Genomic DNA, 126,039 nt, shown 5'->3' on the forward strand with positions numbered 1-126,039 from the left:
TTTAGTGCCTCCTTTGGGGTGCTTTCACTTGGCAAAATAGTGTCATCTACAAATTGTTGATGAGTAATATTTGGGATGTTATCTGTTACATTAATTCCCTTGATATCCCCTTTATTGCAAGATTTGGTGATTGCTCTCCCAAAGGTTTATGTCATAATGATCAATAGGAATGGGGAGAGAGGACCTCCTTGTCTGATTCCTCTTGAGGTTTCCAAAAAGCCTTCTAGGGTGCCATTAATAAGGACAGAGAACTTGGTGGTAGAAATGCATTGATAAATGAAGTTGATCCATTAGCGGGAGAAGCCAAAAGCTTCAAGGGTTTTACATAGGAACCTCCAGTCCACCATATCATATTCCTTTTGGATATCTAATTTCATGAACATGCTTGCCCTTCTATTCTTATGTGCTGAATGAATTGTTTCTTGAATAATAAGTATACCATCTAGAATTGATCTACCTGGAACAAACCCAATTTTTTCTTTAGAAATAATCTTTGGAAGAAATTTTTTAAGTCTATTAGCTAATATTTTATAAATGGTGTTACATACCAAAACCCCTAGGACTTTCGGGGTCCTCTTTTTTAGGGATCAAAGTAAGGAAGGCGTGGTTGATTTCAGACAACAATAATCCTCCATTTCTAGAAGCTTTCCCAAGGTCTTCACCCAAGATATCCCAGCATTTCTGATAGAAAAATGTCTAGAAACCATCAAGACCAAGTGATTTGTCTGGGTTCATATTAAATACTACCAATCTGACTTCTTCCAAGGTGATGGGTTTGTTCAAAAGTTTGTTATCTTCGGGTGATAATACTTTAGGAATACCATCCAACATTTTGGATTGGGCTAATTTGTTGGAGTAGTCCTGATTTAATAAGTTTTTAAAATGACTCACTAAGACCTCTGATATTTTACCTAGATCCTCACTAGTAGTTCCTATATGATCTTTAATTTTAACTATTTTTCTTTTAGCTCTATTAAAAAGTGTGGAGTTATGGAAATACTTATTGTTCTGATCTCCTTCATCAAGCCAAATTTCTCTTGACTTTTGTCTCCAGAAAATCTCCTCCTTAGCCACTATATTTTCTTGTTTGGCTATAAGTTATTTTTCCAACATATAACTATCATTGTTCATACCTTTCTTAATTACTTTTGTATTTAGTTCTTTCGGACTTTCTTCAATTTCTAGTTTCTCTCAAAAAATATTATTGAAATGGCCTTTGTTCCATTTAAGGATATTTTCTTTTAGCATTTTCATTTTTGAGACAAAGATATACATTTTAGATCCTTTGAAGCTACCTAAATTTCACTAGTCTCTTATGAGTTTCAAGAAGTTTGGGTCTAAAAACCACATTTTTTTGCACTTGAAAGGGTTTCTAGCTGGTTTGGAAGGTTCTGAAAGAAATAGTCTAAACAAAAAGTGATCAGATCAAGCTATTGGCAAGATTGAACATTGGATATTAGCATTAATTCCACTCAGATCTCCTTTGAGGAGAAACCTATCTAACTTTTCATCAATATACGTGAAGTTTTTCCTTTTGTTGTTCCAAGCATAATTTCCATTATTGAGTAGAATATCAATCAAATTATTGGTATTGCACCAATATTTGAAGTCTTTAGAAGCTTGGGAGGTTTGTTGAATACCTCCTACTTTCTCATTGATATTTAATATCATATTAAAGTATCCTCCTAGAAGGATGAGATCATTCTTATGATTATTTATGAATAAGGTGATTTCTTCCCATAAGTGAATCTTGTCTATATTATAGGTTGGACCATATACATTAATGAGAATAAATTGAAGATCAGATTTAGTACTTTTGACTCTACTACCTAACCAGTTGTTATTGGAATTTAAAATTTCTAAAGTAACTTCCCTGGGGTTCCATATGAAACCTAAACCTCTGGAAGCCCCTCTAGATGCATGTAAGATAGTGTTCCAGCTCCCTATATTCTTTTCTAACTTATTTCCTTCTTCCATATTTAACTTAGTTTCCTAAATTAGTATGATTTCTGATTTGAAAAGTTTTAAATTTTGTTTTAGTAGTCTTTTTTTGCTAGGGGCATTTAAGCCCCTAGCATTCCAAGTAGTGATCTTCATAGTTCCTTAGGAAGGCTCTTCCCCTTCCCTAATTTAAATACTTGACTGATCTTTTTCTATTCTCTGGCCTAACCATCTACTTCTTTGAGCTCCTTGAGGGATTTCCTACCTCTTCTAGATTTCACCTTACCATAGTTAGGGAATTTAAGTCCTTCCTGATTCATCTGAATGCCCAACTATTCTATATTCTTTTATGCACTTAAGGAAATTTCAGATTGATTACCTTCTTTCCCTTCCTTTTCTTTGCTTTCCATTTCATGTATTAACTACTCTACTAAGTTTAGGTGGTCCTTTGTGACTTTGTCCTCTGTAGATGTGTACTTTCTTAGCTTAATTTCCTCAAAATCCTTGGCTTGCATAATCTTTGGAAGTGCCTCAATTGGTTGTAGAAATTATATATTTTTATCTTCACCTTCAATTTTTAATAAATCTGTTTTTAGATCTTCATAGGTATAGTTATCTCCTCCTAGTTTTAGAACTTTATGAATGAAACTTTCCTTTTCTGCTTCACTACTCTTATCAATATTTTCAAAGCTGAAGACTTCACTTGGCTTCTCTATTAAGGCTTCTATATTATCTTCTTCTACTTTTTCTAGATGCAAATTTTCTAGTTCTTCCTCCCTGACCTGGTCTTTGTGCAAGAAATATTGAAAATCGTGTGTTAATCATCTATTTTCTTTAGATTGATATATGTTCTCCTCCTTATCATTTCTACCAAAGTGAGCTATTGAGTCTGATTTTGCTGGTGGTGTTTGCCAAAATTTAGAACACTAGCTAATTGGTTCTTCATTGGAAGTTGTTTCTTCTTCCCCATTTTTTATTATATTGTCCTGGGGAGGTTCCATCTTCTCATCTAAACTCATAGTCATCCCTTTTTCTAGTTCTTCCCCACCAAATAGTAGGAAATTTTATGTTTCTTCTATTCTTCTGACTTCCAAATCTAATGGCTTCTTAGTAGGCCATGCCTCCATTTTCTCTGATGATTTCACCTCTATGATTGGAGCAAAACTTCTCTTATTCTTTTTGGTTTCCTCTAAGTTGTCCATAGCTTTCCTACTGGTGGTTGTCGATCCATATGACTTTGAGTTAATCAAATCTTACTGGCAATTTCTACCATATATATATATATATATATATATATATATATATATATATATATATATATATATATATAGATCTTTGGCACTATGATTCTAATCTATCCTCTACAGATTTAAAGGAGGATTTGTATCTATGCTTTCCCCAATATCACTTTTCCTTTGCTGGGTCTTGGAGTTGTATATTTTTCTTCTTTAGTATGCCGACTACTCATTATTTTGATTAATTGCTTTTCCTTTAACACTTTCTTTCTCCTTACTCTGCCACTTTCTTTTGCATGTCTAAGATCTGATAGTGAAGATACCCTAGCAAGTTTTATAGAAGTTTCTATCCCTTGTTCTTGTGTCTGATCAATATTTTTTTAAGTCTCCTGGTGAGACTGAAGTAAATCCTTCTTTTGCACATAATCCTTTAGTTTCTCTTTTTGGTTTTTGAAGTTCATCATAGGAAATGTACTTTTGAGATTTGCAGTAAGTTGTAGTGTTTTAAATGTGATTTTATTATCATTATTTAATCTGATGGTCTCTGAAATTTTTCCTTTATATCTGTGAAGTTTCAAACTATACATAGCTCTGTTGGTTTTAATTTTAACCTTGTCAATTTCTAGATTGTTAGCTTTAAATTTGATTAGTAACTTGATATTGTTATAAAATTAAAAGGAGGAGTCCAATCCTATCAATTCATCCAAAGACAACCCTATTTCCTTAATAATTTTTAGGTGAAGGAGTTCTGGAGGAAGGGATTGGATGCTAAACTAGGTTGGGATAACAAAGTCTAGCATCCCTTCCTTACAATCTGGAGACCAATCAAAAAATCTTACTGCATATCGTTTAAAAAAGCAATGAGATACATAAAGAAAATCCTTTTTAACAAATTCATCACTATAATGAATGTATATTAATCTATCAAAATGGTGAGAAATGCTTACCTGCTTCTTGCAATAATCTTCTAACCGATTTTTGAGGTTGAGCAGTTTGCATTTTGGCCCATTCCAATATGCAAAAATACCCACTTTTTGACACTCTTTCCATCACTCTTCACTTGCTTGGATACTACTTGTAACAAACTTATCTATAGGTTTAGGGGAGTGAGCAATAGAAGGGAGTCTAGAAACTATGTGATTGACCCCTGAAGGCCTGGCAGTAGGGGATCTGCGATGGGGGGAACATAGGAACAGGGAGATCTACTGGGGGATGTCAAAATAGAAGGATCTATCTTCCTAGGCTAGCTTTTGCAATTGAGGTTCGAACTGTTATGGAGCCCTATTTGCTACGGAGGTGGATAAAACTTTTTGTTGCCTAAATATTTGGTAAGATTGGAAATCCTAATTTGGTTATCTAGGCTAATCGTAGAAAAAATAATGGGATGGGGGAGTAAAGAACTGAGATGAGAATTATCTAATGGTTTCTAGTCTATCCTCCGAGGGGCTTGTGACTACAGATTTTGAAACCCGGTGACTGATTGCTTACTACCACTTCCATTCTTAATATGGACCATCTTGGCTCCTATTCTAGCAGGAGAAATTGGAAGAGCCTTATAATGGTTTGCTTGCTTTGTTTTGGGATACTCTTTTCCATGATGCTCGTCGAGGACCTCGAAGTGATTCAAGGTTTCTACCAAATATCTATTGGGTGGTTTAGGTTTCAGAGGTGGATCGTAGCTTTCAATATTTTGTGGCTGAATCTTCCTCCTTTCGAAGCAACAAAGATTTTGGGCAGAGTTTACCACTGCATGTGCTTTGGATGAGGGAGTCGCGGGTTTCTCAAATTAACCCACTAATAACTTTGATTACTACCTTTTGTCACATGTTTTAAAAAATTCGTTGGGTTTCTATCTGTTTTTTTTGCAATTTCGCTCGACATTTTCGTGGAATCTTATTATTGTTTTTTTTTTCTTCTTTAATTTAATTATCCTTCTAGGAATAAAAGTAAAAAAGAAAATGATTAATTAAAATAACTATTATTTTTTTTTATTAATTTAAAACAATAAAATTCTTGAGTAGATAAAATAAAAATATATAAATTCAATGATAACATTTAAAGAAAATAAATTGTAATAATATATTCCAAACTTTAAATAGTAAATTTAAGATTACTTTTTATATTGAAAATTAAATAAATACTTTTTCTATATTTTTATTCTTATTAAAAAAAACTATCATCTACTTAATTAATTTAAACAAACTTATATACTAAAGTTAAAACTATTTTTTTAATAAAAATTTAATAAATATTTTTATTATCATAAAAAATAAATATTGTATTAATCTTCACTTTAGTTTATCTAGAATATATTTAATGATAACTTGACGTACTTTCAATATCCTTGGAAATGTTTAAATTGTTTTCCTTTTTTCAGTAATTGATTCCCTTTGAAAGCTCTATAATCACTTTCTTATGTTTATTTTGTGTTTCTTTTTATTTTTTATTTAATATTTGGTGTTTCCTTGATGTCTATCTTTTTAGGATCTCAATGTCTTTAGCAAATTTATGTCTTTCTTAGGCTTCTCTAACCTCCTAACGAGTAGTATAGCATTTTTTTTTTTGGATGTTTATCTGTGTTATTTTCGGTCACACAAACAGAAGGGATAACTAAGGAATTAAGGAATCTCCAATGATTTAGATGGAAAAGGGCAATACTAATGGAGTTACGCCCATCTTTGTCCTCTCGGTATCCCCTGAGTGGGGTTGTATAACTATGGCTTCGGCCTCTTGCTTATAAAAATAATATTTAAAAATAACAATAAATTACTTTCTTAATATATAATTATTTTCTTTATTTTTTAATAAATAAAATAATTAAAATTAAGTATAATTTATATTAAATAAAAATATCAAAATTAAAATTAAAATTAATAAGATATCTAAATCTCTAGAATATTAAATAAAATAGATTCGTATAGAATTCTTTGCTTTAAATATGTATGGACCTTGCAATCAAACCTTAATATTGCAATCAAACCTTAAAATCTCAAGTATGGAAAACTCTAATTGATAAATGTAATAATGTGAAGAAAAAATTGTTTATTTTAGGTGGTGACTTCAGTGCTATCTTATCCCCGATTGAAAAAAATTAGGAGGTAAAGGATGTCTCAGCCAAAGTCACTTGGAATTTGTAGAATTTTTGTATCTATAAATGGTTTGTAGGATGTGGATTTAAATAATAGGAAATTCACATGGACAAACCTTCGTAAAGGTTTTACAAATATAACAGAAAGGATAGATAGATTTCTCCTAGAGGGGACAATGTGTGATACAAAATGATTATGCCAAGTAGACGTAATGCCTTTAAGTGGTTAGATCTCTTTCCTAAATGTCTTCGAGTTTGGGATGACTCTTCTCTGGAGAGGACTCCCTTTTTAGGTTTAAAAAAATGTGACTAAGAGAAGAGGGGTTTGTAGACTTAATTCAAAACTGGTGGAATAAGGCTCTAAAAAGATCAAGGAACTTAGCCTTCATTTTCTTCAAGAAACTTCAATTTTTGAAGGATCAATTAAAAATTTGGAATAGAGTAGTTTTCAAAAATATTTTTGATGAAAAGGTGAAATTAGAAAATGAGTTGGCAGAGGTTAATGACATAGTAATGAAGGGGGGAAATGGATGAATCCCTTTATAATCAAGAGGTAAGCTTGATAAAGAACTATTTAATGAGGTTCTACATAGAGAGGAATCCTTTTGGCAACAAAAATCTCAAGAGCTTTGGCTTAGAGAAGGTGACAGAAATAGGAAGTTTTTTCATAGTTCAGTTAAAGGTAGAAGAGTAGTCAATAAGATTTTTACTATTAAGGACAGACATGGTAGATTGCTAGAGGAGAAAGATGATATTAATAAGGAAGCTATAAGTTTCTTCTTAGAGATATTTGCTAAAAAAACTCAAGAGAAAAATGAAACGATGAATTTATTGGATGGAATCCCCAAACTAATAAGGAACAAAATTCTATGTTAATGAAACCTATTTTGGAGGAGGAGGTTTAAAATTTTTCTTTTAGTATGGGAAGTAATAAATCCCCAGGGTCGAATGGGTTCCTGACATTTTTTTTTCAATAAACTTGGAATGTGATTAGAAAGGACCTTTGGGAGGTGGTGGAAGAATCTCGAAGAGGAGGCTTTATTTTTAAAGACTTTAATAACACCTTCTTAACTTTTATTCCAAAAAAAGGTGCCAAGGATTCATGTGAGGATTTTAGACCAATTTCCCTCTGCAATACTACATATAAAGTCATAGATTGAAAAAAATTATGCGAGCTATTATTTCAGGGGAGCAAAGCGGGTTTGCTCTAGGTAGATCTATATATGAAGGGATTATTGTGGTGCATGAAACAATTCACTCTATAAAATTGGCTAGAGATATAAGAATGATGATCAAATTGGACATTAAGAAATTATATGACATGTAGATAGAGCCTTCTTTCTTCAAGTTCTTAACCAGTTTGGGTTTGCTCCTATTTGGTGCAATTGGATATGTAGTTGTATTTCTACACCAAGGCTATCTATATTGATCAATGGTAGTCCACAAGGTTTTTTGAGACTACTATTGGTATTAGACAAGGGGACCCTCTCTCTCCTTTTCTTTTTATTATTATGGTGGAGGTTTTGGGGCAGTCTATCAAAAGTGCTAATCTAAATAGAGTGTGGAAAGGCTTAAAGATAGCCAGGGGGCTTGACCTGATTACACATTTACATTTTATTGATGATACAACTTTTATGGGGGAAGCTTCTATTCTAGAAGTAAGGTGTATTAAATCAGTTTTGGAGAAGTATAGTAAAGTGTCAAGATAGTTCATTAATTGGACTAAATCTGAAATCTTTTTCTTTAACACCCCTATCCCCACCCAAGAACATACTAGTAGAATTTTGGGTATGAGGTAGGGTTCATTACCAAATAAGTATCTTGGGATTCTTCTTTTCAATGGAGCTAACACTACTACCTTTGGGCCTAAATTATGATGACAAGCCATCGCAATTACGACAGTAACCCATTGCCCAATCAACATCAGTCAAAATTGGCTCCCGTTGGACAAGCGTCAGACTTTTCCTGTTGCAAGGTGTGATGGCAAGGGTTATCGTTGCCATTGAGATGACTATAGGTGTTGTAAATTGGCCTACCATTATGGAAAACTGTTCATTTTCACCTTAAGAATTTCAATGGAAATCTATCAAAGACATCGTCGCAATTGTGACGTCCGTGCAACAGAAATACTATGGGTCCCACAGCAAGCCATCGAAAACCTCCATCACAATTGTGGTGGGCATGTGGCAAGAATGTTGTGGGATTGATGACCAGCCATCACAATTGTAACAATGTGTTAAAAAATTGGCGACAAATATTGAATAGCTATATGCAATCATAGGTTAATATTGATCTTCACTTGGTTGTAAGAATAATTTAATATTCTCTACTAATCAGGGCCAACCACGTGAAGGTGGAAGCTCATTTGGCCTCACCCCCCCCAACATCTAAATTCCCCGTTAACATCTAAAATCTTTAAGAAATGATCAATGTTTAAAGTAAAAACATTCCAAACCTGCAAAAGTGACATCATTTTCCCATCTTTTGGTGCATGTCATTTTTTTGTCACATCCAAAATAAGATTATGTCACTCTAAATCAAGAATGCACGTGAAACTGTGTTCAAATGCATGGATAGCAGGTGAAGTTGATAAAACAAAACACAATTACATTTATTTAATAGGTATATTAAGTTTTTAAAATTATAGAGTATCATCATGAACACTGTTTGTGATGATCTATAACTTAAAATACCTAATTAAAGACCTCTGAAAAAAATGCAAACATGTTGCATTTTTTAGCTCCACCTGATGTTGTATGCATACGAATTAGGATTGCATATTGAACTATGGCATCCTTCCATTATTCCTGAAACCAAGAGATTCACACAATTAGTTGTCATACAAGCATAGGTTATTATTGAGCTTCACTTGGTTTTGAGAATAGTTTAATATTCTCTACATCTAAAATCTTTAAGAAAGGATCAATCTTTAAAGTACCTGGAATGTCCTCATCGCCTCCTGTTACTCTCAAGGGAAGTCCATCTTCATTGCTCACGAGGAATTCATCACATGGGTACATCCATGAATGTCCTCATCACCTCCTGCATAAAATGAATCCAATATTAGAAAATGACCTCTAAGAAATAATAGTTCAAGTGAAATAAACATATGAAAAATGAGAGAAGGAAAGAGGAATCTACTTACCAATAGGTGTTGCCATTGCATATGTGGCCATGCTACCTATTGAGTGAGTTTTATTATTTTTCTGTTGTACCAAGATCTCTCTATTTATATACATACATACATACATATACACGTATATACACATATAAATGTATATATATGTAAATACATATATACATACATATATAGAGATCACAAAGGCACGACAACGAGATGCAAAGATCACAAGGGCACGACAACAAAATACAATGATCACAGGGGCACATACATACATACATATATATGCATACATACATACATACATACATACATGGATACATACATACATATATAAATAGAGATCTTTTTAAGGTGCTAAGTGACTTACCTCAAGATCCTCAATAGAAATAATGCAGACTACGAAAAATGGGCAGAGTTCACAATAGCAGATATTTTTAGAAAGAAACAAGCCATAACCTAGTTAAATGGGTCTAGTTGTTAATTACCTGGGTTGATATATATTTATATTTAACTGGGTTATGGCTTCTGCAAGGGAATGGGCCTCATCATTATGGTATTTACACAGAAGCAATAATTGCTTCTTCAACTGCTTACACTCAACTTTTCACTAAAGTTATTCTTCTAGCAATGAGAATAGCTACTACAAATTCCTGGAAGCCAAGGGACCCTGAACCTATGCTACATTTTTTGGAGACATGGGTGAATTTACTACCAGCTTTAGTATTTTGTAAAATTCTAGATCATATAGTGATGCCCAAATTAACAGCTACAGTAGATACTTGGGATGCAAAGATCACAAGGGAATGACAAAAAATTCCTATATAATTGTCATCATATTAGGTACAATAAATGAATGAGATGCAGAGATTAGAAGGGTACGACAATGAGATGTAGAGATCACAAGGGCATGACAATGAAATGCAATGATCACAAGGGCACGACAACAAAATCCTAGATCTTTGCATGATATATATATATATATATATATACACACACACACACATACACACACACACACATACATACATATATACATACATATATACATATACATGCATGTATGTATGTATGTATACAAAGAGATCTTTTTTAAGGTGCTTATTACATCTTAGCACCAACATAGAAATTGATCCAATTGCATACGTATTCCAGAATCTAAATAATTAAATAATAAAACTCACTCAACCCATGCTAAGTGACTTAGCTCGAGATCCTGCACAAAAATAATATTGATTGTTCCTTTTATTGTACCTAATCTGATGACAATTCTATAGGAATTTATAATCAACCCAAGTAATTAGCAACTAGACCTATTTAATTGGGTTATGGTTTATGTGTGTGTGTGTGTGTGTGTGTGTGTGTGTGTGTGTGTGTGTGTGTGTTTGTGTGTGTGTATAACTAGGTTATGGCTTCTGCAAGGGAATGAGCCTGAAGATTATGACATTTACATAGAAGCAGAACTTGCTTCTTCAACTCCTCACACTCAACTCTTAATTGAAGTTATTCTTCTAGCAGTGAGAATAACTACTACAAATTCCTCGGAGCCAAGGGACCCTAAACCTATGCTACATTTTCTGGAGACATGAGAGAAGTTACTACTAGCTTTAGTGCTTCATTACATTCTGGATCATATAGTGATGCCCAAATTAACAACATTATATACTTGGGATCCTTGTAGGGAGGGCATGCCAATAGATGCATGGTTACATCCTTAGCTTCCATTGTTGGAGCATCGTATATAGGCTTTATATCCAACCATTCATTATAAATTGGGGAATGCACTTCATGCCTGGCATTCAAGTGATGCATTTGCATATGCAATTTTATCACCTTGGAAAACTGTATTTGATCCTACTAGTTGGGAATAGTTGATTGTTCATTTTATTGTACCTAATTCGATGACAAATCTACAAGAATTTGGAATCAACCCAACTAATCAACAACTAGACCAAATTAACAGTAGAAGTAGATACTTGGGATCCTCATAGGGAGAGTGTGCCATTACAATCCAAAACCTGCATAATTCAAATCAAGTTATTTATTTGTAATTCTTTTGAACCTTTAATAAGATAGGCATAAAAAACCAAGTCTGTTAGATCCAGATTCCAGTTAAATTTACTGGCAAACATAGAAAAAATAATAACATAGTCCTCTAATTTTTCTAACATGTTCCTACATTGTTAATACCCTATCTTGGCTAATTTTCCTTAATCTTATTGAAGTCAAACTAGAATTTCAAAAACTTTTATTTCTTGAGCACATAGAAAACGTAATTATAATTAAGAGGCACAGACAAGTAAATATATTTCAAACCCCATTGCAAAAGAAATAAATCATTAAATATAGATACTCTTTAAAAAGATGAACAAATTTTATTCTAACAAAATTAGATATATTCTACAATTTCTATATGATATTTCAGCTAGATTTTCTTGTTAGAAATCATGATGTTTGAAAAAAAAAACATAGATTTGAAATAAAGTTTGTATTAGCCAAAACCAAATAAAAATCAACTCAATTTTTCCATGCCATTGAAAATATCATTTCTTCCTACATTGTCAAAATTTTGTCTCAGCTTTTTAGGCAACACATTATCTAATTGGGTTTCTTCTTTTAGGGGCAAATTAGATGCATTTTAATAGAGCATTCAAAACGACATTGTCAAAAGTTTTATACTGTGCTTAAAATTGGTAGAAAAAAGGAGGCAATGAACAAAGTTCCTATTTTCGACTGGGAAAGTGGTTTTTAGCACTAGTAAATTAAATGGGCATCAACAATCAAAATGTGGATAAAATATTGACCACCCATTTGACTTAATCCAAATTGATTGACATTGTACAAGATCAAAAAAATCTAAACTTTCCTAATTTATCTTTATGTTCTTCTTTATATTAGAGCTCTTATAATCTTAATTTTGATAAGGTAGACGTTCATAATTTGGATAATATTTTCTCCTTCAAATAGTGGATGCTTTTTGTCAACTTGCAATGCACATTCATAATGAAATATGCCAATTAATCTCTAATTTGTGGCATTCTGGGGGTAAGAAATGTCAATTTAGGAATCTCTTTGGTCACAATGTCAAACACTTCTAGAAGATTTTATAATGCACTTGGGTCAAGAAAGATTATATGCAGGAATTTTCTATGCAATATACTTGCATTTAATAATTAAAAAATCAATGTAGAATTACAATATATGTTTTTATATAATTATTATTAAATAAAGAAATAGGTCTTATCACAAGACAAGATGAAGGCTCAGTTATCTATAGACAAGGGAGTAAATTTCGTAATTAGGGAATCCTAACAGACTTGCTATCTAGAAACTCCTTACGAAGGATTTTTTTTGAATTTCCAAGGATGTTGATATTCATGATGTTTCTATAATTACTACCTATAAATTTTATAGCTCCCAAAGACTCACCTTTCCCCTTGTTGAAACATCTAGATAGAGGGTATGTGCTTAAGAAATGGTACAACAACCTAGAAAGAGTACCTAAGAAGAAATGGATCTCACATTCATTCATTAATAAAGTATCATATGAAGTAAAAAAAAATTATGAGTATCCATAAAATAATCTCATAATGTCCAAAGCTAACATCTAACATTAGTTCATCCTTTAACATTCATTAACAATAGCACAATTAATACATAGCATTCAATAACATGTTAAATAAGGTATTTAAACATGTCTCAACCAATTATGATTTAATTTTGGATCACCTACTTGATTAGTTTGGAATTTTTTTCTCACCAAAAATCATAACGTGTAAGAACAATTGTGCCAAAAAGAGTGTAAAAAGGTGATTGTTGTGCACCAATCATATTTTTTAGCTCTTTTGAAACAATCATTCTTACAATTTTTTGGCTCAATCTCCAACTGGTTAGTATGTGTTTTGAAAAATTATTGTTGGACTGTGAGTTAGGAAAAAAAGAAATATCAAACTTGAAAAAGATGTACATAAATGCAATTAAATTTTAAACTTCTATTTTATAAACTTACAAATAAAACCATATAATTATAAGAAACTATTGTGGTTTTTACTATTTGAAATTATAGTTGCAAGTGATAAATTTATATATCTTTGATTCAGAGAGTGCAAATAATAGAAATGAAGTATTGCAGAAGGTGCAAGCTCAATTGCCCTCCCCTCCCATGTGGATGACACTGTTAAGTAGAGAATAGTTACATACATACATACATACATGGTTAAGTGCTACCTAACTATGTCCAAGGCATTTGCACACTGGAGGCATACTCTGCATACCAGGCTACCTACATACTCATATCCACAAGATCAAGACCCTTAAACTACTCATTCTAATGAATATGTAGTTATGGTTTCTCATTGTTTTGATATAGTTGTATTCCTATAACCACTAGTGAGCTTTACTCACCTAATACAACTCTTTGCCATCATACACCCACTCAGGAAAATTAGGCAGTTTTCTATAATTACAATACTGTAATACCCTGGTGCAACCTTTGTGTTGTAGTTTACAATTAATGTAAGGTTAACCTATATACGTCCCAACTCACTCCTTATATATTTATGTTTAAAAGCTTGTGACAATACTCGTGGCCATGCTACCTGTTGAGTGAGTTTTATTATTTTTTTTGTTGTGCCAAGATCTCTCTATTTATATACATACATACATACATACGTGCATGCATATACACACACATATATATACATATACATATGTATATATGTATAGACATACATATATAGAGACCACAAAGACATGACAACAAAATGCAATGATCACAAGGGCACGACAACAAAATCCTAGATCTCCATTGATCTCCACAATCCACAAGATCACTATATATATACATACATGCTTATATACATACATACATATATATTAAGATACATACATCTGCATATGCAATTTTATAACCTTGGAAAGCTATATTTGATCCTACTAGCTGGGAACAACTGATTGTTCATTTCATTGTACCTAATCTAATGACAGTTATACACGAATTTTTAATCAATCCAACTAATCAACAGCTAAAATGTGGTCTTTGTTTTATCATTGGCTTTGTTCAAGTCCTAATTTTAATGAAGTAACAAAGTGGTTTTTAGGTTGGAAAGGTGACGTAGAAGCATCTTGGGTTTGCTTAGTGGCTACTTCAGAGTTCATGGGAGGAGGTTCAGTAGTTTATTTGGAGTGGTGCCCGGTCGCTATTGAGTTTAGTGATGGTCAAAGTGCTTTGTCATTGAAGGAGCTTGGAAAATATTGTCGTGCTAGACATTTATTGGTTGCTCAACATGTGTTGGTTGCTTGACATGTATTGGTTGCTTGGAATCTTTTGGAAGTCAACAATTCTTGTGGGAGCTCGGTGATGCTTGGGAGTTCACTGACAGTCGGCAGTACGTTGGTGCTGACCAAATTTCTTGGTGCATTTAATGCATGCAGCATGTGATCATGCCATGGATCAATTTTGAAGTTTATGTGGACCTATTTGTGGTCTTGATTATCTCTCCTATGTGCATTTAATCATGGTTCTAAACTTGGGGCTTGTATTGAGTATTTTTGTGTGGTTATCGTGTGTTAACTGCAGGTTAATGCGAGGGTTAAAATTTTGTATTTAATATTTTTGGTGAGCTAACTTGTGGCTTAAATATACATTTAATGCAAGGGGTTTATTTAATTTATAATTTCTAGGGAGACTTGTGGCTTAGTTGGGTATAAGTAGGGGGTCTTGCAAAGTCTTTAGGTATTCATTCATTGAGATGGAGTAGATCTTGAGTTCAGCATGGAGTAGCTAAAGGGCAAGTTTTCCTAAGCCTATGGATAGAGCGCCAAATGTGAGGTAGTTTACAACAGGATTGTGGTGGAGTTGTGAGTTTGTGAGAAGGGCTAGTGGCTACAGTTTACAAACAAGGAGGTTGCTTGGTGGCTTGTGAGCACAAGTTGAGATCCTGCAGGTTTCTACCTAATTGTTATTATGTTTCAAATCTGGGCTAGCTAGGGGTTGATTTGGATCTTGAGGGATCTTGTAGAACTATTTTTGTAATTGTTGTTGTATTTGGTCATAACCTAGAAGGCCTTACAACCAGACATATTGCATGTAAACAATTATTTTTATGAATAAAGAGTTGCATTTGATATCAGATCATATATCTTGTGTTGTGTTTCTATTGTGTGATTATTTGTTGGGGGCTAGAACATCTCCTTTGGGGATTCTCCATCCTTTCACTGTGTCAAGTGGTATCAGGGTGAAGGTTGTTCCTGAGTGTGTAGATAGATCATTGAATTTGAGGTAGTTTGCACTAGGACTTGGGTTGAGAGAAGTTGATATAAGATCTTGATTTGGTGGTGGATTATTCTTTTTGGAGTCCTAGATCTCTTGGTTGTGAGGTGGAAGATTGTGGTTCTAAATTGTAATTGGAAAGGACTTGTAGATGCATTGATGGAAGGTTGATCTTATTGAGGCATGATTGTAGAGAGTATGTATATTGCAAATCTATGTTCCTGGACTTGTGATTTGGTTCCTAGATTTTTGTATGAGGTGGCAGGTTGCGATTTGACTTGCAAACAATTAAAGTTTTCACAGGGAGCATTGGAAGGATTTGTTGCAGAGGGTTTGCGAAGATTTTGGAAGATGGCTCCAAGAGGATTGGACCCTAGGATGATTGTAAATCTTCGTGATGTGGTGGAGAGGAGGTTTTTTGAGATGCCTGCTTGGTTTGAAGCTAGTTTGGTTGATCGAGCTAAGGAGTTGTCTACTCGATTTGAAGCTAGTTTGGTTGATCGAGTTAAGATGGGATGAGGAAGGTATTTTGTATATGTTTATGGAGTTGGAGCCTATCGATCTTAAAGAGAGTTGTCTGGCTGGTTATAAGACTTGTTTAAGAAAGAAGAGGGCATGACAAGGTTGAGGTGGAAGAGGTTGGTTTTGTTGACCAGTTTGTGGATTTTAATGTGGAACCTACATAGCAACTTGAGGTTGTTGCCGAGGATATTCCTAACCTTGTTGATACTGGGATGGAGGTTGGTTTTTATATTTAGTTGGTTGGGTCTGACATGGAGATTGCAAAGCACTTGATCGTTGATGATATAGTTGTTGTTGGTGGTGAGTTGTATATTTAGAGCATCTTATTGAGAGCAATGTAATTGTTGGTGTTGTGAGTTTGGCATATGTTGCTAAGGGGTTACATATGGTTGCTGATAGGCATTTTGGTGCTACTAGTATGGATTCACTAGTTGTTGATGTGGATGAGAATTTGTTGATGAAGCATTATTTTATTCCTGGGAGTGAGCATGTTGATTGGATGGTTAAGATTCTAGTGTTTGACAGAATGATGCGAATGTGGATGATTTGCATTTTGGTTTTCTTGCTCTTGTTGGAGTGGAAGCCTTTGGTCAAGATAAAGTTGGTTGTTGATCTTTCTTTGGGCATCAAAGTGTGGGACACACTTTTCTATTTACATGGGGAGTCTGATGCAGGAGCATCTTGGGTTTGCTTGGTGGCTACTTTAGAGTTTGTGGGAGGAGGCTCAGTAGTTTCTTTGGAGTAGTGCTAGGTCGTTATTGAGTTTAGTGATGGTCAAGGTGCTCGATCATTAAAGGGGGCTTGATCGCTGAAGGAGCTTGATAGATACTATTGTGCTCGACATGTATTGGTTACTTCACATGTGTTGGCTTCTCAACATGTATTGGTTTCTTGGCATGTGTTGGAACTCAACAATGCTTCTGGAAGCTTGGTGATACTTGGGAGTTTTCCAACACTCGAAAATATGTTGGTGCCAACTAGATTTCTTGGTTCATTTAATACATGTAGCATGTGATCGTGACATGGATTGATCTAGGAGTTTGTGTGGACCTATTTATGGTCTTGATTATCTCTCCTGTGTGCATTTAATCATGGTTGTAAGCTCGGGGCTTGTCCTGAGTATTTTCATGTGGCTATCACGTATTAACTGTGAGTTAATGTAAGGGTTAATGTTTTGTATTTAATGTTTGTTGTGAGTTGACTTGTGTCTTAAATATGCATTTAATGCAAGGGTTTTATTTAATTTGTCATTGATAGGCTAACTTGTGGCTTAGTTGGGTATAAGTAGGGGGTTTTGTGGAGTCTTTAGGCATTCATTCATTCAGATGGAGTGGATCCTGAGTTTAGTGTGGAGTAGTTGAAGGGTGAGCTTTCCTGAGTCTATGGATAGAGTGTCGAATGTGAGGCAGTTTAAAACAAGATTGTGGTGGAGTTGTGAGTTTGTGAGAAGGGCTAGCGGCTGCAGTTTAGAAACAAGGAGGTTGCTTGGCAACTTGCAAGCACAAGTTGAGATCTTGGAGGTTTCTACCAAATTGCTATTATATTTCAGATTTGGGCTAGCTAGAGGTTGAGTTGGACCTTGAGGGATCTTGTAGAATTTTTTTTAATAATTGTTGTTGTATTTGGTCATAACTTGAAAGGCTTTACAACCAAGCATATTGCATGTAAACAGTTATTTTATAAATAAAGAGTTGCATTTGGTATCAGAGTGTGTATCTTGTGTTGTGTTTTTATTGTGTGGTTATTTTTTGAGGGCTAGGACATCTCCTTTTGGGATTCTCCTGCCTTGCACTATGTTAAAAGGACTATTTAATGAAGAAGAAACTTGAAAATTTCAATGTTGAAATGCTGAAATGAAAGCTATCGAGGATCAAACACCTATGGCAGAGTTACAATGCAATGTGAATTTGATTTTAGATATAAACAAAAAATAGAAAACACAACATAAATTATTCCCCATTTATTTTGATTGTGGAGAGATGCGTGCGAAAGAGGGTGGAGAGCTCCGAATGTTGGTGGAGATTTCATTTTTCGCTCCCTTGTGATCGTTGTATTTTATTGTCGTGCCCTTATGATCTTTGCATTTTGTTATCATGCCCTTGGTGGAGATCAGTGGAGATCTGGGATTTCATTGATGTGCCCTTGTGATCTCTATGCCTTTTACAACACTACAACATTTGGGGTCAAATTGCGATGTTAGTGTAATTTATGGTGTTTGGACCCAAATGTAGTAGTGCTTACTCTATGATTTTCTTCAAGGGGAGAAGAGGTACCTATGTAAATTTTCCTTTCTTTTCCTTCTAAGCATGTATCTCTTTATGTTTCCCCCAACAAGTTATTAGAGAAGCTTCTCTTTATGTATATATATGTGCATATATACATACATACACACATGTGTGTATATGTATGTATATATACATATATATACATACAAACATACATATACAAAGATCACAAGGGCATGACAACGAGATACAAAGATACATATATACATATGTACATACATGCATACATATACATACATACATCTGCATATGTAATTTTATCACCTTGGAAAATTGTATTTGATCTTTACTCAATCACCAAGAGATAATATAATTTGTAAGTACAAGTTTCTACATACTTAGTTTGGTATGAATAGTTTCAATTGAAAATTTGAGGAGCATGAGTCTACTCGTGATGATAATGGCTCCATGTATTAGGTCTTTAGAGGAGAGAGACTTACAAAAGATTAGATGTTGTTAAAGGATATAGGATGATTCGTTTGTGTGAATGGCTGATCGAGCAAGTTGTAGAAAATTAGGGTGTCAATTGCAAGCAGTTTCATTAATTAGATAAGGGAATCAACTTTGAAAGTGGGATGATCAAAATTGGTTTGTCCATCCTTCTGATAGATGTCTCTATCTCATGATAGAAAATTATCTCAAATGACAAGCAACAAATTATTAAATTTATGAAAAATCAGAAGAACATTCACCTATAATATTTTTGAAGGAAAAAAATATAATAAAAATATAATTTGGTGGAAAAATCCATGAGCTATGTGGCTCCACATTGTGGCTATTTCATTGTCTAGTAGTGGAAACTCTTCACGTTAAATATGAAGATCTTGAAATTGAAAAAGATAACTATTAGAGATCTATATTTGTGTTTTAGTGATAAAAATATACAATCTAATTTTAAGAAATATAATAGTCTTAAATGTATATGAATAAATAAAATAAACCAGAGTACAAGTTGTAGTTGTATAATTTTAGTATTATTGATTATGTTAAAGAAAATGTTCAATAAAATAAATATGAAGTAACATAAACGGATCATCTGCTCAATCCTATTATGACTTAATGTGAATGCATATGATCATTACCTAGATGATATTATGTGTGAGATCTTTACTCAATCACCAAGAGATAATATAATCTATAAGTACATATTTCTACATACTTAGTTTGGTATGAATAAATTCAATTGAATGCAAGAATAATTGCTTGTGTGAATTAAAGACATGAATGATTAATTTAATTTAGCACAGTGACTATGCAAGTGTGTATGTATGCATGAAAAGTAGTTCACATAGTGATACAATCATCATAATCAATTATCCTTGAATATGACCAAAGCTATTATATATGAACAAGAGATGCATGTTTAGAAATAAAAGAAAAGAACATTTACATAGGTACCTCTTCTCCCCTTGAAGAAAATCATAGAGCAAGGGCACAAAGATCACAAGGGAACATCAAAAAAATTCTAGATCTCCACCAATGCTTAGAGCTCTCCACCCTCATTCGGAGCTTTCCACTGTCTTTCATGCACAGGTCTCCACAATTAGTCAAAATTAAATGGGGATGATTAATGTTGTGTTTTCTTTTCTTTTTTGTTTATAATCCACAATCCATAATCCACAAGATCTCTTTACATACATACATACATACATACATACATACATACATACATACATATACATACATACATATATATATATATATATATATATATATATATATATATATATATATATATATATATATATATATATATATATATATATATATATCTATCTATCTATACATATATACATACATACATGAAAATAACAATGCACTTTCTAAGAGTTTACAATTGTTCAACAAAATTAATGTTTTACAAGAAAATGCATTCGAAGAATTGTTAGCTCAGAAACAAGAACATGGTGTTGAAATAGTACAGAAAGTGTTTGATATGAGAGGTTCGCAAGTAAGGGTGTTGACCAATCTTGAAAACTTGAATGCTAAAATGAAAGCTATCAATGATCAAACACATATGCCAAAGTCACAACACAATATGAATTTTATTTTAGATAAGGTAGAGGTAGATATTCAGAAGTTTGATAATCAAAATTTAAGGCACGGGAGCAAAGGAGAAGAAGTGGCTTTAGAAAGAGAGTGCACGACGGAAACAACAACTAGACAACATAGAGGATATTATGGGAGCCACTAGATAGAATCTAGGAAAGTGTTGTTGTAGGTACTATGACATTGGAATCCTTTGCAAGTGTCTTTGAGAATTTACGGTCAAACTATCAAATGCTTGTAAGAGTGTTTCAAGTATTGACATAGTCTCCTTGCGATGATCCCAAGTACCAAATGCTTATAAGAGTGTTTCAAGGTTGGGAACCACTACAACATCCTTTGCATGGTTTAGAGGTAATGCCATTGTGGTAGAGGCTTCTACAAGGGAATGAGCCTCGCAATTATGACATTTACATAAAAGAAAAAAATTCCTCTTCAACTCCTTACACTCAACTCTTCACTAAAATTAGTCTTCAATTCCTTGCATATGCAATTTTTCTCACTTTGGAAAACTGTATTTGATCCTGCTAGATGGGAACAACTGATTGTTCATTTTATTGTACCTAATCTGGTGATAGCTCTAAAGGAATTTTTAATCAACCCAACTAATCAACAACTAGATCCATTTAACTGGTTATGGCTAGTTTCTTTCTGAAAATATTTGCTATGATATGTTTTTGTAAAATTTTTTGCAAACTTTGCCCATTTTTCCTGGTCCACATTATTTTTGTGGAGGATCTTGAGGTAAGTCACTTAGCACAAGTTGAGTGAGGTTTATTTATTTTTATTTGGATTCTAGAATATGTATGTAGCTAGATCAATTTTTCTATTGTGTAGCTAAGATGTAATAAGCACCTTAAAAATTATCTCTAAATATATATGTTCAAAAGGAGATATAAAGAGATACTTGTTTAGAAGGAAAAAAAACCAAAATTTACATGCCCTTGAAAATTATAGAGCCAGGGCATGGAAACAAAATTGTAGAGAAAGGACACAACATGACTATGAAATCAGAGAGTAAGGGCACAGCATGGCAACAAAATCGCAAAGCAAGGGCATGACACTAAAATCACAAAGCAAGTGCATGATAATGAAGGACAAAGATCACAAGGGCATGGCAACCAAATCATAGAGCAAGGGCACCACAATGAAATGAAGAGATATATCATAGGAACAAAATGCACCAAGCACATATGCATCATCATGAGGCTCATAACCTTGCATAAGCCATCAACTAGTTAAATATACATATATATCAACCCAACTAATCAACAACTAGACCCATTTAAGTGGTTATGGTTTTGTTTCGTTCTAAAAATATCTACTATGATATGTTTTTGTAAAATTTCTTTTGGACCCATTTTTTTTGGTCTGCATTATTTTTGTGCAGGATATTGAGGTAAGTCACTTAGCAAGGGTTGAGTGAGTTTTATTATTTTATTATTTGGATTTTGGAATATGTATGCAGCTGGATCATATATGTAATAAGCACCTTGAAAAATATCTCTTTGAATATATAAAGAGATACATGTTTAGAAGGAAATATAAAGACATACATGTTTACAAGGAAAGGAAAAAAATATTTACATACATACCTCTTCTCGTCCTTGAAGATAATCGCAAAGCTAGGGCATGTAGATCATAAGGGCACAACATAAAAATGAAATCACAGAGCAAGGGCACGACACGACAATGAAATCGTAGAGCAAGGGCATGACACGACAATGAAATCGCAAAGCAAGGGCACGACATGATAATGAAATCATAGAGCAAGGGTGCAGAAACAAAATATAGAGATCACGAGGCACAACAACCAAATGCACTAATCACAAGGGCCATGACAATGTTCATAACTCTCCACCCTCATTTGGAGCTCTCCACCTCTTTCATGCACAGCTCTCCAAAATCAAAACAAATAGAAAATGATTGTCGTGTTTTTTTTTGCTTGCGAGGGAATCGTGATTACGATGCCAATGTTAGAGATAATTGCCAAAAAAAAAACATGAAAATGACCACAAATTATACTGTTGTCACAATTTGACCCCAAATATTATAGTGTAACAAAGCTAATCTATGGAAAGATATGTTATATGCCTGTATTAAAAGATTGGATAGCTAGAAAGGAAAATGGTTAACATATGCTGGTAGAATATTACTGCTACAATCAATTATCTTGATGATCCCAGTCTTTGTAATGAGTTGCTTAAAGACCCACCTTAAAGTGTCGAGGTATATTGAACAAAGGATGAGGAAATTTTTTTGGAATGGGGCTCAGGAGGAGGAGAAGATTCCATTTATAGCTTGGGATAGGATTTGTAACCCAAAGAAGCAAGGGGGGCATGCCTCAAAAAATGGCACTTGGTAAACAAAGCACTTGGAGATAAATTGGTGTGAGAGATGTATACTAACCCTTCTCAATTGTGGGTGTAGATTTTACAAGCTAAGTATCTTGATTCTAGGTAGACATCAAGAATTTTGACGGTTAGAAATCCACCAAAAGGCTCTATTGTCTAAAATTTCATTCTAGATTATAGACAGATTATTACAGATCACTTATCCTGGCAGACAAGGGATGGTAAAATGGCCTCCTTTTGGAATGACTCTTGGAATGGAGCACTGGTTCTCACAGAGTTAGATGAGGTTTTGTAGGCTCTTACTGAGCCAGAAAGACTAGACTCTCTTGGAACTAACAACAGATCATAATAGAGTGATGTAGAGGATCTTTAGTGATAGATGTGTGATTCATAGAGAGAAAGATGATAGGATCATTTGGTGTGCAACCAAAAGTGGGGCTTACTCAACAAAAGTGGGATATCAGATGCTTAGTAGAGCATAATGCATAGAAGAATGACCATCAAAATTAGGTTGGGATAAAGACTATTTGTAGAAGGCAGGGGCCTTCACTTTGTTAGAAATTCAAAGAAGAATTTTAACTTGTGAAAGAAGAAAGAAATATGGGTTAATTAGACCAACTTGATGTATCCTATACATATCCTTTATTAGTCTAATGTGAATTTGCAGAGGAGTGCTGGCAAAAATTAAGACATCTAAATTGGTCTAGGCCATTGCCAAATAAGTTATGGCCTCTGTTCCAAGGATGACCAAAAGACATAAAAAAACTACCTTTTCAAAGGTTTGGATTATAAGCCCATCAATAGTTATATGGGAGGTGTGGAAGGAGAGAAACAAGCAGATTTTTCAAGATAAAATAGAATCGATGGAGAGAGTTTGGAATCAAATTCATAGATCAATAGGTGAAACTCTGTAAGTTATCACTTATAGGGGACAAGTGAATAGGATTTTTTCTTCTTGGGATTGCTTGATTCAGAGATATTAGCCAGTGATCAGAATCAATTGATGCATAAATGGAATTAGGAGAGTGGACACAAATTTAAGAAGGAAGAGCACCTTATGGAAACCATCGAAAAAAGATTGGATGAAAATTAATTTTAATGGTGCTTCAAAAGGGAACCCAAGAGTGTCTGGTGCAGGGGCAATTACTCAAATGGCTAATGGAGAAATTGCAGCTATGGCAAAAATAAGATTGCCAGATGGAACCAACAAATGTAGCAGAAGCAAATGCAGCTCTTCTAACTATGCAATTAGGAGCAAAGTTGAAGGTGAATAATATTCATTTGGAAGGGGACTTCAAAATAATAGTAAATAGATTGAAAAAAAGACAATTGCATAATTGGTTTTTACAGAGCAAAATAGAAGAAATAATTGTATTGATGGACATATTTACCAACTTCAAAATAAGTCACACTTATAGAGAGGCGAACCTGGAAGCTGATAAATTAACAAACTATGAAATATCACTAACTAATATTGGTGATATAATGATGGATATATTCAATAATCAACCCAATAAGGGATGATTGAATATTAACGACACTCATAAGAAGGTGGGAGATGTGCCAACAAAAAGCAATGATATAATTCATTAAATGTGGAAGATGAAAAGTACATGAAGAGGTATTTAGTGGTAGAATAACTTGAATAGGAATTCATGAAGAGTGATGGTTGAATCGTACGAAGGATAGAGTGAAGTGCAAGTCACTTTGAATGCTTTCATAAATTGGCTAAGTGTAGGGAGGAATACACAAAGAAATAGTAAAAGATGGAAGCCACTTTCTCTGTAGACTCAAAGAGACAAATGAAGGCATTTAAAAGACCACCCAGATGGGAAAGGGTTGTTAAAAATAAAGATTGATGAGATGATTTTAGGAGTGTTAGGAGTGATTAGAGATCAATTCCAGGAAAGAGTCATCAAGAGGAGGACAAATTTAGATGTGATTTCAATATTCATCTCCTAGGGTGGAATCTGTGATACGTGCCCTGTTTGCAGACGATATACTAGATGGGTTGGGATCAATCATGAAGTGGTCAATCTTTAGAATATGGCAAGACAAAAGCGAGTGCTTTAAGGATGAAGATGATGCTCACCATTATGGATATGTGCCTTTCCTGCGTTGGAAAACACAAGTGGATAAACCGTTACCGTTTCATAAAGATGAGGAGGCATGGTTGAGGGTTGCAAGAGAATTGGGGAGAGTGGAACAACCAAAAATACAACTAGCTTAGGACCCTGGAGAAATGTCCCTCATCGTCAAAGAAGCAGTGTTGGGTCTTGGTCTGGCTCGGGCAGTGATTGAGCATGATGGCTAGGTGATAGATGAAAACAATTTTTTTGGGGCTTTGGAATGGAGGAGATGCGAGGTGGAAGATTTTGGTTTTTTGACACTATCTAGTGAAAGTGTAGAGAAAGGAAGAAGCCGCAAACAACAAAGCGACTAAGCTTGATTTTGTGAAAATATAAAAGCTCATAAGGTTTTTCGATTATGCATCATTGTAAAATGTATAGACTTTACAACTTTAATAGTTAATAGTTAGCATAGATGATTGGCTTATAAGGAGGATGAGCAAGTATGGGGGAGAAAGGATTGTGGGGAGGTAGAGAGGTAGGGGTAGATGTTATTTGGATTTGCACTCGATGTAATGCTTTTTAAATTAATACAAAAAACCTATTACCGATAAAAAAATATAGATTCATATGAAATAACACATATTTGTATTAATTGAAAATGTATATTTTATATTCTAATTCTGGCAATACAACTAATTTTTTAAATATATTTTTTCAATAATTAAAGTAATGAATATAAATTATCTATTTTATTAAATAAAAATACAAAAATTAGAACAAATAACAAATTGACTCATAAATCTCTAAAATAACAAATAAAACATAAAATCATCTATTTTGTTATATTATTTTAACTTTTTTCTAAAAACTATGCATAAATTTTATCATGTTTTGAACTTGTGCTTATAAATATAGGGTTAGATTTTTCAAATAACCACAAATTTGAGAAGGCTCACATGTTGAAAGGTATTTGACATTCGTATGAATGAAATTTAAATTGTATTTTTAATTGTCAATATTCTGGTAGTTGTCTATTTTGTATAGTGTTAAGTATTAACTGTCTATTCAATATATTGATTATTGCTAAAATTGAACAACTCCTACAAGCATTGATATTAAGGATTTGTGAGTTTGTGTTTCAAGGCCCTTTGAATAGATGCAAGATATTTTGTTAGATACAACTTGTCGCTTGGTAATATCTACACATGTTTTGGATTCTAATATTTTTTTTGTTTTACAGTGTAGTATGATTTTAGGTTCAAATTAGTCCTCTAAAGAATTTGCAATTGTTTCAAATTTAGTTTTAGTAAGTAATTATTACATGAATATTTTTTTTAGGGTTTACTAACCTTTACTTTCTTTCCTTTTCAAACATTTTGATCAAGATTTAATGGCTTGGTATGCAAAATGTTTCATTAGCATCTCTATGATTGCTATCAAAAGTATATTGTGATCTAGACACTTTGTTTATTTGAGCTAACTTCGATAATAATAATTTTTCCTGCAAATGAGAGCCTTTAAATAGTGTAACTCTAATTTTCCCTTCTTATTACATTTGCAAGTTTGCAATTATGTTGTAGTGCCTCTCGTGTTTGCAGTCTGTACCTTGTCTATTTTGATTCGAGAGATACTTGATACTCTTATTTTGTACCTTATGATGACTCGAGAGTCGAATGTTATACTTTGATTTAGCACCATAGATGCTATATTGCTATGCTGTTCAGTTTATCATATTTGCATGTTGATGCTACTTTGAGATTACAGCAGATCTATGATGATATTTGGTTATATGATGTATTGGACATGTTGTTGATTATATTATGAGGTGAATTCTATGCTATGGTTATTTACTTCATTTATGTTATTTACACTTCTGCAAACGTGAGTGATGTAAATGGATTAAATAAGTATTTTAATACATGTTGCTTCGGCTATGATATTATATGCAATTGCACTTGATCGTGTGTTTTAGTGTGAAGGAATTATATCCCTGGCAGTGGCATATGGAGTTAGTGATTTAGCTATTCATATTTACCAATGTCGTCCCTGTATGGTCGACATATCCTTATTTTAATTGTTTTAATTAAAACCTTTTTGGTGATTAGTATATCCGAACTCATCTACATTTTGTAACTAGACCAGTAGGCGTGTCTGTGCATTTATAAGTTCGCTTTTGTCGCGAAAGTGTTTAGTGATTTTGGGTTTTAAATCTTTTCAGATTTAATTTCTGGCAGCTTTGCCTTAGGTGAATTTTCATTACGGATAATAACCTATTTTCGTTTGGGTCAATTCGGAGTTTAGCTACTCCAGCTAGCTATTTTCCAGAATTGACTATTCACTCAAAAACTGAATAAGTATTGAAAAAGTGAATTCATTATTCACCTCTCACATTTTGGAAATTGAATTTGGAGAGCAAATTTGGAAATCCTCTTCTGAAGGATTATTGTTTTGTTCGTTGTGAGAGTTGCGAGCGTGGGATCTTCGCAAGGTTGGTCTCGTTGGATTCAACTTGAGAAGTTTTTGCTTTGTCGTTAGTTTCAGCAGTTTCAGCGGAGTATTTATTTTATTCTACGGGTTTTAGTTTCAGCCCCTTTTGTTGTCAAGTAGGGCCTTCCCATTTTAATGTTTTTGCTCTATTTCTGCTTCCGTTTTTTGTAGCAATATGTTAGGAGGTTGTGAACTAGTGTTCCCCCTCGTTTTTGTTTGCTAGTTCTGCCTGGTTGGTTGGGTATGAACGTTTTTCCTATTTTTAAAATGGGGGTTTGGGTTTTTGGGCCGTTACGCTGGCCGTTTTTGCATACGGTGTCCGATTTCTCTTATTTTTGGATTTTTGGGGTTTTTGAACCCAAAGGCCAAATGGGTTTTAATTTAGAAATTTTTCCAAATTTTGGGGTTTTTACCTCGTTTTGTGTGCTGCCCTGTTTTCTCAGGTTTTCTCGACACATTGTGGTTCGTGGACCTGGATGATCTATTTGGATACCAGTTAGAACATTTTTGCATCTTTTGTTGCATTAGGATGCGTGTAGTATCTGTCATCCAGATTTTAGTTCGGTTGATTGACTTTTGTTTGCATTCTCATCCTGTCCTTGTGTATGATCTCTGTGATGGTGGTGCACCACACACATGTACATCTGTCGGGTGATCTGCGGGGCCCGATCTTCTGTGGTACTTTCGAAAGTTGTGATCATTGGGGTTGGGTTGGGAGTTTGCATGCCTGCGGGCACTCATCGCTGGATGAGCATGGGTAGGGTAGGGTAGCATATGGAGGGGGCTTCTATCTTGCAGCCTGGTGACCTTAGTCCCACAAGGTTGGCAGAGGAAGTTTTAAGTAAGTGATAATTAAATAAACATTGGGCGGTAATAACATTAAAGAAAATAAAATGGTACTTTTTGTATTGGCCTTCCGTTGAGGGAGTTGAGCTACATAGTGTATTGGCCTTCCATTGAGGGAGTTGAGCTACACAGATCCGAGCTTGGGCTTGTCGATGCCAAGTGACTCTCCATGATGTCAGTCCCTACATAGTAGCCCATTGAGGTGTCTGACCAGGACCTGTAGTTTATGCATTGTCTATGTCTTGGATTCAGTCATCATACTGCTTGGCGTGTGTGTTATCCATGGTTGTTATTTTGTGTGTGTGTGGTTGGATCATTATCTCCATCAACACGGCAGGTGTGGACCTACGGGTGCCATGTGGTTGGGAGGCGTAGCTACCTTCACCATTGCTAGGGATCGGTGTATAGAGACGGTCTATTGTTCTAGCGTGATTGTTGCTAGATGTGTCACTTGGTACTTCGATTTGCGGAGTATGCTTTCTAGTGATTTATGCTTTCATTGGGATGTTGTTTTCCATGTTTACATGATGTTGGTTTTACGCATTCCTTATTATGATGTTTAGCATATAGTAGATGATGTTATCTGATTACAGGGTTATCTTATGCTTTCTACTAGCATGTTAGATTTCATTTACTTATATTGTAGCATGTTTAGTAGTGATGTCTCTATCACGACAACACTGATAATCTGATCGGTGGCTTGGGATGTTATGCGCGGGGGATGGCTAGGGCCCAAGATGGTCTTATGATGCCATTGATGGTTGGGAGGAACCGTGTACTTACTTGGTTATTCCATTCATTGCGATGTTATTTCAGTTGTTGTGATGTTTCCTTTCTATACTGTTCCTTTACTGTTTGTTAAATGGTTAGATTCCCTTTTTTTTTGTATTTCAGTTACTCAGTTCTGGTTCGAGTGTTCTAGCCTCAAAGTGTGGATCCGGTACTCCCCAGTGTGGAGGTTCTTTGGTCTGTTTTTCCCTTTTTTGAGTTATGGAAGTGTCTTTGTTTTCTATGGGCGACATTTGTTCAGCAATGTGCAACATTTAAAAAGTATCGCACGCCCATACAAAACTGTATCGTACGATACTGTAAAGTATCGCACGCCTTCTTGAGAAATGTCATGTGACATTGGAAGAGTATTGCACGCCCTTTTGAGAAGTGTCGCGTGACACTTTTCAGTATCACACGCCTCTTGGAGAAACGTTGTATGACACTGTTAAAGTGTCGCACACCTTAATGAAAAGTATCGCCTAGTCCTTGAAAGTGTCGCACTCCTTTTTGAGAAATGTCGTGCAACACTTTTCTATGCTGCATTAAAGTATCGCATAGTTTTTGTAAAAACCTACGTGGGCCGGCAGCGGGCACTTTTCGAGTTGATCCGAACTTTTTGAGAGTTGATCTGGATACCCTTTTGGGCATTCCTCAACCCTATGTTGTTGCATTTTGATTTCAGATGGTTTCTCTTGAAATTCAGTATTCGAGTTTCTGTTATAGTCCTTCGGGGTTTAAAATATATCGTTTAAGTATAAGTTGACAACTTATACTTAAGATATATTTTAATATATGCGACGATTCATTTGAGATGGGTTTCAAACCTCTACGGGCTAAGATTAAGATTCTAAGAAATTTTAGGGCTTCAAAATTCAGACTTAGCCAATTTTTAGGAGTCTGTTTTGATCTTTTAGCTTGGTCAATCTCTTATGTTTTCTTGTTTGTGTTTTGGTTAGTGGTGACATTTGGAGATCCGTTGGGTGTCAGGATGGTCGTTAAGTCTTCCGTTGCGATTTGTATGATCCGTGTATGTTGTTGTCATGTGCACATACACTTGTTAAATTTTTTTTATTCTGACTTGTTTTCATCCTTGTTTCCAAGGATCTCTAGGTGGGGCATTACATATGTAGAGAGATTTTGGTAGTCGATCATCAAAATATTTTTCATACCTCCTTTGGGATGAAGGGGAGTTCTATGTTCAAGATTGGATATCAACATGTGGGAAGGGTTCATTTGACAGTTCTCAAAATATTAAACCATCAAGTAGACAATTACAAAACATGAAAGGACGCTTGAAGTTATGCTCTAAATCAATTTTTTTAACCCAATAGTTTGCAACTTCCAATCATCAGACTTCCTATAAACAAAGTAAAGAGCATTGAAGCTTTAAAAAGAAAATCACACTTGCCTCAATACAACAATGACAAATGACAATGGAGACAAGAAGACTTTGTCTTAGAGACAACCTTCAATATGACAATGAAGGCGAATGGACTTGATGCTCCCTATAAATTTGAGAAGCAAGATTTTGCATGGTGGTTTTCCCTAGAATTTTTACTAGTTGAGCAGTTTGAGATACCTTTCATTTTCTTATTTCTTAAGTTGTTGGGTCCATCTTCCATAACAAGAATTTTGTCCGAGTAACCTATCTATTGGGCAACTCTATTCTTCATGCCATGACTACAAGAGCTAAGAAATCTCTTTGATTGAGGCAAATGATACACGTAATAGGAATACTTGAATAATTTGTTTAATTTTACATAGTTAGACATATAGGTAGTTAAGTCAAAACATGTACAAAATTGTTTGTTAGTTATTCTCTTGCACCTCTTATGACGCTGGTGTTAGTAATATATTTAACATGTCCAACGTGTTGACATTTTCATATTTTTAACAAGACAATTGTAATTTTACTGATTTAATATATAAAATATAAATTTACTATTTTATTTATTTATTGAGAATGCCAGGTTTGAACTAATGACCTCACCAAAAGAAGCCATGTTTTTGGTATACGACGAAGGTTTGAAATAGATTTAGAAGTGAACGACATGGGGAAAACCTTTGGGGCCCGTTTGGCGAGCGAAATAGGAATACGTATTCTAGAATAGAAAATGGGGCTATGTTCTCCGTTTGGTTCAACCAATATTTGATGGGAATTCGTGGACCCCAAAATTTATGTTTTCTAAAATAAAAAAAAGTGAAATAAAAATACATATTCCAATAACACCTATTTGAGTGGAATTGCAAAACTTCATTTTTGAGCTAAAATTAGAATATGTATTCCTATTTTACTTCATATTCCAATTCCGTTTTGGTGCATCCAAACAAAAAATTCAAAATTTTTAAAATACGTATTCCGGAATACATATTCCTATTCCACTCGCCAAATCGGCCCTTTAGAGTGGAAATTCGTCTCAATCTCGTTACCGCCGCAATCTGTACGATGATTGTTCAAAATTCGTTTCAATCTCATTACCGCCGCAATCTGTACGACGGTTGTTCAAAATTCTTTGAATTTCGTTGCGGATCCGCGCTTCGCTCGCAGCAATCTCCCGGGTTTTGGAAGGTATGATATTTCCGTTACATCAGAAGAGTTCAGTTGTTAGCCTGTAAAACCTGTGCCTATTCAAGCTTTCTCTTTATCTTCATACCCTGAAAGACTTGTTGATGCCGATGGTTCGATATTTTTTTAAAAAATCATCTTAATTTCTGGGTCTAATTTATCGGAAAACAACATAATCCGAATTTGGGCTTGTCTCAGTTTAAATGAGAACAAAAGGTAATTATCATACTTGGTTTACTGCAAATACGCCTTTCCATTTTTGTATTTATGTTAGCAGCTATGCTTTCATAAAGGATATACCTTTGCTTGTTATTTGTTGTCTGCTTGCAGGCTGGTTGGTGAGAATTTTACTGTTTCTTCATGCAATTTTTTTTCCTGGTAGGATGGTCTGCACAGATAATTTTTCATGTAGGGGGCATCACATATTTAGAGATTTCACAGCGTACATGTATACCATAGTGTACACATTGAGAGCTCCCTGCGGTAAAATATATTTGGATGGGCAGCCAACCGCAAGATTTGCATTTGCTTTTGGCTTATGTACCTGCCCCATGTGTCAATTGAGCTATTTATATCCAAAGATGACATTATACTCCTATTTTAGTAATCCACATAAAACATTATCTTTGTCATTAAAATGGGAAATGTGGTAGAAGACAGAACTCCATTTACTTCATTTTTCCGGGAATGAGTTGAGGCATATTCGGTAACGGCAGAATTTTTCACATTCTATCTGGTACCCTGTCAGGAACCTTGTTAAAGTAGTTATGTATGCTGTTTCCATTGATCTGTTTAATGTGGGAAATGACCTGGGTTGCACATGTTGCCAATGACCTGTTTAAGCTGGAGAATCATGCTAAGTCTGCTATCTTAGCTGGGGGATGAGGGAGGACCCAGGGATCATCGTAGAAATTTATGTTTTCCTAATTTTTGACCTATCATCTCACTGTTGTCACTAGAACATGCACCCTTGTTGAACCTGGTTCAGCCATGCAATGAAACATTGGATTAACTCGCAAAGTGTGGGCTTTGATAGTACAGGTCAACCTTCAGAGAGGGCCAGTTCCCTTCAGTACCTCGCTGGAACTTTTGCTCTCTGGGAAAAGGGAATAGAAATAACTTTGAAAATAAAAACTACACCATGGGGCAATGCACCAAAATGAATTCATACCCATACTGCTGCTTCTTTAGACAAAATTGTTTTACACAACTTCAATGTGTTCACTCACCAATGCATCAGGGATTTGCAAGAAGGTTCGAGTTCAAAACAGTTTTTAGTCTTTAGAAGGAAACTTACAGTTTTCACAACTTACACCATAACAAAGTCATCACAACTTACAATCTGCAAAAGTATATTTTACTACCTAAAGGCACCAAAGAGACAAATATTAAAGGAATTTAATTTTTAAAATACAAAGGACTTCACAGAAACACTCATCAATCAATATAATGCACACATTGAAGCAGCCACAAGGTTTGCAGCAGTGCACAATCTGAAAAATTGAGTCTCTTTGCATAATCAGATCAAAAGAACCTTATTCCAGGTTACAGTCTTGGCCAAAAACCTGCAAGAACTCCCAAAAAAGCCTCCCTAGCTGTACTATATCTTCAACCTCAACAAATATGAGCGATAATAGGGCATGGTTAGGGTCATTAACGACTTCAATTGACCTGGTTGCGTTCGATCTTTGTTCCAGAAAGAAGCTTCTGTTGTTTTGATTTCTTGAAATCTCCTTGGGTGGTGTTAGATGAGGGAAGTGTTGACTTGGTCTCAACTTGCATACTTTCTTTGGAATCCCTTGGATGCCTGGCATATGCCTCCCAGGTGTCCCATATGTCATTATTTGTTGTTCAAATTGCTACAACTGCCTCATAATTGTCATTCAAATCTTTCAACCTGCTTTGAGCCTCAGTTCCACGCTTTTAGAACATGTGAAAAACAACATTGAAATGACAATTACCTTCTAGGGATGTGGGATATTTTTAAGGATAAGAAAATGGCACATGCCACCATTAGTAAGAGTTTGTTATATTCATATTCCATTATCCATTCATCATTTAACTCATTGTCATCAGGTATACTGTGCCATTGTGATTCATCTTTGGCTTTATCCTTATGTTTTCATTAAAAAAAACAATTGCCATATCCTTGTACCTAACCTCTCTCATTTGTTTCTACTTTTCATGGTATCACCATGCATCATGTTTATCAAGGTATTTATACTTTATAACTACAATATCTGATGAAATTCCATTTCATTATGCTTTGATGAATGTTCATAACCTATTCCAAAATTTCCCTTCTTGGCTTCTCTGCCATTTTACTCCATGATAATCTGCCCTTTTAGACTTGTCACCAATTATTGCTAAACTGTGTCTATTTCATGCATGGACTGCCTTTACACCCTTTTCATGACATTCGACTCTCCTCTTTGTTCTTTCTGTCCTATTTCTCACTGCACTTACATCATGTGTGGATTCTTGTCAAAGCCTTTAAAGCTTGAAACTACCCCCGTATGTTGTCATTTCCTTAGCATTCTCTGACTGCCTCTTTCACAAGATGGTTATCCCAGTATGACTGTTCCATGCTCATTATCACTCTTCTTCTATCTCTGTAGATTTTCATTACTGTTGTCTCAAATATATACTTCTGTCATTGTAAATCAATGTCATAGCATTCTTAATTCATACCTTGCTGCCCATTTCATAGTTTGAAACTTTGAAATGGTGCTCATGCATTTTGTTGCCCACTGTGCATATAACCATACTTCTGTCCTGCATGTCTTCACAATCTTCAACAAATATCTTTGTGGCCTCTTGTCATCATCATCCGTCAAAAGGAATGCTTATGCTTTCCTTGTTGTCTTCATTATATCTTTATTACATGCCACAGCAAACACCTTGTGATGTTTCATTTGACTGTTCGTTCTCCATATTAATACCTTGCACACCATTCCTCAGTTGGAACTGTCCCATTCTCCATGCTGTTATTATCTACTTCCACCCTTTATCATGCATTCTATGTCTGTAATGCCCCCTACAAGGTTCAGGCCTGTTATAACCAGAATTATCCCAAGCTGAGTTGACAATGATATAATGATTCGGATCTATGTTATTCCATGATTCAAGGTGAGGAAAAATTGTTCATTTGTCAAACATATTAAGTAATTTGGCTTCTTTTACTAATTTTAATTCTTAAATGTCAATGCTGATCTTACTACCACTTAAGTTTGATAGGGAAGAAGATATGGATGTAACTAAAGCGCTTAGAGATGAGGCACAATAGGCTCCCTCAAAGTTTACCGGTCCAAGCCCTTATCCTATCCTAGGACTATACCCTCAAGGTTTAAGGGATGTTGATCCCTACCTTATCTTGGGAATCAATGTATTGGCTGGGTTTAGACTGCCCCTCCTTGGAAACACTTCAGTCCCTTCCTCTTCAGGTATTGAGTAGTAGCAGGATTCAATCATGGACATACATATTTATATATTTCAACCATAAATCGTTTCTTGATATACCTTATATTCCTTATTTATTTGTAACTATACTTCCTAAATATTAGAATACTGAACATACCAGGCTACTGTAACAGTTGATAGTTTTAATGCGCCAATCCTTGCTGACACCACGTCTCAGACTATCAGTCCGAACTGAATATATCCTTAAATCTTTATTATTTAATAATCTTCAGTCCTTTGATGATAGCTAGATGTAGTTTATAATCTGTTTACCCAATTCTTCCAATGCCCGAATTGATGATGGAGTGTCTTCTTATAACCTATGGGATGAGTAGTCACGTGTAAAAGACATGACCCAAGTGTCTTCTTAAATTGTATAATTTCATTATCAATACTAGTTGCTGCATAATCAGAGCAATATTATCATGCTTCCCGATAACTTAATTGTCATTTGACATTGACCATTGTGTGCTAATTGAAATTGTTTTCTAATGTGCCTCTTCATGATATAATGGATGTGGATTATAATTGCTGTCCTACCAAGACATTGCTTTAACATTAATTTTATTTATTAATTATGGTTGATACTCTTGTTGATCCATTTGACAAGTATTTTGAATCGCAGGCTTCCAGGTCAGTGAGTATCTTTATTGAGTATCGATATTTATGTTCTTGTTTATAAACAACTATTTTCTTCATTAGTGACAGTCTGCTGTAATATTGGTTATGACATACAAGTGGGACCTTTTGGACTATACATAAACTACTATATTATTCTTTCCTTTTACATATTCTATATCAAAGTTAAAAGCCTGCAATTTGCTCACCCAGCTTTGTTGACAATCATCAAGATCCCTTTGTTTTAAAAAGAACTGCAAACTATTGTGATCTGTCTTAACAAGTATTGCCTAAATTTTGCCAAGGCATGCATAATTGCCAACATTTCTTTAGCATAGATAGAGTAAGACCTTTCCTTTGCATTGTGTTTTCTACTTTCAAAAGCAATTGGGTCCCTGTTCTGCATGAGGTCTGCACCAATGCCTTCTCCAGATGCATCACATTGCAGTTCAAATGGAAGAGAGAAGTTAGGGATGGCCAGAATAGGACATGAACAGATGGCCTTTTTGATGTTCTCAAAGGCTCGTTGAGCTTGTTCATTCCATCCAATAACTCTCTTTTTGGTTAAGTTTGTAAGGGGGCTGTCATTTTTTAGAGTCCCTTCACACACCTTTTGTAATAATTGCATGGTCCCACAAATCCTCTTGACTGAGTTAAAGGTTTTGGGTTTAGGCCATTCCTTAATAGCCTTAGTTTTCTTTTCATCAACGCTCACAGCTCGTTCACTGATCTTGTGGCTTAAGTATAGAATTTCCTATAATTCCAAATTCACACTCTAAATCTTCGCCATAAAGTGATCCTTGCTCAAGAATTTCCATTACTTCGTCAATATGCTTGAGATGATCATGTTTTACTATATATGAGGATGTTATTGTTGGCTATTTTTGCCTCCATTCAGCCCATCATAGATATTCGATCAGAGTGATCTTTCAATGGGCTGGATTCTTGTTTTGGGTTAACCCACTAAGGTTGGCGGCTAATATTTTGTGTTAGCTCAGTTTCTTCGTTGATCGAGTGAACTTGGTTTATTCTTGGTAGAGGATCCCATCTTTGGCGCTTGTTTTTAACACAACATGCATTGCGTAGATTGACAACGGAGATTCAACGGAGGATTATAAGATCGTCGTCCGTTCTGTCAAATGGCAAGGTAGGAGATGCTGCTGCATGTCGCTATTTCGATGTTTCCTCACGCTGCCTTGTTCCTTCAACGCTCCGAAACTCGGAATTGTGTCACGCTACCACGTGTCACCATTTTGGTGTTTCTCCACGCTACGGAGTCTTCATAAGGCTCTGAAGCCCGAAATTGTGTGAGAACTGTTGTATCTGGCTCATCTCAGAGTCTCCTCACTGCATCTCAGCCGTTTGTTGGAAATAAAGATCATCTTGATCGACGACTATGTTTTAATCTCTCGTTAAGGGAGATTCTCTCACATCTTGGCCGTCCATCTCGAGGGGAAGATCTGCATTGACGATGGCGACTTAATCTTTTGTTGGGAGATTTCCAGCGGCATCTAGATTGTCCCTTTCAAAGAGAGGACCTTCATTGATGACCACCATTCAATTTCAGGGAAATCAGATTCCCCCTCACGGTCAACCTTGCATTTTGTTGGTAGACCGACTTCTTGTGGCCATGGCATGTTAATAGGGCCTGTTCTTCAATGCCCAACGACTTCTTGGGCCTGGTTTCCATGATGCCAATGCCCTCCATGCCTCTTTAATGCATGTAACGATCAAATCTTTGGTGATTTGATCCCTTTTACGGCTGGATGCATTGTTTTTACCCTGCCTGTCACTTCCAGCATCGAGTTGCACTCCTTTATAAAATTTTCTTCTGATTCTCAGTTATTGCTCTCCTCTGCAACTCAACTCCACCTTGGTTGGGCTTTGAACTCCATAGTTAAATCAAAGTTATGCTTGAACTCTTTAAAAGGCAGTTGTAAATATTTCTTAGGGGTTCTTCTCTGTTTGTATTTTGCAGTAGCATTATGCTCTGCAACTCTTGCCTTCCATTAATGAAATAGCTCTATTTCTTACCTTCTTCCACCATTAATGTTGTGCATGCCTTCTTGCCTTCTGTTAGTGTTGCTTCTTTTTTTTTCAAGTTATATGTTGTATCTACTTTGCTTATTGTTAATGCTATCCTCTGAAGCTTCTTCCTTGTAGCATTTTATCTAGTTCCTGATCTGCATATGAGTTATGAGGGGTAATTAGGGTTGGGGAGTTATGTATATTGGAGTGTTTCGTTGATGTTTCATGCAGTTGTGGGCAGAGTCGTAACCACATTCTATCTTGGTGCATCACCTTTCCCTTTCAACATTTTAATTTTTGTTCTCCTTCTCCCTTTTTCTCTCAAGTAGTAGTTTAGGTGCACTTTGATAGTGGAGAAGACGGCCTTCTCTGAAGATTCAGCCTCAGAGCGCAAGTCCCATATTTGGAGGCTGTTTCCATGTTACACAAGGTCGCTTGAGGATCATACCTCAAGCAAGGGTGCAGACTTTTGTGTCAACAGTTATCAAAGAATATTAACAAAAATTTTGTGAGTTGCTTCTTGAAGTTGTGATTCATAGAGGACTAAAATGTGGTGGGGTCATTTGTTATACTAATGGATAAGACTAGAAACTTGAATGCCCATAGTGGCATTTGAATGTTGTTTTTGGGATATATTCCTCCCTCATTCTTGTTTGGTCATACTGTGACCTTAAGTCGATTGTTGAGAAATACTTGGCTCCATGGAGCTCATCAATGAGTTTGTCCGTGTTAGGGATAAGATATTGATTCTTGATAATCTTTTTATTCAAGGCTCTATACTCTATACACATTCTCATTGTCCCACCCTTCTTTTTAACTAGTACAACCGATGATACAAAAGGGTTGGAACTCTGTTGAATGTGGCCCAACTTTAGCAATTCATTTATAATTTTTCCTATCTTGTCTTCAAAGTTTTGCAGTTGCCTATATGGAGTGGTAATTACAAGTTGTGCTCCGTTTCCCAACTGTATGATGTGTTCAAATCCCCTTTTGCAGGGTAACCTTGGGGGTATGTCATCAAAGACTTTTTATGCCTTTTTAGGATAGGTCTTTTATCAATGTGAATGGTCTTCCTTGTGGGGCAGACTTTTCAAGGATCATGCAGAATGCTGCTCACTCCCCTTGACATTTCCTAAAACTTCTTTCCATCCTCTTGCAAGCAACGAACTTAGGGAATATTTTGGGTCCCTTTTAATGTCACTTCTTGCCCTTCATGCTGTAAATAGATTGTTAAGTTTGGTAGATCGAGCATAAAACATCCTAAATAATATATCCAAGGAGTGCCTAATATCTTGTCAACATCTAATGGTACCACATAAAAGTCTTCCTTAATGGGGTGCTTCCCCAAACACACTTCTAATTGGGGAACTATCTTTGTGCATTTGACCATGGCTTCTATCACAGTTGCTGCTGTAAAGCCTTTGAAATCTTTAGTCTCCAATATTGTTTTTGTCACCAATTTCCTATCTTTGAAATCATGAGAAACTCCACTATCTACCAAGGTGATGACTTTTGGTCCCTTAAGGGTGCCTTTTATGCAGAAGGGATGGTGTTTGGCAGTTTGAGTGATAGTGGCCAAAGTTGCTTGTTCTTCGATATCATCATACTTAGCCTTCTTGCTAGGATTTTCTTTACTCTCTTCCTTAGAAGTGCTTCTAATTGGTGGGCTTGGCTTTTACATTTATGGCTAGGTTCCCATCTTTCCTTGCATCTATAGCATGATATCTTTATGTCTAACCCTATCTTACGACAGTTGTGCCCTTTTTCCCACGGCTCTTGACATTTGAAGCATACGTTATTCCTTCTAAGCTCATATTTGTCTAGGTAATTGTAATGTCCCCTTTTGGGGTTGTTCATGATTGATACTTATTTAGTCAATCGTAATGTATGTAAATTAAGAATATGTCCATATCAATAGTTCCAATTACCCAATCATATTAGTATTTGGCTTATGGATGCATAGTATAGATATTATCCAAGTTGCCTAGACACCAATTATGGACTCCTTCAAAGTTCAAAGGTCCAAGTCTGCATCTCAAAGGTTTACGGATCACTGGCCCCTATCCTCTAATGGAATATGATTCACTAGCTTGGATTTATACAAGCCCTTCGTTGGTAACACCATGCTCATGCTACTAAAGTTATCTTTAACACTTATGTCCAACCTTATTAGTTATCCAACTAATGATAGACGTAGTGGGCATTAACTAAGTTGCCTATATACCACTATCAATGGATTCCCTTGAAGTTTACAGGTCCAACTCCATATCATGAAGGCCTATAGAACGCTAATCCCTGCCTTGTCTTGGGACAAAGATCCATTGCTTGGAATTTACACAAGCCCATCCTTGGCAACGCTTCAGTCTTCCCTTCTTAGCCAAATAGTACTAGAATTGAAATGTGGATATATTTCTGATTTTGCTATTATAATTGATATTACAATCTCATCATTGTAAATGATATTAATAATGCAATAGCTGTACTTATCGATCTATGATCACTATTCATATATATATGTGGTGTAGGAGCACCTTGGGGTAAGGCAAAACCCTAAGATAATTTTGGCTTGTAAATGTTCTAGCCAACCATTTAGGGAATAAGAACTAAGTGTAAAGTCCCAAGGTAGGTTTAGGAGGTGTGATTAAGAAAGGAGTTAGGGTTGAGTCATGTTGTTAGCAATTTAGGTCCTATTAAGCCTAAAAATGCTCAAATTGTGCTAAAGAGCACAATATGGAAAAATACCTTAAAATGGGGCAAGAAATGATTTGGAAAGGTCTTTAGGTGTTCGTAGAACATTTTAGGTGGTTTGAAGTCAAACTAGATCAGGTTGGAAGGCCAAGAAGCCATATTGCAAAAAGTTGTCAAATTGCTCATTGACATTTTTGCAAAAGTTGCAATGGCAAATTTTGCACTTTTTTAGGAAAATACAAGATGGGTGTTTGTAACTCGATCCAAGGGTCCGAGTAGTTAGTTGAAGGCTATATAAGCATGATCCAACTCATTTGAAGGGGTTTGTTGAATTACATGTACGAACAGTTAATGGAACAATAAGGATTTGTTGATGGAAAAATGGGTTTTGCAAGGATTTCTTGTTTTGCTTGATTGGTGTGCCTATTGTTCTTGGTGGAATAGTTGCTTGAGTTCATTTATTGATTCCATGCAAGTTTGTTTTGATCAGTAGTTGTCATTTTATTGGGTTTACAAAATTATTTAGTTTTTACATTCTTGCTGCCCAGTTTTGAGCAATCAGCACAAACATGGCTAAAGCTTGACTTCCCATAGTTGAAAGTCCATGGCCTTTAGGAATCAAGTAATGGCCACTGTATATTATGTAAATATCAGTTTTGGAGGTTGGGAAAGGTTGTTTTCTAGTTTTGCAAGCAAGCCCTAGGCAAGCTAGTAGAAGCTTGGCAAGGTGCAGTGATGCTTGCAAGTGGGTTCTAGCATGAACAGTGGATTGGCACATGCCAATCTTGAATGGGCAATGGTGGAGGAAAGTGTTAGGTGTCCACAAACCAAAGGAGAAGGCTTGGTGCAAGGTTTAAACCATTTGGTAAGTTGATTTGCCGTCATTGCCCTTGAAACCCTCAAAATAGGGGTTTTTTGGAATCGTACTATACAGACACCATGGAGACTTAATACCTAGAAAATCTTCAAGCCCAGGTCAATAGGAAACAAAGTCTAAAAGGCTCCAATGGGCCTTGTTAAGGGATTTTGTGAGTTATTGTAGGTTCCTTGTTTCTAGGAGGGCTAATAAGGGCTCTTAGGGCTACAAGGACAAACAAAGCAATATTGGATTGTGAGTGTGTGAAACTCAACAAGATGATGCAGATTGGTATGAAATGTGTCAAGAACCTCAAGAGGAAGGTCCAAACTTGATTTTGACCTATTGGTGGCATTTGGTGGAGTTTTGGTTTGTTAAGCCAAAAGGTGCACAGCTAGGGTGTTTGGAGTTAGAGGAGTGAAACTTGAATTGATTGGAGAGTTTCTTGGTGAAAGGGGACTAGGAGAGTGTCCTCTAGGTTAAGGTTAGAGAAGGGACCCTAAGAAGGCTAAGAAGTAGCCTTGGTAGAGCAAAAAAGGCTCTAAGTGAAGAAGCTCCCCATCAATATGTATATCATATAGATTAATATATCTGAGAATCATATAAGATTCTTTATTTCTTCCTCCTTTTGAAGAAAGCCCATTGTATTCATGTTGTCCTTTATAATCATAATCCATTCGAAAAGTTACAACCCTTCATTGTTACAATCCATTTGAAAATTCACAACCCTTCATAATTATGACCTAAGTCACATGATATGCCGAATTTCATCCATAAAGTTTGAATTTCATGATTTTTACCCTTTACGAACTTCATCCAAATTTTATGATATCTAATATAACACTGTTTTTGATTAGGAAAACAGGTTGTAAAGGGGCCCTGAAACCTTGTACAAAAGATACTAAAGATATAACATTAAGTCCAGTTATACATTATATAAAAAAGAAATAGAGCCAACACCTGAACAAAGCCAGCTACAGAAGGACAACAAAACTAACAAAATGCAGAAACAAAAAGACACCAAAGGAAAAGGAAGAGGGACAAGAAATGGGACTTAACCCATTTTCTTGATTAGCTTAGCTGCCTGCTTCTCCAACTAGTCCATCTTCTCAACTGCTTCTTTAATCTGGCTAATATCTAAAGAGGCCCCAATATGCATTTTCCTAGTGTTGGCCTTGGTCCTCCTCCTTGTCCCTTCCTTGTTATCAACATCAACTCCTTGGTCTTCAACAACAGTGTCAATGGCTTTTTCCCTCAGACTATCTTCCAATTTACTAATGAGGATTTTGACATGCTCGTTGGAGGTTTTGAGGATTTTATATCTTTGATCCGCTATATTCTTGAGGGTGCTCTCAATACCATTCACTTTATTGTCCAGCTCTAGCACCCGGGCCTCCAACTTGTAGAAAGTAGCCATGTCAATTAGAGAACCCGTAGGAGGTTTCTCCCGCTCCATCAACATCCTGAATCTTTTCACCATCAATTCTCCATTCCAATTCTCCATTCCATGGTCCCCATCCTATACTTCAAGTCAATGACTTGATGAAACAACCACTTGATGGACTTTAAGTTATCCAAAAGATTGTTCCTAACATTGTTCAGTAAATCTATATCCTCCTCATTGTTGTCACTGAGAATGATCAAAGAAGGATCAATGAGTGCTTGGATCTCCACTTTACCTAGTTTAGCCTCTCCAACCTTCAGGTTTATCTTCTCCCTCACAATCTCCAACCTCACCGTATCCATACTTATAGTTTTCCATGCCATTTTCCTATCTCTTGAAGTTGCAGGGTTCTCATCAGCTGACTTGGCATTTGTAGTCTGTGTGGGCATCAAAACAATGTCCTACTCCTTTGGAGTGGAATCATCCCCACACTGATCTTTAATGAAATCTAGTGGGGAAACTAAACTTCACCCATCTTTCATCTCACTTTTACTCATGGTTGACTTGGCACTCTTGCTGGTACTGTTTTCTTGAACATCCGTGTCCATTTCATCCCTATCTTCCTTAGACTCATTCGACGAAATGACAATCTTAGCTTGTTTCTTGGGCACAAGGGTCTGAGCCGTCTACATAGCCTTCCTCTTCTTATCCACCCCTTTACCTTGCTTTTTCTTGCTATAACCAACATCCTCATTAGTTTCCATAGACTCCTCTTCATACAAATCCTCATCGGACTCCATTTACTTTTTTTGCTTTTTCCCAGTTAATACATTCTTCTTCGAAGATTTCACAGGGGTTTTGTGGACAAAACCCTTACCCTTCCCCTTAGCTTTTGGAACCATCTCTTCCTTCGAGTGCAAGCCTTCATTGTCTTCAGGGTTAGAAAAGGCCCCGAGAGTCCTTCGACTCACTCTCATCCACATCCTCCGTCTCTCTCACCTCAGGGAATTTGCCAATGGAATGGGCTTTAATGTGCTCATAAGTGCCTACTATTCGGTTGGGGACCAAACTCAATTCAATGATCCGCCCTAGCACGACACTAGGTGGGCTGCTTGCTGATTGATCAATCCATCCTTGGATGTATCTTTCCAATTCAAAAAGAATAGGCGATTGGTACGCACAATAATCTCGTACTTAGTCCCTACAATTCTATGGGCCTCATTACATTAAGCCCTCATGGAGAGGAGGGTTAGCCAGAGTTTTCTCCCTGAGGATAAGAGATAAAACGAAATGGAAACCTTAATACCGTGCCTAAAATGATTAAAAAGAACAAAGTAGTGTGAGAACATCCTTGAAAATCTACCATCCAGAGTCACATAGTATTATATAATTCTGTTATTTATAATAATATTGTTTTATTTTAAAGGAAAATTGAGTTATTTAGTTTAATTATTTAGCAATGTCAAACTATTTTGACAACTTTGTGGATATATTACTTATTTTTAAAAATAAATAAATTTATACAAGTGAAATTTAATGTCAATTTTTTTTCCGAATTTTCAACCTTGCCGAATTGCATTTGAATTTTATGCTTGACAAACTCGAATTCGAATTCGAACCTTGAGACTTAGATTATGACCTATCAAAAAGTCACATCCTTTCATCATTATTGTCTTTTGAAAAATTCACTTCCTTATTTTCTTCACATTCCTTTCCTCTTATATTAATCTTTCTTTAAATCCTCTCTTTTTCTCTTCTTCCCCTATTCAAATGAACTTTCGTCTCTGTTATATATTTATTTGAAAGAGACATATCTCGTGACTTTTCATTAAATTTAGTAAAAAAATGTTATTCTATATTATATTATTTATTTTATGTTTAATATCATTTATTATTAAATCCTTTTTAGAAAGCTAACATACTTTCTACAATATTCTCTCTTGAAGTTAATTTTATTTATTTATTCATTGATTGTAAATTTATCATTATTTAGTTGCTTTAAATCTTATTTTAGATATTATTTTATTGATGAGAGATTATGTATGCTATTATTTATATTATGATTACATTTTTATTTCTTGTTTTTATATTTTAATATTAATTTTAATATATGACTTCATTATCATTATTCATTTAATAATATTATACTATCTAATTATTATTAAAATTCTATCTTAAATTAGGGACATGACAGTCTACCTTTCCTCAATTTGCTTGTCCTCAAGCAATTAGATAATTTCATCTACTAATTTGTAAGATGCATGTCTTGTAGTCCAAATTGTTCTGTTGTTGTCATGGCTATGATTGGACCTCTCGCATTATCATTCCACATTAGTCTTTCATATGAATTATTTTCCTATATCCTCTTTTACAATACAAGATGGTAGGATCATGCCTTGATACCACTGTAATGTCCCCTTTTTGGGGTTGGTTATGATTGATACTTATTTAGTCAATCATAATGTATATAAGCCTTAAGAATATGTTCAAAACAATAATTTCAATTACCCAATCATATTATTGTTTGGTTTATGGATGGATGGTATAGATGTTATCCAAGTTGCCTAGACACCAGTTATGGACTCTCTCAATGTGTACAAGGTAAAGTTTGCATCTCAAAGGTTTATGAATCGTTGACTCCTACCCTCTATTGGGATATGATCCATTAGCTTGGATTTATACAAGTACCTCCTTCATAACACCATACTCCTACACTTATCTTTAACTCTTATGTCCAACCTTATTAGTTATTCCATCTCATGATAGAAGTAGTGGGTGTTAGCCAAGTTGCCTAGATACCACTATCAATGGATTCCCTCAAAGTTTACAGGTCTATGTCCATATCACAAAGGCCTACAGAATGCTGACATCTACCTTATCTTGGGCCAAAGGTCCATTGCTTGGAATTGATACACGCCCCTCCTTGGCAACACTTCAGTTTTGCCTTCTTTACCAAATAGTAGTGGGATTGAAATTTTGATATATATTTCTGATTATGCTATTATAATTGATACGACAGTCTCATTATTGTAAGTGATATTAATAATACAATAGTTATACTTATTGATATATGACCAATTTTCATATATATAAATATGTATATCATATAGATATAATATATCTAAGAATCATATAAGATTCTTTATTTCCTTCTCCTCCTTTTGAAGAAAGTTCATTGTATTTACGTTCTTCTTTATAATTATAATCCATTTGAAAAGTTACAACACTTGATAATTACAATCCATGCGAAAATTCACAACCCTTCATACTTACAACCCTATCAAAAAGTCACATCTTTTCATCATTATTGTCTTTTCAAAAATTCACTTCCTTATTTTCTTCACATTCCTTTCCTCTTCTATTAATTCTTCTTCAACTTCTCTCTTTTTCTCATCTTTTCCCATTTCAAATGAACTCTCCACTCTTTTACATATTAATTTGAAAGAGACACATTTCTTTGTTATATATCTCTTGACTTTTCATTAGATTTAGCTAAAAATATATTATTCTATATTATATTATTTGTTTACTTATTTATTTTATGTTTATTATTATATATTATTAAATCCTTCTTAGAAAGCTAACATACTTTTTACAATATTCTCTCTTGAAGTTAATTTTATTTATTTATTCATTGATTGTAAAATTATTATCATTTAATCATTTTAAATCTTACTTGATATTATTTTATTGATGATAGATTATGTATCTTGTTATTTCTATTATAATTTCTTGTTTTTATATTTTAATATCAATTTTAATATATGATTTCATTATCATTATTTATTTAATCAAATCGTATTATCTAATTAATATTAAAATTCTATCTAAAATTGGGTCATGACAGTTTGCCCATCCTCAAATTGCTTGTCCTCAAGCAATTAGATAATTTTGTCTACTAATTTGAAAGATGTATGTGTTTTAGTCCAAATTGTTCAATTGTTGTCATGGCTATGATTGAACCTCTTCCATTGGCATTCCGCATTACTCTTTCATATGAATTATTTTCCTATATCCTCTTTTACCCTACATGATGGCAAGACCACGCTCTGATACCATTGTAATGTCCCCTTTTTGGGGTCGGTCATGATTGATACTTATTTAGTCAATCATAATGTATATAAATCTTAAAAATACGTCCATAATAATAATTCCAATTACCCAATCATATTATGATTTAGCTTATGGATGGATGGTATATATGTTACAAGTTGCCTAGAAACCAGCTATGGACTCACTCAAAGTTTACAAGTCCAAGTCCGCATCTCAAAAGTTTACGTATCGCTGACCCCTACGCTCTATTGGGATATGATTCATTAGCTTAGATTTATACAAGCCCCTCCGTGGCCTAGAAACCAGCTATGGACTCGCTCAAAGTTTACAAGTCCAAGTCCACATCTCAAAAGTTAACGTATCACTGACCCCTACCCTCTATTGGGATATGATTCATTAGCTTGGATTTATCTTTAACAATTATGTCCAACCTTATTAGCTATTCCAACACATGACAAAAGCAGCTGGTGTTAACCAAGTTGCCTAGATACCACTATCAATGGATTCCCTCAAAGTTTACAGGTCCAAGTCCATATCATGAAGGCCTATAGAACACTGATCCCTACCTTATTTTGGGAGAAAGATCCATTGCTTTGAATTTACACAAGCCCCTCCTTGACAACACTTCAATGTTCCCTTCTTAGCCAAATAGTAGTAGGATTGAAGTGTGGATATATATTTCTGATTTTTCTATTACACTTGATATTACAATCTCATTATTGTAAATGATATTAATAGTACAATACTTATAGTTATCGATCTATGATCAATATTATATATATATATATATATATATATATATATATATATACCATTTAGATGTAATATATCTGACAATCATATAAGATTATTTAGTTCCTCCTCCTTTTAAAGAAAGCTGATTATATTTATATTCTCCTTTACAATCATAATCCATTTGAAAAGTTACAACCCTTAATAATTACAATCCATTTGAAAATTCACAACCCTTCGTAATTACGATTCTATCAAAAAGTTGGCTTCATTACGAATTTCCTCATCATTTTGGCCTCCTTCCACTTTATCATGATTTTCCTTAATTTTAGTAGCAAAAAATCTGTTTTCTTTGAAAGATATTGTTAATGGACATTTTATTTCATCCTTTCACCTTGTGTCCATTATGGTCTTAAGTTTGTGGACTACCGTAAACATCGAAGTTCCATCACAAGGGGTACTCCCAATTTTCAATCAAGTTTTCAAAATCGAAGTTCAAAAGGAGAGGGTTGTGTTCAGATCCAGTCCTTGGGAGATCAAACAAGGAAAGATTAGCCAAAATGTGCCAATTTTTAGATAAGAGAAAGCAGTCCAAGTTGACCTAGATAACTTCTCACCTACTAGACCAAGTAAAGAAAGTTCCTCGAAGATTAATATCAACTAACCCAACAACAAAAATTAAATCAGCAAGATCCAGCATACTATCAGAGAAATCATTAACAAAACCCTATTTCTTTGAAGGAAACAATGGAGAACTAGTATCTTCCCCCAACATCTAGCAGTCGTTGTAACGATTTAGAATCAAAGAGACCAAATTATCTAAGGCAACTCTAGAAGTCATAGAATTAGGGGCATAGTTGTTCAGCAACTTCCACTTATGACTAGTTACCGAATCACATATATTAATAAGGCTGTTTTTAGAAATAGGTGCTTCAGCACGAGAGAGTCTGGCAGAATTCCATAGAGTAGCTAAACCTCTAGAGGCACCTTCCTTGTCACTAACAAAAAAATCAGCATTATGCCAGTTTTTTTAAACAGTATTTTCATAAGTCCCTTCTTTCATGTTGGTTTCTTGTTGTAATAAAGTATCCACTTTTTGTTCCACAAGCATACATCTCAGAATATGCTGTTTAGCAAGGCTATTCAGCCCTCAAATATTCCATGAAAGAATCTTCATATTAAAAAGAGTAGACAGTTATCTTTACTGTTGAGCACAACTTTTAAGTGCTGATAGAGGAGGCTTATCCTTTGTTTTATGTCTTTTTATTTTTTGATTCCCAGAGACCATCCAAAATCCCTAGCCACTTCTTTTGTTGCATCCCTAATTCTTGTTTCTCTTTGAGAAGTGCAATCTGGTTTACTCTCTCCTCTGACATCTACCTTCTTCTTTTTTTGGTTTCCCACCAACTTGAGTTCATTCCTCCTGAAGCACCTTAGCCTCCTTGGCATTTTTCTATTTGGCTCGAGGAGGAGAAGAGGAAAAACAAAGCAACACAAGCCTCAAGGTTCTCTTTAAGATTTTTGAATCCAGCCTTCAACTTAGGGGCTCTCATCTCTAATTTTCTTCTCTTCACACACCTTTGCAACAACTACATTAGTAGGAGAATTTTGAATCAATAAATTTTGTTTATGACTTGGAGAAATCATTTCCTTTGGATGAGACTCACCAGCAGCAAACTTAGTTGTTTTTGAGCCTTAGTAATAACAGCATGAGAGACAATTTTAACCAGATTTTAATTTTTATCTTCTACTCCTGGAATATCCCAGATGGATATTTTCCCAAACTTATCTCAAAATACAATAGAGAATACAAGCAAATCACTTATGCAATAAACTTTCAAACTTGACCAGCAATTAAACAACACATGCATGTGGAAAACCTCAGTAATTTCTGTTGTCTTCTAATATTCAACAATTATAATAGCATGACCAGCAAACTCATTTAAACTCTTCTGATACATTATTGCATTATACATACCAGCTATCAAAAATTCCAATCTTAATCACAGATTTTCAGTCACATTAGAAACTGAGAAAGAACCTGTAAGCACACGTGAGACACCTAATGTGACGTCCCACAGACAGTGGCGTTGCATCCGCTGTCTATCAACACGAGGGTTTCCATCCTCAGGTTGGATGAAAGTTGAAGCTTTCCAATAAGCTCTCCAAGAGAGAAACTGAAATTTGAAATCATAAACCAAGCATGCGAAAATGAGTCTCCCTTCTTTTAATGCATCAAGTTGTGACTCTTCAGTTTCCACCTCTGTCTTTCATCCTCTTCTTCTTTTGTCACCTTTTAACCTCCTTTATAATATTAAATTGACCCATTTTATAAATTTTCTTTAAACTTTCATAAGCCAAATTTAATATTTTATGACTTTAACTTTGGACTTCCTACTGTCCCAAAAAGGGGACACTACAGTTCTCCCTCCTTGAGATTGCTTTCCCTAAAGCAATCATAAAGCCATAAACCGACACTAGGATCCCATATCAATCTGCAGGTAGCTCTGAAAACACATCCTGCCACATTGCGAAACAAGGTGTCCAAATGCATCTCATCCATCAACTCGATCCTTGGATCCCATGTCAATTTGTGAACATGATCCTGGGTGTAGAATTAGATGATCGGCGAGTCACTGACCTCTTGAATCAACCAACCAAACACAGTACCCATGTGTAAGGGGAACCAACTCATCATGCCTCACGATGTCACCGCCATAACTTGAATCAGCATCAAGAATGTCTACTGTCACCAATAAGCTGTTGAACTGGGAAGGAAAACATCTCATAAGAAATCTAGCAACATGTGATGTTCCCACTCGTCTACTTGCAACTCACTATTCCTTGTAGGCTAAGCCAAATATGAAAATATAGTAATACTCCAAGCAAGGCAGCCACTGATAACTATGGTATGCAGGAAAATAAAATCACCAATCAATAAGTAGGCAGCTACCATATCATAAGAACTTGATGGTAAGTCTCTAGATAACCTGTAAAAACCCCTAGGGCACACCAAGGACACACCAAGGACAACTCTGAACTCTCTGCTTCACCATAAGTATCATCACTAAAATCAACATCTTCCTCAAAACAATAATCATCTTCACACATAGTTTTTGAAGTAAAATTACTTGGTTCATCCTCTACCTCATGATAAGGTGAGATCATATAACAATTGTTGTTAAAATCAGAACTCGTGTTTGACTTCTTGCTGGTCCTTGAAGCTTCCTTCATCATTATGAGTCTCATCTAGATTCGGTGAAGTGGGGAAACTAAGTTCATCTTAGTTCTCACCAAGGTTATTGATCCCTTCTACAATGTGTATGATATCCTTGGCTCTATAATTGTGCACATCATCTATGCGAGTAGCTATTAAATAATTCTGATTTTTAGTCTAATGTAATGAGTATTGTGTCATACTTAACTGGAGATATAACTCGTCTATGTCCCTCTTGTTATCTTCAGCATGTTTGACAGCCATATCTCTATCTTTGAGCAACTTTAAGTAATCTGATTTCGTTCTTTCCAATGCCCTCTTAAGAATGTGATGACTTGCACTATTGATTCTCTTCATTATTCCCCTCTCCTTTTAAATATTTTTTACTTCCCACATAATTTCCTCAATGTAAGGCTGCAATGATCATATCATTTGATAATTTCAGCTTATCCTTTAAATAATACGCTCCAAAATCATCATCTAGAAATGAATTGTCTGATTGGTCCTTCAAATCAGCCCCTAAGGTAACATCATCTTGCGCTTGTTCTTGAATACTAGATTCATTTTCACTTTCAACTGAACCCTTTTCATAATCTTCCTTCCTCTCCAGATTATCGTCTCATCAACTATCATGTCATTGCTTTCAAATAATTCATTCTCATTGAGAGTCTCATTTTCAGCCTTAGGATCACCATAATCTTTGTTAACAATAACCTCCAACTCATCATATAGGATGCTAGAATAATCCTTACTGTTAACCATGGTGGGTTCCCTCTCATGGCCTTCATTAGGTTGAAGTTGAACTAACGAGTCCTTAACCTCTTCAACACTTATCTGCACTTCTTGAGCTGACTCTTCCTGCTTGTTAGCCCCACAAATGTGACCAAGTGACCAAAAATGTTTGTAAGTGAAGCAAATATGCTCTTTCCTCATTTGGTTCTTGCTCATCTTTTGAGATTCTACAACCTGTAATTCCCTTGCCTTGGGTTCTTGTTTAGCCTGTAGTTGCTTCTACTTTTCATTTTTTCAATCACAATGTTTGAGCACCTTGTGGATCAGCTTATAAGCACTTAGTGATGCCTTTTGTTCACCATTGGAAAGGGTTAACAGCATTTGTAGAAGTGGCTGGAAATGGGCATCACTCTCATTAATTGTTATGACCATAATGTCATCCATGGCTGTAATAACATTTGCATTGTGTTCTTCCTTGATTGTCCCTAATAGATTTTGAAACATGGTATGTATTAGATCATACAATCTTATGCTTGCATAAAATCCCATGTCAAGCATAAGGTTGCATAGTCTGATTTCTGCAAATGCTTTTAGTATGACAACCCTTCTTGAGAAATGGCAACTGCCGGTGTCTCCAAGATTTTGAAAGCTATCAACCATAAGTACCTTTTTCATTACATTTTCTTTGTAAGGTTCTTGAGGTGCTAAAATCCTTGTAATCTCCATCAAGCAAGAAGTAGCCAACAAACCTACGTTTTTGTTTGAATGCTTCAGCCATTTGTGTGGACTCAAAGCACTCACTATAGGAGCAAGAGCGATCTACAATAACTTAGAGGGCGATTGCTTGACCATGCTTAAGCATCCCTCCAATTCAATCGAAGTGCTGAGTGTATGTTTGTTTGTTTGCAATTCCAAACCCAGCTTACTACTGTTCTCATAGAGTACTTTGGCCAAATTTGATATGTCCTTTGTTGCCATTCAAATTTCTACAGTTGAATATGCTGATGAAGTCAATCGAGAAGTCAATGCCCAACCACAATTTGCTTCAGATACTGAACTAAATCCTGAAACTTCAACTCTCACGACAATAAGGACAAGAGGGCAACTTTCTTGATGTAAGGCTTGTAGCAGACTATTGCAATATTTGATTGATAATTTTTGCCTATTTTAGCTGAAAATTCCTTGAACATATCTGCTTATGTGTGCTCTGTTGGTGGGACAGATAAAGATCCTAGTAGAGTGACTGTAAACTGGTGTTGCACTGGCTTTAGGCTTAGTCCCCACCAAGTTCAAATGTATGATGACAAACTTCCTTCAAACAGAGAACTATATTATGTAGATAAATGAAAACAGTTAAGAAATCAAAATATCTCTGTCAATGTTGTCACGGTAATGCTAATTCCATCTCTAAAGAAATCCAGCAATAATCAAATATCAGGCACTTTATTAATTCCAGTATTATTATCATTACCATTGCTGTTGAATTCCTGATAATCTCGTGTTACACATATAATTCAAATGTTCAATGAAATATTAGTCTCCTTCAGAGTCGGCAGTTATAAATGCAGTGAAATGTCTGCCCCACCAAAATATATTACTTTATATGTTTCAGGCAGGCTAAACAGTATATTTGAAGATCACCACAAGAGTACCTTTGACCAAGAAGACGTTCTGTATCCTGGAAACAGCCTGAAAATATTATTATATATTTACACACTCCAACAGATGCTCTTGACAACACCAAATACCCTACCTCACCCAACGTTCACAAATGCACCAGTATTGCCGGCTGTTAAGGCTCTTCCAGTATATGCCAATAGCAAACCGTTTCAACAAAATTCCTTTTCAAATGACATACAGATGGTTTTATTGAACAGAAAAAAGGCTCCAGTTTCAACATAGATTCGTAACTGCCCAGACTGAGTTGGCTTCTGCCATGACAACCTTTTCTTAAGGAAATTGTTGTTTTATCCTTCATTCATTGGCATCAATTACCTCACTTTCAATGTCTTAGGCGTCAGACTTCCTACACATGAAATAAGTAAATGTCTGTTATTACTTCTTTTTTTAAAATGGCAATGAGTGAGAAGATATCTACACTGCAGAGCTAATTCACAACCAATTGTGCTCTTTATTCGAACTGAACCAATTCCAGCAATATTCCCCTTGTAGAAAGATGTTTACCAATATCTCCTGCCGTAGATGTAAATAGCATGCAAGTTTCTTATTCCACCAGTCACGATATGCACAACCAGGCCATTCAATTTTTTTGTTACAGTCAATGGCTGAGATCACAATAGGGAATGTATTGTGATCTTCACCTACCGGAAACGCACATAAAAGCTGGGATGAACACTGCAGCGAATCGTCTTCAAAGCTCATACCGATGAATTCTTTCCTTCATGTCGTGTTTGGCTATGGTAGATGCTTAGTAGCAATTCCTGGGAACTTATAATAATGGAAGATTGTTATTGACTCCCCTGTCTCGCAAGTGATATTGCATGAAGCCAAAAACGGCAATGATGCTGATTCGACACGAAAAATCAATCATAGAAAGATTTGTTGCTTCCAGTCACTTTAAATTTGGAGGTACGCACTAGTGTCCAAACGTGCTCAGCTTCAAGCTGGACTCTGGGCAAAATTCTCCACACATCCACAATTTCAACTTGCTCGATAAACTTCCCAGCTCCGGGTTCCTCTAACGAAAAACATGAAATATAATATTTCTTTTCCACTTGTCATCGGTTTCTCAATTCTCTTTAAAACACAGTTGTTCCACAATATTTCAGCTTCAACTTAATTGAATGCATACACGGTGTTGGCAAAACACTTGCAAATCTGTCATACTGGAATGTAATCTTCACAGAGATGCTATCACATTGACTCCGCAAACAAACATGGGCGTTAACTTCACAACGTAACACATCCAACAACAGTCAAACGACCCAATACTCCTTTCACATTAGCTCAATTCCTTTAACTCCCGTAGCTCCACTACTAATCTTAGTCGAGGAAAACATCATCTTCATCGTTCCTCCATTCGTCTGCAATCTCGATACCTCCAAACAGTTGCAAAATGAATCAACTCCACAGGTTGCACAAATTAGAAACCATTTCAAATTTTCTGGATTGTGTCTACTAAAATTCTGTTATCGCCGATTCTCCTCTAGTAATGGCTCACGTGTCATGATAAAGCTCAGATATAACAGTATTGTGAAAATGGACCACCGTCAGTTTAATTTATTCGAGTCCAATATTTTGGCTTAAAACATTAGTCTCGCAAACAAAGATTTCATTGCTCAGCTCCATCGGCTTATGCATTCCAGCTAAACTGACAATAATATCAACGGGAAGTGATGTATTAATACATCTTTGATAAATAAACTTCTGTTGCAACCTTTGCTTTCAAACATTATATTAAGCCGCCTTCATGCTTCGTAGATATTGCTGTCCTTTACTGTCACTATACCGTCATAGCCATTCGATTCCTTCAACAGCTGCATAACAAACTCCTAGCCTTCAGCATTCAAGGTATGTTCGATATGAGTCATCAAGTCCTTGTTTCTGCATTCAAACCGTTTCCAAGTTCTGGAAAGTTTCTATCCAAATGCTTCCCTTAGGTTGCAGCTTCAATAAATCTTCCCATAAATCAGAGTTTTATACTGTGGCAATAATATTTCGTTCATCCCAAAAAGAAGCATCAAGAAATATTTGTTTTTTTTTTTCCAAAACCCGTAAAAACATCTAAACTGCAAATCTTTAACTTCTCCAAATTTGTCTCTAGCAAGACTTCACAATATTGTCCTTCTCAACTTCACAGGCTGATAGAACACTATATGATGTTTTATTGCATTTTGTACCCACCAGCATGGCAGGATACATTGTTCTGATGCCACTGGAATTTCCCAGATGGATATTTTCCCAAATGGATATTTTCTCAAACTTGTCTCAAAAATATGATTTAGGATACAACCAGATCGCTTATGCAACAAACTTTTAAAGTTGACAGCAATTAAGCAACACATGCATGTAGAGAACCTCAGTAATTTCTATTGTCTTCTAATATTCAACAGTTATAATAGCATGACAAGCAAACTCATTTAAACTCTTCAGAACACGTTATTGCATTACAAATCAGCAATACAATAACCAGCTCTCAAAAATCCCAATCTTAAACACAAATTTACAGTCAGATTGGAAACAGAGAAAGAACCTATAAGCACATGTGAGACACTTGGTGTGACATCTCCACGGACAATGGGGTTGCATTCACTGATCTACTGGCACGAGGGTTTTCGTCCTCAGGCTGGATGAAAGCTGAAGCTTTCCAATTAGCTTTCCAAGAGAGAAACTGAAATTTGGAATCATAAACCAATCATGTGAAAATGAGTCTCCTTTCCTTGTATTAATGCATCAAGCTGTGATTCTTTAGATTCCACCTCTCTGTCTTTTGTCCTCTTCTTCTTTTGTCACTTTTTCACCTCCTTTATGATATTAAATTGACTCATTTTATAAATTTTCTATAAACTCTCATAAGCCAAATTTAATATTTTATGAATTTAACTTTGGAATTCCTAATGTCCCAAAAAGGGGACACTACAAATTCGTAATCGAGAGCAAATTCGTTTTCATCAGAATCACCATCTCCTTTTATTTTTCCTAAGCTTGCTAGATCTTTACCTTCATTTTTTTTCGATTAAAGTTGGAAACAACTTCTCCATTGTTTGGTTCTTCCTAAGCTTTATTTATCTCATGAGGAACCTCATTGGCCCTTTCCTCCACTACCATATCTGCATTTTTTTAACCCCAGGAAACAGAGGGGCATCTATTGATGCAAAGCATGCACAACTTGAACCCCCTTACAAGGATTCACTATCCTAGCTTGTCAATTGGATGCTCGTTTCCTTTCAAGATCTTCCTAAAACTTTTAAAACCTTAGCACATTTACCACAGTAGCTTTGTTCAACTGAATCGTCCTTGACTCATAAGCACACCGTTGACACATTCTTCCTCATAGCTGATCACAAGACCTTTTTCCTCTCTTTACTTTAATCATACCATTTAGACTCTCTTAACAATCAAACTCTCGTCCCAACATCCTAATCCATTCCCTGACTCACTAGATACTCTCCATTTTCCCTTAAACACTTAACAACTTCCAAACCCTTATGTGATCAGAATACTATTGACTTCCCTAAATCCCACTACTCCTTCAATGTGCATCTTCCTTTCTTCCTTGTACTAATTGGTCTCTCCCCAAGGGGCCTTTTTTTCAATACTCAACCTACTTAAGGACAATTATTGCAACCAGGCTGCTATTTTATCCATCCCAACACCAACAGGCATTCCAATGTAAAATCACATTTATTGTCATTTAGGACAATCAGTAACAGTTCTTTGGGACAGTTATCTTTGAGATTCTTGTCTTTGGGTCCTTGGCCACCCAGTCATTGGGATCTCAATCACCATAGCCTCATTGCCCCTCCAAACACATCAGAGTAGGAGAAGTATCTTCAAGCGTGATGTTCCCTGTACTGCACCGTTCTGAGTCAACCGATTTAGTGTTATCTGTGTCAGATTCATGTGAGAGCTTTGCATGGTTCTCTGATAACATAAAAAATCAAAATACATTGTTTCTACTTCCTTCCTCCCAAGTTGGATGTTTATTAGACAAAATACATCCGGGTTCTACAGTTATAGTGCTTACTGGAAACCCTAGCAAGGGTTTTAACCAGTCTAAACAAAGAATTGAATATCTTCCTTAGTACAGTATGTAGTGGAATGACACAAATGCCAAAATGGAGATGTATTAATGCCTTATCAATGTGAAACAATTATTAGGTCATAGCAATAAGTCTATACCCTAAGAATAAACCGGGGGTAATTCTAGAGAACCTTTGATTTGTATTGCTCAAATTCTTGAACATCGACCATTTCATTACAATTTGAAGCATTCACATCATATTTGTAGTCATTAGAAACTTCCCAACCGACCAACTCCCCTCTAACTACCCAAAAACCGATTGATGCACAAAGTTGTCAAGCAACTTTGGAAAGTTGCTTGACAGGTTTTTGTGTAGTTTTGCAACTTTTCCATTTTTTTTGATTATTTTGTCAATCTAAGGACTGTAGAAGGATACATTACATGTTTCAACACTAAACATGATCCAAAATGCCCATTTCCACCTTTGCATTTACAATATTGATCATTCGACCTATTGTGACAACTCATACACTTGATGAACTTTTAGGACCCATGGGACTAATGACTACATAATTGGACTTAGTTGGCTCTTGATAGCCTTATTACATCAAACATGGTCCTTTTAGACCTTATTAGCATAAAGATATAAAAGTTTCATTTGTTGACCTTCATGTAGGTCCTTGGTTCAATGTGGCGCCTCTGCGCCCTCACTCTCCCCCAGAAAAGAACTCATGTCCTGTGAGTACCATGAGCCATACCTGGGCACTGAATTCCTTGAATACCTGCAACAAAAGGACAAATACCTGCACATGAAGTCAAAAAACAAGGAGAAGCAGAGAGAAAGGAGCCCGGTTTTGCATTACCCCCATAGTTAGTTTTGGGAACTTGAACCACCATATTGGCCAAAGGAGGCTCATCATTCAGATTTGGTTTAGACCTATCGTATTTTCATTTGCATTGTGAATGTTCTCCTTCTTATGCATAATAGGACACATGACTGTCCCTACCACGACCCCTTCAAACAATCTGGGTGTTGTTGTTTCCTCAAGCCTTGAAATGGCATGAACTTTTTCTCTCTTGAGAGGCTCTTGCTGACCAAACACGATGACCTTTGACTCATTAGTTGCTGACTCAGATTCCTGCGAACAAGTTAAACTTCTCCCCACCTTTGTGAACAAGATAGGTGTTTCTCTTACCATCAAACAACACTTCCCTATCAAATTGCCAATGCCTTCCTAATAGAAAATGGCAACACTCCATGCGAAAAACCCTGTTCCAGTATTGTCCAATCTGAAAATCTACATAAGCCTGGACCCTCGCAACTAATGACTGATTGTCTGAAACCCAACATGCCTTATAGGGTCTTGGATGGGGTATACTAGCCAAATTTAACTTGTCTACCATTTTACTAGCTGCCATATTTTCCTGTGAACCAGAATCAATAACAACTTTACAAAGTTTGCCCCTACAATTACACAAGATTTTGAATAAATTCCTTCTTTGACTCAAGTCCTGTTTGAATGGTTGCACAACTTGTCTTCTCAACATCAACATTTTCTCCATCCAGTATTGGCCCTACTGGATGGATTCCATCTTCATCCTCTTCTGGAACCAAATAGGTCCTCTTCTCTCCTCCTTGAGAGTTGGATGTTTGTTTCGAAGGGTGCCTATTTTATGAATGCCCAACTTGATCACAATTGTTGCATCTCCCTATAAAGATTCCTGAGCCTCTACCTCCACCAAATCTTCCTCTTGGACCTCTGCCTCGGAAATCAGAACTTTGTCCCTGTACTTCTTGTCTTTCACCAGTTTGTCTTGGGAAGGATGGCTCTCTTCCCCTTGAACTAATACGCCTTCACCTTGTATTCTTGTGTTATCTTCTCTTTATCTTCTCTTCTATCCTGATGGCAAATTGCTAACACTCTTTGATTGTCTTGGGGTTAGCAACAACAAGTTGATCTTGTATGTTAAACTTCAGACCTCCTAGGTACCTTGCAACTTGCTTAATCTCATCCTCTTCTACCCTTGCCCTTATGCTTAACTTATAAAATTTATCAGTATAAGTATTAACATCAAGATCTTTTTGTTTTAACCCTTGTAATAATTTATACAATTGAATCTCATAATCTTTAGGAAGAAAGTTACCTTTTAATTTAGCCACCATTCGGTCCCAAGAAGTGATCTTGCTTTTTGCCCTCTTCCTTCTATCAGCCTCCTCATGGTCCCACCATAGAAGTGCATGTCCCTTGAGCTTCGTCTTTGCCAATCTGACTTTCTGATGATCAGGTACCTCTTCACCTTCAAAAAAGGCATCCATGGCTGCCATCCAGTCCAACAACTCTTCCTCCTTCAAATTACATCATACACTGGTATGTCCCCTCTTATCTTATCTCCTTTTACTGCCTTAATAAGCTTGATTGTTCTTTGTTCCTCATGATCCACTGGTAATGCTTCCTCTGCTTCTTGGAATTCTTCATCTTCTTCCTCTTCTGGTTCTTCACTACTCACACCTCCGAATTCAACATCCTTTCTTTGATTTGACTCCAAGGCTTCAAGCCTAGCCAAGACTGCATTATAAGACTCTTGCAATTTGGGATTCTTCTCCTTCAATTCCTGAATCTCTCTAGCAGTACCTGCATTCTTAGGAGGCACTTTGACTAACTTTACTTAAACCTTCAATAAGACCTACTCCCTAGCTCTGATACCACTATGATGCAAAGCATCCACCACTCAAACCTCCTTACAAGGATTCACTATCCCAATTTGTCAATTGGATACCCCTTTCCTTTCAAGATCTTCCTAAAAGTTTCAAGACCTTAGCACATTCACCACAGTACCATTGTCCAACTGAATCTTCCTTGACTCAGAAGCACATGGTTGATACATTCTTCCCCGTTACTGATCACAAGACCTTTATGCCGTCTTTACTTTAATCATAACATTTAGACTCTCTTAATGATCAAACTCTTGTCCCAATTTCCTAATCCACTCCCTTACTCACTAGAGACTCTCCAATTTCCCTTAAACACTTCACAACTTCCAAAACCTTATGTGATTAGAATACTATTGACTGCCTTAAATCCCACTACTCCTTTAATGAACATCTTCCTTTCTTCCTTGAACTAATTGATCTCTCCTCAAGGAGCATTTTCTTCAATACTCAACCTACTTAAGGACACTTATTGCAACCAGACTGTTGTATTATCCATCCCAACACCAACAGGCATTCCAAATGTAAACTCACGTATACTGTCATTTAGGACAGTCAGTAACAGTTCTCTGTGACAGTTATCTTTGAGACTCTTGTTTTTGGGTCCTTGGCCACCCACTCATTAGGATGTCAATCACCATAGCCTCATTGGCCCTCCAAACACATCAGAGTAGGAGAAGTATCTTCAAGGGTGATGTTCCCTGTACCGCACAGTTCTGAGTCAACAGATTTAGTGTTATCCGTGTCAGTTCCAGGTGAGAGCTTTTGCATGGTTCTCTGATAAATTGAAGAAATCAAAATACATTGTTTCTACTCCCTTCCTCCCAAGTTGGAGATTTATTAGACAAAACATATGCGAGTTCTACATTTTCTTGTGCAGACTGGAAACACTAGCAAGGATTATAACCAGTCTGAACAAAAATTAAATATTCTCCTTATTACAGGGACTGGAATGACAGAAATGTCAAAATGGAGATGTATTAATGCCTTATTAATGTGAAACAATTATGAGATCATAGCAATGAGTCTATACCCTGAGGATGGACTGTGATCAGACTGTTGAACAGGAAAACCGTGGGTAATTCCAGAGAACCTTTGATCTGTATTGCCCAAATTCTTGAACATCGCCCATTTCATTACAATTTGAAGCATTTGCACCATAGTTGTAGTTATTAGACACTTCCCAACCGACTAACTCCCCTCTAACTACGCAAAAATGGATTGACGTACAAAGTTGTCAAGCAACTTTGAAAAGTTGCTTGACATCTTTTTATGTAGTTTTGCATCTTTTCCATTTTTTTGATTATTTTGTCAATCTAAGGACTCTAAAAGGATTCATTGCATGTCTCAACATCAAATATGATCCAAAATGCTCATTTCCACCTTTGCATTTTCAATATTGATCATTTGACATATTGTAACATCTCATATGCTTGTGGCAACTTTCAGGACCCATGGGACTAATGATTCCATAATTGGACTTAATTGGCTCTTGATGGCCTTATTACATCAAGCGTGGTGCTTTTAGACCTTATTAGTATAAAGATAATAAGTTTTCATTTATTGACCTTCATGTGGGTCTTTGATTCAATGTGATGTTTGTACACCATCTATCCAGTGCCCAACAAAGGATCACCATTTGGATTGATTTCCTTCATTGTTTGATTTTTCTTATAGGGTGCTTCATAAAATAACTACTAAGATGCCCAAACCTTCCGTATGTTTGACGGAATGCAACATCATTCTAATATTCAATGGATTGATTCTATGATCCATAGTTTAATTTGAGTTACACTTATAGGGAGAATCAAATTAACATGTGTTACACTTATAGGGAGAATCAAATTAACAACAACATTAACACATAATCTTGCAAAAGTCAAATGGGACTTCTACTAAGTCACTTTATTGACCGCCGAAAGATGACCAAAAGAATTAGCAATCATCTTAAAAATGCCAAGGTGCCAAAATTCCAATGGCAGGCTAGGGAGGCAGTTCTAGGTCAAAGCAGCTAAACCCAAATTCGTAGATGGGTCAATCCATGCTTAGGTACGAAATTCCTAAAATTACTACCAATAGTCTAAGAACCTCCCATAAACACCTTTACTATACAAAACTAACAAGAAATAGGCAATTGGTCATTTTGCTAATTTTAATGCCACCCTTTCAACTTCCACTCCAAGTCAGCCAAACTCATACTTTGATCAACATTAGGCCTGAAAGTAAAGAAATTTACCCTCCAATGTTAGCCACGGTGTAACATCCCCTTTTTCCAGGTCTTAACTAACAATTACCGTATCATAAAAATGCAGTTACTACTTCATTTCCATGAGAAGGCAGTTATAATAGCTATGTTCATGTGAATGAGATTAATGGTTACAACAATTTAAATGAATTCTTTTAACTAACAATTGATAGCATCATCAATAAATCTAAATAAAGAATTTAAGTTTTACATACCCTAAATTTCGAAACTAGAATCCGCTTAGGCCAACATCTGCAAAACCCAGGTTAATCCACATATACCACTTAGGGCACGAGTAGTTATACCACTATATCGTAAAGACAAATAACATTTAGGGCATCAAATACCATTGTATCATCCCCTTTCTTTCTATTGTTAACTATGACAATAACATATAGTTAGAAGATATGTTCATATTCATTATTCACAAAAGTGAAAGACATAAATGACAACTGCTAGATAAATCTATCTCATGCATACAAATATATTTCATGTTCAACTAGAAAATCAACTGATTTTACTGCTTACCATTTATATTGATGAGAAAGTTGATTTCATTGAAGGGATTAACTGATTCAACAATATAGATCAATCTATCATATCTTCAACTTGCAATTTCAAATATCATAAGAGTAAGATACTTGTTACCGATAGATGTTGAATGCATAACTTATCTTTGTCTTGTGCATGTCTTGGCATTTGGTGGAGAAGGGAAACATTGTCAGGGGCTTAACCTCCCAACCGCGGGCCCTTAATTATCCCCACACAATCTCATCCAAGAAAGGCCCTTCCTCCTTGGAATAGACATGGAACACCTTGTCCAACTATCGAGCATCCTGGTAGTTAATTCTGCCACTCAACTTGACAACTGAGTACATTTGGACAATCATGAGCTGTTTTGGATTTTAACAATTTCTTTTTAAGATGTTCATGTAGTTGAGAATTTGATCATAGTTTGTTTTTCCCTTGCAGGATTCCTCTCCTCTTCACCCATTCACAAAACTTCACTAGCCTTGGGTGCATCCCAGGAGACTGCTATTAATAATGAGATCTTTGACATATGGTTTCCTTGAATACCTTTATGATTCTTACTACAGCTGTTATACAACAAATACCAGTGAGTAAGTCAGAATGTCATAACTTTGGATTCAGATTCTATACAAGAATGCTCATGCATAATATAGCCACGAATATGTTTTAAGGCGACTTATAAGTCGTCCCTATGGTTATGCGATCAGCATATAGAGAGCTGAGATTTAGACATAAACAGAGTAATAGAGCTGGAAACATATTTGAGTTATTTTTATACTGAAATATGATTGTATTTCATTTGTATCTGCAACTTCAACATGACTATCTTCATACTCGATAGAACAGATACTTAATTGCATTGATAAGAACATGGAATAGAAAGAAGAATAGATCGTGAATGATCCATAGCTTGTAATAATACCAGTCGGTTTGGTGGCTATTGATTTCGCAGTAAGTCTCCACCTATGTGACAAAATAGACAGACCAAGATGCTGATAGAAAGAGGAAGAAACTTTCCAAGCTCGCGGTTGTTTGGTGGCTATCGATTTCACAGTAAGTCTCCACTCATGTGACAAAATAGATAGACCAAGATGTCAATAGAAAGAGGAAGAAACTTTCCAAGCTCGCAGTTCAGGAAATGTGCTCATATTAGGGCGATTGTGTTTGATTTGAATGCCCCTCCTTCAACAGTTGCGGGATATTATATGGTCTCCTGTGTGCACTTACAAGATGGCTTCGCAAATTTGAAAGTTTAAAAAAAAAAAAAAAAAGATGGTGCCGTTATGGAGGTGGCCATCGCTCATCTATGTGGAGTTATAAAGATTATATTTCCATGGTAAAAACAAAAAGGCATATATATATATATATATATATATATATATATATATATATATATATATATATATATATATATATATATATATATATATATATATATATATATATAAAGTCATCATGCTATTGTGATATATCTATAATTATACCTATATATGTACATATATCTATATATGTGTGGGATTTAGAGAGTACGTATAATTTATTTCTAACATAATGTTCTTTCCATATATGCACGTGCATATATATATATATATATATATATATATATATATATATATATATATATATATATATATATATATATATATATATATATAAATTCATAGATATCATCAGAATATCATGGTGACATCATATAGTTATATATATGTGCGAATTTATAATGTTAATCACTTCCTTGGTCTCAAAATAAGAGAGGTAATAGTTCTTTTCATGATATTAAATGTTTAATATTTCTCTTGTTATAAAAATTGACCACGTAGCTCATGGTATTGTCCAATGTACACCCTTGCTTGCCTAGTTCTTTACCCTTAGCCATGGTGGTTCAAGACTTGTACCTATTTGCCCAGTGATGGCGGTGCCCCTGTGCGCAATTCTTTTCTGACAATGCTTCCACCCCTTGACGTGCTTCTGCAAGGAATTTCTCCACAATTATATCATATTCCTCAATATAATAACAATTACCACAACAAGTTATTAATCATAAACTATCACAACGACTTACTGCCATTTCACTTCCCATGAGTTCATGATGAGTAACAAACTTTCCAAGATAACATTAAAATATCATCATAACGGTTAACCAACATGCCAACTTCATATGAGATTATAACGATTAACCATCTTACCATTTCACATGATCGTAACTAATTTTACCTGTCAACTAACTTCACATGAAACCTCAACGGCTATATAAACATTTCAAATGGAGCCAAAATTGGGATGTAACATACCCTCCCCCTTGTGATTCATCGTCCTCGATGAATTTTTGAAATTTTAACAAACACTATAAAGGAGCATTAAAATTGGGATGTAACACACAATTCAGCTATTGCATCACTTGTTAGGTCATCAGGGATCTCCACCATGAGAGCATCAACCATTCATGAGGTTTGTAGGATATTTAACTCCTCTATATCCCTTTGATTTCATCTGCCACGTAGTAGCTTATGGACATTTTTAAGGAGAATATTTCTTTGAAAGGAAAGAATCAATATTGTATGGAGAGGAAAACAAGATATGAATCAGTAGACCTAGCCCACGAAATCTGAGTTTTGCCCTTTTCTAGTGTCTTTGTCAATGGATGGAAGATTTTGCAGGGGCCCCTCACCTAACTTCCCAATCTTCAAAACTGTCAAAGCCCTTAGAAACAACTCAAGTTTAATGTAACATACGAATTTTCATAACCAAATTTTAATCTCAAATTAATCTAATTTCACAAGTAACTGTTTTCATTTCACATGACAATGATTTCTACCAAATTATAACTGAAAGAAACTCTTTAAAATCCATCTTATATATTCATTTGAATTCACGAGAAACAAAAAGAGATATTTATGTATTGCTAACAATTTAACTATCTCTAATTGTTCAACTAAAAATAAAGTAACGACTAATTATATCAATTGAAATGCTTATTCAACATAAAAGTAAAAGTTTTCTCTATCTTGAAATGAAATTATCTATCTATTTTACAGAGGTAAAAAGTGAAAAGAACATATAGTAATAAAAAAGAATCTCTTTAACTTGTTGTCCAAGGCTCGGCCTTGGTGAGAGGAGAAAGCATTGACATAGGCTTAACCTCCCAACCGCGGACCATTACTTATTCCCACACATTTTGAATTAATAGAATGACCCTCCCTACCTCAGGATCGGGCTTGGGATGTTCATAAGCCCAACCATCTGAGTAATCAAGTCGGTTGAAGTCCCAATAGTTATTCTCCAAAATAATTGAAGCGTCTAGACAATTAACAAAGATCACATGTTCGACACATCTGCCTAATTTCTACCCTAGCCAAAGATTTCAAGTTGGGTTTACAAACCTGATCTCCACCACTCGACTTGACAACATATATTACATAACTGGAACATGCATGAGCTATTGCAGTTTTGTTTATTATTATTCCTTTGTATTGATTCCATTCTTTTATATGCAGACTCTCTACACCTCCTCACCTTCTTAGGCTACCATGCCGGTGATCTCTAGGTGCACACGAGTTATATCCGCTATATTTGATTCACACCTCTTCACCTATATTGGCATTATTGCCGGTGAATTCCTTGGTGTTGGATTTCCATGATATTATTTCATTTCCATGTGATATAAATGAAAGGAATAAATTCTGAGCTGAGATAAGTATTCATACATGAATGATTCACTAACATGAATGTATAACATCATTGATATAATTGATAGTTTCCATGTTATAAAATCTAATTGCAGTTCCCTAGGTTCAGTCTGTAATAGACATCAGTATTATGAAATTTATGTACAAAGGGTTATATGACTGGTGCAATTTACAAGACGGCATCTGAACTTGGTCTGAACTTGATTCACGACCGACTTGGAACTAAGAGAGATTATAAAGAAAATAAGGAACATAGATTGGTAGCCTTACGTGACACTTTTGTTTTGATTCGGATTCACTGTGGTTGGAAATATTGGTCTCCGCTCCTTGTTCTGTATCCCACGGTTATGGAAATTGAAGGTAATACAGATAAAAAACAGAATGCAAAGGATTTTCAGTCGGGTTTTACTCTATGTAAAGGTAGAGAATAGCGAGCTCGATAGCAATGAAGGAAGAAAAAGATAAAGACGAGTTGAGACACGATCATGAGACTCTATAAAAGAATTTGTTTGGCTCTTCAGCTGCCATCGGTTACAAGAGACCTTTCGAATGCAAAACGATTCAGATTTTTTAAAAGAAGGAAGAAAATAGAGGGAAATAATAAGAAGTTGAAAAGTTTGGTTTTATTATTTTATTATTATTGTTCTTTTTTAAATACGTTCATGTGTATGTATTGGTAAAGTGGCATCATTAGATTGTAGCTTATAATTTATTGGTGTCACCTTATTTTTATGTACATATGTTTGTATTTAAGTATGAATAATAATAATAAAATGATGAATTTATTAATAATTCCTTCAAAGGTATGAATTATAGTTTTGATTTTTAATTGATTATTATATTGTTATTTTAATAGCTCATGCGGTTCCATAATGCAACATGTTATCAAACCTAGTATCCTTGCTAGAGTGGTCTTAGGTCAAACCTGACGATTCAGATGAATGGACTATTCGACCATCCCCTTCCGATAATCCCATTTAGCAATGCTTCCCCTCTCTTCAGTCTTCTTCCTGCAATCATTCAAAACAACATTCTCGCCAAGACATTAATTCAAGATTTATTAATTGTTAATTCAAAACCATTGTTGATAATCTAATGATCGTTAGAGATTTCATCAACGTTAGAATAACTAACTCATTTCACATGTTCATGAAAATATCTCATTATCAGTTAATACAACATATATATTTCAACTAACTCATTTTACATGATCAGGAAGAAATAAATTGATACAACGGCTATAATTAGGATGATCAGGAAGAAATAAATTGATACAACGGCTATAATTAACTAACTCACTTCACATGATCAGTAAGAAATAAATTGATACAACGGCTATAATTAACTAACTCACTTCACATGATCAGGAAGAAATAAATTGATACAACGACTATAATTAACTAACTCACTTCACATGATCAGGAAGAAATAAATTGATACAATGACTATAATTAACTAACTCGCTTCACATGATCAGCAGAAATAAATTGATACAACAACTATAATTAACTAACTCACTTCACATGATCAAAAGAAATAAATTGATACAACGGCTATAATTAACTAACTCACTTCACATGATCAGAAGAAATAAATTGATACAACGGTTATAATTAACTAACTCACTTCACATGATTAGGAAGAAATAAATTGATACAACGGCTATAATTAACTAACTCACTTCACATGATAATGATTCGTTAAATCAACAGCTAAGTTCAATTTAAAATTTAGGGAAAAAATTTGGGATGTAACATTTAAACCCTCAAAGCCCTCTTATTTTGATCTAGAACATTGATGTTACAAATTACACATTTTAAACCAGAAATTCAATGTTATTTGCAATATATTTTTCAAGTTGACCAATGGGCAGGAATTTGTTCTTCTGTTGTTTTTTCAAGGCAAAAAAGGCGTTGGTAATAGCTTATTTTATCTAGTTATTACTTTCACTTTTTATGATAAGCTTGCTGTTTGGTCACATATAAATTATGCATGCAATTCTAGTTCTCTTTTGGGCATTGCTGCTTATGCTTGAAGTTACACTATAGCATTGTGTAAAAATAAGTGAAAAAATTGACAATATGATGAAATAATTGGTGAGAAACATGGGGACAGTTAGCTGGAAATAGAAATTGACGTCTTCTATCAGTGAAAGATTTTTTGATGCGACTGAAAAATTCGTTCTTTGTTAATGGGCTCTGGTTCACATCTTGATTTATTAATTTCTTATATCAATTTTGTTTCCTTGTCTTGTTGGCTACTCATGACTAATTCTGTGCTAAGGGGCATCATTTGAAATATATTTATTGCTTATATCAACTTTGCTTCCTTGTCTCTTTGGCTACTCATGACTATTTCTATCTAAGGCGCATTGTTTGTCATACCAATTCAGTCTAAATCTTTTATGAACCATTGAATCACTACAATTTTCTATGTTTGTGTCATCATGGTATATGCTATCTGAGCTAAGAGGTAAGTTTTCACCTAAGTTACTGATGCTGGTTCGGATGTTGATGCGGGTGTGGAATTCTAATATGCGGATGCACATTTTGTTTTGTTTTGATTTTGGGTGCATTTGGATGTCTATATAAATATGTTGCCATGATTTCAGTCCCCTATATTTTTCAAGCTTCTAAGATAGGATTGAGTCAATGTGATGTCATGTTTGTGTCTAGATTACCTTTAAGGGACTTCTCTTCTCATCTATTCCTTTGTGTACACCTAGGTGGGCATTCAAAAGCAATCTAATGCATTCGTTTATATTAGTTGATTAGGGAAGGGAGGGTAAGTTTATGCATTTCCTAGATGAGAAGAAAGTTGTTCAGAAACCCTAACTCTATGATTAAGTACTTCATTGAGCGCTTGATACATCTAAAGGGAGAGATCACAGGAACATCATAGAAATCAGAGAAGATGAATTGAATGTAGAAGCAGATAAAATCTTAGAAATGGTGAAATAACCCAATCAAAGGTGTATGACTCTCTTTGAAATCCAATTGATGACTTATATTTAATCCGTGTGTCTACGTTGCAAAGTTGACAAGTCAAATGGCTCAGAGATTAAGTTGGGATCGTCAGATGAAGACCAGATCGACGAATGATATTTTAAGATGGAATTATAATGGCCATTAGTGATGCATCTTCCCAGTCGTTAGATCTTAGCAGATCACCGATTGTCGCTTTCTTGCTTTTTGAAGATGCATGAAGGATAATCAATGCAGGAATATGAGCATTCGACACGTGGAGCAGATGGACCTACATTGCAAAGCAGAACAAAGAGTTAAGGTCCTCTAATCTCAACCAGTAGATCATAAAGATCAACGCTCGCTACACGTTCGCAAGTGATTTAAGGTAACCCAGAGTTGACATGGCAAAGCGGCGAAAAATCAATGTTCGCAAGGTTGTAGGGGGTTAACGTTAACTCAGAGTCAAGGTCACAAAGATGCGAAGCATGTTAATTGCATCATCGCAGGGTTAAAGACGAGTTAGGGTTTCCAAGTTGCAAAAGTGTGGAATACTACCCATAGTTGAATCAAACAGGTTCTCGCACCATCGCAAGTGATATAACAGTTAAATCCCTTCAAGTTGCGAGGATGCGATGATGGGCCCAACATTTAAGATTTAAGCTTTCACATAATCACATGCGGTTAGGGTTAATCATAAGCTAAGGGTGCAAAACTGCGAAAGGTAATCTAAACAATTAAGTTTAAAAAGAGCGCAACATCGCACATAGTTAGCCAAATGTTCAATTTCATCTTGCGAAGATGCGAGAAGCATCGACAGTTAATTTAGATAGTCATCGCAACATCCTAGGTCTAAAATGACAGTTACTTTTAAAGTTGCGAGGCCGTGAAAACAAAGTCAGGGGCAACCTAGAAGTAGTTGTCGCATTGTTGCAGCATTAAGTGCCAGGTTAGTCTGAGAAGTTGTGAAGGAGCGACAAAGCATAAAAGAAGTGATCACATCAACACATGTAAATAGGCAGTTAAAGGTTTCCAAGTTGCGAAGCTGGGAAAGCTAGTCATCGCATCATCGCGTTGAATGAAGATATCGAATGAATGATAGTTGCGAAGCCGTGAAAAGTCATTGATCACATGATTGCTTGTTAGAAGATGTTCAAGACATTTTAAGTTGCGAGCTTGCAAATGAAGTAGCTATAGCATCATCGTATCAGAAAAAGACATCGTATGAATGACAATTGCAAAGATGCGACATGAATAGAAGATATATATTCAGCCGTCTGATTTCAAAAGATTGACGATGCTCGCTTACCTATTTTTTAGAGATCTATGAAGGATAACTGACATGGGAATACGAGAATCTGACACGTATACACATAGGGACCCACATTGTAGAGCAGGACAAAGAGTTAAGATCTTCAAGTCTCAGCCGTTAGATCTTAAGAGATCAACCCTTATCGTAGATTTGCAAGTGATTAGAGGTAATCCTGAGTTAACACAATGAAGCTGCGAAAGCCTTTGTTCGCAAAGTTGCAGGTAATTAGAAGTAATCCCGAGTTAACACAGTGAAGCTGCGAAAGCCTTTGATCACATCGTTGGATCAAATAAAGATATCTAAGGAATGACAAGGTAAAGATGAGACGGTTTGTTATGTTTTAATCATGATTGTTGAATATCAGATCAATGGTGGAGATTTAAACCTGTGGTGACCGTTGGAATATGAATTATATGAATTTGGCGCCAATGTGACTGCTACAGATCAGAGAAGAATATGAACCATTTTGAGGAATTCTAATCATTTTTGCTGTATTTTCTTGATGTATTGAATTGTAATCAATGTCTGTTGGATTTCTAAGCATTTCAAGTGCTCTATTGATGTAATTGATGAATCTGTAACTAGCCAAGAACCCTAAGAGGGGGCCTATATATGTAATTTTCTAAGTTAATAGAAAGGATCGGCAATTTTGTCCAACTTTTCCCCCTGCATTTCCAGATGTTGAGTGAGAATCAAAGAGTTAGATGGAATGAAGGATTTCTATGATGTTTGCAGTTAGGTAATGTGATGTTCTGATTCTATTTAGGACTAGCATGCCTAGGTCTTTCATTGTCTCCTTTGGCAGAGTTGACCATGTATTTCAGAGTAATCTCTATGGGATTGTAGAACAGATGTATTTGAAGCTGATGATATCTTACTAGATTCCATTTTAGTGGAGGTTTATCAGTCATGGTGGATTCCGTTTCATCTGTCATGTGCATCTCTGCTCTTTCCCTAGATTGCATTTCAGTAAGACTTGTTACTTAATTTTAACACATGTTAAAATTCAGACATGAAATTTCTATTTTGATAAAAACACATTTCATTTGATATTTGAAAGAATATAAATGTCCTTGTATCATTCATTTCTTGAATATACAATTGATATTTTACAAAATAATGAAATGCTGAAGGCAAAGTATTTCACACAAGTCGTGAATACAGTTGCTATCTTTCATATGTACTAAAAACAAGAAAAATGAAACATATGGGAGAAAGTCAGATATAACCAATCATTGCCTTTCAGACTTTGATTGGTTAGATGTTCTGTTGTTGCATTGTCACCCATAGTACAACTCTCGATCTGGTAAGCTCCTGGTTCGTCGTTCCCCTGCGAGAGAAAGAGGTGGGGTTAGATCTTTATGATCTAAGCAATGACTAGTTACCTATAGCTGCATTCTTGCACATGTTACATTTCTCCTATTCTGAATACATACAAAAGACGCAAAGCATAATGTCAAAGGGACGTATTATTTTGATACGAAACCTTTCATTATAATCAAACATAGGCATGTTCAGTTCATAAGAAATAACTGCAAATTACAAGAAGGAATGGTTTATGACTGTCACGAGCCCGTGCTCGAACATCATAAAATATTCTATTTCTTATGATTGCATCTATTCCATCAAAATGAAGTTTGTGCATATGCTGTAAGTAAATAGAAGCGACTCTTTAAGTAATACAATGCAAGGGAATGCAGGGAGTTGCAGTTGCAGAGAAAATTCTGACGTGTCTATGTAACAGATACAGGAAACTATATTGCAGACAATGATATCTTCCAGAAAACCCAACACAACAGAAAAGGGAGTAACAAGCACAAAGATATGCACACATACATTGTCACTGTTACTACTGAATGTTCTAAAGCCTACATCAGACAAAAAGGAATCAAATGATTATAGCATGTTTAATCAATACAAGAATTATAAATAATTTCTGTTTGGAAAGAGGAATCTGAGTTAACGTACATATATTTTATGGCATTTTCCTCAAATACTCACAGCAGAATCAACAGATCAAATATGTTCAGAGATAAGGAGAATTAAGTGAAATGCTTTTTAATGATAGCTTAAAATATGTTAAAATCTGTGCATCCATTCTGAACATTCGGGCCTATTGGCAACTCAATATGGGCATTGTGATGAAGACCTACACCATAAAAAAAATTCCTTGAAGGTCCTATTTGATTGGTTCTGAGCGAGTTGCTAAGATTGGAGTTAGAAACCCATCATGGAAAACAATCAGCAGTGAATACCATCCGAGAAAAGGTAAAATTGAAAACACGTAATTACATAATGAGCAGTTATAGGTGAAATTATGACACAAAGACAGAACAAAAAAGTTAATATACCCTCAACAAGAAGGAATTTTCTACAGAATGTGTTTCCATAAAATGCAAGAGGGAAAGCTCCATCATGGTCGTAATATCTGAATTAAGAAAAATACGAAATATTGAGTGAAAAACCCCAATTTTAAGTTTGGAGCAAGACTCAAGAGTGGTCCCCAACGATCTCATTTGGGTTTTTTATATTCAATTTCCAGATTTTCGACCTACTGTAGAAATGTGTAAAAGTTATTATCAGCACCAGTGAGCAAGGAGGAACGACATTCAACAGGGAAAGAAAATAAATGCTTAGAAAATCTTTTTTCTCTCTACAACAATTCTGAGATGTAAATTCAGAAAATCATGCATCCAGTGTCGCAGATATTGAGATAAAAACAAAAAACGTGCTTCCAACACTAGTTTTAAAACGCATCTGTCATAACGTTTTCGAAATATACCATCAAATGTAACAGAATTGTGCTTCCAACACAATAGCAAAACATTTTTTAAGAATGGAAAAACGTTACCTCCAGCCGTAAGAGATCATGGTGACTCCAGAACAACAACAAAAGAATAAAATCATGCTTCCAGCACTGAGTCACGACACAGAATGGGTAGAACAATGTGATTCTAAGTGCTACGACAACAAGCTGCACCTAGCAATGGCGACAGACCAAACATCTTCATGGCATTTTCCTAGGGTTTTCAAAACCCTCTTATCAGTCGCCAAGCTCTCTCTCTAGAGCTTTCGAATGTGAAATGAGAAGGGATTGCGTTGTTTTAGGTTAAAACTTTTGCATTTAACCATTTTTTCATTCTTTTTCAAATCCGCAAAAGATGTACCTTTTCAAATCCGCAAAAGATGTATCGGTATTACCTCTTAATACTTTGGAATTACATAATTTCATTTTCTTCATGTTAAATTTAAATAGTATAATAAATTATTACTATTAGCCAAGTAATATATTATTATATTATTTAACTTTTAATGTGTGGATTTTTAATTCAGATTTGCAAATAAATTGTAATTAATAGCGATCAATTGATAAAATTATAAATCAATTGATTGTTATTAAGTTGAGCAAATCAAATTTAGTTTAAATAAATCCATTTTTGGATTTAGGAGAGAAAGGGGGAATCTGAGTTAATCTTATGATTAACAAGTCATTGTGACATGTCTTTTAGTCTAAGTCTTAGAGGTTATTTTTTTCAAAGACTTAGTAGCTTCATTTAAGGTCAAATTTAAGGCTTTTTGAGTAATTCCAGCACTGTGGGTCGAATTTTGACCTTGTCCTAGCTTTTTGAGTCCATGTGTTGGCATTTTGAGTCTTTTAAGGGCAGTTAAAGGTGAGTCATAGGTTCTGTTATGACTTAGTACATTTTTTAAACTGTGAGTCATCTTTTGATAAGTTTTGACTCCCTTTTTGTAGCCTTTTTTCTTGATTTCGACCAGGAGGTTGCTATTTAATTTTCTGAAACTGTGATACCAATGGATGGATGCAGTTCTGAAGGGGAATATACTATTGTGACATTTTACTGTCCTTGGTATACTAATTTTTCTGAGTTGTATCACTGAAATTGATGTTTTTTGACCTCTGAAGGCATAATACAGTTGGCTAAATCTATTTTGGGACTCGTTGTGTGCAATACTGGTGATTTGATGTTAATTTTCTGTGTTCTATGAAGAGCCTCTAAAGTTTGTCTCATTTTCGCACCTATATGTGTCAGTAAAACCTCTATGCATAGGTCATAAGTTGTGCATTTTAATGAAATTATATTGATTATAGTCCATTTTTTTTTTGATATTACTCATTAAAGCCCTCTTCTGAAACACTTTTATGCAGAGATTTTCATCTAAGTAGTATTTTCAACTGCATGTCATTTCATTGTGTTGTTGAACATAAAATCCTTTGTTATCATCTTTCGTGTATCACCTTTCTAATTTAAATAGTTTCCATTTTCATACTTTCTCCTCCCCTTTCCCTCACAAGTTCATAACATAGGTGAAATATCATAACATCATACAGGAACCGGCCTAGAATCCAGAGGTTCAGTCACCTGCATAGTTTACCCACAAACTCGTGATTGTTCCAATGTTTCACTAGAATTTCTAAGTGTTTAGGTGCTTATCTTGAGGGTGCAAATTCTAGTGGCAACAAGACTAATCGACATTTAGATTAGAGTAGGAGTAGTATTAGAAGGGCTTTAAGGTAATTTATGATATCGATTCCACTGGGTGTTATAGGTTGCCCAAATCTATTTTTGCCTAGGGTGTTTGTAGCTATGAGCATCCTGGTTTATCCTCTTCTACTCTTAGGTTAAGAGCATACCCCCATCCCAATGATCTATTAAAAACACAATTCATTGCATATTTTGCATACAAGGGAGCTGTACCTTATAATTCAGATGGCAGTGATATAACAGATACATTAACCCATTTGTTGGTGACATCCTTTTGTTTCCTCACATTGTGGGCATCTAGAGTCAAGGTAAAGCCAAGTTAGCAAGAGGGACAAACTGTTAATCAACAATATACACACACACACACACACACACACACACACACACACACACAATAATTTATATATGCAAGGAAATGCAAAAAATATACAAAATTAAACCATTCCATAGCATGATACTTCACCATTGATTGTTAAAACTTCACAAACACAAAGTGACAAATATACAAATTGAAATAACTAATTAGTAAATTACTCAAGTTCAAGATTTCGATGCATTTTTGAATTGGAAAGTCAAAGCTTAGTTCATGATTCAATGTTGATCAATTAAGAGTCAAGACTCAAGATTCACTTATCAAATTTAGTCATTTAGAATCATAAGGATTCTCAAAAAAATTCACATTCTCATCATCTCCTTCTGCTGCAAGACTTACAAGTTCATTTGAGCCAAATATGGTTCCACTTGTGCTAGATGCGCGTGCCATGATGCTATCAACATCATCATCTGTGATCATAGTAAGATCCTGCAATGTTGCATCCAAGTTTTCACATTCAGGGGTTACATCCCAAAGCTTGGTTGACCCTTCCTTGTATTCATCCTCCTTACGTCACAAGAGACACAAGTTGGTATGTATATAAACCAAGTCCTCAACTTTCTTTAAACCAAACTGAATGCACTTCACTAAATGGATATAGGAGTATGTACTCCAATTCCGTTCAGCACTAGAAGAACTTGCAACCTAGATAGTGTTCATAAAATAAAACTTACAAAGGAAACACAAATTAAAGAATGTTAAACACTAAACTGTAGAATACAATTGTTAAACGAAAATAAAAAAAATTACCCATGAGAGGATCTTGATTGCAAGGGGTTGTAGATGCTTGAATGGTTGACTATACATGTACCACCATGTCATTTTGGTCCTCTATTGCATATGGAGTAAGTTTTGATCGTGAGGCAAATAAGCCAAATTCTAGCCTCACCTTTTTTTGCATTTCATCATTTGGAAAGAGTCTTGCAAATGGATTTCAACACCCAGTAGTAGCTTCTTCATTAGCATATGGTACAATTCTATCCGGCATAACAAGTATTTCTTGGCCATAGTACCTTGGAGATAAGGCATATGCAAGGAGGTGTCATGGGGTAGTCATCTTCTCCCAATAATGATGAATGATTGCTTCTACCTTATTACATAAGGCTTCACATTCTGTGTGGTCATTATAATGTGCTTGTATGCAAAGCTTTACCTTTTCTACCATGGTGTCCATGGCATTGTACACATCCCCCTAGCATGGTAAATCTGTATTAGCAAAGCGTAGCATAGTCATGATAGGCTCAGTGAAATCCAATACAAATTGCACATGAGCCCACCAATTGTCATCCAAGACCAAAGCCTTGACCTTTTGGTCTCTCTTTGAATTTGAAGCCTTCCATGTACCCCATTGGCTAGAAATAACCATTTGACTAAATGCCCTTTGCACCTTGAGGAGTCGTCTCATAATAAAAATATGAGATCGAATCGGGTCTCAGAAACTAAGCAAGTATACAATATGACAATAAATATTAAGCAAGGTTATATACAATAACAATTTGATAATTGAACATGAATATAAAACTTATTCACATTAAATAAATAAATGAAACTAAGTAAGTACAATTTTAAATTTACCTTCAACAACTCCAACTTGGAGAATGAGTTGAACATGGATTGTGACATGTGGTGGTTTGTCTCAAACATTTGTATCTCCTCTCCCTCTTGGTATATTTGCTTCACCCAATCTATTTGGGTGTCAATTTGTTGCATGACCAAGTTGAGAGAGTGTACAATGCATGGTGTCCAAAAAATGTGGTTGTACCGAGTCTCAATCAAAGCACCTAAACCCTTACAATTTTTGGCATTATTTGTGGCCACTTGGACCACATTCTCACTACCCACCATCTCTATTGCCTCATTGAGAGTTCTACAAATGAATTGTATATCCTTAACTTCTTCACAATCTACTGCCCTAAAAAACATTGCCCCTTTGGGGGACATTGCAATCACATTAATCAATAGCTGGTTTCTTGTATCTTTCCATCCATCAAACACAATAGTTATACTGAAAGTTTTCCAAGTTTTTCAAGAACTTCTAATTGGTTGAAGAGCTTTGTTTATAGAAATCTTTTCTTTTTTGCAAAAGAGTAGCACTCAACTTTTTAAACCTAGGATTAGTGTAATTAGTCGACGCTTTAAGGATGGTTGCAACTATTTCCTTCCAATATGGCGATCTTATGAAGTTGAAAGGAAGACCATTGGCATAAAGGCAACATGCAATTGCTTCTTCAACAAGCTCTCTTGCCTTCATTTTAAATGCTTGATCCAATGGACCTCTTTTGCGGGTAATAACTTCTACTTCTTCCTCTTCCTCTCCTTGTATAGGTACTTGCAAGAATGGACGTTAGAGGATACAACATGATCATTGGGCTATTTCACTTTGCTCTTTCTGGATGAAGGTTGATAAAAACTTGTTTTTGTTTTGTGAACTAAATGATCAACAACTTGTTCTTTTATAAATTTTGCTAATTGTGCATCGCTTATCCTTTTTCCATCTTTGCTTCCTTTGCACATTACTATTCCTTTACCTGTAGGGCCCTTAAATTGAGCTTTGACCTGATAATATGAGTTGTTGAATGGTTTACTATGATATACATTGCATTTCCAAATGTATGACCTGCCTCTTAAAACTTGTGATAATTTTGTGGTATGTCTCCATAATGGAGATGCATCATCAATATTGAAGTTATTACTTTGTTCGTCTTGCCCTACTGCTGAACTTTGACTACCATTAGTGGCCATTCTTTCACAATACAAACTATGAATCTAATAAGAAAATTAAAAAAATTAAATCAGAAATAATTAAATCAACTATGAACATCAAACATACAAGTGCAAAAATATGATTCAAAAATATTAAAAAAGATAGCTAAACTTGTTCCTTCATTTCATAAAAAAAAGTGGAAAAAAACTTGTACAAATTCTTCCAAAACTTGAAAAATTCATTATCATCTCAAAAAAGATAAGTAAAAGATCTCATGAATGAGATCAAAGATTCTTAGAAGTCCTTTGTAGAAGCTATTTGACAACCTACCAATGATCGTCTTCATACGTTATGACCTTGTTGTCAAAATGCCAAAATGGAGACAAATTGAGAAGAGAGCCCAACTGCAAACAAAATGAGAAGAATGAACAATGAATGACCTTTTTTAGAGCCATTTTAAGGTTTAGGAGCAAAGAGGAACTAAAAAAAATAAAAATAAAAAAAAATAGACACATGCAAATTAAGTCACTTAAGTGACTATGGGTGTTAAAAAAGGTCATATTGGTACGAGTTCTTTCTAGGTGTGCCTAGGTGCTCTTTGGATGCGCTTGGAGGCATCACGGGTGCACCCACAGTGGCTGGACAAGCTTCCTAGGCTAATTGGTGCAATACCCAAAAGCACCAACACCCGCACCTATCAATTTCCTAGACCCACAAGTATCTTAGGGCTCGTTTGGTTGCTAGAATATGATTTAGGAATTGGAATCTAAAATCCTTGATTTGGGATTTTGGAATTTGAAATCCATATTAGGGTTTTTGGAATTTATTAGGGACTGTTTGGTTCAAACCCAAAAATATTTGATATTTGGAATTTGTTATTCCAAGCCTGTTTGGTTCAAAATATGAATATAAAGTTCAAAAAATGAATATAAAAGTGATAGTGAGAAAGACGATTCATATCTCCAATTTGTTCAAGGTCCTGTTCATGGTGCTTCCAACTCCACACATGCTGAAAATGTCGATGCTCATTGCAAAATAAAAATTCAAGAAAAGGTTAAAAGAAAGACGAAAGAAATTAGATATGTGTGATACTAGTTATTTAATTTAATCCAAACATATGAGTAGGTGCAACAATAGCCGAAATTTTTCCCCCAATTAAAAAAAATTGTATTTGTACAAATTTCTACAATAATATTTCAAATTTCTTCAAGCGGCACCTACTAATTTTTACAAAATGATGTTCAAAGGGTGCTCGAAGTAGATGCAAAGGGTATTATTTATTGAAACGCCTCACTCTCTTGGTTACAACTCAATTAAAATTCCAAAAATATGTGCAAAAATAAGTGCTCCCAAATGGGCATCCAGATGTCAAACCCAATTAAATCTCACTTTAGTTGAAATTCTCATTTTGAAAAAATGAGATTTAAAATGGGAATTAAAACAGGAATTCTAAATAACAAGTATTTTGAGGGGAGACAAAATTCTTGTTTTGGGGGTCAAATGGGGATATCAGATCCACATTTCCCCGAATTCCAATTCCTATTTTGCAGACCCAAAAAGTGGATTAGAAATTTTTGAGGATTCTGAATTCCAATTCCCGCTCAAAGTCGTGATCCAAACGGACCCTAAGGTTTTCACGTAAACCTGGTTTGCATCATTTTGAAGTCTATGAGCAGGGGGAATGTAAGCTATGGTTGCTTGAATATTTTTAAGTCATCAAAACCAGAATTTGTGTATTCTCCACAACTTCGATAAATATTTTACATTTAAACTCCAAAGGTCCTATTGCCCCTTTACTATCATCTACTTCCACATTTTTTTTGCCATGATTGTTTTGACCATTGTTTGTATCCCTTATATTTATGCAGACATGCACAGAATACAATTGTACTTATAAGATATAATCTTCAGGGGTTTCCATGTTCACAATTTCTTTGTATATGAATTTCTTGGTGCAGCTGACTATGAGAATGGATTTTAACAAATTTAATGCTTATATTTATTTGTAGGGCCATTTATGATTTGCATGAAGGTGATGCTATTATTTGGATGAGGTATTCCAGCCTTATGGTCTTGTTCTGAAAAATAATTTTGCTATTCAGAAGTTCTTGGAAGAGGCAGCATCATCTTCAAATGCGAAGTCTTCTGCGATACTCTTATCTGCAAATAAACATATCTGTTCTGACGAAATTCCATATATAGTTCTCAGAGACATATGGTCTCAAATGGAACCATCTCAAAGACCAAAATTTTCTAATCTGCTTGCTGGCGTCGCTTTTGTTCTTCCAAGGCCAAAGCCTAGGGAGAAGGTTAAAACTCAAAACTCAAAACTATATAGAATTTAATTATTATTACATACATTTATAGTTTGGCACTTCCAATGCTATTTCATGTTTTTGATCCATGTATGCAGTATAGCTGCTGACAAGTTTCATAAATATATAATTTTACAGAGTAAAGAGCTGAAAGAGCGCCTTAAAAGGCTCCAAGAAATGACAGATAGGAAGGCATATGATGCCCTAGTTAAAGATATTACACTAAAAGAAGACAGAGAATATTTCTCTTCATACAAGGATCAACTTGGGTTTGGTAAATGTCCTCTTGAGGAGTTTTCTTTGCTTTTAGTAGATGCTTTCGCTATTGCATTTAAAAAAATGTATATAAATTTGAATCATGTAATCTGCACAAATTTAGAGCATCTTAATTCCTTTTTCTAACTATTTTGCTCTTAGTTATCGAGTGTGTGTACCCTGCACATGAGTCTGGGTGCTGGTGTGTATGAATTCGGATGCTGGTGCGAGTGCATTTGGATGCGCCCTGGGATAGCTTTTTCTCTGTGGGTACATCTGGTTGTGGATCCGGATGCATCCACAGGCAGAAAAAATGCTACCTGTGAGCATCCAGATGCACTTGGATGCCCAACACAGTTTTTTTGATGACAACTTTTAAATGTGACTTTTTTGATTTCCATTGGAATCATGAACATAGACATATATGAAATGGCCTATTTGAATATTTGTGAACTATCAATTGACATTTAATATTTATCTTAGGCATTTGGCATTGATCAATATTCAATAATGAAGTATTGTAATATCAAATGATTAAATTCTGTATATTTCTTGCATTATAAACCCAAACACACCCAAAACCCCCTAAAAAAATCTCATGTACCCATATACCGGGTTCTCATACCTGCATCCACATCTGAATTCAAATTGGTAACTTAAGATTTTGCTTCCTTAAAACTTTTAATTTTTGCATATATTTCATTCTATCTGTAAGAGTTTATAACTTTATTCTAATGGATGAACAGAGGTTCTATTGTCGCTCATGGTTGAAAAAGACTGCAAGATACAACTTTATATAGCAATGCTTATTTCATAATTGTAGTTCAATTCCAAGGTGGCAAGAGTGACCTATATTCCTTTGCATACTTGGATTATGTTTCCTATCGTATACACCATATACATTATACAAGTTATAATCTATACGCCAACCTTTGTGTTTCAACATATTATGCTGGTAAAAAGGTGAGTTATGTAACGCCCCACCAAGGGATCCAAAAGAATTAACCTAAAGTTTCACTAAGTTTGCTAAACATTTTTTTGTTTTAAAGTAAGAAAGTATAACATACACATCAAACACATAGTAGCGGAAGCAATAACATGTAATCATCGACAAACATACATTGTAAGTTACATTTCTTAAAGATCCCAAGACGTTGAGTCACGTTTAAAATTTAATTAATTCTAAGTCTAACAACTATCATATACATATGAAAGAATAATCAGAAAGTCCAATGTCCATAATATACATTTGTTCCGAATGCCTCTTGGCAAATTAATTCGGAATGCTCAATCATCCACTGTACAAGTCACAGGGTATGAAAGGCTTAAAAGAATATACATATGTAAAGATAAAGATACAACATCCTCAAATCCATGATACAAAGTATAGTAAAAATATATGAAACTATTCACCATACATGATACATCCATAATGATAAAACATCTATCATAAAATCTAACCATCCATCATAATAATCCAAGAACATAGTGAAGGTAAATGCCAATCACGAAAACTCCAGCCACAGTGACCACGGAACGGATCTCAATGGTAAGAGTAAAAGCACTACCACCCGACCGCATGGAACCTAAATGGTCCACTCTCACCGCGCTAAGGAGATAGTCACAAGTCCCAAATAGGATAACAAAACCTATAATCATAAATACTCTCTAAGTCCAGGAAATCCTATAAGTATGCTAACTCAAGGGTTCCTAAAAAGATCGACATCTAAATCCCAGAGGTACCACAAGACACGTAGGAAACCTAATATGCAAGCGGAAAAGTGTCATCGCAAAAGTCACGTAGAAGTTACCCGAGAAATCCCTTAGGAATCTCGGGTCCCTATTGATCCCTGCGGCCACTAGTATCCTCTCGTACTGACGAGGCATACTATGGAGTGCAAGGTCGTAACCAAGCGCTCTCTCCACCCCATCCTAGTCTGTACTAGCACTCAAGGCATGGGAGAGAACATACAATTATCTTGTTAGGTTCATTTTCTCCCATTTAGTGTAAATGTTTTCACTTATTAAATCAACTTACAATGGGTTACTCCAGGCAGCCTCTTAGGGCCCCGATCCTCATTGCAAGCCACTTCCCGACACTACACATAGATAACCTACCCTAGGCTCATGAAATTAAAAATCAAGAATCATAATAAAATCACCTCAGTCCTATACAAGCAATTGAAAAATATCATAAAAGATAAGCCACAAAATTACATCATTTCTTCATGAGCAACCGATAATATCAAATAGTAATCATATGATCACGACAGTTCTCTATCAGCAACTGAAGGCATCAATGATAAGTCACAAAATCCAATGGTTCTCCAATGAGCAACCAGAAAGTATCCCAATAGTAAATTACAATACTGATCAAAGACTCCAAAATGGTCAAGTCAAAACATGGCATCATCAAGAACATAACAAACACTTCAGTCCTCTCAAGTGACCGAAAAGCAATCCAAGTATAACTGATCGAGACTAAAAAATGGTTATCAATATAACTGATCGAGACTCGAAAATGGTTAAGTCAGGTATCTCAAATACATACATCTCAGCTTCACACAAGGAAACTGGAAAGCAATAACAAATAGTAAACACAATCATGTCATAGAGCACTTCATCACATTACCATGGTCAGGTTAAGAAAGATCGAAACCAAATCATCATGACATCACATTCACAACCCCGAGCCTCTAGTAACAACCTAAACTGGTCAATACTAGAACAACCCCAAAACACTCAAAGCACAAGGACAACATCAAAGTCTCAGAGATTGGATTTGAAAGTATATTATTGAGTTAAGGTAAGGTTTATGTTTCAGTTTTCGGTGTTTATATTCAAGTAAAAATTTTTATAGTTCAATTTGATTGATAATATACTATTGAGTTAATGTGAGGTTTCCATTTCCAGTTGAACGTTTGTTTTAAACAGATAGAATCCATAGTTCACCTTTACAAATTATCCCATTCCTAACTCCAAATGAAACACCTAATTACCCTTAATTGATTTCAAGTCAAAGTCCTAAAACAATCTAAGGGTAATAATTAAATTATTAATAATCCTTGTTGATTATAATAATCTACGCTTCCATTAAAATCAGTGGTATAATATTAAACTTGTTTAAACAAATTTTTGATTTAATTAATCTTAATTAAGTCAAACTTTAAATAAGATTAATTAGTGATACATAAAGAATCATATTATATTTATTAATAATTTATTTATTTATAAAATTATTAATAAATAATAATAAAATTTCAATATAATTTAAAATTTAATAAATTTTAAATTAAATAATAATAATATTAATTAAAAAATTTTTTATTTAAAACATTTTAAAAAACATCGATTTATAAAAAGTAAGTCGAAATTTATTATTTTTTTTCTTTTAAAAAAAAATCAGCGTGTTTAAAGGCCCGCCAGCCTGCCATTTCCTGCGGCCGCAGGTGTTACTGCTGCCGTAGTACCCCCTGCCGGCAGCGTGGGTGTGTGGGGCGTGGGAAGTGGTGGCCCCGCCCCACTCCAAATACATTATATATTTTTTTTAAATTATTATTTTTTAACTCTATTTTAATATATATAAAATAAATTAAGTTTTATTTTAAAATTAGTTTTGTTTAATTTCATTAAAACAATTTCTTCCAAAGGAAATATATATATATATATATATATATATATATATATATATATATATATATATATATATATATATATATATATATATATATATATATATATATATATATATATATATATATATATATATATATATTAGAATTTTCAATTTCAAATCAAAACCCTTACCAAATTAAATCTTAATTTTTTAATCTAGAAAACAAGGGTTCTAATAACTCTTCCAATCTCCATGGATATAGAAATTATTGAAGAGCAATTAATAAACTCACAATATTGAAAAGTTAAAACTTTCATCACAGAGAATTCGGATTTACAAACCCCAGACACAAAGAAGACAGGAAAGGATAATTGCGTATTTAATGGATAATCAAGAAAACACAAGACCCTACCTGATCCTGATGCTATTATGCAATCTCCAGGAATTGTAAGAGAATTCGCTCCTCTCAATAACCTTCCTCTGGAAAACTTTCTTGATATCAGCCTTCTGAAATTCGCTTTCAAAAGTTGTCTCCCCAAAATTCCCGTCCAAATTCGTCTCCCTCAAAAATGAACCCCCAAAGTTGTGATAAGCAATTTCTCCTCAAATCGGGGCACTAATTGTGCGTTTACCCGAGAAGACTCTTTGCACAACTTAGTTAACTCCAAATTAACCTTTATTATCTTTTATTTTATTTTGCATTCAACTTTCATGCACATTAAGTTGAATTATTAAATAACTTTATTTAATATTCCACTTGACTTCTATTTCAAATTAATTTATTACTTTAATCTTATGTGCACTTTTAAGAAATTAAAATAACATTATTAATTTCTATAATTTAATCTTTTAATTTAATTCTCATATTTAAACTCATGCTTAGATCATGCGATCTAGAATTCTTAATAATTTAATATCTTTCAACTTTTAATTTATTTTAGAACTTAATTGATAACATATTTAATTAATTTAAATAACAATAATATTTAGCTTTTATTAAAAAATGAACTCCAAATATATTATTATTAAATTAAATAAATATTATCCTGTTCTAAATTTATCTTTGAACTTTAACCTTTAAATTTAATTCTTTTATTTAATTAATTTCTCAATTAATTAAATATTAAAGATATCATAATAATTCTCTATTGAATTAAATCATTAATTAATCTTTTTAATTAGATTTAATTAATAGAAAATACATCAAGGACTCATAAACAACATATGAAAACCCTACATAGAAAAACACATACTAAATCAAAACAAAAAGGGTTATAATCCCGAAATTACATCATTTGATGCATTCGGAGGGTACTTAACTCAGATGCTTGTCCTAATTATCAATTAGGACAATTGGCTAAAGGGTTAAGGATTTGGACTTAAGAGTTTATCTCCCCTCTCTTACCATTAAGACAATGCGATAGGGTACGCTCATCCTGGCAATTCAGGGAAGTCGATACCCGGTACCTGCAACCTGCATAAAATCCACGCATGTACAAACACAATATTCTAAGCTAAATAGACAATGGCAGAAAGTGGTGCATCGTGTAGATCCCAACTAGCAGGTGACTACGACTCCCTTCCTTAACGACATCAGAAACACCATACATAAATAAAACAAACACGCACACCATACACATGCAGTATGGGGTAAGTATCCATAAGAAAGCACGTGTAATAATAAACCATCTAACTAATCATCATCGATAACTGAAAACATTGAATAATCATCATACATGCATGAAATATATAGAGTACCAAGTAATCTCATCATATAATAAACTGAGTGTAAAACAACATCTGATAATCTCTAAAATAATAATACTAATCATCAAACATAAATTGGCCTAAAAGAGTTTGGCAATGATGACAGAAATGCGACTTAGGGGCAGGCACTACAAGTTAAATAGGTCACATCCCTTTTGTAATGCCCCTTTTAAAAACATTTCTAATTATTGCCCTAAAGCAACAATCCTTTCTCATGGCTTTTCTAAAATTATGAATTTTATTATAATATTCAGATTCATAATTTATGACATAATTCTGAAAGTAAACAACATCTTGATTATCTACTATAATTCTCCTTCAAACTATGACAAATCCTCATGCATGTCTACTCTGAAAGTACTTTCAAATCTACCTGAATCAGGGGTTGTCATCCCTAACTCAGGAATGGACAATAAAGGGTTTTGTAAGTTACGAATATAATTTAAGTGGTTTCATCCATAGAACTCTTAATTCACCTTGGAGGGTTTACTGTAGTTCAACAGGAAACAGTCATAATATTTATTCCAAAACTGATTGATAAATTGATTGATTACCAGTCTGCTGATTACTGATTTTGGACTTGTATATCTGAACTGTTCTTTACTATCGTATTTCACTAAATGAAGTTCTTCCTTTATAGCCGTCAAAGAATATGAATAGTCACGGCTCTTACTAGGGTGATCATATTTCATAAATGAGATGTTTTTCCCTAAACAAATCCTTGCCTCTTTCTAAATTAAACTCAGACTCAGAATTCTTATTCCATTTCTTGATCCTTTGACCTATTACACAGGTAACGGGTAAAATATTCAAATGAAATAATTAACTAACAAATGTACATTTATAGTTTACAAGGAAATCGTAAGAATTATAAACACTCTAATATGCGCAAGATTTATAGTATTGACCATTAAACAAAAATAGGAAATATCTATGGAGATTTTTTTAAATACCCTCCCTTAATGGTCAATTTGTCTACAGCACCAAGGAGCCCCCTGAACTTAACAAAATTATCTAGAAGTAGGAATCTGCTGAGAATATTTGTAGTCTGGTCCGTTGTGGGAACATACTACAAATCCACAGATCCAACTTCAACAAGCTTACAGATGAATTGATAGTGAAGGTCAATATGCTTCATTTTCTTATGGAAGACTAAATTTTTGGCAAGCTTGAGTTCCCCTTGGTTGTCGGAAAAGAAGGGGAAAGGCCTGCTTGAGACATATGGATGTTTGAAAGCATCCTTCGAAGACAAACTACCTTACAATCTGTTTTGACTGTTGCCTGATATTCATCTTCCATCGAGGAAAGAGAGACAATCTGTTGCTTCTTACTAGTCCAAGTGATAGCACTTGTGGTCAAACTGAAAACATAACTGGAAGTGGACTCGCTGTAATCAAAAGATCCTTCCTAATATGAATTTTGTGTAACTAACGAGTATGGCATATTTGGTTCATGCATAGAGAATACCAAAGTTTGAAGTGCCCTTGACATAGTCCAGGATGCACTTCCCTGTACCCTGATGCTCTGAAGTAGGAGCTATCATAATGTGGGATATGTAACCTATAGAAAAATTAAGATCAAGTCTAGTGGCATTGAGATAGATTAAATTGACCACTAGTTGCCTAAATGTGAATTCATTCTCTATTGGAGAACCAAAATTTGGCTGACAACCGTAGGCCAAACTCCATAGGTGTAGGTGTAGATGCAGTTTTGCAGATTTGCATTATGAATTTGTTTAGTAGAGCTTGTGCATGCTTAGACTGAGAGATGAAGATGTCACGAGACTGTTGACAAACCTAAACATCTAGAAAATAGTGGAGACGACCAAGGTTGGTTGTGTGAAAAGACTAGCATAAATTCTATTTGATACCTTGAATTGAAGATTTCAAAATGTTAGTGATCATCAAATCGTTAACATATTTAACTAGAAGGATGATGCCATCTCTAGTTGTCTTGAGTATGGATTCGAGTCAGAAGGACTCCTCAAGAAACCTCGATCTATGAGGTACTTATCAATTTTCATGTACCAGGCTCAAGGAACCTGCTTTAGGTCAAAGTGCTTTCACCAGTTTGAGTACCTGATTTTGTATACTACCAACCTTGAGTGTAGGAGGCTGTGTCATGTAGGCCTCTTCCTGTCACTCTTGACGTCCATTTGATGGACTTGCCAGCTATACTGAGTTGCCATGCTAGGACTAATCTGATGGTGCTCATCTTTGTTGTCGGAGCAAAGCTCTCCTCGTAATCAACTCCTTTATGTTGAGAGAAGCCTTTGGCAATGAGATGAGCCTTGTACTTATCCAAAGAACCATCAACCTTATATACCCATTTGCATCCAATGGGTTCTTCCCTAGAGAAAGATATGATAGAACCCAAGTTTTATTTTTCAACAAGTTGTGTTGCTCAGTTGCCATAGCTTGTTCACACCTAAGACCCAAGTATCCCTTTCACCTTTGTGTATGCTTGAGGCTCATAGACACTATGAATGTTGGCCATGAGAGAAAAAATATTGTATAATCGAATTGTTTGCTCATCATTCGAGCAGTTCTACCCTTGACGAGCTCATCGTCGTGAAGATTTCCATTCATCTTAGCCCATCATTTAGGCCGAAGAGTAGAATTGTGAACATTAGAAGCAAGAACTGTAATAGGATCAAGTTCATCAAACATATGATTGGATTAATCTCGAGGAAAATTAGGTGTCGCAACTGCTTGTCTAGGTGCTCCGTAGGAGAAGGAACAAGTGGAGGTGCAGGAATAGGAACAACTAAAGCTCTCCCATTAGGTGGATCTAATGGAAGATGGACATGTAAGTCTTGAGCCTTGAGAGGTTGATGCTTTGAGTCCATAATTGGACGAGAGAGCTGAAATGGTCCTCATTCTCCATTAAAAACCACATTTTGATTGAAAATGACAATATTGGTCTTATTATCAATAAAATGGTAGGCCTTATGTTTATCATTGTAGCTAGTTGGTAGAAGTTTTTGACTCTTGCCATCTAACTAGGTGCGCTTAGCATCAAGGATCTAGACAAAAGCAGTGGAGCCAAAAACTTTGAGATGACTAATTGTGGGCTTATGACTTGACTAGGCCTCTTCTAGGGCCTTTTTCTTGACAACCACTATAGGAGAGCAGTTGAGTAGATAGACAACATTGTTGATTGCTTCAGCCCAAAATTTCTTTGCAACACTCTTGTAATCAATAGACCGGGCCATTTTGATGATTGTGGGGTTTCTTTGCTCGACAACTCCATTTTGCTGAGGGGTGTAGGGTGTTAATTGGTGCTTTATGCCATGCTGTTCACAAAAATGAAAGAAGGCAGAAGAATAAAATTCTCCCCTATTGTCAGTTCTAAGGGTAACAATATGTTGACTAGATTCATTTTGTATAGATGCTTCGAACTTTTGAAACAAAACTAACACCTCTAATTTTTTATGAAGGAAATAAACCCATATGTTATGACTGAAATCATCAACAAAAAGTAAGAAATAATGAGGCCCAGTAATAGGAGTATCTATAGTTCCACAAATATCAGCATGGACCAATTGTAGTACCTTAAAGCTCTCTAGGGTTTACCATCTGAAAATAAAGTTCGATTTTTCTTCCTAGCTTAACATGCGTTGCAAACTCTGAGGTTTTGGGTCTGGATCTCAAGATATTCTTGAACAAATGGAGAAATATAGTGCATATTTCTCTAATGCCAAAGTGTACTAACAGAGGGGCACTTAGCTTCCATGGCTAGCTCTTGAGAATCAGTAGAGTTAACAAGTTTGAATAGACCATGATCCTCAAGACCCATGGTAACAATAGATTGAGTCACCCAATCAATGATATCGCACCGAAATGAACAAAAGGTCATGTCTAGCCTAGGAGAATGTCTTAGAATTTGACTTACTGAGAGAATGTCGAGTTCCATTCCCAAAACACAATACACATTCAGGAAACATAATTTCCTCCCATTAGATTGAATCTATATATTACCCTTTTGGACAATGGTGTACTCTTCCCCTTCAAAAATAAGAGAATCCATGAATGGCTGGAAGTTTGTGCACCAATCCCAACAATGAGTGAAGTGGCATGAGGCACCTGAATTGATATACCAGGCAAAAGATTTCACATGGTTTATGGGTCTTCTACCCATGAAGATATAAAAGACAAACTCACTTTGCTTAGTTGATGTAGGAGGATCCTTGGGCTGTTGGCAATCTTGCATTATCCAAAAATAGTTTGTTTATTTTATGGTTTTCAGTTCTAGTCTAAGTGTTTGAGGTGGCGATCATTAGATCACATTGATTTCTTAATGAGGACCTATTATGGATCATCTTCCCAAGGTTGCATGTCTTTATGTTTTGTATGCTTGGAGATCTAATTCATTATTCTTGGGTGGTGTATTCTTCATTGGCTCATTAGGCGATGCATGGTATTTTGCTTATGCGAAGCTCATTGCTGATTGCAAGGTTTTGTGGCTTTACATGTGAATTTTTGGATCATGTGCGGACCTATATCTAAAGTCGCTGGTGTTCTTATGCTTTATTATGTATTTAGTCATTTAATCTTGGGGGGCAGTCCTATATTGTGTAACACATTTTCTATATTAGGAAATTGTGATCTTAAAGCTGACCTGCGTGTCTTGTGGAGGGAGCAGTGAGGAAGAAGCAGCTAGGAAGAAGAAGAAGGCTAGATTCAGGCCTGTGATCGAAGTTAGTTTGTAATCCGGATTCTTGGTATTGGCTGTAGCTGGGAGGGCCTTACAACCCAACATGTTTGACGTTCCTTTGCTATAAATTGGATCTTCTGTTGCAACGAACCCAACTGGCTCACACTATTGTAATGCTGGATAATATTGTTTTTGTTTTGAAATGTCTTGCAATCTTGTAATTTTTTTTCAGCATATACAATTTTTGTTATTTTTTAAATATCCCAAATACTGGAATGCAACAATTGAATTACTTCCACTAGGAATGCCAAATACCGAATTTTAACTTCCAACTATCTTATTACAGCATTATTGTTTCAACAATATTGGAAATTACAATTAAATATAAAGAACCTGGTAATCTTTGTAATAAGGTTCAATATGCAGCAATAAGACATGTAACACTACTCCTTAGCTGGAAATCCCCCACGCCTTACAAGAATGCATTCAATAATCACTCTGTAGACATCTCTCAGCTTTGAAGATGATGCTCTGCTGAAGTATTTAGTCCTCTAGAGGAAACAACTAGTCCATGGGGCTACAACTTACAAAAAACTCACAAGTTTGGTATTCCTCCAGTTTGACTCCCACGATTCCTCTAACCTTCTGATAACATCCTTCCCAAGTATAACTGCTGAGTCTCTTGAATTCCTCTAATATATTTTTATTCCCTCTTACATTCAACGTTAATATTCCCCTTTACATTTTAGATATGAAATTTGATAACTTGTAAGAGAAATACGAGATATTCAATTAAATGCTTAAGAGGATGATTAGCAATTTAATCAAGTCTTGTAACATGTAGGTTATAGGTTAGGCAGGACATTACAATCCTCCTGTCTCAAAATTGCTTGCCCTTAAGCAATTTCAGATCAAGGATGCATCGAGATTTGCTCATTTTCCCAATTGGCATCTTCCATTGATAAGTCCTTCCGTTTCACTAAGTACTCTTTAATCACATGTTTCCTAATAGTAGGTTCCCTTGTCTCAATAATGGCTTTAGAATTAAGATCAACTTCCCTTCCTTATCCAAAGGTGGTGATACTGTGGATGGAGTAACAATATGTCCCAAACCTTTCTTTATCTGGGTGACATGAAAAACATTGTGTACATTGCTACTTGCTGGTAATAACAGCTCATACGCTACATCTCCAACTCTCTTGACAATCAGATAAGGACCATAAAATCTGGGTATTAGCTTATCTAAACCACTTCTTTTAAGAGATGATTGCCTATAGGGCTGCAATCTCAAGTACACCTAGTCATCAACCTCAAAATGCCTTTCTACTTTGTGCTGATCTGCATACTGTTTTTGATGATTCTGAGTTTGTTGGATGTTCTTCTTCAAGGATGATGGCTTGACTTTGCTGCGACAAGTCCTTTGCTTTTTGCACTCTATTATCACCAAATAGTAAATCCAGGAGACTTGGGGGTTCATACCCCATAAAGAGCCATAAATGTAGACATTTTAATAGACATGTGATATGTAGAGTTGTAACAATACTCACTCAGATGAAACCATATCACACACGGTTTCTGCTGCCTTGAAATATAGTTCCTCAATTAGCCTTCCAACCACTTGTTAACTATCTTCGTTTGACCATCATTTTGTAGATGATAGCTAGTTTTGAGAGAGTTCCATTGCACTTAATCTAAGTTACCGGTTTGAGTTTGGGTTGGAAGAATCAGTTCGCTGGTACGTCGAAATCTTGAAATGGGGTTTGGGTTCGTTAGTACAAAACATGTAAAAGTTATATATATACAGTTTACAAAAATGAATTAAGATTAGAATGCTACCTAGTATCATAAAAACAACAAAAACACTATAAACTTGTAATCTTGGTATCATATCTATTAGCAACATTAAAATATTAAAATAATACCGAGTTCAAGTATCATTGTTTAGACTTTCAACAATTAGAACTTTATGCTAAGTTTCAATCATCTAATGGATTATCTAAATCTTCATCTTCATTGAATGCATTAGTTGGAACATTGTCAATGTTACTAGGATCAACTTCACTAATGACATTCTTGCTTTCCAAGTTGTCCAATGCTTGTTACATTTTCATTGTATACGAGTAGCTTGCAACTACCTTCACCTATTGAAGATGTTGTTTAATGTTTCAAATGTGATTTATCACTACACAGAGCTTCCAATTATTTGGACAGGGGCCATTATCAACAATTGGATATAAAAATCTCACTGGAAGATATCTTGAGGGCTAGTTTAATTTTATGTAATAAATATTTGAACTTCAGAAAATTTTGTTTGTAATGTTAACAATCTTTATTCAAATTTTGTAATAATTGTTTTCTGCACTAAATTCTAGAATGTTCTCAATGGTATTGTATTTGGTTTGCACTCGGTGTACCTGGGTATGCCTTGGTTCGACGTAGGCTTGACTTGGAGGAATGAACTTGCTTGGGTTCAAACCCAAGTGGAACCAAATGGGGACTAGGACCAAGAACCCATTCGAAATTCACCTAGTTCAAAAATCATAAGCTTGCAATTTACTCACCCACTTTTATTGTCTTTTACTCAAATCTCGTTGATTCAGAAAATATTTAAGACTATTATTATCAGTCTTAATCGCGAACTTACCCCCTAGAAGATATTACCTCAATTGGGCAAGTGCATGTTTTATTGCCAACATCTCTTTCTCATACACGAAATAACTTTTTTTGGTTCCTCAACTTCCTACTTTCATAGGAAATCATATGTTTATTTTGCACTGGGACAATACCTATTGCTTTTGTTGGGATTTCTCTAGAAATAAAGATAAACAACAATAAGGAAGAACAAAAACAGACACAAGATAGATACAAGAGACACAATATTATCCTGGGAAACCCTTCCAGATGAAGGGAAAAACCCAGCCACACAACCAAAAATTTTACTTTTATTGATCATAAAATGTTCAAGTGTACATTAGTTTTCGCTTGGTACAATATATAAGGAATAGAGAGACACTTTATTACTTAATTGAAGGTCTCTTCAAAATTCCATATACATTAATTTTCATATTTCCATATGCATGCCTCAATGCATGTTGTAATACATGTCTCTACATTTAATGTTATCTCAATTATTATCACAAACAATCATTTTTCTAAAAAATAGAGATAAAGATCTCTATCGCAGCTACAGTCTTAACACTCCCACTTAGAAAAAGAGATCTTTCATATATCAGTCACACGTAGCTGCAACCAAAAAAAATGTCAATGATAAATTCTAATCACATAGATTCTCAAAGAAAAAACATGCTATGTTAGCATAACATAAATCATGGAATCATTCAACATGAAGGACCTGCAAGTATCACAACCAACTTTCATTAGGGACTTGGAATCTCTCAACATGACAATCCTAGAAGGCTCTTACATTAGAGACTCTCTCAACATGATGCTGTCTTGGAATCTCTCAACATGACGAGCCTGCAAGGCTCACAACTAGCTTACATCACAGATTCTCCCAACATGATGACGTTATGAACTTTCTCAACATGACATCCAACTCCCATCACGGAATCACTCAATTAGATGACATCATGGACTCTCTCTACATGATGTTCACTATGATTTCCCTCATATGTGAAAGAGTTTTCAAAGAGGTCCTTTCAACTATTATTAATTTGACATGAACAAGAACTCATAATCAACAAGGAAAATCATAGCTGAGACTATTTCCATAGTTTTGCAAGTGTGTACTTGTGGATAATTGAGTTGAGTCTCAATCCACAAAGGGAAGAGTGTTAATATGGATATTTGAGTTAGTCTTACTCATAGTTGATTGGTGGCTGTGTTACTATAGATAATTGAATGTGTATTGATGTAAAATTGGTTGGTGTTTATCTTGTGGATAATGGAGTTTGCCTTGATTCATAAGAGTAGTAGTGTACTTTGGAATAATTCTGTCTTGATTTACAACTATTTTATAGGTGTGATAGTTAGGAGATCCATTGATGGTTCATTTTGGTGTTTTATGGGCAAGCAAGGAGAACTGGCGGAGATGCTTCATCAAAGTTTCTAGAAGGGCTGCTGTGTTCAATCCCTGTAGTGTTCCATCATTTGTTTGGATTATGATAACAAGGGGAGGAATGTGCATTTATATCACATCAATAGTATATAGGCTAGATTAGTTTATAAATAATAAATACTAGATAATAGTTATTTAACAAATAAATTCTAGGTTAGTTTATAGTTAGTAAATAATGTAATAACTAGTTTTTGGTAATTACTTTCTCGTAAGGAGTTTGGATGGTACGGGAGAATAATGGCTTAATAAAGCCAAATGTATTGAATTGTAAATCATTCAAAAATATCAAGCCCAAAATTAATACATTATTTTATATGAATTTATATTGTTGTTTCATAATGGTGTAACCTGTGCAATCTGATCACCATTTCCAACATTGAGAAAGTGACTTTGATAATTTCTTTTTTCCCTTATTGGGGAATGTGAAGATTAAGGCAAGTGGAGAAGCTGTTTGAAGATGTGAACACATCTTTTAAATCATAGCAAACCTTGCTTGAAACAAGGTCGATAGGAGTTCATGCTGAATTAGTGGTGTGAACAATCAGTTCTATAAGCAATCTATGTAATGTGATTCTGCTTTGTTGACTATGGCCTGGCGACATTTCCTGTGATTCTGCTTTGTTGACTATAACTGGTTCTCACTTCACAACACATTTCCATAGTCTTAAAGAAACTCCTACCAACGGGGAAACTAAGTCATAGGGAGCATATTAAGTATGCTCCTTACTTGGTTAGCCTTGCATCTTGAAGCTAAGATTTAATACAAATATTATAATATTAATGTGATATTTTCGTGCAGTAAATTGGGATATGACATGGTTCTAGTTTTCAATATAGTTCAATATATAGTCATTAGTTGTGATATTGAGAGTTGTGTTGCATTTGTTTCTAAGTTTTCCATTTGTATATGTATTTTGGAAACTCAATATTTTTTATTATGTCTAGAAGTTAGGCTTTTGTTTTGTACTCATCTAAGGACCATTTCTAAGTTCTTATTGAGTGTACATAACAAAGAAATGTGAATCGGAATCGGCAAGGCCGAATCGAATCGTGAATCAGCAATGAATCGGCGATGAATCGGCAAATTTGAAAAAACCCTTTAAATTTAAGGATTTTAACAATTTAAAACTTATTTCATGCACCCTTTATTGAATATAACTTAAGCACACTATAACATCATCAAATAGAAGTTAAAACTTAACATACATAAACATGGAACATAAAATCCATCACATACGTAACTATGTTATCTAAAATGTAAATTGTAGGCTAGCTGAAGTAAATAGAAATCAAATGATCATAATGATTTAAATCATAGAATGTATGTAAGATGATCCATAAGAAATCAAATCATAAATTTATGTAAGAATCTAAGATGAAGATCCATGAAAGTTTGAAACATATGTCTATCAATGATTCAGTATCAATATCTGTAAACAAAATATAAAAACAAGGCTCCAGCTCAAGCCTCAGGCTCATAGTCATCGTCATCCTCAACATCATCCTCAAGCTCGGCTACAGCCTCAGCCTCAGCCTCTGAGTATCTAGTCTGCCTAGTAGCAAGGCGTCTAATGTAGGTCCTAGAGGACTGTCGAGCCATATCTCCCGCATATAAGATGGGCTCACGAATGTCGCTAGGGCCTGTGTCTGTGCGTGCACGTGTGCATCTACCAATGCCTGAAGAACGTGCTCTAGCTGCCTCAGCCTCTATATCCACCTGGTCAATCCACGCACGGTCTTCCTCAGTGAAGACTGGATCTACAACCTCTGTGAGCCACTCTGATTCTGGATCAATCTCCTCCAGAATGATTGGAGAGGAGTCAGTGCCCAAAATCTGTCTGATCCTATGACGGAGGTTGTAATGAACAAAGACAAGATCATTCAACCTCTGCACTGCCAACCTGTTTCTCCTCTTTGAGTGGATGTGCTCGAACATGGACCAACTGCGCTCACATCCAGAAGCGCTGCTTGGCTGACTCAGAATACGAATGACAATTTTTTGAAGTTTTGGGGTTGTGGCCCCAAACATTTGCCACCATCTATCTGAAATAAGGGAAAATAAAAATAATTAGTCTCATTTACAAATTACAAATTACAAGTTAACTCTAAAATTACATAATCAACTTTAAGTTTAGAATCTAGATTCATGAACATTGAATATATTATTTAATTTTTACCTGGCTGTATTGTTTCCCGAGCATCTATGGCTACCCTGCTAGAGAAAAGTGGCCCTTCTTTATTATTGAACTTATCAAGCTCAATAATTGCAGCACTGCTATCCTCATCAGTACTCAACCTCTGGATCACTGTATATAATCCGGTGAGAACCTCCTCATCCGCCTTGAAGTCAGGATGGAAACGAAATGCCGAATTCAAAAAGTAAGCTACTGCATGGATGGGTCTGTGGAGCTAATTCTGCCATCTCCTATCAATGATGTCCCAAATAGCGGCATACTTCTCTTGCACTCCTTCATACTGAGCTCTAATGGCCTCCTCGGCCCTATCCATGCCCTCATATATGTAGCCCATAGAGGGCTTCTCCCCATCAGCAGTTCGTAGGAGAGATACAAGAGGCCCAGTGGCCTACATATAAAGTAAAACAAAAATTTGAGTCAAAACTTAAACATAGAATAATTCAATAATATAACTTAAGGTAAAACTAAATCATTAAACAATTAGCATAGTAAACTGTAAAATATTAAATGTTGAATTGCAATAAAATTACCTGAAGGATTTCTCTAGCAGGTTTCCAAAAACCATCATCATCAAATATGCAATCCACCATATCTATCCCTGCAGTGGTCGTAGTATAGGAAGATGAAATCCACTCCCGCCCAACAAACATGCTCCTCAAATCATCCCTTGATGTCAACAAGGACTGCAAGGTGATGAAATTCGAGGCAAACCTCGTGATCCCTGGACAAGCTAACTCTTTGTCTCCTGTGTACTTCCTCATTGTGCTAAGGACAAATGAATGATTATAAATAAACTTGCATATTTTTTTGCCCTTTCCACACATGACTTGACCCACTCAAGTTTGCCAATTTCCTCCAACATGAGGTCAAGGCAGTGTGCTGCACAAGGGGACCAAAATATGGTGGGGTGCCTCTCCATCAAAAGTTTGCCTAAATCAATTTTAAGATAATTAGAAATTCAAATTTCAAACATGTTAGAACTTAGGAAACTTAGAAATTCTAAGTTAGAATTAGAAAAAGTTCAAAATTCAAATAAATTTATTTTCAAAACTTAAAAAGTTAAAAGTTTACCTGCAGCAACATAACTTGCTGCATTATCCGTCACCACTTGCACCACATGTTGTTCCCCCACCTCTGCTATAACTTCCTCAATAACCTCACATAAATATGTGGCATTTTTTACGTGAGTAGAAGCATCAATGGATTTGAGGAACATGGTATATCCTACAAGTAACAAAAAAATGAATTATAATTACTATTAGCAATCAACAAATCAAGATTTGAAATAGTCAATCACGATTCAAAATTATGTATGTAGGAAAGTAGAATGATCAATCACCTCCACAGGATACAAGAAAATTGAGGAGTGTTCTTCCCCTCCTATCTGTCAAACCATCAATCATGATGGTGCAACCCTTTTCGATCCACTCCTTTCGGTTGTCCTCAAGCTCATGCCTCATATCCTCAACCATTTCCTCCAGGAGGTATCCACTCAACTCAGCCTCAGTTGGGGCTTTAAACCCCGGACCACACATGGTAACTGCATCTATCATGTTCTGCCAATAAGGAGTCCTGTCACAAATAGATAATGATATTGATTAGAAATTTAGATGTCAAAAACTAAAATCATAAAACAAGTAGATATAATTAAAGTTTTACTTTTACTTTTAACTTTAACTTTGAAGATAACAAAGAAAAAAGAATCAATTACCTGGCTGCAATAAATGGAATGTTGCAAAAGTACCAGCATTTGCAAATCTCTTTTCTGGCAGCATCATGAATCTCCTTGTTCAAACCCATGCCCTCAAGCGTGGGTTGGGAGCCAGGAGTAGTGTGGGGCACAAAGTAACTATCCATTCTGCTTTTCCGCACTCTAGGCCGCAATAGGTTGGTGTTGGACTCTGTCTCAGTATGAGACCGACTACCACTAACACTCACATGAGCACTAGCACTAGGATGAAAAGGAGGCCTAGAAGAACCATCTCCAACACAACCTACGGATGCGGAAGCTGATGCAGATGCACTTGCAGATGTAGATGCGGTTGCGGATGTGGGAGCACGGGAGCCAATACCTCTTAACCCTTCAAGTTGCATTTTCTTAGTCAACTTGTCTTGTTCAATTTTTTCTAATGCCACTAAACAAGAGCGTTTTGCCTCAGCGGTTTGTTGAGTGCAAACTGTGACATCATGGCCAGGTATGCCAGCAATGTGGTATTTCAATCTATAGATACCTCCCGAATTTATTTTTTCTTTGCAAAATATACATTTTGTTTGATATTTGGTTCTCCCAAGAAACTCTTCATTATATTTCCAGCATTCATCTTTTTTACCCATTGTAGAAATTGGAAAATGAAAGCAAAGGGCTGCTGCAATAAAAAAATTCATGTAAAAAATCAAAGTTTGCAACTAATAAACAAAAACTACAAAACAACAAACCCTAGTTTGCAATTTAGTAAAAATAAAAAACATTCAAGATTTGCAAATGAACACTAAATTTTTTTAACAAAAAATGCATACTACACTAACATGCAAAAAAAAAACCAACACTTACCTCTTGCAAATGAGTTGAGGAGTGTTGATATTGACTCCTTAATGCTCCCAATGCAATTTATGGCCTCCCCAAATGGACTTCTGATCTCTTTGGTGCTCTTCCTTCTTGCCGGTTGGAAATCTATGGATTCTCTTTTCTCTTCTTCTCTCTCACTCTTCCTCTCTTCTACTCATACTAAGAAAATAGAAGGCTCTTTAGGGTTATAACAAAGAGGAAAGTCAACTTAGAAAGCAAATAAAACATGTGTTTTTTTAAAAAAATTGAACTTTCTATCCTTGCTGCCGCGGGTGATTTCTGGAGATTCACGATGGCGATTTTTGCCATGAATCGCCGATTTTGGCGATTCACAAGAAAAAATTGCCACCAGTGATTTCCAATTCCAAAAAAATCGAGAGCCATGAATCTTATCGCGATTTTGGCGATTTCGGCGATTTCATGGCGATTTTTGGAACTATGGTACATAATCTATGTGATGTCTTTTTCTATAAATTCTGAATGATCTTTTCAATATTAAATGTTGTGGTTGTTTAATGTTAACCCATTAGTTGGTTGCAGGTTTACATGTTATTGCAATAATGTTCACTGGTTATTTGGTTGGACATATGGCATTTCGAGCTTTATTTGGGAACAAACCAGTAATGGTAAACATTTTGATTTCCTGCCATATTTTTTGTTTTCAACTTGCTTAACTGGTATTTTCCCTGTGCCTATATTGCTGGTTGAAATGAGGATTGATAATTAGTATTACCAACGAGAATATATTTTTAATAAAAGTTCTGAAATGTGAATGAATGCTGAGTATTGTTTACCTAGATTCATTCAGAATGCTGCAGGAGGTATTTTGGGATTGGTGTCTGGTATGTTGCTTGAGACCATTCTTTTTATTGTCAGAAGTAGTAATTATGAGATGTCATCAGCTTCTGGTGCATGGCCCAAAAATATGTAACATTGACTGGTTTCAACATTAATTAATTGTAATCAAAGGTATCATTTGTAAAAATCTGGTCTATATTGGATTTCATTTATTGTATTTTTGCATGATGTATTATCAATTTCTGTTTGTCTTTAGCCATGGTTCTGGCACAAAACTAAGACTTTCGTATGGCTTTATTTGGAGATTGATTTCTATCATGAATTATATCTAGCATGTTTTTGGATTGACAAGTGGAATATTCACAAGCAATCTCACTTGAAAGTGCTATGGGCGTGTTGATTGGCACATGTCAGTTAAAATAGGACTTTGGGAAGTCACTATCATATCGGCTTATATAGAATTGAAATTATTGAGATTCAAATTTGAAGTCTACTAAAAAATTCTGGTCTACTTATAAATCTTACTTGAACAAATCCAAAATTAAGCTCTAAAAATTAAAGAAGAGGATTAGAGCACATAGATTTAGAACACTGTTACCCAAGGACTGGACAAAGGATGCCTACTGGACTTGGACTTTGATTTCTAGAGGAAATTTGACTTTGAATCTCAAACTAACACAAATTTGGCATATAAATTCTGTTAATTCTTATATTTTTAAGGTTCTATTATGTATAAGCACATGCTTTATCCATGATTTCATATGAATATTTGTAATTTCTCTATATATTTTAATTTTTCCTATTGTTATATAGCCGTCCCTTTTGCGGTCCCCTTTTCCGTCCCTAAAATTGGCAAAATCTTGTCCAGGAAGCTTGTCCCCACCATCCCCTGCCATACCCGTATCCATGTAAGATCTTTATATACATAATTTAATACAAATTTTGTAACATTTGAATAGTTTAAAATAAGCGGTATAAAAAATATTTATAAATGCTTAAAAATAACACATTATATTTGAATTGTAACAAAGTGTCATTGATTTATAACATGATGCATTTTATATCAAATTTATATAACAATCCTGTAATATATGAATACTTTTGAGAGAAAGAGGAAGAGGGAAATGATGGATATTTGGTAAAATGTTAAAGATGCAAAAATAATATAAGTTAGGGTGTAAATAGAACATCAAAGGTCATTTTTTTTAAGGAATCCATTGCTAGAGAATTTCCTTCCCAAAATTACCCCTCTATGAAAGTTCTGAATGCCCCATAATTGTCTAAGTTTTCAATTGTAGTCATTTTTTGCAACACTTAGGTAATTATCTTCAGGTCGTTGGATTTTAGCCTGAGTTAGGAAACTATTTTGGGTTCCAATGGGTCTATTCATACCACCCATCTAAGTCATGGTCTTCATTTCCCGAGTTTTGAAAGATTGTCGGTGTGTATCTTTTTCTTTAAAAGTCTCGTCAACTTTGACAACCCTTTCAAAACTTTATTTTTTGTCCAAGTGAAATCTTCAAGTTAGTCTTCGTTTGGAACCCCACACGTAGACTTGAACTTTTTATGTGATGCCTAAGTCTCTTCCAAATGGTCTTTCACTCTATAGTGTATAAAGTACTTCCAAAGTTTGAAGTGGTTGTCATAACTCGCCTAAACTCCAATAGACTTTCAAAATGTTTGTATTGCAACAAGTATGTAAGATGGAAAATTATGGTGATGCTTTTGGATTGCGAAAGAGTACTCAACCTTTTTGGAGTTTGACTACCTTTCAAGAACTAATCGTAAAAATGCAAAAGTTTGATGAAAGGTAAGAAGTATTGCTTGTGAAGACAAACCCAAATGTAATATGGTTTTGAAATCAAAGGTGGATTTCAACAAACCAATTCAAACTCATTCAAAGAAGAGTAGTGATGTGACTCTTGGGTACAACACATTTTATGACAGCCAAAGCATGAGAACTAAATGTAGGGATTAATAGGATACTTATTTCCCTAATTGTTCACAATGGAAAGATTGCTTGAGAAGAATGAGGCGTGGATTGAAGCAAAGCCCTAGACAAAATAATTACTTCAAATTTTTGAGTGACAATCACTACCATCACTACATTGAGGAGTAAGTACCATTGATTTTTGTTGTATTACTTGTAAGAGAGTTAGGGTTGTTTCACTTGAAGATTAGTTGGAGATGAAATCGTTATTAACTTTCAAAAAAGTTAAGTTCAAATATTTGGGTTGCAAACATTTAAATATTCTAAATAGTACATTGTAGAAGTAGGTGACATGAGGCTAGGGTATATAAATTTGGATGAATTTTGGAGAAGCATAAAAAACCCTAATCAACACCCTATTGCATTGAAACTGGTAGAAAGTGGACTTTTGGAAGTGAATACTTTTCTAGTGGCAATTTAATGATCCATGCTTGCGTTTGTTTGCCTAATTGAGAGGGTTGTTCACATTGGCAACCCTCTTTATCACAATGTGAATTTAGTACGAGCAAAGTTATGTAGGGATATTATAGCAAAAGAATGGTTCGCTGTGTCAAGAAGAAGCTAATCCTAACTTCCAAGACTACACACAAGTCACAATTGAAGGGAGAGATTATAGATGTTATTGTATTGCCACACATGTTATATGGGGAATTTAGTGCATTAAATTTGGATGAATGGATGCTTTTCTTCATACAAATAATTTATTACAATATTAGATAAGTTGTCTATTAGTAGTTAATGGTTATCTTGTAAATAGCTTAAGCTTTAGTTTGCTTTCGTTTTTTGCTTTCTCTAGAATAGAATGTTTCTATTCTTTATGATCATACTTTTGTATAAATTGACCTCTCAGTCTTTGTTAATAACAAGCATCTACCAATTACCTTGTAATATGATATCAGAGCTAATACTTAATTTTTTTTGGAAAAAATTATAATTTCTTCTTGAAATTATTTGTTTTAATTTTTTCAATTTTTTTTTAGTTATATTCTCTAAAAATCTGCCTAGGGTTTTCTGTCTTGCCAGCTTTAAATCTGATCACACCCTCGGGCTAGGGTTTTTGAGACTGTGTTTCAAACTCACCTTTTTTGCAAATCACACATTTTTTCCTCTAGTTTGAAACTAGACATGTCTGCAACTTACGAGTTTTTAACTCCTCTGTAAAATTGCGACTTCCATCTCAACAATCACAGTTTTTTTTATCAACTTTTGTTGTTGCTGAGTCCGTTTTTTACAAATCATGGCAACTATTCACGTTTTTTTTCAAGAGGCTATAAAATCACAATTTTAAGGGTGCAAAATTTTCTTGTTTAGTGTCCATTCTTCCTCATCTATACTGTCCATGCATAAATGTCTTAGGTCTAAAGAAAAATGAGCATTTTAAAACTTGCAAAACACCATTTTTTGTTGTTTTTGATCTCATTGGTCCTCGACTGATATTTTGCTCGAAACCCTAATTTTTGAGATTGAATTTTTTTTTGATTGCAAATTTTTGGTGGGTTTTTCGAGAGCTCAACTGGGTTGTCCGTTTTTCTGGGTGCTTCATTTTTTGTGCCATGATTTTCGAGCCAACGGATCCAAAAAATAACAGCATATTCCTCTTGGGTTTTTCGAGCTCTCTTCTGGGTCACTCTTTGATTCTTCTAAGTCTTTCGTATTTTTCCTCGAAGAACGTGCCTTCACAAATTTTCACAAATTTTCATTGGAAAACGTGCCATGGCATCTTTGACAAATATTTTGCTTGAGCATAATTCCAGATTCAATGGCCGCACTTATGGAACCTAGAAGTAGCGCATCATCACAATGTTTGAATATCAGAACACCGATCAACTTGTTATGGGTGTTACGCATCGTCTAACTTCTCCGAGTCTTGATCAAGATACATGGGATTCAAATAATCAAGAGGCAGTGATGCTTCTCAAATTATCCGTGGCTGATGATCAACTTTCTCAAATTCCATTTGGCAAGACAGCTGTCGAAATCTGGACACATCTGAAAGGTCTTCATGAGACTTCTGACAAGAGTAGAGCCTTCTTTTTGGAAAACACTCTATTTTTTGTTGTTATGGATGAGCGCACTACGCTCCATGTACACCTGAATCGGATTCAAGAAATTCGTGATCAACAACTTGCCATCGGTTGCAAGATGGAGGAAGAAGATATTGTGGTAATCACTCTTCGGAGTTTAGCAAAATCCTATGAGCATTTTATCGAGACTTTCAACATCACATCTACTAGTGTTGATTTGAAGTCCACTGATCTCTACACACTTTTGCTTCAGCAAGATCGGTGGAAACAACATTTCGGTAGCAGCTCTAGTTCCACCTCCACTGAGCAAGCCTTTGCTACGAAATCCTTTTAGAAGGATAAGGGCAAGTTTCAACAACCACTTAGCAGAAGTCTTCTGCTCCACCATTTGATGGTTGCAAAAAGAAGAACATTCAATGCAACTACTGCCACAAGTTTGGTCACATGAAGGTTGAATGCCGGAAATGCTTAGCTACCCAGTCTAAGCAATCAGGTTCACAACCCAAAGAGAACAGTGCAGAGCATGTTGAGTAGGCAAAATTTGCCTTTTACACCTTCATGGCTAAAAGACCTACACATCATGTGAAGTCATCTGCCTGGTACATCGATTCAAGTGCCTCTCGACATTTCACTCACGACAGAGACTAGTTTACTGACTACCAACCTTATTCAAATTCTATTATTTTTGGTGGTGGAGAAGAGTACATGGTTGTCAATAAAGGCAACATTCAGATTTAGTCTTTTGGGAGGAATCTCATATTCCTTGATGTGTACTACGTTCTAGGGATGGAACTAAATCTACTCTTAGTCAGTCAGTTGCTGCGACATTCTCCACACTTGGCAGTCACCTTCAGTTCACATCAGTGCACCATCACTGATTGGGTGACTAAGTCTAATGTTGCAATAGGTCTTGAGGATCATGGTCTTTTCAGACTTACTGATTCTGATGATTCTCAAGACTTAGCAATTGCTGCTCGACAATCTTCTGTCAGCACACTTTGGCATCAACGATATGGGCACTTAAATGTACATTATCTCTCACAGCTTGCTCGGGATGAGCTTGTTCTTGGATTACCAGAGATTCAGACTCAACACCTTGAAGTTTGTGACACATGTCAGGCTGGGAAGCAACATCGCACACCTTTCCCTAGTGGCGATTCTTGGCGAGCTTCTCAGGTACTTTAGCTTGTTCATGTCGATATCTGTGGCCCTATGGCCACTCCTTTTGTTCTTGGGTCCAAGTATTTTTTGTTGTTTGTAGATGATTTCAATAGAAAAATGCGGGTGTATTTCCTTAAAAAGAAATCAGATGCATTTACTGTATTTTAGAAGTTTAAACTATTAGTTGAAAAAGATCTTGGAAATCTATTATTACTCTTAGATCAGACAATGGGGGGGAATTTTGTTCTAATGCTTTCTCCAGCTTCTTGGATACACATGGCATCCAACGTCAATTCACCACACCCCACATGCCACAACAAAATAGTGTAGTTGAACATTGGAATAGGAAAATCATTGAGATGGCTCGTTCCATGCTCGAACATAGACATGTTTCAAAGCAGTTTTGGGAAAAAGCAACTAACACTGTAGTTTATCTATTGAACCAGTCACCCACAGTGGCGGTCAAAGGTAAAACTTCGGAAGAGGCCTTGTCAGGTCGTAAGCCCATAATCAATCACCTGAAGGTTTTTGGCTTTCTTTCTTTTGTTTGGATCCCTGATGCTTCATGCACCAAGTTGGATGCCAAGAGTTAGAAACTGATGCTTGCTGGATATAGCAGTCTTCACAAAGCCTACTGCCTGATTGATGTTGAGACATCTCGTCTCATATATAGCTGTGATGTCGTCTTTGATGAGTAGCAAGGACCATTCATGCCTATTTCTCCTATTCCTAATCCAACAGACCAGCCTATGCAAGCTCATGATTTGGGAGTTCGGCTTCCATTAGGTCCACATGATGGGAGGGCTCTAGTAGCTCTTGCAGCTCCAGTTATTCCAGTGATACTTGTACAGACACCTTCGACTTCTCCTGCAGGATCACCTCGCTTTGTAGATGCTTCACCTAAGTTTGATCTAACTTCTTTTGATGAGGATCCTGCTGATCAAGTAGTTCCTAGTACTACTGTTGGTCATTCTCCTATTCGGCCTAAGTGGTGGGCTAAGACACTTGGTGATCTTCATGATGATGAGCTCATTGATGGGAGAACTGCTCGACAAAAGAGCAAAACTACAGATTCTGTTAACTTTGCTCTTATGGCCAACATTCGCAATGTGTTTGAACCTCAAACATATTCTGAGGCTAAATGAATTCCAGAGTGGGAACAGGCCATGCCATCTGCACATCAGAGCATGCTGAGGAACAACACCTGGGTCCTTTTTGATCTTCCACCAGGGAAGAAACCCATTGGCTGCAAATGGGTCTACAAAATCAAATACAAATAAGATGGTATTTTGGATACATACAAAGCTCGTTTAGTGGCAAAGGGCTTTTCTTAGCACCAGGGCATTGATTATGAGGAAACCTTTGCTCCTACTGCAAAGATGAGCACCATCAGATTAGTCCTAGCCATGGCAGCACAGTTTGGCTGGAAGGTCCATCGAATGGACGTAAAGAGTGCTTTTCTGAATGGTGATCTCCATGAAGAGGTCTACATGATGCAGCCTCCTGGTTTTAAGGTTGCTGGTAAAGACCGTTAGGTTCTCAGATTGCTAAAAGCTCTCTATGGCTTGAAGCAGGCCCCTCGAGCATGGTACATTAAGATTGATAAGTACCTCAGTGATTAAGGCTTCAAGAGGAGTTCTTCAAACTCAAATATGTACATCAAGACTATTGACAGTGACATCATCCTTCTAGTTATCTATGTGGATGATATGATCATCATTGGCAGTTTGACATCTTTGATTCAAGGAATCAAACAAAACTTATGCCAGTCTTTTGATATGATTGACCTTGGGCTCATGCATTATTTCTTAGGTGTTGAAGTTTGGCAATAATCTTCTGGTATATTCATCTCTCAGTCCAAATATGTCAAGGCCTTGTTAGACAAATTTCGAATGCAGGATTGCAAACCTGCATCTACACCTATGGAGAAAGGTCTCAAGTTATCAACAAAGTCTGATTGTCCTTCCGTTGATGATACTACATAAAGGTAACTAGTAGGCAGCCTCATCTACCTCTCTGCTACTAGGCTTGATATCAACTTCGTAGTGAGCTATATTTCACGCTTTATGACAGCTCTTAAGGCTGATCATTGGATGGCAGCAAAGCGTGTGCTTCATTATGTGAAGGGCACTTCAGATTATGGACTTTTTTATTCTCGGAGTTCTAATCCTAAACTCAGTGGGTTCACAGATTCAGATTGGGCAGGCTCTGTTGATGATAAAAAGTCAACATCTGGATATGTGTTCAGTTTGGGATTCGGTGCAGTCACATGGACCAGCAAGAAGCAACAAACAGTTTCTCTCTCTTCTACAGAGGCTGAATATAGAGGGACTATTAAGGTAGGATGTGAAGCTGTTTGGCTTCGTCGGATGCTTGGGAATATGCAGATGTCACCAGCAGGACTGACTACTCTATTTGTTGATAACAAAGGCGTTATCAAGTTAGCACAGAATGTAGTCTTCCATGAATGAACCAAGCATGTGGATGTTCATTTTCATTACATACTGTAGGAGTTGAGAATCCAACTCCGATAATGCACCAAGATCCCCTGCAGTGGAAATAGCTTGCTGAAGAGAAACCTAGGGAGCAAAGAGCTTGAAGCAAATACTGCACAAGAATATTTCACAATAGGAAATTAGAATTGCTATGTGAAAATGGAATTGGAATGAATTTACAATGAGAGAGAGATCGTTTATAAAGGCCTCATGGAAGCTTGTAGAACAAGTTGGAATGTGGTAGGAGGTAAGGTTATCAACTCAACACATATCCACAAAAGGTGTAAAAGATAAGTATGCTAAAGGGAACAAACTCCCGTGTTGTCAACAACTAACCTCAACTACATGCATTAACCTAAGTAAGCTTAAGCAATAGAATAAATAATTAACAATTAATTAATAATTTACTCTAACCCCCCCTTAAGTGCAACTTAGGGGAATGCCTTAAGCTCACAAAACAAGGAAAAATGTAAAATGGGTCCTGACAACGAGGGCAATTTAGGTACCCAAGTACAATGCAACTAAATGCAACCTCTATAAAACGGGGAAAGAGAGAAAAATCCATGGGAAAAACTCTCCTCCAAAAAGAAGTAAAAAACAACATGCTGAAAAAAACATGAAGTGAAGGAAGGATGGCCTCAACCAATCCCCCCAAGGACAACTTCCGTAACCCCAATCATTGACCATAGTTGAAGAAAGCGTGGCAATGCAAAAGGCTTAGTGAAGATGTCTGCAACCTGACTGGCAATAGGAATGTCCTCCAATGCAATAACACCATCCTAGATCAACTGACGGATGAAATGCATATGCAACTCAATGTGCTTGGTACGATCATGTTCCACTGGGTTGCGTAAAATGTGGATGGCACTATGATTATTGCACCACAAAACAGTAGGGCGATCAGGAGGTAATCCAAACTCAGTCATCAGCTGACGAAGCCATAAAGCCTCCTGACTAGCAAGAACTGCAGCCCTGTACTCAGCCTCTGTAGATGAAAGTGCTTGAGCATGCTGCTTCTTGCATGACCATGTGATGGGACCGGAGCCAAGGCAAAAGACAAAGCCAGAAGTAGACTTCCGATCATCAACATCACCAGCCCAATCTGAGTCAGTGTAGCCAACAATGTGTGGAGTCCTCGAAGTGTAATGAATGCCATACATAAGTGTTCCCTGAATGTAGCGCAAAATATGCCTGGCAGCTTGCCAATGACTCTCATGAGGGTCTTGAGAAAATCGAGAGACTAGGCCAACCGCAAAAGAAAGATCAGGGTGGGTGCGTGTCAGGTACAATAGGCTGCCAACTAACTGCCGATACAAAGTAGCATCCATTGTAGATGAAGAGCAGGAGGTAGACAAAGTAACACCCGACTGAAATGGTGTAGGAGTTGCCTTACAATCAAGCATGTGAAAGTGACGAAGCATGTCAAGAGCATACTTCTGCTGATACACAAAAATTGCAGTAGGAGACTGATGAATCTCAAGACCATGCTCAGAATAGAAATCTCTGAAAGCCTAGTTCACATACTCCCCCCCATTAGCCATGCATATCAGCTGAATAGAAAGTCCAGACTGCTTCTCTACAAATGCCTTGAAAAATTGAAATGAGTTGAAAGCATCAGACTTGTACTTAATAAAGTACACCCATGTGCATCTGGAGAAGTCATCAATGAATGTAAGCACATATCTAGCACCTGAAAAAGAAGTAGGAAATGACATGAGGTCACTATGAATCAACTCCAAAGGTGCTAAAGCACGAGTGGCTCATCCATGTGGAAAAGAATCCCTATGTTGCTTGCCAAGTGCACATCCCTAATAAACACCATCTGGACAGGAAATCCAGGGAAGCCCAAGAACAAGTGCCTGTGTGCTCATCTGCTGAAGATATCTATAATTGACATGCCCAAAACGTTCATGCCAAAGTTTGCTTACTGAATCTGCATGTGCAACTAAACATGAACTTGTGTCATCAGAAGACTCAAATTCATCAAATCTGTAGAGGCGTGATGTAGAGTTAACACTCCCAGTGGCCACGATCATCTCTGGATCATGCAAGTCCCGAATAACCACATCATGTGGTGAGAACTCGACTGTCTTCCCAGAGCTAGAGTGGCAAATCTGATAGATAGACAAAAGGTTCATCGAAATATCAGGAGCACAAAATACATCTTGTAGAGAGCCCCCGGCCAAAGCAACAGTGCCAGAACCCAAAACTGAAAGTTGTGAAGAGTTCCCAACTGCAATCTGTGTGGTGGCACAAGGAGCAAGTGAAGTAAGCAACTTTGGAGTGTTTGTTAAGTGGTGAGAAGCCCCAAAATCAAGAATCCATAAAGGTGCTGAAGTCGTAGCTCGTGCAGAAAGAGCATGACCTTTCCCTACAGGTGGAGATGAAGATCGAGGAGCTGAAATGTGATGCTCCTTAATGGCTTCCTCTAAAGCCTTTAATCATTTCCAACACCTGGAAACTGAATGTCCATTTTTCCCACAAAAGCTGCAGTTTTCACTCGATTTCTTCTTGGTCTTGGAGGTAGACTCACCCGACTTTGAAGAATCTTTACCCTTGGGAGGGTTTGCTGGAGGATTAGCTGGAGGCTAAGGATCAAATTTTGCGGTGTCTTTCTTTGATTTTCCTTTCTTCTTTGATTTCCCTTTAAAATTTTGAGCAACCAATGCTTGGCTGGAGGAGCCAAAACCATCCACCTGTTGGATCTTTGCCTGTTCCCTAGTCAACCTGTCACAAAATGTCTCAAATGTAGGCATCCTATGTCTGTCTCCAAGGGCATCCATGGTGGAGTAGAAACTAGAAGAAAAGCCTTGATACTGCCCCTTCAGCTTTGAGAGTATAAAAAATATACACTCATTATCCGTTTTATTCTTCCCACAACCTTGTAAAACTGCACGTAGGGATTTGAACTTCATCAGAAATTCGTTGATGGTGGGAAAGTTGCTTGGTGACAAAGAAGTCAATTTTGCATCCAACTGAAGTGCTTAGAACTCATTCACCTGTCCAAACAAAGTCTGAAATTTCTGCCAATAAGCCCGTGGAGTAGTCAAACCATCCAGGTGAAATAGCTGACTGTCTGAAATGTTGAGTGTAATCAGTCCCATGGCTTCATCCATTTTGTTCCTGTGCTATAGAACCTCAAAAGGGCGCATAAGAACTAGCTTATTCTCATCCAGACAAGACCATAGACCTCTTGACATGAGAAGCCTAGTCATTTGTGCCTTCCAGGTGTGGTAGTTGTGTGGTGTGAGATGAGTTATAGATGAATCTGCCATTGAGAGAAAGAATAAGATGGAAGTAGAAGGGTCTTCACTGAAGTAAATTACATAAAAGAAAGACACCCCCCCACAAACGTACAAGAATATCTCCCAAATACCACAAAAATAACTAAGGAAAGAAAAAAAATTAGAAAAGAACCTGGATTTGTTGATGCAGAATAGGAGGAAACATAATCCTCTACTTTAACACCAAAAATGGGAGCTCAAATGAACTCGAAATCTGATGAAACTTGCACCAATGTCTCTGTCTCTGAGTCATCTTTCCGACACTTCTTTTGGATCGGAAAAAGACCTCCGTATGCTCAAGTTATAGCTAAAAAACTGACTGTTGCTCCAAAATTGCACCTTGCTGGAAAATTACAGACACTAGATTAAATTTGACGCCCACATGGCCGTCACGAGACCGTCGTCAAAAAATGATGTCAGCCGCCGGTATGATGATGTCAACCTGCCAAAAATTGACATCAGCAAGACGAAAAATGACATCAACAGGGGTTCCTGTGAACGTGAGGTCAGCAACGAAAAGATGATGTGACTTTGTCGGGAAATGACGTCAGCTATTGGTGTAGATCCATGTGTCAGTCAGCAGTGTGTCCACATGGTGGAGCGGAGGTCGGTGGTGGTGGTGGCACCCATGAGGAGAACCTGGCGGCGCTGCTAGTGGAAGTTGGCCTTCGATGGCGTGCGGGCGGTGCGCTGGCGGTGGGAACCTCTGATGGCACTACAGTGCTAGCCATCGACGGAGCACTGTGCAGGAGGCACGCTGGTGGTGCTCCGATGGCCCCGTGGTGGCGCGCCTTTTTTAATTTTTAATTTTATTTTTTTTCGCTCTGTTCCTCCGTACGGCTACCTAGGAGGCCAAAAAATTTCCAAAAAAAAAAGCTTGAAGCCAAAAACAAATTTTTTTTAATGTGTAATCTGACTGTAAACGACATTCTGGATCCAATGGCAGCGTCCGTTTGGGTTGAAAATGCTCTAGAAATTTTCTCTACCCCCGATTTGAAGAAAAAATGTACAAACAAACTAGGGTTTGTGACTTTAAATTACAGCTTCAAAAATCCTTCGAACAAAAAGCAGTAGGGTGGCTCTGATACCATGTAGGAGTTGAGAATCCGACTTCGATAATGCGCAAGATCACCTGCAGTGCAAATAGCTTGCTGAAGAGAAACCTAGGGAGCAAAGAGCTTGAAACAAATACTGCACAAGAATATTTCACAATAGGAAATTAGAATTGCTATGTGAAAATAGAATTGGAATGAATTTACAATGAGAGAGTGACCCCTTATAAAGGCCTCATGGAAGCTTGTAGAACAAGCTGGAATATGGTAGAAGATAAGGTTGTCAACTCAGCACACATCCACAAAAGGTGGAAAAGATAAGTATGCTAAAGGGAACAAACTCCCGTGTTGTCAACAACTAACCTCAACTACATGCATTAACCTAAGTAAGCTTAAGCAATAGAATAAATAATTAACAATTAATTAATTATTTACTCTAACACATTTGAAAATTGGTTGAAGTTGAAGACAAGAGTATAGATTTGCAGTATGTTCCTACCATAGATCAGACTGCGGACATTCTCACCAAGCCTCTTGGTCCTGATAAGTTTGTCAAATTCAGAGGACAACTTGGTGTGTTCGATAGATTAACCATTAAGGGAGGGTATTACAATAATAGATAAGTCGTCTATTATTAGTTAATGGTTATCTTGTAAATATCTTAAGCTTCAGTTTGCTTTCGTTTTTTGCTTTCTCTAGAATAAAATGTTTCTATTCTTTACAATCATTCTTTTGTATAAATTGACCTCTCAGTCTATGTTAATAAAAAACAAGTATTTACCAATTACCTTGTAATATCATTTACTCTGAGGAGCAATAGATAGACTGGGTTGGATTGATTAGCAACCAATTGCATAAGGTGATCTCCCATTTATATTTCCACAAGCCTTTATACATGCCTTCATATTTGTTATATGCCTTGGCCTGGACAAGGTACTTGCTTGGACTTCGTTACATGTTGTTATATGCCTTGGCCTGGACAAGGTACTTGCTTGGACTTCGTTACATGAAGGATTTTGACAATGATGTCTAGATATTTTATTTTTCTCTAATATTTTGATTGCAAAAAAGCGATGCCAACTGTAGAAGAGTGAATGATGCATTCACTATGCAACTAGCCCAAGAGTTACTAGGGGATTAATGGGGAAGATTATCTCCAAAAGCAAGTGTGTTGGTAGATATATATGATAGTTATTTCATTCATTATCCTCAAACTCACCTATTTTAGGATAGGAGGCTACAATGTTTTCCTTGAGAAGATGCCCAAGTATGTGGAAGATAAATTCATTTGGATTGAAGTGTGCAAATAACTAGTAATGTTAATAAGTTCTATTCAAAGAAGAGGAAATCTTGCATCCAGTTCCTAGTACTACAGTTTTATAAATGCAAAGGTTAGTTTGGAGTGCTAAACATTGTTAAAGACATGATCAAATATTGATTTTCCACATATGATTAACTTAGGTTGCATTTTGATAATTATGTATGAAATTATTTTCTTACATGACTACATAGTTCACAAAGAGTGTGGATGAGGTTGAGCGTCAAATAGATAACTGATTTCAAGTTGGGATGTGATGTAGTAAGGATTGATGATGATGGACCTGACTTGGTTGACCTTGTGTATGCAACTCTCGTTAAAATACAACCTTTAGCCTCCATTGATTGGAGTTTTCTTGAAGATGATGACTCTTTTGCCAAATTTGTTAAAGTATTGAAGATAACCTAGATTTGGGTTGCCAAAAAGAAGGGGAGAGAATACAACACATACTCAAAAAACCAAAAAATAAAGGGGATCAAAAGTAATCCTAGTCCCATAGGACTCCATAATGTCGTTGCTTCTACTACTACTATAGTTCAACAAACAAAAACTAGAGGATAAAACCACATGACAAAATTGGGTGTCCTGAGAAGATGCATGGAGAATTCTCCAAACTTAACACTAAAGGAGACAAGACAAGTAAACGAGAAGAATATGAGTCCCCTTTGAATTTTTTAATGGAGTTGAGATCCCAAATGCAATCTATATGGGTCTTTGCTGCGAGATTAGGAAGATCACTAGTAAAAACAATATTAATGGTACATATTTCACCTTTTATTGACTATAATGACGTATATGACAAACCTTAGCATACATGACATTGTTATGTTGGATAAACCATTCATAACTTTCAAATTCACCAACAACAATACAACAGAGAGAAGAGTTGATTGAGATCCTAAGGGGAGGAGAATAAAGGAAATTTTATATTTGGCGAGACTATAGAATTAGGTGTAGTAGTGAGCCCCAATCCACATAATTGTGGCAAGAGGAGGAGAATACGAGCCCCAAAAGGAGGAGAATAAAGATAAAGGAAAGGCTATAGTTAGTGAGACTAGAGGATCACATGCATTATTGAGCCCTAGTCTAGATAAAAGTGTCAAGAATTGTAAGTCAATTCACATAATGCCAGAGGAAGTCTTGTCATTAAAACCAAACAATTTCTTGCATTTGACTTTGCAAAGAATGCAATGCAAACATTGTCTTTACCATCAAGGCTAGAAAATTCTCTATCTAAAAAGCAGTAGTTAGAATTTTTCAAAGTGCTGCTAGATAATGCTGTTCAACAACTTCTGCAATTTGTTGGTGTACCAAAGATCAAAGATAAAAAAGCTTAAGACTACCACTAGGATAATGGATGATTATGTTAATGTCATAATTATGTCGGATAAATTATATTGTATATGGGATATATAATATATGATATATGGAATAATTAACTTACATTTAGAGTGATATATATATATATATATGTATCTTATTATATAATCATAATAATATTATTGAGGGTATATTACTTAACTATAACTAATGTAAGTTAATATGTTAAAGAGACATGTCTCTTCAAGAGACATGCCTCTTTATTTCACATATATTCATTCATATAGTAACTTGGAAAACACATAAAATTCTACAAGTGGTATTACAAGGTACAAATCCTATTTCACTAACATGGTATCAGAGCAGCAACGAATGTCTCTGGGATGGACAAATTGTGCAGAGCAATACAAAAGTTCTTATAACGTATTAATGTCAATATCAAATGAAAGAAAGATAGAAAAGATGTGACTCAATATATCAAGTTGATGGTCATGATGAAGCGACGATAATTATTTTTTTATCATTGCCAATGTATATCCATAGGCAACACTGTCTAACATCGATCTGTATCTCCAGCAAAGTCTCATGAAAATGATAAGTTTATGGTCAGTCGGGCTGCGATCATACTAGGCGTTATTATTGGGTTCATTGTTCAATGATAATATCACGGGACTCCATTGAGGGAGCAACAAATTACACCATTTGTCATGGGCACATATAAATTCTATATTGTAATATATGAAGATTTCAATGGAGAGAGATTGCCTTAAGATTATTTGGGGTACAGCTATTGAAACACTTGTATAGCTTGAGTAACATTGTTTAAACCTCATATTTCAAAGGCGGATAAAAATTGCCTAGATAGAGAAGCCTAGTTCTAGAAAACATCAGTTGTTACAAATTAATTTGTAAAGTCAGGAACAATCATAGTAACTATCCACAATATATTAGGAAGGGACACGATTGATACCTTTGTAATAGCAATGTGTGAATAGGATCCGTATGACATGGGTGTTATTAGTGGAAGGATTTGTTGAGGGAAGTTGCTATTCTTCTGAAAAAAAAAAAAAACCTAATAAAGAATTATTTCTGGCAGAAATTCCATCAAAGCATTTTGAAGCAATTCATCCTCGACGTGATCATTTCCTATCTAGTCAGCATCATATTACCATATTTGTTGAATCATCAAAATCTTGACTGATCATTCACAACTCTCTTAATCAGGAACTTTGCACCTTGTTTGGAAGATATTGAAGGAAAATTATTATTGTTGAGTATGAAATTGTATTTCTTCTATTGTTGTGATAAGAGAGGAGAGTGAAATTTATTGAAGATATAGATTTATAATTGGATTTGGAGCATTACTATTACTTTTGAGGATCACACAAATCAATGGAAGATGACATAAGGGGGAAACTCATGACTAGTGTTTGGGTTGCCATGTACACAGACTTTCCACAAACTCTTTTGGGACACTTGGTTACTATTCACTATCCTTCCCGCTTTCAAAATTCTCTCCTTACGGTATCGATCAAGGAAATGTGGTAGATTCTGGTTTTGCGAATGGACTCTACTTATATCTTTTGGAGTCGTTGGGATTGAGATGAAGTCATTAGATTGCGTTATGGAGGTTCTCTCAAATGGCCAGTCCTTCATTGTCATAACTTCACTTGCAAAAATAGTTCTGGCACTAGTAGTCAATCCAATGCTTTATCTTAGAAAAGTCAAAGAAGATTTGGGCCCCACGTTTCACGTCCTCTTGTGAAAGTGAACAAGAATGAAGTAAGAAATGACACAATAAGAATAAATGAATGAAAATACATGTCCTCCCCTGGTGACAAGACATGAATAGGGAAGGACGATCATCACTCTGTTTTAGTGAGAACACATTGAATGACCATTCAAAATTAATTGGTTTGATCGTTATAAGGTGATTAAACTGGTGAAATATTATATACTTAGCACCTTGGTCAGAGGAAAATGATGGACTTGTCAAGAAGAGACATAGATGTGGAAGTGAAAGACATCGATTTGGTAGGGACATTGACAGTAATAACTAGGAAGACAGTGACTTGCAAAGACTATAATGAATATAGAAGCCGATAGGAAAGAAGTTACAATCTACTTGAATCATTATATGAACAAAGAGTGAATGAATGATACATGAAGGCCATCAAAGAGGTAGAGTATGTACAATGCTACAGGTATGAGTGTGTCGCACCACCAAACAAGAGGAGGTACACTTTAATACAATAAACAAGTAGAGTATTAGCTTTTGTATTATTGTTATTATTATTTATATGGTGAACTAATATAAGTCTATATACTTTGTTTAATGAGTAGTTTGATTTATGAATTAGTATAACTAATTTATTTGACAAATAATGGAGTATAAATATCTTAATTTTCATTACTATATGAGTAATAAACCTATCATGCTAGTGCAAGAGATGGATAACTCTCATATAAGTGGCTAGTAGTGCCAAAGTGAGAGGTCAATAGAGTCTAGATATAAATGGCTACATAAGAATATAAAAGGTTCTAACTTCTTACTTTTCCTAGTATTATTTTAGGGCATGTTGTTAAACTACATTCATTTCAAAATATCAAATAGAATTGGGAGGTACCAATCAGCGTCTACGAGGAAGGTCATATAAAGGCATCGAACATAGTTGGTATAAGAATGGGAATTTCACATTGCGAGGGGGAAATAGTAAACAATGATTATTCACATTTGAACCATCTTTAAAAGAGAGATGTTCCATTCTCAAATAAAATTAGAAGGCATTTTGTGATTCAATGTCTATGGACCTTCATGTGTAGATAAGTATTTCTCATCTTTCATTATTACACTTTTCTACATATTGTAGTCTCTCTCTTATTTGTACTTCTATATGTGCTATAAAGAGTCATTTGCCTTAATCTTTTCCTTTGTCTCTGAGGATGTCCTTGCAGGAAAGAAGATTGGAACATTAGGCATGCTACCAAATATTGTACAAACTCAATCTTATGATAGTGGATCCAAAGAAGCTATGATGATTATGTTGGATAATGTGAGGCTCTTGAAGCAAATATCCTTGATGATTGAGATTATGAGAGGGAGTCTAACAGTTCATTAGAGGTAGTTGTGGAGAAAGAGAGTGAGCAAAAAAAAAAAGTGCTTCAATCAAACTTTTGATGATCTTGGTTCAGAAGGAATAGACGTTGTTGATGGATTCTCCATTAGTCAGAAACTATAACAGCTAAAGGACTATGATTCATGGGGTGAAGTATCATGTATGTAGGCTAGAAGGCCTTATGCTATTAGGATAACCATTGAACTAAGGAAGCATGACATGACTTGCTACCAAGAGATTAGAAGGATGATAACAGATTCAGAGGAAGTCTGATACTTCATCGAAGAGAACCTTGTGCTAAGAGGTCATTAAAGTTGATATCAAACTAAGAGGGAGAAACCTTATTCTCTGATATGTTTTATGGTGAATGTTGTGACAACACCACATGACAATTTTCATGGAGACTTCATGCGAACTTTTGATGTCACACATGTATGAGCCTGTCCCCTATGTACATCATGAAGAAGTGATGACTTCTAAATGATTATCACTTGTATTAGGAGAAGTTGTTGTAAAGTGACGTCCTTACAATAACTTGTAGCATGATTCATTTTTGCAAAATTGTTTCATGTAAAGGCTTTATCTTATACATCAACAACTAGGTAGTTGATATCATTAATTTGATTATCTACAAGTTGCTTGTATAGATATATTTTTGGTACTTGGTGTATATCTTGCCTTGATATTATGATAGGCCATTACCACATTGAGTACTTGGTGGATATCATTTAGTTGATGTTCTGATAGGCCATTACTCAAAGTATTTGGTGGATATCATTTGATTGATATTCTGATAGGCCAATGCTCATGTTACCAAATATGATATCAAATAGTAATTGGTGAATATCATATGTTGATATTCTGACAGGCCAATACTTACATGATATCATATTCTAGAAATCTTCTGATCAAAGATTTCCTATATGTATTATTCTTGAAATATTACGTATGGTGTAATATCTATGTGTTTTATCCTTCTTCATTAAGAGGGAGTGTTAATGTTATAATTATGTCGGATAAATTATATTATATATGAGATATATAATATATGATATATGAAATAATTAACTTACATTTAGAGTGATATACATACATATATATATACATACATATATATATACATACATATATATATATATATATATATATATATATATATATATACATACATATATATATATATATATATATATATATATATCTTATTATATAATCATAATAATATTATTGAGGGTATTATATATCTTATTATATAATCATAATAATATTATTGAGGGTATATTACTTAGCTATAACTAATGTAAGTTAATATGTTAAAGAGACATGTCTCTTCAAGAGACATGCCTCTTTATTTCACATATATATTCATTCATATAGTAACTTTGAAAACACATAAAATTCTACAAGTGCTATTACAAGTTACAAATCCTATTTCACTAATAGATGACAATTCTAATCTCCTGTGTGGAAGTTGCCACCCTTGCTGTCCAAAAAGATCCAAGCCAAGCCATTTCAATGTACTTCAATTTGGTTCGTATTGACATGGGTCCACCAAAAAATATGCAAATTTTTATAATTTCAATGTAATAGCCACCAAATTGATGAAGATGACAGTGAGGAATAAATATATAAGCTAAATTGAAAATGATGGTTGCGGTACTGGTTGATTGCTTAATATGCCTCTAAAAGCTAACAACACATGCACCTAGTTTCTCAAACACAATTCTTGATCCTAGAGGGGATGCCAACACGGAAACAATTTTGAAAATGCAAGAAGATAGTCACTGTTGTCAGGTGACTAAGGGTTGGATTTAGAAGATCAAGGACAAAAGTACTTTAATTGATAGTACACACAAAGCATATTATGGGCTCATCTTGGCTTGAATTGGGGCAAGGTCTAAGAGTGAAGCTATATGGAAAGAATATATTACTCATGAGTGAACCACCAGTAAGCTCCAAGAGATTGCAAGCATGGCTAAAAATATACTCTTAGAAGCCCAAGACAATCAATATATCATATGGATTGAAAGCCTCATATCGAGGCACAATGTCTTGCAACAATACATTAAGGAACTTGATAAATTATAAAAGGTTAACAAGACAATAGGATACCTTGTACAAGAATTTTCTTATATTGGTTGGCATTTTAAGAGAAGTGACATCATTGGAGAATGCTACCATGGAGGAGCTAATAGGAGAGTTTGAGATTCTTATTAACACTATATTTGATCCTAAGAATTTAAATCAAGAAGCATAGAGTAAGCTACGCAAAATTGACTCCTCATTGACATGGCGTGCAATTCATGCCACATATTTTTTGTTGTTGAAAAAATTGATTATGTTAGACTTTATAGAGTTTGTGGGGGTTGACGTCAAGGAGTATGAGCATCATGTGTAGATATAGGAGATACTAATCATTGCCAAAGCTCTAAGATATTATAAAACTAAATAGGGTCCACCTCATCAAATAGGAGCTCCATTTGGCCTAAAAGAAATTATTTCTTTGAATCCTTTTGGGAAATGGTATGTAACTTAGTCAAGATTGATGACTATATATTTTTTGTAACTTATTTGTAACTTTTTATTGGGCATAATTGTTGTTTTTAAAACTCCTCGTGTATGACAAGCATAATTTGACCTAAACTTACCCTTTTTGTTTTAGTTTTAAAATGTCTATAAAATTGTTTGTAGTTGCATAGAGTTTTTTTTTCAAAAATTGTTGAAACAAAAATGTTATTAAAATAAGAAAGTTTGTTATTTGAAGTTTGTACACTTGTTTTAGTAGAAGTAATTGAAAAATAGAATACATTCAAATTTAAAAACGAGTTGCATATATTGAATCCACATTATCTCATTTGTAATGGGTGTTTTTTGTCAAAATTATGTAGAAAATGTATTAAGATATTTGTCCAAAATCTGTATTTTGTTTAAACATTAAAATGACCTCCATGGTGCATGTTAAACTATATTCACAGATATGGTTCAGTTAACCAAGTCTTTTATCAAACCAAAATTTGAAGCTATTCCTAGGGCAATAATTTAAATTTAATAAAAGAGGGCCACATTTATGGAATGGGGCCACGTTTTGTAGAGCGGGGTCACATTCATGTTTTCATGTTTTTTACATTTTTAATAATGGGGTCACATTTCATTTTTGTAGAACATGACCTTGATCTAATTTTATGGCTTGGGAGTCCAAACCTAAATGTGAACTTGTTCTATTTTTCATGATCCTATTTTGTAGAGCTGATTTTCAGGGGGTAAAAAGGACAACTAAGTGTAAAAGTGCTTCAATAAGTGGGCTCAACTTCTTGCACACACCAAATTGAAGTCTATAAGTATGTAATTAACTGAATGGGGAAAGGTTGGCATTTTTTGTCCCCCTTATGCTTGGCATAGGAGTGAGACTCAATCAAATTTGGATGATCAATTAGATTACTTTGTGGAAATTCTGAAATATTGATTGCCTATGTGCATTGAATTGTGACATTTCTTGTGTAGATCTTTGAATTTATATAGTTTGTTTGACTTATTCTTTGAAGTACTGAAACCTTCATCAATGGTATTCATATTTGTTGAATTTTTCTGTTCAAGATTAGAATTCATTAAGTTTTTCTTTCTATATACTTACAATTGATCTTTGATTTGGTGCATATAAAGAGATCATTGGTGTTTTTTAATGATAAATTTGTGATTTGTGAAAATTTTCTCTATAATTTATGTTGTTGTTTGAATATTAGTTTTTGCATTTGTCTCATTGTGATGGGAAAGTGTTAGCACCTTTATTAGAAGTATATCTATATGTATAGATTTTGAAAACTTTTGAAGAAAGAAAAGATCTTGATCATATAGACAGAAAAGTATATACTCTAGATTATAATCAATTATATAAGAAACTAGAAAATGAAAATTAAGATGTTCTAGTTCTAATTCCAAAGATTTTGTTTTTTTTAGTATGCATACTTTAGGCATTATATCTTCTTAGTGTCAAAAATACATAAAAGAAACACTCTTGGTCTCTTCTTATGTATTCTATAAGATGAGATTAGGTTGTTCTTGTGTATTCTATATGAAAAGATTAGGTGATTTTGAGTTAAGACAAATAACATTTATGAATTTGTGCATGGAAGAAGAGGACCTTATTTTATTTGCCTAATGTTTTTTAGAAAAATGATTAATGCAATAAATACATTCCCTTATAAATTATTCTTGATGAGGTGATGGATGCATTACACCCAAATGAGTTGGTATGAGAAACTTTAGAACCTATCTAGTATGATTCAATGGTTAAAGGTTGTTTCAGGAATAAGGTATTTGGAAAGATGAAGGGAAACTATACTAAGAGTAAGGGAAGATGTTAAGTATTTTAACTATAGATTAATAATAAAAAAAAGGATTTGACATTGATTAAGATTTAGGAGCCTCTAATTATGATGGTAGTGACATTACCGTTGTACTCTATATTATGTATGCATGAGGTTGCATGGTTGATTGATTTAGGAAGTTTCTTCACGTTACTTATAAAATAAAGTGTTTCTTATGTTATGAGGACTTTGATTATGAGAATGTATAAGTTTGGAAAACAATTCTTCTCTCGAAATCATCATTTAAGGTATAGTTATATTTACACGAAGAAAAAATATACCTTTTGAGTGGTGTGCATGTATTATTAGTTTGATGTGGATCTTATGTGTTTCATGTAAACTAAATGATGTGCTCTAGGCACTTTAAAAAAGAATCAGATGCAATATTGTAGATAGGGCCATAATCTTTTCTAAGCAAGTTTATTTATGAACTCTATCCCATTAGAATGCTAGTATCATAGAATTCAATTATTATACTATTCCCAATTTAGGGATCATATGCTTTCAAGAGAGAAGGACTACCTTGTGGCACATGTGTATGAGCCACATTGTTGAGAAATTTCCAAGGCCTTGAAATTTTAGAACATAATACAGGGGTGTTTACCAAATACTAGTAGGACAAAAAGTAGAATTATACTACCATATATATATATTGTTATCCTTTGTTGCAAAGGGTTGTGTAATATCAAACAATAGAGAAACATTGAATAGAGAGAAATAAGAAGGTTGTTAGAAATTATACAATATATTAGACCTTGTGATACTACATAAATCGATATATACTTACAAAAGATAAACCTGAGGTTCTATGAAACCATACATATTGTTTAGGTTATTTATGAGCTACATACTTCATAAATGTCTTAAAATATATCATATGAAGAGTAAAAATTGATATAAGAATAAATATGAAATGAATACCTCTTAGAATTGTACATATCTCTTGAATTTAGATTTGTGATACATTGAGCTAGTATGAGAGTAAATAATAAGTATAAATATAGATTTTATGTTAATATATTGACATATAGTTGATTTAGGTTTTTAATTTTTTTGTGTGTGTTTAGTTATGATAGATACAAATAAAAAATAATGTTATTTTAGGCTATAATTTTTATATGAACAAAATGAAAATTCTTTATATGTAGATCTCTAAATAATTTCTCTCTTTAAAAATTGTGTAAATATGGAGACCATGTCTTTCATTGAACATATTTTGATGGTATTTATTAGGAATTGTTATTTTTGAATATCTAGAGTAATAATGTGAATCTTTTTCTTTCTTGTGCTTGAAACAAAGAGACAATGGTTTTTACAATGGTAACTGGATACTGAGATCATGTTTTCAATCAAGCTTATTTTGATGTTATTTATTAGGAATTATTATCTTTGAATATCTAGAGTGACAATGTGTATCATTTGCTTCTATCATGCTGTGCTTAACAATGGTAACTAGGAATGAAAATTCTTTGCAACATAAAATCACTTGGTATGGGAGCCTTAGATGTTTTAAAAGCTTTTTTGGTTGGGTTTACTTAGTTAAACAAAAAATTTTATTCATTGTATGATAATATATCATGCAAAAAATGAATATTAGTCTAATGAGGAGTGCTATGGGTTGAGGTGGCTTGGTGCAACAGTCCACTATAGTTTCCGCGTCACTTCCAAGACCAGGCAATTCCCAACAGGAATCTTAGGTTTTCTCTACGACTGCGATTGGAAGGGGCATTGCATTTGGTTTCAACATCGTCTCAAGCTTCAGGCGAAGAAATTTTGTGACCCATACTGCAATGGAGCCACAGTGAACAAAAGGATTGCAGTAGTGCTCTCTAGTCATAATAACTATAGGTGCTTTGTGCAAAAGGGTTTCCATCCATCCTGAGAAAATACAAGGTACGAGATCTACATACGGGTAGTTGGGGTTTGCTCATCAACTGTTTGATGGAATGAATCCCCCCCTTGATTGAGTCGTACTTTAGTAGATTATTGACCATTTAACAAAAGTGGAGAAGGATAATATAGCACTAAAAGATACAATTGTCTCTCTATTTAATCGCTCTCAAAAATTAATCGATTGGGTGTTTAATCTTGAATCCACGAAACAATGCTCATACTCATTGAGACTATTGTTGCATTGAAAATGTAGGTTGACTCATTCTCGACCACTCTCATTTCAGACACTGTTGTCATTAAGATTTAGTTTGACATGGTCATAGAACAACTTGGGGACTTGGAAACTTTTAGGGGACAATAGAGGGAACTAGTGGCTAAACACACTTCTATTCAAGACTAAGTAGAAGGTCAAGTCATGGGCGTTAGTGTGAACCACCCTCGATTCTACCCCTCTTGCAGGGTGGAAAAGATTGTCAGGGGGTAGCTCACCGAGGAGTGTTGGAGACAGTCCTGCAAACTTAACCTCAAGGTTTATGGTCTCCCTAGTTTTACCATTGATCCATTGACAATTGGGCAATATTTTCTCGTGGAGTAGCTAAGCATCATATACATCACCTTGGAAAATTGTTGGATGGAACTAGATGGATATCTTTGTCTGCAGATCCTCTCACTCTTAGATAGATTGTGGGCTCTTCGATCGAGAAGGAAGCTTTTTCCTTTCCCTTCGAAGATCTTTTTGGATGAGGATCTTACTAGATCGTAGATGACAGAGTTGAGACATTCTAGGGGGTTAGTTGTAGAGGCTAGAGGAGATGAGAAGTGGGCAGTGATCTGAAACCTTAGGGCTATCATTAAGGATTCCCCCCCCCCCCGGTGGATAGGAACAGAGACAGTCTCCTCTAGCCAAATGATGGTCACGCCAACAGTCACATGGGAGAGAACCTTTCCCTGCTTCTCTCCATGTCAACTAAGCACTAGAATGGTAGTGGTACTCTTTGGTCATTACCTGAATTTCTCTTAGATGCGATTGGCTCAACACATATTTTTGTGGTTATGGAAACTCATGAGAGTTCGGTCCACCCTCTCCCCGAGTTCTTGGGCTATCAGTGGCTATCTACTTGTAGAGAGGAGGTTCGGATGTCACGTGGTGTTCAGGGCTCCAAGGGTGTTGCCTGTATCATCAGAGATGACCTTGCTAGCGTCACGACAGTGGTCCATTCTGACATTGCAACTAGGTTTATGTGGATCCAGATCAGCCATACTGGTCATATTGGTCACCGTCTTAGAGACATGTTTATTGCAGTTTTCTATTTCCCTTAGACCACCTCTCGTTATGCCATAGACAACTCGGTTGATGGAGACTCCTCTAATTTGCATGAGTATATCACCAAGTTTTTGGGCTTCGATGACATCATCATCCCAAGAGACTTCAATGCATGAACTATAGATCTTTAGATCCCTCTCCATGACCTTTCCTCAGACTCATCTTGTACTTGGGAAACTGATTTAGCTACCATTGGTCTTCAGAGAGATTATTAGGACTTGCTTGGGCCTCTCTCATGCTGTGGCTGCATCTCCTCTAGATTGGTGAATTGGTCAATTTTCTAATCTTGAATGGCCTCTCTTGCTTCTCAGACTCTAAGCTCTTTGCCTATTGGCCTCATTATGGGG

At 35.4% G+C, this 126,039-nt stretch overlaps 2 protein-coding genes across 3 annotated transcripts; one reads left to right on the forward strand and one right to left on the reverse strand.

The window, feature by feature from the left end:
- The first annotated feature begins 31,399 nt into the window (after positions 1-31,399).
- On the forward strand, positions 31,400-121,482 carry LOC149568326 (uncharacterized). Of its 2 annotated transcripts, XM_089817543.1 has the most exons (6): positions 31,400-31,608; positions 80,115-80,414; positions 80,559-80,694; positions 100,094-100,179; positions 100,362-100,522; positions 121,356-121,482. In XM_089817543.1, the coding sequence occupies exons 2-5, from the start codon at positions 80,331-80,333 to the stop codon at positions 100,482-100,484; spliced, it is 429 nt and encodes a 142-aa protein (XP_089673669.1). In that variant the 5' UTR covers positions 31,400-31,608; positions 80,115-80,330; the 3' UTR covers positions 100,485-100,522; positions 121,356-121,482. The 2 variants fall into 2 exon arrangements, with proteins under 2 accessions (XP_089673669.1, XP_089673668.1); XM_089817542.1 differs by lacking the exon at positions 121,356-121,482 and having other exon boundaries at positions 100,362-100,626.
- LOC149568327 (uncharacterized) lies at positions 96,072-97,266 on the reverse strand. Its single transcript, XM_089823406.1, has 3 exons — positions 97,259-97,266; positions 96,970-97,193; positions 96,072-96,835 (listed from the first exon to the last, which is right to left on the reverse strand). The coding sequence occupies exons 1-3, from the start codon at positions 97,264-97,266 to the stop codon at positions 96,255-96,257; spliced, it is 813 nt and encodes a 270-aa protein (XP_089679532.1). The 3' UTR covers positions 96,072-96,254.
- Positions 121,483-126,039: the final 4,557 nt, after the last annotated feature.

The sequence above is a fragment of the Cupressus sempervirens genome, chromosome 3, assembly GCF_028749045.1.
Source record: "Cupressus sempervirens isolate cs-2001-9-10 chromosome 3, ASM2874904v1, whole genome shotgun sequence".
In the NCBI taxonomy this organism is placed as follows: Eukaryota; Viridiplantae; Streptophyta; class Pinopsida; order Cupressales; family Cupressaceae; genus Cupressus; species Cupressus sempervirens.

What these genes read in the sequence shown, in the direction of transcription:
- LOC149568326 (XM_089817543.1), top strand. Translation starts at nt 80,331, where the DNA reads ATGGAACCATCTCAAAGACCAAAATTTTCTAATCTGCTTGCTGGCGTC. An exon ending in GGCCAAAGCCTAGGGAGAAG is followed by an intron (nt 80,415 to 80,558) that starts GTTAAAACTCAA and finishes ATAATTTTACAG; the next exon opens with AGTAAAGAGCTGAAAGAGCG. An exon ending in CAAGGATCAACTTGGGTTTG is followed by an intron (nt 80,695 to 100,093) that starts GTAAATGTCCTC and finishes AGTTGGTTGCAG; the next exon opens with GTTTACATGTTATTGCAATA.
- LOC149568327 (XM_089823406.1), bottom strand. An exon ending in TCGGGAAACAATACAGCCAG is followed by an intron (nt 96,836 to 96,969) that starts GTAAAAATTAAA and finishes CCCTTATTTCAG; the next exon opens with ATAGATGGTGGCAAATGTTT.